The 143847-nt window shown below is 44.9% G+C and overlaps 2 protein-coding genes across 3 annotated transcripts in view; one reads left to right on the top strand and one right to left on the bottom strand.

Annotated features, from left to right (window-relative positions):
• The first annotated feature begins 35550 nt into the window (after positions 1–35550).
• Positions 35551–127055, top strand: CCDC93 (coiled-coil domain containing 93). 2 transcript variants are annotated; one of them, XM_049615731.1, is made up of 24 exons: positions 35551–35746; positions 39943–40056; positions 41783–41877; positions 50293–50404; positions 54794–54892; positions 55685–55741; positions 65663–65763; positions 72671–72707; positions 75799–75891; positions 76215–76262; positions 77137–77223; positions 92537–92653; positions 98322–98384; positions 101883–101956; positions 103434–103515; positions 103971–104042; positions 105609–105662; positions 107026–107088; positions 109803–109911; positions 113580–113662; positions 116338–116375; positions 117758–117842; positions 122014–122127; positions 126906–127055. In XM_049615731.1, exons 1-24 carry the CDS (start codon positions 35705–35707, stop codon positions 126957–126959), a joined length of 1893 nt encoding a protein of 630 aa, XP_049471688.1. In that variant the 5' UTR covers positions 35551–35704; the 3' UTR covers positions 126960–127055. The 2 variants fall into 2 exon arrangements, with proteins under 2 accessions (XP_049471688.1, XP_049471687.1); XM_049615730.1 differs by having other exon boundaries at positions 76212–76262.
• Positions 127056–136315: 9260 nt separating this feature from the next.
• LOC125911677 (5-hydroxytryptamine receptor 5B) overlaps positions 136316–143847 on the bottom strand; it is a 14789-nt gene continuing 7257 nt past the window's right edge. The window contains exon 2 of the mRNA XM_049615729.1: positions 136316–137644. Within this exon, the coding sequence (XP_049471686.1) occupies positions 137312–137644 (333 nt within the window). The 3' untranslated portion in view covers positions 136316–137311. The remainder of the gene's footprint in view (positions 137645–143847) is intronic.

The following is a 143847-nucleotide window of genomic DNA, read 5'->3' as shown; positions in this document are numbered from 1 at the left end:
TGTGCTGACAGCTTGGAGCCTGGAGCCTGCTTCAGATTCTGTGTTTCCCTCTCTCTCTGCCCCTCTCCCACTCACTTTCCCTCTGTCTCAGAAAATAAACAAAAAAAAAATTTTTTTAATTAAAAAAAAAAAAGTCCTAGCACGCTGAGGCCACCATGTTATCACAGTCTCAACTGAAGACCATCTTCCACCTTCTCTGCCAAGTGGCAGATATGCAACTGAAGTCATTTTGGAGCCTCTAGACCAGCCTACCCACCAGCTGAATACCACTAGGCAACCTAGATCAAAGCCACTTGGGGCAAGACTGCCCAGCTGAGCAAGTCCTGCCTAACTTCCTGCACCACAAAATCATGAGACGCTACAAAATAGGCAGTTTTTCAGATAGCTTTTTACCCAGCAGTATGTACCTGGACCACGCTGTGGTGCCCATCCCGGTTGCCTTCTCCCATCCATGAGATTTAAGGAAGAAGGATGTTAGTCTAAATGCCATCCTGTCCCCACTGCTCTTGGAGTAACTGCTAAGCATGAGTTTTGTGCTATTAGCATGTGATGGGCAAGCACTTAGACTCTGATAGTCAAGGCATACAGACCGAAGTTTAGTTCTTAGCTTCTCTACTTCCTAGCTGGGCAACATAGGAGTTATCAAAGGTCCTATTTATAGAAGTGTCAAGATTGAGTGAGATGCATTTCTACAAAGCACTCACACAGTGCCTGACACAATAGTGCTTGCTAAATGTTAGCTCTTATGTAAGTAATGAATTTTCCATGAAGGGTTAGTAAATCATCATATGCTTTATAAAATGACCCTGATTTTGACTTTACAAAAGTTTTCACCAGAAGTCTGATGCTATTGGTCTTCTTGGGGCTTTCGAACTCTGGCTCTCACTGTTTGACCTACAAACCTACACATACACACACACACACACACACACACACACACCAAGAGAATGCCTCGAAACCGCAAGTTCTCCTGTGGGAAATATAAGTATTAAAGGATTGACTTCTGAATGTCTTCTTAGCAACCACGAAAATTTCAGTTCCAATTTGTGTGACATGTGAATCATTCCTGTTGGAAATAACTAGAAAGAAAGAGAAAACTAGGTGTTGGGAATAGAAAAGAAAGAATAAAGGAAAAGGCACTGGAGGAATAGAGATTTTTGTAATGAAACATTGGGAACTCTGAAAGGAAATTGAAAATAAAAAGAAGAAAAAATACCTATTTCTGCCAGGAAGCAAAGGTTGAGCTATGTAGGAACAGGGTCAAGGACAGAGCTGAGGCTATAATCCTTACTACTGGACAGATATTTCAAATATACCAAATTAGCCATCAAGATAGCCCAAGGCTTTTTCCATATTAGCCACCCAAACTATTCTGCATTTCTGAACCCAGGGGACCCAGGATCTTGGAGGTGAGAGTTAATAATTGTGAGTCATAAAATTAACAAACATTGAACATTTAGGTAGAGGACAAGCCTCATAGTGTGCATATTATCTGAAAAACCAATTTACAAACATCTCATTGATCTTCTTCAGGAAGGAAATCCTGCAAAGTTGCTAAGAAGCAATGGCTGTTAAGACAACATTAACTATATCGCATCCATTATGATTAATTTGAATAGGTGAATTGTCCACCAGAAATGTATTTAGTGTGTTCTTTACTGTTTTACCTTCCCAAACACAAAAACGTAAGGTAAGTGACATCTCTCTGAGCCTTCACCCCAATTTTCACGTTGTCAAAAGTTCCTTATCCTCCATGGGCTTTTCAAGAAGAGGTCTGAGGATAGAAATTGGGGGGGGGGGGGGGGGGGGGGGGGGGGGGGGGGGGCACACTAAGAAGGGATGGACTTAGCAGAGTGTTGGCCCATAGCTGAGTACTCCATAGGACTCTTCCACTGGGGAACGGGCCAACTTTGTAGAAACAAAAAGAACTGATGCCTTTTGAGTCAAAGTACTTATGGTGTGTCCGCCTTGCTGAGAACAATCCCGCAGAGCACAGAGCGCAGGGCCATGAACCAACTGCTTCACATTTGTAGAGGTTCTTCTAAGCATTAAACTGACTCCGCTGAACCCCATCTAGACCTCCCTCCCTCCAACCAGGGCTCTATTTGGCAGGGTTTGCGTGTGAGTGAGGAATAGGAAGAGGAACAGCCAGACCTCACCTCATCAAAGGCCTGAAATTTAGACTTTTGACATTTTCTCTGAATAAATTTATGTGAACACCCTAATTTTGGAGTTTTAAAATATTAATTTTTCAAATGTAAACATTTAAAATGTATTCCATATGTACACCCTGTCTTGGCACCTCTTCATTTTTGGTATATCTGGTCCTCAAAAATGGAGTGGTCTGGGTTCTTTTCCTCTGTGGGGGCCCCTAACCAACCCAGCAATCACCCATGGCTCTTCCCCCAAAATATCGAAACTTCTCAAATGAAAGGAGCTAGATAGATGTTAAGCTGAAAATGGGAGTGATAAATGAATATGCAGTGGGAACATGCAGGTCAAGAGGAAAAGACTAAATTCTATTCCATTAAGCCCAACTAGAAGGTATATCCCTCAAGAGCCTGGGCTCAATCTTTCATCCCTATATCCCTAATTCATAGTACAGTGCCTAGAACACAGTAGGAGCTCAATGCATGTGTGTCAAACGGGTGAATGAATGAATGAATGAACAACACTAGCCTGGACAGACTATTCTTTATGCAATATATGATACTGTCAAATTCAACTGCCTGCAAGGGAATCATTTGTCTATGGAGTAGGCAAATTTTCAATCTGAGGCTGACTTCAAGCCATTGCTCAGACCACATGCCCGGCTAAAGGAACATAAATGATTCTTAATATCTTACCAAGGAAAGCATAAGTGGGAGAAGAAGAGCTTCAGCTGGAAAAATCAGAGCATATTCCAAAACCAAAGAGAAATTCCTTTTGGATTGTCAATTATTTGGGATTACCTGGGCCTGGGTCACAGATCATTGGTGTGGATAATCAAGAATTGACTGCACATGTGGATGTTAAGCCTGCTTGGATGCAGGCATCCCCCAGTGGCCTGATCACAGCCTCCACTACTCCCCACCACACAGAGCTCAGGGTAGGAATGGAGGTGCAAATGCACAGCAAAGCTGGGGGGCAGAGACCTTCTTCTAAGACCCCCAAAGAGCAGAGTTTCCCCCAGAGCTATAGGAACGAAGTGGAGTTTGTTATGCACTCTACAGCCAGATAAAGGTTGACAGGACTGAGGGCATCCTAGAAGATAAAATCAGAAACTGTCTATGCCAGTTGCATTTTCCCAGTTACTACAATCTCAGAATTGTCTGTCCTAATACGTCACATGTATTCAAAGCAGGGACAAGTATGAGCAGGACTGAAGAGTGGGGAATTCTGCTTTGGGCACTGCCGCCATTTTCCTCACTGCTTTGTGCCTGCTACTTGGCCTCTGCTTACGTCCATGAGCTGCTCAAGCAAGGTCTTTCCCTGACGCGGGCTTCCCCTGGGGATGCTCTACATCCCCAGCTTCTCCAACTGCCCCAAAGTCAATTTCCTGCTCCACATTCCGTTCTGCCAGAGATCCTCCCTCAGTGCTCAAAGGTTAAAGCTAGGAAAATTTGATAAAATAATCCGGGCTTTCAGAATAATGTGTTAGTGGGCACTCTTCCTAATACGAATTTTCAGAAGCCCTTTCCCCATTTGTGGTGGCGATCTAATGGAGCGGACCAGAAGGAGGGCAGCATTGGGAGTGGTTGGGTGTTGTCAGAGAGAAGGAGAATCTTTTGGGGAATCTGTGAACTGAAGGTTTCAAGACACTTCTGGCTTCCTATAGATGGATCTGTCTATAGAGGCAGGTAACGACCAGGATTTCCTGACTGAGGGACAAGTATAGAATGTCACTTGCTGTTTTTCTACCACAGGGGCCTCCTGAAAGCATTTTAGATGCTTTTCATTTTATTCTTCTAGTTCCCTGAGAGTATTCAAGCGAACACAAAGAAGGACAATTTGAAAGATTATATGTAGCATCATAATCAGTACAGGGGAAGGGACCCGGCATGAACTGAAAATTCTGTGGCCCATTCTACTGAAGGAGGGCACAGAGAGCTCATAAACAGAGAGTCTGCCCCCACAGTTGAGCTGTCTAAAGGAGTCCTTAGCCTCACCAGAAAGAGTGGGATAATTTATACGTTAACATTTTCTTTTAATGTGGATAGCGTTTTCCTCATTTATAGTTAATTAGGTTAAGCATGCATGGGGAGCGAGGGAGAAAGGCTTTTAGTGATGCTCTAAATGATTAGTAATTTGAATAAAGTAGAGAACCTCTCTAAAAGATGGAGTGCTGGCACATGTTAAACAGGCTTCCTTCTAAGTGCTAGAATCGGCCCACTCTGGTTTGGAAGATATTGTGGTAATTAAAGCACTAAGATTAGAAGATACAGAATGTGCTAAATATTTTAAGCAGGTTTTCAGCCATATGTACGTGTGATATAAATGAGACCAGAACAAATGGCTGAAGGCTGAACATATTGGGTATTTGGTATCCTGGGGGCCAGATCCCCTTGAGTCACGCCAACGTGCCAGGGCCCAGGGACAAAGTGGCAGCGACGAGCAAGAAAAATTCCATTTTGAGCTTCAGGTTTCTCATTTGCAAAATGAGAATAAGCACAGTGCCCTCCCTCACCTTGGTGTCGTCATCATGACTAGAGATCGTGTATGCATTTCCCTTCAGTGAAATACTCACTTTAGTGAATAGCACCAGTAAGTTAATAACTGATATTGTTATAGGATCAATACCATCACTCCCTTGTTTGACTGAATCAAACGTTTCAGGCACACTTTTTTTGTCTTCTCCCGTGTAACAAATCCAGGTTTGTGGCAGCCAGTCTCATGCAAATAAGGTGAAACTCCTTATGTATACGGTTTTCCCCTAACATTAATCCAGCTGGAAGAGTTCCGTGTGCTGTGTCCTTACCAATAATTTCCAACGAATAAAAATACATGCAACAGAAAGTTTTTAGTGCAGTTTGCAGGACAACGTTTGTTCCTCTCCCAGGGCATCAGCTTCAGGCAGTTTTAGCATGTCGACCAACCTTCATATTCTATGTGCCGACAGGCCAGTGAGCACGGTGTCATGAAAAGAGCCTAGGGAACTTGGTCTGGTCCTGGCTTCTTCACCCCCTAGATGTGTGACCTGTGGCTGATTTCCAAATTCCATGGACCTCACTTTCACTCTCCGTAACATGGGACTGTCTTCATGAAGTAAATCAAATTATTTAAGTGAAGAATTAGAAGCCTCAATCCTCAGATCACAGAATTATTTTTCTAGACACAGAGTTTTTGTTTTGTTTTTGTTTGTTTGTTTTAAGGAGAGAGAGTGAGCAAGGGGCAGAGGGAGAGGGAGGGAGAGAATCTTAAGCAGGCTACAGGCCCAGCACAGAGCCCGACACGGGGCTCAAATCTCACCACCACGGGATTGTGACCTGAGCCGGAATCAAGAGGATGCTCAACTGACTAAGCCACCCAGGAGCCCCTAGACACAAAGTGGTAATGGCTTCAAAGGACCGTGTGCTCCCCACATTTCTCTGGTTGGCTTCTCTCTCAACTCTCTCTCCTTTATCAGCCTTCTGGTGAAGGCAATGATGAGGTTCTTTTGGGTGGAAAGAGTGTGGGCTATGGAGCCAGGGAGACTGAAATTCAGATCTCAGTGCTTCCATGACTGGCCTTGTGAGTTTCAGCACAGGGCTTCACAGTCTGGGGACCTCAGGGTGTTCCCTTGGCTGAAATGACACAGAGCTCCTTCCCAATGTCAGCATGAGGATAAAATAAGGATAAAGAGGGGCTACTGCATAGTTGGTATGGGACAAATTTTAGGTCCTTCCCTTTCCACAAGCAAACAGGAAAACTGGTGGCTTTTTAACCTCCTTCTCCGCTAGACTCTCGCAGAGGCCCCTGAACTAGTCAGTAAAAAGATTATTTTTAACTGTCACACACACACATATACACACACAGACACACACACAACCCGCCACCCCCTAGCCTGTACCTACCCTCTTCTATCTTCCCTGCTTTCCCCAGAAATGGAACCTTCGTTGGACCATTTGAAAGCACTGTTCAGACCCTGGTGGGGAGGGGTCATTGCCTTCCAGATTCCTAGCCACCCAACCCCCTGTAAGCAGCTGCCTGCAAGAGGAGAAGGCGATTCTTTTTTCCATTGTTTTAATTTAATGCTAATTGAATGTATGGCTGGAGATACATGGAGTCCTTAAATGGACTCTTTTTTTTTTCTGGTTAAATTTCCTCGGGGAGTGTACCCCAAGACCTCTCTCTTTGTGATAACTTATTCTGGCCAGGGTCTATTTATTACATCTCCCAACCCCCCCCCCCACCCCAAAGCCCTGGCGGAGGCGGGGGGGGGGCGCTCTGCAGTTGCTGATGACTAGAGAATTACTCAAGTGTGAACTGTTTCACTGTCTGTCACTTTGCTCATTAGGCAAGTGAGAAAATGTATCTATGGCTCTGTCTCACGGTCCTCATTAGCTTAGCGGCACATTTTTACTTCCCTTATTTGTTTTAAAGATGAATGCATAAGAAACAGTACTCAGCCGGTGTTCCTCAGTATAATTTTAAGAAGCAAAAGCCTGGATAATCTTATTATCTTCCCAATAATTGTGTTGTTCAGATGATAGGGATAGGGTAATTGCCTCTATTGCATTTCCAGCCAGGGTATAGGGGTGTAGCTGTTTTCAGTTGTAGTAAAGATGGAAGTCTCAACACTGGGGTAAGATCATGGTGTTCCCAGAAAGACAGTAAACAGATACTCCAATAAGACAGCTAAATAAAACAATGAGCCTGTACTCTAAGAGTGCTGCTTTTTTTCTTTCCAATACTCCTGTTCCTGTAGGTAGAAAACATACTGTCACTATCTTTGTGTTAAATGTAGTTCTATTCCCACCTGGGGATTTAGCGAAAGGTTTCCTGGGGGAGGGGACAATGATATGGGAGGGATATGGGGGGGGGGGTGTCCATTTAAGATTTGATTTTTATGGAGCATTCTTCACAGGTAGTTATGGTTGTTTATCATCTCTAGATTTATTTACTGAGATGATAAAACAGAGCTGAGATCGCCCAGTATCATTCAAGAGTTTGACATTCTGGTTGCCTTCCTGATAGAAATGTGTCAGCCTATTTCTTGTTTGCTGCGCTTGACTCAGGGTGTTTAGGATCCATTTTTGTTCAGCCACATAAATGTTGTTTCAAATTCATCAGCATCTGTGTGGAGTCCCAGCCACAGAAACCCTGTGGCTGAAGATTTAAGCAAGGAATGTCTGTCCCACAGGGCTAAAGGGCAGACTTGCTATGCTCTTTTCTCCACCTAAACTTAAAACTTCTAATGCACATGTAGCATGTTAGAGCTGGCATCAGAGGCTAGCATCAGTTCAAATATAGGTCCGCATAATGGAACAAATAGATGAACTAGACGGGCAAATATGCAGGGTATGTTTCTGTTTATTTGCATTTTCAGATCTAGAGTCAAAATTCAAGAAGTGTGGAGAAAGGAGCATTCTCCTATTTTGGGGGGAGAAAAAAAAACCCTTGATTCTTTTAGTAACAATGCCAGCTGAAATGCCTGATTTTCTTCTCCCTCAACCATTTTCTTCATTCAGAGAAATGAGAATACACATAACCCATTCAAGGGAAATATAATGCATTATTATAATAGGACTTGGCCTAAGTAGCTAATCACTTTTTATTAACACTTTTTGGCCCAGGGAGTTGGGATTTCTCCAAGCTGACTGTCAGGGCAGGGATTCTGGGAGTCTATATTAGTAATTAGCATTACAAGATCTCGACTCCTGGGGTGATTCAAATTAATACAAAATAAAAGTGCAAATTTCCAAATAGCTTTGAAAGCCTTATCTATTATTAAATTTATGTTATTAAAGCTCTTCCCAGCCAGTATGACAGGAGTCCAAAGCAGAAGTTTTCCTGAAATACCTGCACAACTCATCTCAGACTCTTTAAAATTAAATAAAAGAGCACACAAAGAGAGATCAAAAGAATTTTCTGTACAATTGAGTTACGCCTTGGCAGTAAAGTTTTCCACCAAACCAAATCCCTACAAAGCAATATGAGTTTCATGGTCACAGTTGCTTTTGGAGCTTCCTTGATACATTTGGCAGCTATCTTGAGAGCATCCAAAGATCCGCTGGCAACATCAATCACTCATTTCGTAAGCAGGCACTAAGAGGCGACGGGAGGGCGCTTGGCACGTTACCATCTCTCCACCGTGGAACCCCTCCCAGGCAGGAAAACAGAGAAACAGTGCAGCATAGAGACATTATGGAATTCTCGTCTTCGAATAAGGTCCCACTAATGTGTAAATAACCTGCTTTCTCTAACCATGTCTTTAGCAGACTAAGTGGTTAATTGTTATTGATCAGCTCTGCCCACTGTTCCAATATCAGTCATTATTGAAAATAATCTCAGTATCCTTCATTAAGCATGCATCTGTTTCCATGGGAATGCATTTTCAACTCGGAGAGCTATTTGAGTGTTATTGGTTTCACTGGTTGTGCCGGCACTGAGGGCTGTGGTTGCCCAATCTGTCATAGTTAATCAACTCTCATCTCTTAACACTGGCTGCAGTTATCAATGAGGTAAGGATTAATATTCTGGGCGAAGCAGATGATAAATCATTTGTATATAATTAGTGTACAGCAAGGTTACAGCTGACATGAATTTTTATCTTAATTATGAGAGAAATTTGTTCCATTAATTTAATTTAGTTTGCATGAGTGGCTAGACACCTAACAAAGTTAATCTTACACCTGTCATTACAACATTAAGGAGAGAGCCTCGTGTCGAGGCGCTAGTCTCGGGTCCTCCCGCGATGAGGATAATGTTGTTCATCCTGATGTGAAAATAGATGATCGTAGACAGAAGATGTAAAGTCGACTCTCTTTAAAGATGTCCCTGGGGATTTATGGGAGACTATTGAAGCAACTCAACTGATGTTGCCACACTTTGGGTACCACAGTCCCCTTTCAAAATTGCCTCTCCCCTGCCTTGGAAATCAGACGGAAGACACCAGGCACAAGAAGAGATTTGTTTTGTTTTTAATGTGTACGTGTGAACTTCAGAGCTTTTGGTCGCAGAGAGCTTTGCTTCATGACAAGCTATTGCATTTGTATCGAATGCAATGAATTAAGAAATGTGTGGCATTCAGGCTGTCTATTCTAAGCGCTTCGTGTTTATGTTATAATTGAACAGAATAAATCACACAACTCGGTCTACTGTACAAGTGGTAATTATGCAGGCATCCCGAAGGCTTCAGAGTACTGTGCAAACCTAAACCCTGTCCTAATTATCCAAGTAATTACTAACTCTGATCAATCACACTTGATTGATAGATTAGGTGGGGCTGTTTTAGGCAGCAGAATGTGTTTTTTTTTTTTTTATTTTCCACATTTAAGATTTTTTTTTAAAAAAACCTTGCTAACCAGGAATATTTAAAATGGTTTCCTTATAGACTTAGCTCTGTGCTAATTATTTTGCCTTGGATGTGTGACCTGGTGCAGGGGAAATCTTTAAAGGAAAAGGGCCGGAAAGTCACAGAGTCACCATACAAAATCTTTGTATACACTGGAATGCATTCCAGTGATGTTGAAACAGAACTAAACATGGGACCGTGGAAGAGGCCATTTCTGAAATTACAGATTTGTGATACAAGTTCCGAGGTTCAAAGGAAAAGGCCTTTGCATTTAGGAAACCCCCAATCAGCCAGCAACCGAAATGCTAATCACACAGTAACTCAGATTAATGTATTGTGATATTAGTCCACAATTATCACTTGGAGATAGGGTCAAGAAGTGTATAGTTGGTTATTCACAAGAAATGACTGATTTAAAAACAAAGAGCTCTAATGGAATTCAATAGTGCTTTTCAGTCATTCTGCTTGGCATCTCTATTACCTGAGATGATTCACAGTCCATTATGGGAGCTTCCCATGCTAATAGAATGTCTATCTTCTGTAATACAGACACATCAGAGCACTAACTGGGAATCTGTCACAATGAATTTCATCTAGATTTCACTTCATCTCTTCATGGACTGTAAAATTTGCTCTTGTACAATGCCTAAATTTACTGTGGGTAATTGAGAGAGATCTATAGATACAGCAGCACTCGGTAAGAAGCAGTTTTCCAAAGATCTATTGTAAATTGTGCAGCTTTGCCTCAGCTGGGGAAAGATTACGGTGAGCTGAATCTCGCCTTTACTAATGAGATGTTTTGGTGAGTTCAAAAGGGGGGTGGGGGGAGACGCTTTAGGGGATTCTGCCACGTGGAAAAAGGAAAACAAGAGAGGCACCTATCTTTCATTCTCAGGAAAGCTTTGCAAAGGGGACAAAAATAAGTTTGGACACAGGCTTCATTACCTTCCCCAGGAAGGAGAAATCAGAGTTGCAATAGACAGACTGTTTTCCAAATCTGCCTGCATTTACTTGGCAGGAAAAGAATGTCTCCTGCACGACCCAGCCTTCCAGGAGCTTCCATTTCCCTCTGCTTGCAGCCGAAGGTACACTCCGTCTCTCATTTGCTAAACCTTCTGTTTCACAGATTGTTAATCCTTACTAAAATATTTGGTATTAAGCTATCTGCATGAATTGTTGATAAAGAATTAAGATAACATTTGAGCTATTAAATATAATGTGTGCTCATATTTTTTCAATGGATACTTGGGTTACTGCTCATAAAGTATACACACTAACCTTTTTTTTTTTTCTTCAAACCATTTCCCTTTCTTTATTTTACTTAGCCCCATCAAAAGCTAAACAGAATCGCTGGGTGCCCTTAACAATCGTAGGGTTTAATATTTGTTAGCCAATTAGAATTGTGATATATTCTATAGCTTTTTTCCTAAGCCAGGAACTGAATAACAGCATCATGCTTCACTGGCAGTGAAGTGAGCTGAGCCTTTACATTAGGAGAAAATCAGAATGGTATGACTACAGTTCATTACTGAAATAGGTAACTGATGAACTGAAAAGACAAAGGGCATTGTTAAATGAAATGTCATTATTAGAGGTGCTCATGTTTAACAAATGTACTGTAAGTTAATTCAGTAGTGTTTTCTATAAAGTTCCTCACTGAATGTTCGCTGCTCATTTTTACTGTCTCTGCATACCTAACATCTCCTTAAAATGTTTTAAAGAAACAACGTCAGTTCCCAGTCGTGGGGAGTAATTAAACCTAGGTCGGAACCCTCTTCTGAGCTCAGGTACCTACGCCGCTTTCACTGAAGACCCTGACCAGATGCCATTGTGGTTTTGTTCCTAGACATACATGCGATATGTATTTAAAAAAAAAAAAAAAAAAAAAAAAAAAAAACACAATCATTTTCCAGAAGACTTGAGAAAAATGTTTTCAGCTTAAAGAGAAAAAAAAAAGCAATGAAACCCCTTTGGCATCTGTGCGAAACTGTTTGCTTGGCTCTGGAGGTGATAAAAATAATTTATGAAGCTCTACGTTTTTAGCAAGAGGAAATGACCTCAGCTTTTGGCAATCTGATGCAGTTAGTGAAGCCTCTCTCTACTACTTTTATGGATTTCCTTGAGCTGCATATTCTGTGACCTGTATTTCAGATTTATTGGCAGATACATAAGGCACATTAAGTAATATAAAATGCAGTGAATGCATCAAACAACTCAGCAGGGACCGACTGACAGCGGGTAGGAGGCTGCCTCTTCGAAGAAGTTACTCTGGAATCCAATACCTGTTTATGCATTTGTCTAACCAGGCTCTGAAGTTTTGTTTTAAATAAAGACATTGTTTCAAAACAAGAGTCTCTAGCTGAACACATAGTATAGTGGGTGGCAGGAAGAGGGTGTATGGCCAACTCTAAAAGCTAATCAAACCCTCAGGATTTTGAGTGCAAACATTCTTGCCTCCAGTTTGGGGGAAAGCATGACTTCTCAGTAGGAGAAAGGGGACCCTCAGCATATTGTGTTTGGTTCCAAGCAAGACAATAAAGTGGCATTTTGATAAGGGAGATGCACATTGACCAATAATGTCTTTGGATAACTACCTACTGCCCTGATTAAGAGAAGAAAAGTATCTGAGAGGACATGTGTATTAAATAAGGGCACGCACTCAGCACTTGAAACAGAGATGGCGGAATTTTTGTAAAACCTACATTCCCATCCCTGTTGCCATAAACGGCCGGGACCCCAAGTGGCAAGGTGGAAAAAGGACCAGTATGGCAGTGAGGAGGCCTGAGTTCTAGCTGGACCAGCTGTATCATCTGGGGCAACTCATACCCTCTCTCTGGAGTTCACGATGGAACTCTTGGCATCCCTTCCAGCACCCAAATCCCTTGATTTTTAAACAATGAAGTCCTAATGATTGATATAAGAGAAATGGGCTCACAGGATGCAGGGGATGCCTCGACCAGCAGTGAGTCACTTGGGAAAATTCAGGCCCTGACATAAACTCAAACAGAAAAATGATGGATATGTGGTTTCATGAGGGGAACTTCTAACTCACCTTCTTGTGCCTATTATATTTTACTGTTAACTATTTGACCTTTAAAAAAATTGCCCTGCCAGGCTCAGATAAAGGCACTCCCTGGGTGCATTCCATCCTATGATGGCTTTTCCGTTCTCTAAAAGTAGACTGTTCTTGGGGCACCTGGGTGGCTCAGTTGGTTAAGTATCTGACTCTTGATCTCAGTTCAGGTCTTGATCTCAGGGTTGTGAGTTTAAGTCCCTCACTGGGCTCCACACAGGATGTGGAACCTACTTAAAAACAAACAAACAAACAAAAAAGGTAGACTTAATATTGCCCGTAGGAACAAGTAAGTAGAGAGGGTAAAGGCCCAGGTTCTAGAGTCAGATGGCTGGAGTTTAAGTCTCGGTTCTTCCACTCTTAGCTGTGTGACCTTGACCTTGGGCAAGTCTCCTAACCTCTCTTAGCCCCTTTTCCTCTCCTGCAAAGCAGGAGTGACAATAATAGTGTTCATTTAATGGATTATTGTGATGATGAAATGAGATCCAATTTGTAAAGCATTTAGCACAAAGCATGATACAGAGTAAAATTCTCAATCTATATTAGGTGTGATTGTTGACATTATTATTACTACTACTCTGTTCATGCTTTTTCTTAACAAGAGAGCAATTCATTAAAGGCAGAGCCACAGCAGCACAAGGTTGGCCTTACATTCTGTTTTTAGAACAGAAGTACTGATGGATAAAGTCCTGATAAGGTGAAGAAACAGGAAGGAAGCATAATAGTAATAGATAAAAATATCTGTGCTCCTGTTGCAGGAAGAGCAATTCTAATAATGGCTACCATTATTAAACATTCACCTTATGCCAGACAATTTACATAAGTCATTTCCAATCACTACTCTGCAAGATCTGTATTATGACCCTTGTTTCACAGAAACAAAAATTGACTGTCAGGGGAGGTAACATATATTCACGAAGGACACAACACTGAAGTGAAGGAATGAGATTCAATCTCAGGTCCACCCGTGGCCAGTGTCCATTTCTATCATCTAGTCCCTCCACCCACAAAATTCTGTTGAGATCAGACAGAATCTCAACCTCTGAACATGCATTACAGCTATCTCCTACTGGGGAGTGGTAGGAAGAAATTAGAGATGAGGTGGCCATAGGAGCCCTCAAGACTGAGTCAGAACAAAACGGATGGCCACAGTAGAGAGTCAGTCTTCAGAAACACACGATATGAAAAGAAACACAGATCAGAGTCATCTGGGGCTCACACCATAGCACTTACCATCATCAGGGTTCTCTTTGAATTCTAACAATTGTCTTAACAGTGAGTTAAAGACAAAAGGTGCTAAATAATTAAGACATTGAATATGGATATTAAATAACAATAATACGATGCCATGTTACTCAGAAATACAATCATGCCTTACACTTACAAAACTCTTCTTCCCTAGCACTCACTCCCTAGAATGCTCATCAGCATTAAGCTAGGAGTAATGAGTTGTGGGGGATTCATACTGGCAAAGTTGGGACACGGCCTGAGAAGACAGGATAGGGAGAGGCAGCCAAGACCAGCCGTAAAATCCCAATTGGAAGTGCCAGTACAGGTTGTGGCTTGGACCGGGGCCAGGGGAGAAACATGTGGTCCGTGCATGACATGTTGGGGGCCATATTGTCAGGGAGGACACGGCATTATGAATGTCTTTGTCTGATGGAAAATATCTGGTCTAGTTAAGCAACCGTTTCCAGACGTGAATGTTGTCTACCTCCCAAAAATGTCTCATCCTAGACCTGAGTTATTCCCATTGTTTACCCAAATGCTGGGTAGAAATGCTTAAGGATAATACAGCAGACAACACAGGAGTACATCTGCCTTGGGTACATGTTCTTAAGGTGCTTCACAGCAAAGCAGTCCAAAGCTCTGCTAGCTAATTTAAAAAGAGGGTTAAGGCAAGAACCACCTCTGATGATTCAAAACTAAAATTAGACATTCACCTGAAAAATTCAGGTAACCAAAACAAAAACGAGGGGGACTCTGTTTATTTAAATTATGAGGGCAATCGCCCCAATTCTCCAATTCCCCTCACTTGGGTAGACTTGGCTTGAGTATATCAGTATCCATGGTGACTCATCTAATAAGTAAACTGCATTAGCTCTGCTACTAGCAGAGAGGAAAGGAAAAGGTCTTGAAATCTATCTTTCGTGGCTTCCTTCCAGAGCAAGGGATTTCATTATATCCTGAAGACATGAGGCAGTTCAAAGCGATCTGAAATATGGAATGAGAAGGAGGAGGAGGAGGAGAAGTTTGGGCTTATACACTTGCTTTTTAGTTTTGTTTTTATATATGAGAATCAGACACTAGAAACAGAGACTCTAGGGGGAGGCTTTATTTTTCTGGTCCAGGATTTTGTTTTGGTTTGTTCTATGGTTGATATCTTTCCAAAGAGTTCCCCCACACAAGGAAGCTTTCACATTTCTCCTCATGTACATAATTTTAAATAAGTACGATAGGGGATCCTTTTAAAACATACACATACGTGATTTTATATTCCATGGCTGAAATGAAACTTGATGGAAGAAATGCATAATGGTACCTGTTTAATAAATCCAGACAGCGTGGAATGATAATAAAAATAATCCCAAAAGAGGCACCACAGCAGGACAATACTTGCTTTGCATCCATCTACTTTTGAAAACCATTTTATGATTACAAGCATGTAAGCTATTCTAATTATTACTGTAAATAATTAATCATTTCCTTTACAATCACTTATTAATTAGCTGTCATAACACTGTGGTGAGTTGGGTGGAAGACAAGGATTCAATATTCGGTTATTAACACCTAATTAAAATATTCATTGTTTTCCATATGTTGTTTATAGCTTTGCTTCCTCACACTTGATCACAGAAATTTCTCTAACAAGGAACAGTATCCTCCATTTGCTTAGCGACGTCGCCATCTGTTGTTGGGAAGCGGGAACCGTCTTCTTGGTTTTTGGTTTTTGGTTTTTGGTTTGTTTTGTTTTGTTTTTCACAGAAACAATAGCTTAATCCTCACCTCGGCTTCTATTTGGAATTGAAAAAGTTTGGTATACAGTGTTTCCTCCTGAAATATTTTTCTTGACTTTACGGTATTCTGCCGACTGATTTCAACAGCATCGTCTAAGTGGCAAATTAGGCGTGCTCAAGTCACAGTGAAAGATTCGAACTACGCCGACATTCGTGAAGTCGAAGAGAAGAAATGAGCTAACTAGTGTGGTTCGCATAAAGTCATAAAAGGGGGAAATTTAAAACTGATCACCAAATGACCTACGGGTTCACTCTCCGCTAACTTGTCTTTACAATGAAAGTTCACATTTGTTGAGGGATTGCTGAATGCCCAGCACTGTTCATCCTGCAACAATCCAGTTATGGAGACATTAGTGCACCCATTTTACAGATAAGAAAACAGAGGCACTGAGAGTAAAATCACTTGCCGATGCAGCGTTGGCTATGTAATTTGTGGGGCCCAGTGCAAAATGGAAATGTGGGGTCTCTCATTTCAGTAGCAAGTGGAAAATGTCATTAAAGGCACTAAAATACAAAGCTTTTTCCTTTCTCCCCTGGTCTTTCCCCACCTTGCTGTGATTTTTTTATTTGCTCCTTAACGTCATTCTAAGCAAAGAAAAAAAATTATTTTTAAGTTATAAGTATGAATTTTATCACCTGTTTTCATATTGTGCAGTATCAGTTTTAAATGCAAATATAAGAACACTTAACTCATATGCAAAATCACTGAGATTACACAATTTGTTATTTTGTAGCTTATATATGTATTTGACTCTTACAAGAACAGTGGAAAGGGGGCAATTAACACAATAAATAAACACAATTAACTCGGCTGTGTTTATTTCACCTGATCAGGGCACATTCTACCAACGCTGTCTACCTTTGGCTTGTGGATGAGGAAGGAAGGACTGAAAGGCAAAGGAACGATAATTCTTTTTCTTCCATGTCATCCTTAGCAGCAAAAATGGCTGGTTAATACAGAGAAATAATACGTGGCACGATCCCGCAGGGTTCCCTGTCACTCGTGTATCTTGGAATGCCACTGTCTTCTTTCTGCATTGACAGAAAGTCCAGGTTCAAACAGAAAGTCAGTCATAGACATAACAGGCTTACTTTGCACGCATTTTGGGTCTCACCGCGCGCCCACATTAGTGTGGGCCCACCAGAACTCTGTGCTCCTGAGGCATCACGAACCCTGTGAGGGAAGGAGCTGGAAAGGCACAGGGGGCACTCATACTGCACACATCTTCTCTGCCCACATTCGTGCTCCAACAACGCCTCGTCGGACTTCACTTACAAAACCTAAGTTTAAACATAAAACTGTCAAGAATGTCAAGACAGCGACAGCCAAGCTTTAAACCACGTGCAAGGCTCTCCGCACATGGGGTCCTGCGAGACTGCACAGGGCACACGCCCACAAAGCAGACCCCGTGATGATGGCCATGTGCAGAACCCAGGCAATCTAAATCCAGAGCTCTTGCTCCTACCCACCACGCTCTACTGCCCCCAGACTGTGACCAGAGGCACCTTTAAGAGGTTCTATTTTATATATCCATTCTTCCTCGAATTAAAGTAAAAATTATAGGAGCTCCAGGGGCCTTGGGAGTCCAGCCTCCTCATTTTACAGACACAAGACAAGAGGCCCAAAGAGCCAGGATTGTAGATCCGGTGTCTTGTATCCAGACCTTCTCAATCAAATTATCAAAATGAGTGCAATATGCCTTTCTTTCCCTCTCCAGTCCTTCCTTAGCCCACCCTTCTTTGGTTGACCGACCTCTTCTTTCCTATGTGGGGAAAAGAGACACCCTCCTCCTCTGGGATCTTAAGACGCGCGGACCACAAGATTACAGAGCAGCCAGCGGCCAACTTGTCACCATGTAGAGAGAGACGATGTGACAACAAGGACAACGTGGAGGACAGCAGAGCTGAGAGATGCAGAGATAAACAAGTCTCTGAGCAAGTACAGCTTCTGAGCATCTTGGTTCAGCCCGCGGTCACATAAATGAGCTAATAGAGTCCCCTTTTATCCTGAAATAAATTTGAATCAAGTTTCTGTTTCCTGCAATAAGGAGTCTTGACCTAACACAAATGAAGATCGAGATTTGAGAATCACCCGTACAAACACAGTAACGAAAACCATGGTGAGGGTGGGTGCAGTGCAAGAGGAGAAAAGATAAAGCACTAAAGAATGTTACTGAAGGACACAGAAAAGAAAGAGAAGCCAGGAAAGAACACTGAGGGAGCAATCAGGGAGATTACAGGAGGCACAGAACAGAACAGAATGTCCACCAGGCAGGAGTAGGCAATGGGTGTGGGCAAGGCTGGGTAATGCAGAAAATTGAAGCAAGATGAGGACTGAAAAAAGTCTACCAACCTAGGAATTAGGAGATCAGTGGAGACTCGTGCCAAGAATTTCCTGGGTGGTGGGAAACAAGGCTAGGACCTGGGTATGAAAAGAGTGAATGGTGGCGCCTGGGTGGCTCAGTTGGTTAAGCATCCGACTCTTGATTGTGGCTCAGGTCATGATCTCACGGTTCGTGAATTTGAGCCCCGCATCGGGCTCTGTGTTGATAGTGCAGAGCCTGCTTAAGATTCTCTCTCCCCACCCCCTCTGCCCCTACCCAGTTTGTGCTCTTTTTCTCTCAAAATAAATAAATAAAACTTAAGAAAGAAAGAAAGAAAGAAAGAAAGAAAGAAAGAAAGAAAGAAAATGGAAAAATCTTGTGTTTATAATGGTAGCTTGAGTACACAGATTGATCACTACCTCTTCCCGAGACACAACTAAAATGGTAAGAAAATCATATTAGAAAAGTTTAACCTACAGGGACAACAGAACAAGAGAGACCATGGTGGACGAAAATTGGCACCTGCAAATGGAAAATGCCCACAAAATCTTGGAAGTGGGAAAAGACATGGAGTACTAGTATCTGGCTTTATAAAAGGGAGGAAGAGAGACACTTGAATTAATGGTGGGAGTGATTTAGCACCAAGAACCCCCAAAACCCCAGGGCTGAGGCACCAGGTGGCTTGGAGAGCAGGAGAAAAGTTCCAGGCTGATAACAGGAAGACTGTCTGAAGCCTTTCTTAGAGCAACTGGACACAGTCCTAATTTCCCTGTTACATCTGTTACAATTGGGTCACTAAACCTCTGAATTCCCACCAGAAACCAGAGAATTATGCTCTGGAAACAGTGTAAGGGCCAGAGTCTTGACTCTGGAACCCCTAGGAGAGTGGGGTCATGGATAAGGTTCTGTGCCCCAAACTGAGAGATTAGGGAATGGCTTGTGGATCGTGACTGTGGGCTACAGCCCCTCCTGTCTCCTGCCTTTTACCAGAACACCAGCAGTCAGGTGTATATCCCCAAGCAAGACACTGAAGTAACTTCTCTGCAGAAACAACACTGGGTACAAACAACAGTGGTCTGTATCGTGGCACTTTAGCTAAGTGGGAAATACATTTAGCAGAATCCCCTTCCGTGTGTGGTTCTGGATCAGGGTGACGAGAAATCTGGTGAAGTCTGGAGAGAGGAAAAGGGAAGCGGCCTCCTCTATTACGCTCTGAACATCAGCGTGGGGTGCCAGGTGCCACTGCAGCCCCAGCATGTTGTCACCAGTCCCCTGGCCCAGCCTGCTCCTCGTTCTTTGGCAGATCATCTGATTCATCGAGGTTGAGGTGGTGACAGCCCCCCTTGCGGCCCTATCCTCACCCACTTTCCCAGCGCACAGACAACATTAAGGAGAAGGAAGAAGTCCTCACATTCAAATTACCCAGAAGACTCTGAAGCATCCCTCCTGCGCTCAGTCATCGGGCAGCACAGCTCTGATACACATGCAATGAGGGTCACAGCATGGCACCTGAAGCCAGTGGCCAATCGCACTCATGGTGGTGGGACATCTGAGAGGCACATTCTCAAGGGTGCCACAAAGGGGTCATCGGCCACTAGGGTAGTAGGGAGGCTTGTGTTTTTCCTTCTTCCTACTCTATGTATTCGTTTCTGGGGCTGCCAGAATGAAGTACAATGAACCAAGCGGCTTAAAACAACAGAAATTCATTGTCTCACGGTTCTGGAGGCAGGAAGTCCAAGATCAACGTATCAACAAGGACTTGATCCCTTTGAAATCTGGAGGGGAATCCTCCCTTGCCTCTTCCTAGCTTCTAGTTTGCTGGGAATCTGTGGCATTTCCTGGCACGCATCTGCATAATTGTATATGGTTGGATTTGTGGATTTGCTTTAACATTAGCTTCATTTCTTTATGTTTGAGGTCCTGATTCTTTATCCATAAAATGAGAGCATTGTGTTAGCTTATAAAAATGATGAACACCAACACCAATGAACATGAAAAAAAATCCATTTTTTCCCACAAAAATTCTGGGTGCCTTCTCTTTGCCAGGCACTGCGCAAGGCCCGATGACCTTCCAGTCAACAACACAGGCACATCCTCTGTGGTTTCATGAGGTTTACAGAGAAGAGGAGAGCTACATATATTGAGAATAAATAAGCTGTGGTATATTCATACAATGGAATATTATAGCAATAAAAGTAAAATGCCCCTAGGGGTTCCTGGGTGGCTCAGTCAGTTAAGCTCCTGACTTTGGTTCAGGTCATGATCTTGTGGCTTGTGAGTTTGAGCCCCACATCAGGCTTGCTGCTGTCAGCACAGAGTCTGCCTCAGATCCTCTGCCCTCCTCTCTCTGCTCCTCCCCCACTTATGCACTTGCTCGCTCACCCTCTCTCTCTCTCTCAAAAATAAACATTTTCTTAAAAAAGGTAAATTACCACTAAACACGACAGTCTGGGTCTATCTCACAGCCACAATGTTGAGCATGTGTAAGACGTTCAAAAACAGAAAAACTGGGGCGCCTGGGTGGCTCAGTCGGTTAAGGGGCCGACTTCGGCTCGGGTCATGATCTCGCGGTCCGTGAGTTCGAGCCCCGCGTCGGGCTCTGTGCTGACAGCTCAGAGCCCGGAGCCTGTTTCGGATTCTGTGTCTCCCTCTCTCTGACCCTCCCCCGTTCATGCTCTGTCTCTCTCTGTCTCAAAAATAAATAAACGTTAAAAAAAAAATTTAAAAAAAAAAAACAACAGAAAAATTAACCTATGGTGATAAAAGTTAGAGAAGAGCATCATTTATGGGAAGGCACAGCCTTCTGGGATGTTGGCAATGTTTTATAGCTCAATCCATGCGGTGGTTCCTCGGATTTATGCACGTGTAAACATTCTTCAAGATTAGGTGCTTTGCTGGGTGTATGTCATACCCCAATACAACGTTAACAAATATCCCCACATATAATTAATCATTTGTAATAAGTGCCAGCAAGAAAAATCACAGTGTTCCACAGGGGACCCTATCTGATCTGGGGGGTCTAGGACGGCCTCTGCGGGAAAGTCAGAAGAAGCTTCAAAGAGGAGTTCACAGAAAAGAGCCTGTGGTAGGTGCTGGGTTGAGAACAGCTGGACCTCTGGGAGATCTGAAAGGGTGACAGAAGGCCTGGCACAGGGAGCTACAAGAGGGAGGGGTGCGGGACAAGCATGCAGAGGTGAGCCTGGGCTTGAATCGGCAGCCACTTGGAACCTGTGTTGAGGACATGACACTGAGCTCTGAGACCAATGGAGAGGCTTTCAAGGAGGAAACCTATTACAGATTACTTAGAAAAGAGTAGATGTTCAGGGCGCCTGGGGGGCTCAGTCGGTTAAGCCTCTGACTCTTGATTTCTGCTCAGGTCATGATCTCAAGGTTCATGAGCTCAAGCCCCATGTCGGGCTCTGCGCTGACAGTGCTGAGCCCGCTTGGGATCCCACCCCCACCCCGCTCTGTCTCTCTCTCTCTGTGCCCCTCCCCTGCTTGTGCTCTCTCTCCCTCTCTCTTTCTCTCAAGATAAATAAATAAACTTAAAAAAAAAAAAAGAGTGGGGGCGCCTGGGTGGCTCGGTCGGTTAAGCGTCCGACTTCGGCTCAGGTCATGATCTCATGGTCCATGAGTTCGAGCCCCACGTCGGGCTCTGTGCTGACCGCTCAGAACCTGCAGCCTGTTTCAGATTCTGTGTCTCCCTCTCTCTCTGCCCCTCCCCGTTCATGCTCTGTCTCTCTCTGTCTCAAAAATAAATAAATGTTAAAAAAAAATTAAAAAAAAAAAGAGTGGATATTCAATTCAGGTAGTTTTTCTACTGTCTGGGTTGATGACTGAGGGTCTCTCTGTAGCAATACTTGACTCTCCAATTTGCACTTAGGGAAACCACTCATTTAATAAAGATCCTAACTCTTCTCCTTACTGCCCATCCTGGCCAAGACAGCAGTGCCACTAAGTCAGTCTCTGCTATACACACAGGATTAAGCATGGACACTCAGACATAACCTCTGGAGATGGACTACGTCTAAATACACAGACCAAGACCCTTTTGCATCACCAGCCAGCATGGTTTGCTAATGTACTATTGCTCAAACAGGCTTCCATGGGAACACCAGGGCTCCGTGGAGCACAAATTGCTATCTGTAGTTAACCACGCTTAAGAACCGAGTGTTGGTGTAGAAGAAAAGGAACGCTCATGCACTGTTGGTGGGAATGCAAACTGGGACAGCCGCTGTGGAAAACAGTATGGAGGTTCTTCAAAAAAATTAAAATAGCCAGTAATTCCATATGAGCCAGTAATTCTACTACTGGGTATTTACCAAAGAATACAAAAACGCTAAATCAAAAAGATACGTGCACTCCTATGTTTATAGCAGCATTATTTACAAAAGCCAATTATAGAAGGAGCCCAAGTGTCTATCAATAGATGAATGTATAAAGAAGTGGTATATATACATAATGGAATATTACTCAGCCATAAAAGAGAATGAAATCTCGCCGTTTGCAACAACATGGGTGGAACTAGATGATATACTGCTAAGTGAAATAAGTCTGTCAGGGCAAGACAGATGCCACATGATTTCATTCACATGTGGAATTTAAGAAACAAACGAACAAAGAATAAAAAGAGACAAACCAAAAAACACACTCTTCACTATAAAGAACACACTGATGGTTCCCAGGGATGAAGTGGGCAAGGGGGTGGGTGAAATAGGTGACAAGGGTTAGTGAGGACACTTATCATGATGAGCACTGAACCATGTATAGAATTGTGAAGTCACTATATTGTACACCTGAGACTAATGTAACACTGAATGCTTATAATACAGGATTTTTTTTTTAATCGAGAGATGTAATAAAGATGTTAGTTTGTACATATAAAAAACAAATTCAACTGGTCACACTTTTAAAAATGCTTGTGAAATAGTTGGTCAAAGTTGGGACAGTTTTTCTATCGCAGGATGCCTCTCAGGGGGTTTCCTACGTTAATGTGCATTACGATCCTCTAAGAGCGGAGAGCAATGTGCAACATTTCCAAACTTGCTTGAGCCACACAGCCCTTTCATGGGCTAAACTATATTAGCAATTCAAGGAATTACTCAGTGAAACACACGGTGGGAAGTAGTGATCTGAAGTCTGACAGCACGGTCGTCAGGCACTTTTTACTAGTTAGGGACTTATGGCATTATGACAAGCAATAACCTCCTTTATCTCAATTAATTCCTAGCATACATGACGGAAAGCTGAGGTTGTTGTTTTATTCTTGTCTTTCACCAAGTTTTATTTCTTCCTTCACCAATACCTGCTCGTCTTCTGTATTTGTTCTTTGGAAGCTCATTCATCTTCATTGGCTGGAGATTATTCTCTTTTCTGGTAATTTTAGGTACCAAAACAAAAACAAAAACAAACCCCCAAACTTACACTAACTCCTTATAAATCACTTGAAAGAAGCTTTATTGCTTTTTAACCCCTTTCAAAAATTATCATAAAGCTACCTGGGCTCAGATCCCCATCCTAAGCATCACTGTTGGCACGTGAAATAATGCTTTTCATATCTCAAGTCCAAAATCATGTTATCTGTTGTAGACAATTTTAGTGGAACCGACGGCAAAGATCCCTAGAAATGTTAATTCTGCTGCATCTGACATACTGAGAATTTTTGGTATTCAACCCAAGCTTTGCATTTTCTTTGCCATTTTCAAAATGCACAGCCTCACACTCTCTTTCAAAGGCTCTGGTATTATCCAGAAGCAATTACGAAGAAAAACGAAATTACCTTTCGTCATTCTATCTATTCAGGGCCTTGGAAATGCAGACTGACAATGAGCTGACAATTATTTGCAATCCACTTTCAGTTAATTTCACCATAAATTGAGCCTGAGGACTGCTGACAAATAAAATATATTATTCATCTGAAAACATTCTCTTTGGGGCTCCAGATCTCCAATCTATTTCATTAGTGATCACGATCAAACTAAGTTGAGGATTGATTTATGCAATAGTTATCCCACTGCAATAATTAATTAGGAAAATAATAGTTTGGTGGAGCTTTGAAAAGGAGCAGTTTCTAAGGCTCTTTGATAAAATAGAAAACTTTTAAAATAATTATGAGGCAGTGTCCCCAAGGGAGCAGATATGCCTTGCCCTTGCCTATTTCCACAAGTCACTAGACTTGAATCACTGTCAGGGATGAGCTCCTTGAATCTCAATTCAGTTCATCTAACAATTTTTTAGTGTGCACTACGGGCCAGGCCCTGTGTGCTGAGTCTGTGAGTGTTACAGAAACCGAGCATCCTCAATGACTGCACGTGGGCGGGTAACCATGTAGGGTATGAAGGGTCCTAATCGATACTTATAATAGACATAATAGCAAAGAGCTTTTGCAAGCCTCCAGGGATTAACTCTGCTCCCATCACTGGGGAATGCTGCATGGGAGAAAGTGGCACTGAGACTTGTCCTAGGATAATAGGTACACTTTCAGTTGCATGAGATGAGGGGCTGTGGCTGGAGGGAATACAAGAGCAATACCAGGCAGAGAGAAGAGTATAAACAATTGCAAGGCACTAGGACAGTTGCAGGTGGGGTTGAGAAAAAGTAAGAAATCTAGGGTGGTTGTGAGAGGTGAGGAGAGGAAGACACGCTGAGATCAGATCATGACAGGGAAACAAAGGACACAGGCTACTTGTACTAAGTTGGTTTTTAAAATCAGGGGCTGTGGGGTTCAAATGAGACATCTGAGGGCAGTGTCATAGGATGAAGGAGCGCTGGAAGGTACTGTAATCGTGCTGATGAGACACAATAAAGACTTGCGGAAGAAGAAAATAGGAATGCAAGGAGCTTTGGAATCATTTATTCACCCCCTTGGAATCAGGCACGTTGCAGTCAGAGGCTGGAAGGGTCTCATGGGTGCTGAGGTCATGGAAGTTGTGAGCAAGAGAGGGTGAGGAAAATAAACTATGAATTAAGTGCTAAAGTCTTAACGAGGGTGGGAGTATCTTGGAAGGTGATAGAGGAGGAGGATGTTCCTTCTGTCATTGGTTCATTTGTTCATTCAAAACCCTGTCATTGAAAACCTACTCTACTGGGCACTGGGAACACAGACACCAGTAAGACAATGAAGTCAGCAGCTTTGATCAAAGGGGGACTTAATCGTCTTTGGGCAGGAGAAGAATTCAAGGTTAGTTAACACAACTGGAAAGTGGGAAGCCATGGAATGGAGAAAAATGTGGATGTACAGGCCAAGAAGATTGTGTAAAGACATGGGAGGAAATGCTACTCTAACTCCAGCTTTGTGTCATTTTTCCAGGCAGGAAGACAAGAAAGGAAAAGGGTTAACAGTGTGTATGCTCTGCCTTAACCTCTCGGTAGTATTTTTCCTAGGATAGATCCACTGACATTTGATTTCTCAGAAGTAGATCACCTGTCTACCAATCTGCACGAAAGGCTGGGAAATGTAGAAATCAACTGAGCACATTTTTACACCCAATAGATTCTAGAAAGGGTGCAAGAGAGAGTGAACATGGCATAGATGACTCACAAGTACATTTTGCACGTTTAAATGTGTTTTTCTTCTATCCTCCTGGATGATTAAGTCTTATCAGAGGACAGAATTCCAGGGTAGCAATGATTTTTTCTTTAGAATTTTGGCTGCATCACTCCATTTGTGTTCTGGCTTCCCATGTTACTTTGGAGGAATCACGCCAGTCTGATCTTCATTTCTTTGTTGTGTGGCCTGGTCTTTCTCTGGGTAAGTTCTTGGCATCTTCTCTTCATCTCTAGTGTTCTGAAATGTCACTAAACTGTGCATGAGTATAGATCATTTTTCCATTATTATACACGGCACTTGGAGGGTCTTTTCAATCTGGACACTTCTTGAATATTTCTTTGAAAATCTCTCTCCTGCTGCCTTCTGTTGAGATGTCTGACCTCCTGGGTATTTCCTGGGCTTTGTCTTCCAGTTCTTCTACTGGATTTTTAATTTCAGCTATCACTTTTCTTAAATTTCCAAGAGGTCTAATGATCCTAGTGATTACTAGTTATCTAGTTATAATCTGGAATTGTCTATAACGAGAATTATGTAATCATTGTACACAAGGCTGTTAAATGAGATTTTTAAAAATAAATTTGGAGTTTTGGCAGAGGTTTAAAGTCTAGTATGAAACGCACTCCAAAGGAAGATACCAGACCATTCATACAGGATTTGCTATATTACAATAAAACAAGTCCATTAGCCCACCTCCTGTCTGTATCCCAGATGTGAAAATAATAAATAAATAAATAAATAAATAAATAAATAAATAAACAAATAAATGAGCAAACATACAAATAAGGCTAGAGACTCTTTGGAGTGGGGATTTTCTTTTTTTTGAAGAGTTACATGTGGAGGTGTGAACATTTAAGGTAGGTGTTTCTTTTCACCCTTTAGGCCAAGCAAGGGTCATGAACATATTCAAGATCCCGGAATGACCTGTCATGGATAGAGACCGACATCTCACCGCCCCCCCCAACCCCCAGCCAGCTTCTGCTGAGCTGCAGAAGCCTGTGGACCTACTTTATGTTGCAACCTGAACAAAGGGTGGGGAAAACAGTGTCCTTGAGAGAATTAGACCCATACCCTTGGGGAGCCAGGTGAGTGGGGGCAGGGAGATTAGTGCCTTCTACTCACCTGAGGCTGCCTGGAGATGTCTGTATAGAACAAAGAAGGGACCAGAGTGGGAATGACCTAAACTTCCATAATTACATTAGACAGAGATTCATGAGTTTTCCCCAGAACTAAGTAAGAAATCAGCAAAGAAAGACTGACCTTGAAAAGATCCCACCCAAGAGTTCTACACCAACAGAATGAGCTTGTACTGGGGGGATGTGGAAGGAGAATTAAGGGAACATCATGAGATGCCAGGTACATGGTGGTTCACCCAGTGATGTGTGGGAAGAACAGAGCAAGGCCAAAGGCCCCCCAAGGCAGTGGGCAAAAAATCTCGTAAGAGCATCCCCTGATAAAGGGTCAGTCTTGGGGAACCTGCCACACAGAGGCATCAATGCCAAATACAAACAGCCCAGTCAAATACAATTTTCCTTGTCTCTCTTAATGGGAGGGACAGAGGCATCAGTTAGTAACTGGGGGAAGAACAGGGGTGAAAGATAAAAGTATAGACCATGAATCTCTACTTACATTTTGCAGAATTCAAGGTCAGATCCAAGCTAGGAAAGGGGAGAAGACGTCAACTGGATGAAAGATTGAAGATTAGATTTGGCGGGACTCTTTAATAAAATCTCCTAAAATAGGAGACTATTTTAATCTACAAAAGTATCCATAAGAGGCTTAGAATCTGCACAAGATATCATCCAGGTGTGGGTGAAAGGAAATCTAGCAGAACGACTTTAAAGAAGATGAATGGGAAGAAAACCAGGTTGTTCCCTGCTTGCACCTTATCAAGTATAACCCATTTAATAAACTGATTACAATAGCGTTTTCGTCTCCCTTTCTATTTTCTTGGTCCTTGTAGAATCATAATTTTGCCATCATTTTATTTGGGTTTCAAAAGAAAGAAAAGATGAGCACGTGTGTTCAGTCTCTTTTTTAACCACAAGTCAATACAACATATGTTTTTTGCACCAAGAGCTCCTTTTCCAGGAAAGACTAAGGACCTACTGATATCCAAAGTGAGAAGTCAACAAATAGCAGGACAATCTCAAATTTTCACTTAAATATTGAGTGTATTCCACTTTATGTAAGTTAATTTAAAAAAATTATAACTTGTGGCTGCCATTTGAACTCCTTTCTCTGAAAGGATAATCATTGCCTGTCACATCTGCCACCTGGTGGCCACTCTGATAAACACATTATGCTAATATCACCACACTACACCTTTTCATTCATTCACCCATCCATCCATCATCCGTCCATCCATGCATCCATCCATCCATCCACTCATCCGTTTATGGTGCATTTGTTCGAAGCAAGCTCTAAGCATACAGATAAATAGAACACACACAGCTCTTCCTTGAGGAGATGACAATCTATGGGGGAAATTTTTTTTTTGATGGAGAATTTTAAGAGCTAAGGTTCTAAGGCTCAAGTCTATGTTTTCTACTTCTTTTTCCCCCCTTGACTGGATTCTTCCTTGTAATGTAATGAATGATACTTAAGTCTTTGCCATCTTGAAAGAAAGCTAAAGAAACAAATCCTCCATCAATCATGCTACCGCTAACCATCTTCCTATCATCATCAAGCTTCTCCAAAGAGGAGTCTACGTCCTCCGTCCCCTCTCTCTTGCCTCTAATTCACTTTAATGGCTGTTTTTATTTAGGTCATTTTTAGTATGTTTTGATTATAATGAATTTAAATACACAGAAAATAAGAATAATGTAATAACTACCCATCTATTTATCATATGCTTTATCAAATATTGGCATTACACCACATGTGCCTCATATCTCCTTTCCTCAAGAAATAAAACATTACAGATAGAATTGATGCTCTTTGGTCCTCCTTTCTGCTCCTGCTCCCTTTCCATCCTCCCTAGTGAAAACCACAATCATGAGTATAATTCTCATGCATACCTTCATACTTTTCTCACACATTTCTGTATATATAAGCATTGAATAATATTATTTTGAGTGTTTGTAAACTTAGCAAATCATTATGAATGCTGTTTTCTTAAAAACTTAACTTTACATTTTTCATAGTTATGTTATATTCAAACATGTAACTCTAGATGATTTTCACTACTATATACTAATCCACTGCATGGAGATATCACAAATCATATATCACTTCTTTTGATGAATATTTAGGTCATATTAAGTACTTTTCTATCTTAAACCATGCTTGCTACGGGCAGTTTCGTGCACATCTCCTTGATTTCATGTGCAATTCTTGCGAAGATGACCCTCTATCCTTCCCCCTGTTCTGGAAAGTAAGGAAGAATCTCTCAGGAGTCCTCTCAACTGAGGGTCTTTGCTGGCCCATCACATCCTCTGCTAGCAACAAGAAACATTACTATTCCAAGCACTGGATTTGATCCTCTGTCCACACAACCCCAAACCAGAAGTGAGTCACCTTCCAAGTTGATCCCACTTACAATGAACGGCCACAAGATTTTTTTTCTCTATCAATGTAATTCAGATTTCTTTTTCTCTTTCCTAGCTATAAAGTGATGATATAATGGTTCAAATAAACACTTGTTAGAATTATAATTTTTAGGGTGATGTTTTACAATTTCAGATTATTTCACTGCAATCTTATACATTAATGACTTCTGTGTTAGTCTATTTGTAGGTAGAGTGATTAGAGTATTTTTGGTGTTGTTAACAAGTCCAGTAAAATAATCCAGAAACATGACAGTAATTTTTGTCTTTATCAAGACACATGAAGGGTCTTAGAAATTGTAGATTTTAGAAATCTACAATATATGTGTGAATCTTATGAGTAAATTATTTTCATCTTATTCGATTTCGAGATAATGAAAGCATAATGTGTGTTCATTGCTACTTAAGAAGTCTCTCCTATTGATCCAGAAAAAGAGCGTTCTCAGTTCTCTCTTCTAAAGTAATTTTGGATTTTTTCTCATTTAGTTTCCCAAGGAAGCTTGACTAAACTGTAATTCCTAGGGTAATGTTATATAAATGTAGTTTATTTAGCAGTTAATTTCCTGAGTGAATCGTTTCCTTTTCTTCCATTTACAGACAGTGTAAGTGTTGGATTTTTGGTTGTGGCTGTTTACTAAGTCCTCATAACACGAAGGGTAGTAGGAATTTTACATGAGCAATCTTGCCACTGGGGACATTTGAAACTCAAAGTCCCTTTCTATAGGCCAAGGGCTGAATTGATTCCAGAGTTAGGGCTAACATGTTTACCAAACAATTTTTCTTTAAGCCATCTGATTGCTCTCATGGTGCTTCAGTGAGATCCAAACCCCTTCTGATGGTCCAGCAGGTCCTGCCTGGTCTGGGCCGCACAGCATCATCAATTGCCTTAAGCCATCTGTGCTCCAGCCCCTCAGGTATGCGGAGCTCCTCTGCTGGGCCGTTCAGGTTCCCTCAGCCTGAAATGCCTTTCCCTACTCCGTATCTAACTCTTACTCAACTCCAGGTCTCTACCATCTGTCCTTGGAGAAACTTTCACTGACTTCTCACTCAAAATCGTACTCCTACTCCCCTTTTTCATCCCACCTTTCAACTTGCCCTTAAGAGCACTCACTTCAACATGCAAGCATACAATTATTGATCTGATTATTTGTTGACGGTGCATGTTCACTCCACAACTCCTCTTGGTTCATTTTCTGTATTCAGTGTTTGCCAGGCAGAGGGTTGCAGGGGAGCAGAGGGAGGGCGCACGGCATTTGGAGGGACGATTCTTCCTCTTACGGTATACTAGTCAGGTTATGCCATAATGACCATAGTTAGCAAACAGCCTCCAAATCTCAGTGCTCAGAACAAACATTAATATCCCGCTCATGGACTTAGTTGGGCTGGGGTTTCAGGTCCCCTCCTTTCTCTCTTGTCTATTTCTCAGTTGGGGGCCCGGGCAGAGGAAGCAATGGCTGCCTGGATACGTTCTCATGATGGGTGGAAGGAGATAAGAGAGTGATGGAAATATGGAAAGGTTCTTAGCACCTCAGCCCAGAACTGACACAATCTCAAAGCTTCCCATATTCCTGTGGCCAAAGCAATTCTTATGACTCAAAGTCAGTGCAGGACACGTGACATCCCTAACAGCTGGGTGCTAAATGTTGGTGATACTTTCCACTCACTGTGAAAATTCCAAATGCCCCCTGGGTGCCCAGTCACTCCTGCCACCCCCATTGATATTGCTTCCCAGTGCCTGGCACACAGTATGCGCTCAATGGAGATTTGGGGAAAAATTAACTTTGCCAGATCACCCTCTAGCACCTTTGTAAAAACGTACTTAACAACTAAGGAGTGCTATGGCATTGATGTCCTTTAAACAGTAATTATTACTTCCACGCAAAGGTACCTCATTTTAACTTTTTAATGTGAGGCTGAGAATTTTTTTTCATACGTTTAGGGATAATTTCTTTTAGAAATTCTCTCCTTGGGGGCGCCTGGGTGGCTCAGTCGGATAAGCATCCGACTCCTGATTTTGGCTCAGGTCATGATCTCACGGTTCGTGAGATCAAGCCCTGCATCAGGCTCTGCACGGACATTGCAGAGGCTCCTTGGGATTCTCTCTCTCCCTCTCTCTCTCTGCCCCTCTCCTGCTCTCTGTCTCTCAAAATAAATAATTTTTATTTAAAATAAATTTTTAAAAAATGCTCTCTTCAAGTCTTTTGCTCATTTAAAAAATTTATTTTATTTTATGTTACGTTATACTATTTTTTGAAGTCAGACGCTTAACCGATTAAGCCGCCCAGGTGCCCCTCTTTTGCTCATTTTTGTATTAAATTTTCCTTCCTCATTTGTAAGAACTCTTGTCACAGGTAATGAGTATTTTTCCAGTTTGCCTTTTACATGTTTTATGGATTTTTTGACAGGCCAGGCCAGACATTGTTCATATTTACATAGCTTCGTCTCTCACCCCCTTCTTGCACAGCCTGCTACAGTGAACATTCCCCCCACCCCCCACCCCGCCCGGCAACATGATGTTACACAAAATGGGCACGTTGAAATGTATCTAACCATTCCTTTTCATGGGCTACTGACATGGTTTCCAGGGTTTCCTCTCATCAGTAACACTGTCATGAAGGTCTTTGTACATAAGCCCTAAAAGTGGAAGCATCCCATCCAAGGATATTTTTTAAGTTCTTGGTACATTTTGCCAAATGACTCCTGAGACTCTACCCTCCAGGACCCACACCGCGGACCCTCACACCATAGGTGCCCACATACGAGGCTCTGCTGAAGAAGCCCTTACCAGCCAGCTTGTCTGGCAGCAAGCAAGGTGAGAGGGGTGACAGTGGGTCTTGGACTGGGGGACCCCAGATGCTCCTTCCGCCTGGAATGTTTTTCCCTGAGATCTTTCCATGGCGCCTTCTTGAGATTCAGATCTCCCTTCACAGGGTGCCTGAGAGTCCTATCCTGACCCCTCTGTCTAGGAGAGCCTCCGACTCCAGCTACTCCCAATCACATTCATTATGCTGGGTTTTTTGTTTGTCTGTTTTGGGTGTCTTTTTGTTTTTTGCACTTTTTTTTTCTCTGAAGAGCATGTATGTAGCCAATATTAACATATTAAGTGACACGTTTCATTTCTGGTTGTAACTGCCTTGTCCGGCTCGCTGACGGCAGTGTCTCCAGCACCAGGAACTGTTCTCTGGCACGGAGAAGACTGGTTCTCAAATTGGCGGCTCACTGGGATCCCCTGTGAAATTTTAAACATTTAAACATTTTAAAAAGTCTGCCCCTCCTCAATAAAAAATGTTTGTTAAATCACTTTTCCAAGGAAATGTGAGAGATCATTTTCTACAGGAGATACAGACTATGGCAGGTGTTCTCCGGCAGGCTTATTCGTTGTTGGGTAGCTGGATCCTTGTCAAAGCCTTCTAATGTCGCTAAAGGAGTATGGTTGTGAAAATTATGGGGATTGTTGGGATCCATTAATAAAACTATCATTTGTTGGGGGAAATGCGCTAAAACTCATTCCTGTGTGTGTGTGTGTGTGTGTGTGTGTGTGTGTGCGTGCGCTGGGTTGTGTCCAGACACAGAGGGGGTTAGTTTTGTCTGCACCAGTCTTGCCTCGATATGCTAAATATAGGATGGCATGTTGTAAAAATTTTACTGCTTGAGAACAGATCAGCATACGATTAAGAATTTTCAGAGAGAACTCATTTAACTTAACGACTCTTAGTTCATCTTAAATTTTGTGATCTACAAAGAAACAACAATAATGAAGTCACTGTTCACTACAACGCTGCATGTAAAACAATATACCCCAAGGGAAAAAATGCCAATATTCCTGTGTCTCCCCAGACCAGTTAAATCAGAATCTCTGGGGGTGGAACCCAGGAACTTTTAAAACTCTCCACATGAAATCTATTCCCGAAGCCAAGAACACACTGTCTACACTGTATGTTAGCTAACTTGACAAATTATATTACATAAATAAATAATTTTTTTAATTTTTTTTAACGTTTATTTATTTTTGAGACAGAGAGAGACAGAGCATGAACAGGGGAGGGGCAGAGAGAGAGGGAGATACAGAATCTGAAACAGGCTCCAGGCTCTGAGCTGTCAGCACAGAGCCCAACGCGGGGCTTGAACTCACGGACCGTGAGATCATGACCTGAACCAAAGTCAGACGTTTAACCGACCAAGCCACCCAGGCGCCCCATTTTTTTAAATTTTTTTTTAACCATAAATAAATAATTTAAAAAAACTAAATTCCCCACATAATTCCAATGTGCAGCCAAATTTGAGAGCCATTGACATAGAAGGAACTCAGTACTGTTTGTTGGATGGATGAATGCTTGATAGATGAATAAAAATACATTGTGAATCAGGAATTTGGGGCACTGGTCTCAGCACTGCCACTAACGTCTGTGTGACCTCAACACCCATAGTGTCACCAGATGCATTTAAGATCCCTTCCTGTTTCAAGACTTCATGATTCTCCTTCTTGGTCACAGCAAGTGCCCAGAGTTGGAAGGGCTGGGAGAAATGAGAACAGGATGATTCGGGCTTTACAGAAAACTTCATTTAGGATAAAGGTGAGCCTAACAGAAAACTCTTTTGCTATGGCACTCTTTTACCCAAAAAAGGCAGGCATTTTGAGGTTCCTGAGAAGCCTGCACTTACAAAACGTCACACAGCTCTGTACTGGATGTGCAGAAGAGAGAGAGAATGATTCCTAATCCCCAAAGATCCCACTAGAGAGACAAAATATGTGTATGGGTATCCTGAGCCAGGGGAGGGAGAGAGATACATTTATTGGAGCAAGTACTCACAAAACTCCTTCTCTGACATTGTCTGTTCAAGGTCCTCTCCAAAGCTGAGCTGGGGTTCCTCTCTCAAACATGGGAAGCCCAAGCTTTCTTGACTGCTGCCATGGCTGTTTTCCTGGGATCTTAAAAAAAAAAAAAGAAAAAAAAAAGGCATAATGCCAGCCCAACTCTGCTACTGTCACCCTACACAGACAGTAAAACTGGGAAAGTTAGCTGTTCATGTTTATTTAAACATTGCAAAAGCATTTCCAACAGGGAACTTGTGTGTGGCCTACCTGAGTTCTATTATTCTCCAGACCCTATTCCCTGAACTACTTTATATACAGCTATTTAGGCTTGCCTGCTATATGAGATCCTGCTACTTGTCCCTAGGCATCAGTACTTTCTAGTCATTTAACAGTGGCCACAAATTACCCATCATTCCCCCTCATCCTATACCATCTGGAGGAAGGATGATTTTTAAATTATAAAACTAAATAAATTTGGTAAGTTGAGAATGGGAGGCCTAAAGACTGAGTTTCATTGGCTTCCCAATGGATAAGTGCAAGATGTCAGACAACTCTAAGAGAGTTCCCATCTCAACGCCTTAATTTGCACATTCAAATTTCTCATACGTGGGGGGGCGGGGCGTGGCACACAGTTTTGTTACAAGTATTCGCCAACTGCATTTAAGAAGGAAATGGCCCTTCTTAGGGCCTTTCAGACGTATGTTTATTCTGTCAGGACAAACATCAAGGAAAAAGTACAAAAAGCCCACAGAATTTCTTCAAGGAAAAACATTTACTGAGTAGTTTCTACTTTTTAAGATGTTAGGTATGCGGAGAGGAAACACACACACACACACACACACACACACACACACACAACTCTTAATCTCAAGGAGCTAGTTTCACATCTCGCACTCTTCCCTCCTCCCCCAGAAGGAATGATCTCTTCTACAGCAAGTTTTCACATGTCATCTTCTTCATCCCCGATAAATAAATAAATAAGTAAATAAGTAAATAAATGCTGGAGAAGCCATCATGAAGCAAGTGCGTAAAGTGCGGAGGGGCGGGGCGGCTTGTGGCCCAGGAGACAACCCTTTTATATAACTGCCATCCTCTGGGACACAAAAGGGTGCATCATGTAAGTGATGTGGCAGCTAAAATGACATCAAAACCGGAGCTACACTTTGAGATGACTTTTCCCCAAGGGAGACCCAGAACTGGGTATGTTGGGAGTGTAGGGATATTATCCCAAACCAGGTTTCCTGGAAAACAAGACGCACTAGCTGGAACCCTGGGAGTCAGCGGGCATGCAGAAGCCTTCCTTGGGGGCTCCGTTCCCTCGTCCGTATATATACAGCGAGAAGTTTGCCCGAGTGCGCTTAAATCAGGGGACACCCCGATTCAGCTAGAACTGGTCGGGTGTCTGGAATTCCCAAACGCATTCATGCTGGAATTCCCCACGAGAGTGAGGGGGCTTCCGAAGTCCCGCTCGTGGAGAGAGCGGACAGAACCCCGATTTGGGGCATCCAACGCATGTGAAAAGCAGAGAGGGAGCCCAGTGCAAAAATTCCCCGAGATGAAGGAATAGACCCTGTAATGCACCTCGGAGAAAACTGCGGAGCCCGGCGCGAAGCACCTGCGGAACACCGGTCCAGAAGCCCGGCGGGACAGCAGCTCCAGCGCCCCCCCGCGGTTCGGCCTTGCCAGGGGTGGCCCTCACGCAGGCGCAGTCGCGATGTGCTCGCGTCCCAGTGCGCATGCTCCGCGGGGCCGCCGCGCTCTCGGCCGGCGGCGGCGGCAGCGGCGGTGGCGGCGGCAGAGGAAGTTCCCGCTTTGCCTCCACCCCGGTAGCAGCTTGGCGGTCGGGGACAGCTTCCTCCGGACGCTCTGCGGGCTCTGCTGCCGCCCCACGTCTGTCACAGGACCATGGGGTTGCCGAAGGGGCCGGAGGGCCAGGGTCTCCCGGAGGTAAGGACCCCCCTCTCCCTGACAGTCCGGGTTCGTGGGAGAGGGCCGAGCCCACCGAGCGGCCGGCTGAGTGGGCCCGGGCAGCGTTTGGGGAGCCCCGCCCCCTTCCTCAGGTGTGTCCCCGGCGGGGAGCGCTGGCCCTGTGCGCCGGGGGGCCGAGCAGGTCCCCCAGCCTGGGCAGGGGCGGGGACAAACTTCAGCCGCTCCTGGGTCCCCCGGGACGGAGGCGGTCTTTCCCAGCCCAGTACCTAGCTCCACGCAGCCCCAGACGCCGCGGGGCTCGGGGTCCCGCCTCTCCCGCTCTCCCGGGCAGTGTGCCCCGACCCCTGGCGCCGCAGGGCTCGCCTCGAGGCCCGGGGCTGCTGCGCCCTGGAGTCACGAGACGCGCGCTGGGACCGTCCGGGCTCGGGTTGTGCAAAGGGCGGTGACCTTGTGGCGCCTGCCGCCGTCTCACGGGGCCCGCGGGGTCCCCACGGCCGGCCTCACCCGCCTTGGTGTGTGCAGGGAATGCCGCCCTACCCACCCCGCGCCAGACCCGGGCAGCAGAAGTTTGGAAGCAGTGCGCGCACTGGGCGGTGTGCGGGAGGCGACGCGCTGTCCAGTGGGGCCGTGGGGCCGGGCCGAGCGCCTGGCGGAAGCGTGGCTGCTTCTCCAGAGTATAGCGGGCACCTTTCCTTACAGAGGTGTTTGTTATTAAATACTCAGTCGCTCCTGAGGGACAGGGCAGTCAGTGGCTTCCGGATTTCCACGTTGTCTGCGAATAAAAGGAACGTGCATTTCCTTTAGGCTGCAAGTGTCATTTAGCGAGGCGGTTTGCCAGTGTCTTTTCTCTTCCAGCTGATTTCCTCCAAAGCTAGTCTAGTTTACAAGACTCAAGAAATGAAATCCACACTGAACCTCTGTCCCCCTCCTAAGGTTCTGAAGCAGGCACTTGACAGGAGGACATCACAGCTGCCTGTAGCCAATCTTGCTTCTCTGCGTGTCCCCCCACCCACCCTACTCCCTGCCAATCCTCAGTTCTTTCATCTCATAGGTACGGTACCCACTAATTGAGGGATCGCTGTTCCATGCATAAAAGCTGGGGATATAATGTAGTGCTGGAAGGACAGACTTACCTGGCAGTGTGTGCTCCCAGTGGATAAGTCCATTTTGTTGTAATCTTAGGAAAACCTAAGAAATGTCATGTTGTCAGAACTGTATTAGGTAAAACCTTACGTGCAAATTACATTGATGGAAGGGGGAGGGGATTGCCAAGATGAGAACTGTCTTGTGATATTTGATGTTTCTTTTTTGTTACTTCTTTACTCTAGGCTCTCATCAAGTTTTTGCCTGGTCTTTTGCTGTAGACTCCTTTCTGGTTTCTCAGGTTCTACCTTGAATCCCTCCGTTTCAGTGTCCTACAGTACTACAAATGGGGGTCTTTCTAAAATAAAAAGCAACCTGGTCCTCTGTGTCCTTTGTTTAACCCTTCTCTGACTGCCAAGAGGCTGGGTCTGACTTGTCAGTTTTCCAGGAGCCTAAGACAGCTCTTGGCAATTAGGAGGCATACAGGGTAAATATAATCAAATTATTATCATTTAGTTCAAAGACCAGTACATATGAATATGGATAGTCTGTGTCATTAAACTGTCACTAATCCAGTTAATTCCTTAAATCCAATTTTCTAAACCTTTTTCTGTAGGTTTGTGAAGGATGGGAAGATAGCTAGACTTGGGCTTGCCTTCCAGCTTACATGAACTATAGTACAGGGCAATTGAAAATTTAGTGTGCCTGGTTTAAGAGCTCACAGTCATTCATCTTTATCAGAATTTTAGTTTTTTAATGGTGAGTGTATCAACCAATCTAATGGCTTTTTACACCCTCAAAAGAGGGTATTCTTTGAGTCGCTGTGTGTTAGTCAGTGGCCCTTTTCCATATTGTTTCAGTGTTGATCTGTGAATTGAATGCGGAGTCTTAATTAACATTCTCCATTCAGTGTCTTGTGCCAGAAAGTTATTGCATAGGTTATTTCACAAAAATGTATATACTTTTCCATTCTGGGGGTGAGTAGATAAAAGGCATGGGCCATGCATCTGCCATGGGGTTGGCCAGCAGGTTCTCGTTAGGTACAAGTTGAGGAAGGAATGATCCTCCTGGGATGAATTGTCCTCTTCTTGGAAGTGTTTTCATGATAACTGAAGATTGAACAAATGAAGGGTTCCTGTTTTACATCCTAGAAGCTATAAGAAAATACTTCTGTCATCCCATTTTTCTTTTCTACTCCATCTTTGTAAACCATATTGCTTTTCTCTTTTCTTGGGGTCTCCCTATTTATAGATGTTGCTTAACTATCCCAGATCTTTTGCAAAGGAAGAGACTGTGTGAATAATTAATATTACTTTATTTTTGCATGTCCACTAAGAATTAGGGTAACGCTTGAATAGGCTGGGCCAGGGTGGTTTGAGATTAAGAAGTAAAACGAGCAGTGGCACGAGGCTGTCACTGTCACACCCCATATTGCAAGAGATTGTCAATCACTTTAATAATTCTTTGTTCAACTATATGTTAATATGTGAGCTCTCTCTCCTGGCAATTTGTACTTCAAAATAAACTTGAATTTCCATTATCACTGTCATGACTATGAAAACATTTCGTTAATCCGTGGCTGGCATAGGTCATGCACTTTATGTAATGATCGAGCACGTCATTCCATATTTAATTGTCCTTTGAGCCTAATGCTACTTCAGAAGAGGTGTGAACATGACTGAATAATATATGGGTCCTCTCCTAACCCAGCTAATAGCCCATTTCGAAAGACAGGCTTGTACATTAACACCAGACGTTTTACTCAGAAGAGGTTGATACTTAATTGTATGAGTGGCATGAACTATAAATGAAATAGAAATGCAGAGGAGTGACCATTTCAGGCTGCATTTGTCAGGGTTGGCGTCGAATAAGAGCTGGAATTTGAAGATGGTTTCTGGGTGGTTAGAGAGTATCAGGAGAAGGGAAGGGGTGGGAACAGTGAAGAAATGGGAATGAACCATGCTTGAGCTTGGCCAGAGCCATGACTGGATTGTTTTGGAGGGAGGTAAAGGATGAAGCTAAAACGATAGGTTGCAGCCAAAGATCTGAATAGCCAACCAGGAACTTTGGAGTTTATCTTACAGACAGTGTGTGATGCATTAATGATAAGGGCTGGGGGATGAGCTAAGAAGGGATGATGTGAAAGCTGTGATTTAGGAAGGAGTGAGGAAAACAGATTAAGAGCAGAAAGATTGAGACAGTTGAGGCAGCTGCAGTAGTCCTGGCATGAAGTGTAAATAAAAGGGAGGGGAGGATGGCTGCGACACGCAGGGTAAAGGAAGGTTGCACAGACATTGTTGGGTGAGGGAGGAGTCAGAGGTGGGTGCCAGAATTTGAACCAGCTATATGTTGCTCATGTTTTATGTAGAGAAGTGGTTTTTTATGTTCCGCAGTCATGGAAGAGAGGGAAGGTACAGTTCATAGAAGTAGATGGAGGCAGTACTACTAGAATATTTAGATGCTTTTTAGTTATGGATCAACACCTAGGAGTGAAAGTAGGTTATAATTTAAAAAATTTAAATCAGTTCCCTATTTAAATATATTAGGTGAATTTATTATTTTTAAGGCAATCCCGTTATGCGGTAGTCAGCATCCTTTCATGTATCCAAGTTGAAAGCCTTTCTTAATTTACCTTAGAGATCAAAAAGATGATTGAAGAGAGACGTGTTTAAACTCCCTTCTTGGTTCTAGCCCCATTTGTCAGTTGCTTCTGGGACCAAGATGCACAAAAAGTTAAAACAAACAAACAAACAAAACAAAACCTTGTTTTGTCTGTAAGGAGTTTATAATTTAGTTGGGAGCCTGTGAAGTAAACCTTGTGTTACTGAACCGGGAGGTACCGTGCTATCATCTTCCTTTCCCTGGATTCCTTCCCCATCCGATGAATAATCTGTACTGCCTGTGTGTGTCTTCTTCCCCCACCTGTGATGGTCAACACAGCTCATTGAGGCCCAAGGACTCTGTTCTTTGTGACTCTGGCAGCCCTGTGTCCCCATGCTTCTGCATGAACACAGTGATACAGGCAATGTCACTTGCACCTTGGCAACTAAATTGTGGCATCGGGGGATATGCCTGGTGTTCCTTTATCCTAAGGTAGCTTTTACGAGCCTATCTTTTACCTTTTGTTTTAGGTAGAAACAAGAGAAGATGAAGAACAAAATGTCAAGCTAACTGAAATTCTGGAGCTCTTGGTTGCAGCTGGGTATTTCAGGGCAAGAATTAAAGGCTTGTCACCTTTTGACAAGGTAAGAGGAAAGCTTCCTGACCCTCAGGCTGATTTTTGTTGGGATGGCATGGTTTCCCAGCACAGGGAAAAGAGGAAGAGATTGTGTTTTTACTTTCTCCAGTGCTTCTCTCTCATTCAGGTTCGTTACTGGAAGTGTTCCAATTTCCTATTAAAAGAAAACACAAATGTATCAGTAGGTATGCCTTGAATTCCTTTTCTGTGTACAGACCTTTGGGAAGTGCAAAGAGGCATCAGAAATAGTTCCTCCTTTTAAAGAACTTACAGTTTGAGTGAAGAGATAAAGCTTATGTAAGATAAAATAATCTGAGCTAGTAAGGAGCTGTCCTAGGTCAGTGTGCTCACAGACAATTGCCAGCTTTTCTAAAGATGGTCAATTCTGAGTTTGGAGGAGGGAGAAGTCACTGTGGGATGAAGTGTGTTAATTCAGCAGAACCTAGAAGAATTATTATGCACAAGGCATAGTAGTGAGTGTTGAGGGCACAGAGATAAGACCAAGGCCCTGTACTCAGAGAGCCCAGCTTCTATAGAATAGGAAAGGGAGACAAGTAAAGCAACATACATAGAATAAGTGGCATGTTGCAGCAAAGGCAGCAGCCAACTGTGCACAGAAATGAAGCTTGCAGATCAGCCAGAGCAGGCCAGGACAGTTTCCTGATGGGAGAAAGTGTTGAGTGCTCCAGTGGGCCACAGTCCCAGCTGTACATAACAATCACTGTGGACTGTTTCATAATACAGACGTTGAGGCCTCACCCTTTGATATTTTGCTTAGATCTGGTCTGGGGCCTGGAATCTGTATTTTTTTTTTTTAATGTTTTTATTTATTTTTGAAGGAGAGAGAGAGAGACAGAGCATGAGCAGGGGAGGAGCAGAGAGAGACAGGGAGACACAGAATCCGAAGCAGGCTCCAGGCCCTGAGCTGATAGCACAGAGCCCAATGCGGGGCTCGAACTCACAAACCGTGAGATCATTACCTGAGCTGAAGTCGGACGCTTAACCAACTGAGCCACCCAGGCGCCCCTGGAATCTGTATTTAATAGGCATCTCACATGTGTCTAAAATACAGCCAGAGATGAGAGTCACTGTTGTTTTTTCTAACATCAAGGCGTGTCTGAAAAGGATTTTGTTTTGTTTCAAAGTGTTTTTTTAGCCTTAGTCTCATTTGCATCTCTGAGAGATCCTATGAGAAAAGTGGACCAGAGATTCTCCTCTCCTTTAGATATGTGAAAAATATATATATGGAAATTAAGTAATGAACCACAAATGTCAGCCTTGCTACTCACCTGTCTGGTCTGTAAAACACATAATTCCTCTGGAATCTGGCACTTACCTGAAACTCGAGTAAGACTTCTCTTGGCTGAGAATTAATGTCCGTCTCCCTCAGTATAAAGAGGACCTATGAATGATACGTCCATTTCGTAATATAAGTCAGCTTCTCAGTCACACTAGCCACGTTTCAAGTGCTCAGTAGCCACATGTGGCTGGTAGCCACTGCATTGGACAGTACAGACACATTTTCCATCGCCACGGAAAGTTTTATCGAGTGGTGCTATTTTAGATGAATTGTAGTGGACGAAGTCAGAAGGGCACATATACTCTCTGTCTAAAGAGAAATAATTTTGTAGGGTCACTGATTCTATAAAAACTACTTACATTTTTTCCTACCTTCCACTTCCCCTCTCCCCAAACCAGGAAGAGAAAACAGGTATTTTCTTTGTGTCTTGCAGGTAGTAGGAGGAATGACTTGGTGCATCACCACTTGCAACTTTGACATAGACGTTGATTTGCTCTTTCAGGAAAACTCTACCATAGGTCAAAAAATGTAAGTTACCAGGGTTTGCCATGGAAGAGGCTAAAGGGGGGGAAGGGAGCTAACTTTTGAGTGTCTGCTATGTGCCAAAAGTTGTGCTAAGACACTTTACGTGTTTTATTTTAGTTTTCATTACAACAGATATTATCATAGTTTTATAGGTAATAAAACTGAGGTTGTTAGAAGCCACGGTCACACAGCTAGCATATAAGTCATTTAATGCTCAGGCTGTTTCTAACATTATCTCTCTCTTTTTTGTTCCTAGTTTCATTGAGATATAATTTTCATGTAACACTGTATTATTTCAAGGTGTACAACAAAATGATTTGATGTATGTATGTGTATATATATATAGCAAACTGTTCATCACAGTAAGTTTAGTTAACATCCATCACCACACAGTTACAATTTTTTTTCTTGTGATACGAACTTTTATCATCTACTCTCTTAGCAACTGTCAAATATATGCTACAGCATTGCTAACTGTAGTCACTGTGTTCTTCATTATATCCCCAGGACCTATCTATCTTATAACTGCAAGTACCTTTTGTGCTTTTTTGTTCCTCTTCACCCATTTCCCTCACCCCCACCTTCACTTCCGGCAACCACCAATCTGTTCTCTGAATTCAGTTGTTTTGGACTCCGCTTACAAGTGAAATAACACAGCATTTGTTTTTCTCTGATTTATTTCACTTAGCATAAATCTTATCCTCAAGGTCCATCCATGGTGCTGCAAATTATAGGATTTCCTCTTTTCTTTTATGCCTGAATAATATTCCTGGGTGTGTGTGTGTGTGTGTGTTTACAGGTACGCCACATCTTATTTAACCAAGGATGGACACTTAGATTATTTTCATATCTTGGTTATTGTGAGTAATGCTGCAGTGAAGATGGGAGTTCAGAGACCCTCTTTGAGATACTGATTTCATTTCCTTCTGATTAATACCCAGAAATGAAATTGCTGGATCATATGGTAGTTCTGATTTAAAATTTTTTAATTTTTAATTTTTTGAGGAACCTCCATACTGTTTTCCATAGTGGCTGTACCAATTTACAATCTCACCAGCAGTGCATGAGATTCCCTTTTCTCCATAGCTTTGCCAATATTAGTTATCTCTTATCTTTTTGATGATAGCCCTTCTTTCGATTTGCATTTCTCTGATGATTACCGATGTTCAGCAACTCTCATCCTTTTTCTAATACTCTCTAATAGTTTCCAGTTGCTTCTTAGTTTATCTCTTTCCAGGGGCAGCTGGGACGAATGTATTAAATTGAAGTTCAATATTGAATAGAGTGAGGAAGAGAATCTCCCCCCCCCCCCCCCCCCCCGCCCTTCCCCATTGCCTCTGTGGTCATGCCTGCCATCGAGAGGAGGCAGCATGGACTCCTTGCTAGAGATTTCACCTGAGTGTCCCACCCAGTCTTCCATAGCTCACTAGGGGCTTGGTGATTTCATTAGACCACTTGGGATCCCCAGTTCTGCCCAGCCCTGCCAATGGGCAGCTGTGTGACCTTGGGCAAGTCACAGTTCCCTTATTTGTCAGGAGAGGGATTTGTGATTTCAGATCTGTGTGTATTTGTGACTTATTTCATCATTTTTCTGAAGCCTTATCCTCCTCCAGGAAAAAAACTATTCCAAATGGATTAAAGCTAGTTTACAAATACGCATATGAAGCAGTGATAGAGAAAAGGGGAAGCGAAGCAAAAGGAAAAAGAAATGGGAGTTGGGGATAAGGCTACAACATTTGTCATAGGCCACAAAATGCCTTGTTTTTCTAAGGGTGGGCCACAGATTTGGCTCTAAGCTTTCTGGCAGCCAACAAAAAAGAGAAAAACATGATGAATTACCCAATTCTGTTTCCACACAGAAGAAAAATCGGTCCCACAGAATCACCGAAATTCTTAATAATAAGACCAAAGGACATCTTTTGGCTCCTCATTAAAGAGGACGTATTGTTCTCTGTGACACTGTGCTCATCAGTGCTCAGCCATGAATAGCGGAGCTCTACATCTCCAGCATCTGTCATTCTGGGACTGTGACATCGCATCCAGTGACCTAGCGGGAAAAGTCCTTCACTGGGGACAGTGTGATAGAGTCTAGGCATGTGGCTCTGCTCTCTGCTGGTCAGGCTAACTCCAGGGGTAGATTTTTATTCCTGCGTCTTTGTTTGTTTGTTTTTCTTGTATAGGTGCTACATCCATGAAGTAAAAAATTAAAATTAAAAAAAAATTCAGATACTGCCAAAGAGCACAAAATATACAGCTGATGTCTCTCCCTGTTCCCATTGTATACCCTGGTTTTATTCCCTGGAAAGGATCATCTTTGCCTATTTAGGTTTTAGATTTTTCAGAGAGGTCACTTGTGCATCTCCAACTATGTATGTTTCATTCAAGTCTAATAAGAGGAGGAATTTAGCTCACTATACTACTCACCACATCCCCTTTGTTTCCCATTATCCAGTCTTATAATTATTATCTGTTGTCCTGTGATCACTTGTATAGCTGTAATCTACATAAGCTTCTGTTTCTTGACTCATTAATATAAGATAGTTTCTCCAAGGGGCGCCTGGGTGGCTCAGTCGGTTAAGCGGCCGACTTCGGCTCAGGTCATGATCTCGCGGTCTGTGAGTTCGAGCCCCGCGTCGGGCTCTGTGCTGACAGCTTGGAGCCTGGAGCCTGTTTCAGATTCTGTGCCTCCCTCTCTCTCTGACCCTCCCCCATTCATGCTCTGTCTCTCTCTGTCTCAAAAATAAATAAACGTTAAAAAAAAATTTTTTTAAAGATAGTTTCTCCTGGTTCCTAGCTACTTAGGGTAAATGTTTTGGTATCTGTTTTTCCTTCTTCCTTTCAGCCTCCATCTACCATCATACCATCACTTTTACAATGTTCAGGGCATAATATTTAAAATCTGTTCAATAATAATAGCAATTAAATTGTCCATGCTTAATCTACAGGTAAATTGTAAAAGTAAATTTATAAAGAGTGTTTACAATAAGAACTAAGAGTTGTGATGGTGTCAAAGAAAAGGAAATGTGATCTCCTTGACCATAATGGTGCCGTTTGATGGGAAATATTCAAAATATTACAGTCAAGAGGAATATCTTCATTTATTCATTGACTCACCAAATATTTATTGAGTCCATATTATGGGTCAGGCATTGTTCTGGGTACTTTGGATATATTCATGAAAAATATCATTCCCTCACAGAGCTTAGAGTCTTTTGGGGGAAGATAGACAATAAAGAACTAATTTAATAAAAAATTGAGTTATTTATGGAAGTAATATGCACTCTGAAAAAAATGAAAGCTGAAAAGGTATATGAAGAGGGACATGGTTTGGAGGCAGTTGTAACTTTAAGTCAGTGTGGCCTCATTGAGAAGGGAATATGGGAGCTAAGACTTGAGAGAAGAGGGTTCCAAGCAAAGGGGACCGCGAGCGTGAAGGCTCCAAACAGAAGCCTGCCGGGAGTGCAGTGAGGTGGGGGAGAGGGGCAATAGCAGAGGTGCAGACAAGTTAGGGGGGCAGATCGGGTAGAGCTTTGTAGGTCAGAATAAAGACTTTGAGTTTACTCTGACTGAGATGGAAATTCTTGAAGGGTTTTGAGCAGATGAGGAACATAATCTGTTCTGTTCATAATCGGTTTTAGAAGGAACTCTCTGATTACTGATCAAAGGGGTGAAGTTGGCAGCAGGGAGATTCTTTAGCACCCTGTAGCCATGCTCACAGAAGGATGGTGGCCATGACGGGTGGCTAGCAGTTGGTGGGATTCTTCATCTATTTTGGAGGTAGAACCAACCGGATGTCATGACAGATTGGATTTGGGTGTGAGGAAGAGGGGACTCAAGAATGATTCTGAGATGTTTGGCCTGAGCCAGTGGAGTGGTCTCTATGAAAAGTCACTGAACATCAGGCACGTTGTAATTTGCCTTGTCTGTATACAGCTTACTTTTCTTGAGTTTCTGATCGCCTTTTTTTCCCTTTTTGACCAAGAAGCACATAGCTTTACCTGTAGCTAAGATCACCCAGGTTCTTTAGCTGTTTACTAATATAAATTTACTATCTTCTCGAGGACACTCTTGATTGAGGCCTCTTTCTGTTCCATTTTGAGTGATTGCTTTTTACGCCTGTGGCACCCCTGCTATGCTGGGATGTCTTTTGCATTCTTTTGATTTCAAATGCATTCTTTCTGCACCACTTTTACCATCTCCTAGATTCTGTGTATCCCTTCTTTGCAAATTCCCTTAGAGTTTTACAGTGGTCCTTAGCCCCTTTTCACCTTGGCGTCCTTGGGAATTATGATACTTTCCTGTCACTGGCAGTACTCTTAGGAGATATTGGAGCATGGTGGGTTTTATATGGATTCTTAATCCCTTGTCCATGTTTCTCGAATCTTAAAAAAACCACTGAAAACAGGTCTGTTCTTTCTAAGTGTGGATACAAAACTCATTTGGAAACAAAACATGACCTGAACCTACTTAAGACTATTTTTAGTCTTTATTGATCCCACTTACAGGAATTTTCATAAGTTTTGCTGCAGAAATAATAATTTCTTCAAGTGTACAGTTTGCTCTAGATTTCACTTGGGCTCTACATAATATGTAGTATATGCCTCTTATGTCCACTAAAGTGCAAACATTTAAAAAGTTCTGAATTCTGAAACACCTATGGCCCCAAAGGGTTTGGATAAGGGGCTGAGGATGTACAGTGTTATGTTCTCTGGTAAACACTTGATGTGTAGCTTTTTAAGTCCAGAGCCATGAACTGTAATTGTAGATGAAACCGGGGCTGAGGGGTTGCATGACTGAAGACTCAGCAGACTCCTAGCAATGCATCAGACAGTGGGGTCTCTCTTACCTGTAAGGGAAATGCCATAGCCACAGGGCACCGAATTATTCAAACATCTTTTCTGTTTGGTTTTGGAATGTGTTCTGTGTTTGAGGTTCCTCTCCACAGAGTTTCTTGGTTAGGTGCAATTTAGACTAAAAGTGGCTTATGTTTGCAGTGTTTCAGTATGTCCCAGCTGAAACTGTGTGGTGGGTGGCCAGGTAGCACTGTCTGAGGAGGGCATGATTATCTTTCAGGCTGTTTTCTGTACATGCCCAATTGGGGCCTTTTTCTTCTTGTTGATCCCTTTTTCTTGAGGGTTTCATGAGCTTCTACCCTCTGTCTACATCCTCCTTCTACCCTCCTAGCCTGTCGTAAAGCCCCATGACTGCAGATTCCTATGTTCAGAGGTCCATAAATGAGATTTCAGGCTTATAACTGAGTTCATTTCAACAACACACGAGTAGGAGGCGCCTGTGTGCAGAGCACTTGTACTTGCCTATGACTACCTAAACATCGCAACAAGTTTGAGTAAGTAGGACAGGCATTATTCCTCGTGTATGATGGGAGTAATGGACAAGAGGGACCAAATGACTTGCCAGAAGTCTCAGAGCAGGTGATGGAGCTGGAGTTTAAACCCTGGTTAATTCACTCTCTTTCAAACTGTTGGCAGTGGAGGAGGAAACTGTGTACTGAACACTCTTAAAAACTGCAGGAATCAAACCAATCACCTGTAGTGGCAAGTGGGCATTGTTAAAATCTTAGACTAAGAAACCTCACGAGGGACCTCTGCGTGGTCACTTACCCAGATTTTCAGAAAGTCAGAGGGTCTACCCTGACCTCCAGGGAAAAAGAGAGAGGGGCTGGTGGGTTTCAAGAAGTCCTCCTGATTTTTGTGCCCTACCCCAGCCTGCCTGTATGTCCCACACATCCCTCCCTTGGCCCAGCAGTGGTTCTGCCTCCAGCTGCTTCCATATGCTGTTGAGTGAGACCTCAGTCTTGGCAGTGATTTCTGGGAGGAGGGTTAAGAGGCTTGTAAACCCTGAGATGACCCACAGCATCCTTCCCTCAGGGCCTTTATGAACTGGGAAAGGAGGCAGTCTCTGAGCAGTGGTCAGACACAACTTGGTCTGAAGGTAGAAGTTTGAGCTAGATGGTACTGGGGGTCTCAGCCTCTTGTTTTCAAGCTACTGACTGGTTGTTACGGACCAGTAACCCTATGCAGACTCAGATCTGTAGCCACTAGGGGGAGCTTTCCTCCCGCTGAACCAGAATGTGACTGAGAGGAAAGGCCCCATGGATATCAACAGTTAAGACTTGCCCTAAACGAGGATGCCAAGTGAGGATCATCTGTATTTGCTAAGCTTGGAGTTTAGGGAGCTGTGTCAATTAAGCACCAGTCTCTTCCCCTCACAAGTTTCAAGCAAATGAAGAAAGGCATGAGAGTCTGTCGGAGATTAAAATAAAAGATAAAGTGTATTATAGAGAGAGCCTTAGATATGCTGCCAAATGGGTTCATTAATACTTGCCTACCAAACTATCCCATTTGAGCCCCAGAAACAACTGGACAGCCATAGGCTTCCCCACTGGGACAGCCACGTACCTCATGACAGAAAAGACACTTGTATCCTGAAGTCAGGCTGCTCAGAAAGGAGGGACTGCAGTAGTGGCTGAGAGGCATGTGACATTTTCCTTCCATGTCTCAGACCTTTTGGATGAGTCACACACGTGCCCACTGTGTTAGGGGTGAAAATGTTCTCCCAGAGGCTTCCCTCCTGGGAGGTAGATGTTCCCTCCTTTTGTAAATGTGTGCAGTAGAGTATCAGTCTTCTCCTCTCCATATTTTTGTCTCTTAAACCTATCAGACTTGACATTGATATTATGATTGACCTATCAGACTTGACGTTGATATTATGATCCATAATATCATTGATATTATGATCCATATTTCCTCTTAGTAGTTCTAACATTGGTGCCACCTTCTAAAGCTTCTTCCTGGGAATGAACAAAGTTTTGTAGTGTGTTCTCCAGGGACCATTCCCTGGGGAGCCATTTAGCTTTTCTCCCTGGATTTCACTTAGTTCCTACCAAGACCAAGAGGATAAAACCTACTAAGGACAGCATAGGTAAGACAATAATTGCTCTGACCCAGGCCTTTGTTAGATGTCAGTCTTAAAGGTGTCTGTCTCTTGGGAAGGATTATGGGACTGCAGAGAGATAAAAGCATACAAGATTTCTTTGAACAAGGAACACTGTGTGAGTAGACCCACTTGCTGAATTTGAAGCATCTAGTAAGAACTAGGGACCTTGTTCACTAGGGCTTTCATCTATCAGAAAATAGTTCTCACTTGCAGACAAGGCCACAGTAGCTGCTGTAAGGGGCTAAGATTTTTTTAAAGGGTTTTAGAATAAGACTATTAACCTAACCTATCCACATAAGCTGAGCCAGAAGCCCCCATTTCTCCATATGGCCCCACAAGGTCATGCCTGGTGACTGTTTTCTCAAGGCAGACCCACTTGGTAACCTCTGCTCTCCCCTCTTGAACCAAATCCAATTGAAGTGTAAGAAACAGGAAGCAGACAGTTGGAGGTCAAATACCAGCCAAGTAGAGAAGGAGGCTTACATCTGTGGACTTGTACACAGACCCTGCTGTCGTGCCTGCCTTAAAACTGTCCCACCCAGGCCTGGGCAGGAGCTGTGGAAACTCTCAGCAGGCGGAGGATGCTTGCCTCCTGACTGGGCTACAAGAATGCTCTCAGGCCTCGGGAAGCCCCATTCTTCCCCTTATTCCTGGACATTTCACAGGACTGAAGCAAGGTGTTGGAGAGCATTCAGAATGCTCTTGATGAGAAGCAGAAGCGTTCTCCTCTCTGGAAAAAAAGAACAAGGACATGGTTCCCCCAAATCTAGGATTAATTTGAAAGTAGTTAAAAAAAAAAAAAATTTAAAGGCTATTTTTTATTTTAAAAATACTTTTATACCAGAGTAGAGAACTCTAAATTTTTTGTTTTAGCGTCAGGCCCCATGTTTTGTCTTACTATTGTAGGCACCCAGCACAGGGTCTGGTAATTATTTGTTTCCTGAATGATATTTAGAACAATTTTTTTTTTTTTTTTTGCAAGAGAGAGAGAGAGAGAACACGCATGCGCACGGGGGAGAAGGAGAGAGAGAACAATTTTTTTAATGTGTAACCTAGTGGTTCCCAGATTTTTGGAAAAAGTAGGTCAGTAAAATGAAATGTAAAAGAACTTGGGGCACTGATGACTTTGTATTTTACAACGTAAGTATGTTAAAAAATAATAATTATTACCTCAAACATCACCATAATGTCGTAAGTAAACGATATGTTTTAATATAAAGAAGGTGGGAAGAACAAAACCGTAGAATAAAGAAAGAAAGCCGTTTTGTGGCCTTAGCCGCGTGCACACAGACACATCTGAATTGTGCCTATTTTTCTCATTTTGCAGTCAGTCGGGAGAAGCTTGGTCATGATCTGGTGTTGAGAAGCCCCAGATTCTTCTGGAATACTGCCCAGACTTGAGAGATGTCTTAAGAGCCACTTAGTGTGTTCTCACTCTTTGCTGTTGTTTTTTCCAAACAGAGCACTGTCAGAAAAAATCGTCTCAGTCCTGCCAAGGATGAAGTGTCCACACCAGCTGGAGCCCCACCAGATCCAGGGCATGGATTTTATTCACATATTTCCTGTTGTTCAGGTGAGAGCCTCTGTGTGGTTTCTTGTCCTCTGAACACCAGAATTCCTATAACAGGTCTGGCTCTTGGGCCATCCGGCCTAGATCCTGGATTTAACGGGTGTGGCATGGAGTTGGTGGAGCAAGACGTGATGGGACTTCCTGACGTCATCCTCAGAAGTTCGCCAGTGTTCTTCCCTAGGTTCACACTGTCACCTGTTGTGACCTTTGAATGTTCCCATTAATTGCTTTTCATTGCCCTTTTGGTAAAGGTAGCACTCCAGAGCCCTCCATGTTCTGGTCCTGTCCCACTTATCCAGCCTGACTTTATTCCTTGCTTTTCTTTATTCTTTCTGTTCTAGCTCCTCTGACTTTCAGATTTCCTCATCCATCTTATGCTTCCTCCTGTCACAAGGCCTTTCCCTCAAGCTGGAAAGCTCTTACCTTTCTCTCCCTACCTGCTTAATTCATATTCATCTTTCTGATCTCAGTTCCACCCAGCCTCCTCAAGAAAGCTTCCCATGAGCCCCTAATCTAGAACAGGTTCCTTTGCTGTATCCATTCATACCGGCCATATTCCTTTCCTTTGTAGGAATCCTTCCTTACTATTGTTTGTAACCATGTATATCTGTCTGGTTATTTCTGTCCCTCCTGTCAGACTAAGCTTCTTGGGGGCAGGTGCCATGGCTGTCCTGCTCACTGTTGTGTTTTCAGCACCTGGTGGAATGTCTGGGACTGTGTAGGCAATTAGTCTTTATTTGGTGACTGGATGTCTAATGGGAGGCTAATTTCCACCGTGGCTATTTCCCAAGCTCCTGTGAGTAAGTGGCATATGCTGTACAGCCCCCTATATTCTTGCAGTCTTGTGTCTCACCCTCCCCTTCAGGCACTTCGAGAAGAGGAGGAGCAAAGGAAAGGGCCTGCTGTGTGAACAGCGCTTTGCAAATGATCCTGATAGAGTTGTTGGAAGCATCTATTATAATCCCAGTCTTATGTCTGAGGAGAGTGAGACTCAGAGCGAGTAACTGATTTACCTAAGGGCAGAGAACTGGTGAGCTGTCAAGCAGGATTCCAGTCTAAACTCCTTGTCACTAAACCTTGTGCTTTCCCACTCTGCCATTCATGCGGTCCTTGATTCAGAAGTCTTCTAAGCCTGTGTTAAGATTATAACAGTATGGGGGCGCCTGGGTGGCTCAGTCAGCTAAGCATCTGATATCAGCTCAGGTCAGTGATCTCACAGTTGGTGGGTTCGAGCCCTGCATCGGGCTCTGTGCTGACAGCTCAGAACCTGGAGCCTGCAGCCTGCTTTGGATTCCGTCTCCCTCTCTCTCTGCCCCTTCCCTGCTTGTGTTCTGTCTCTCTCATAAGTAAATGAACATTAAAAAACTAAAAAAAAGATTATAATAGTACAGGGGTTGAGAGCATGGTCTCCAGCGACTTCCTGGGTTCAAATCTTGCCTCTGCCACTTAGCTGTGTGACCTTGGGCAAATGACTTAACTTCTCATCTGTTAAATAGAAGCAATAATAGTACTTACCTGATAGGATGAGAATTAAGTACTTTAGTATGTATAAAGCACTTAGCTGAAGGACCAGCACATCTTAGTAAGTGCTTTGTAAGTATCATATAGTTGTTTCTATTTCTGTTACTGTTATTGGGGACTTCCCCCAAACTAGACTTTCAATCAAATACCATGAAATTTGTGAATTGGAAGTTAAAACTTTAACTCAGGATTCGATCTGTAGGTTCATTAGACTTTCTGACGCAGGAGGATGATACCTGATTCCTTTTGTGAAAACAGGAGCTAGCGACCCTGTGTTGGGTATTACTGAAACTTCCACTACCACCATAATGTGAAGTTGTTGCCTTTCCCCCCAAAGCCTAAATCTCTAGTGATTAGGCCTTACTCAGCCCTATGCTAGAACTCTGAGAGCAACAAATCTGATCCAGAGAGGAAAAGGCAATGAAAGAGAAGTGATCTTCTTTCGCTAGCTTAGGCATTTTGAGCATCTGAATGTTCCCTGTTGTACGTGGAATGCTGGAAGGCTTCCTCTCTGGATGTGAGAACCTAGGTTAGTGGTTACCAGATTTCTTAATTAAAGCACACATGGAGGTTGGCCTATGGTTGCCACCTGTAATTTGTCGAGCAAGAACATCTTTCAAAGTAACAACTGTCAAAGCAAACAGACTCTTAAATACAGAGAACAAACCGGTGGTTGCCAAAGGGGAAGTGGGTGGGGGATGGGCAGAATAAGTGAAGGGGATAAAGAGGTAAAGACTTCCAGTTATAAAATAGTCACGGACGTGAAAAGTACAGCAGTGGGAATACAGTCGATACCATTGTAATAACGTTGCGTGGTGACAGATGGTGACTGTACTTACTGTGGTGAGCACTGAGCAGTGTACAGAATTGCTGAATCACTATATTGTACACCTGAAACTAATAGAATGTTGTATATCATTTATACTTTAATGAAAAAGCCATTTTTTTAAGTGACAACTATCTTGCTTTATCGTTTCCTAAAAGAAACGCGTTTTAACCCCCCAGTCTTGGAATAAAGGACAGTCCTTTGAATGGACAGTCCCTTAAACACATGAAAGTATTATGAAAAAGTAACCACAGCTTGTAGTTTGTACCTGTTTTGCCGGAGACCGGTGAAAGAGCAGTCGTCAAGTTAGTTGTCTTGTGTGATTCTTGAGGCTCACCTCCAGGTTTGCGCTGTTTAGCACAGCTGTAGTAACGCGCTGAACGCCAGCCTAGAGAAGAAGGGATCTGACTTCAGACCCCAGTACTTCTAGGTCACATCTTTTTCTCCCAGGCCAGACATGTGAATCCTGTGAGGGTAGGTATTTTTCTCAAATGCTAGGGACTTGGGGCAGAGCTTGGCTGTCCAAGAGGTTCCCTCCACAGCCCTTCACTCTAGGAAGTCCACTACAGCGATCGATTCTCTGAATCCTAAGACTCTTACCTTCCTTATCGGATCACACTTGCCAGGATCCAGCCAAATTAACAGCTCAGTGTAGATCTAATTTATGGAGGAGCATCTGAGAAAGAGACAACTTTGAAAGTCCAGAAACTGGATCTTCCCATCCAAAGGGAAGTAGAAACTGAGTTGAGCAAGGAGTCAGCCTCCATAGTTGTCCTGGGCCATGGTGCTGGATGGGGGTGCGGGAGAGGGTCTGGAGAAGCTCTGAAGGCTGTGTGAGCTTCTGCCCCTGCTTCTGGGTTTTAGTCAGTGCCTGAGGCTGTTGTTTGGAGGTGGGGTGGAATGGAGTGATGGAAATAAATGGAAGATACTAACAACAAAAGAATATCCCCCAGAGTTATTTGCAGCCACTCCTATCTTGGGCAAGTACTTCCTAAATACGTCCTTTCCTCGAGCTGGCTGCCCTCTGTGAGCAAGCATTCTGCCTATCCCTGCAGGAGCACCAGCCCATATGCCATGCGTCTGCTGTCCTAAGTAGCTAAACCTTGCCAAGTGTGCTGTGCTCCAGAAGAAATACTACTACTGTCCACAAGCTGCTTTGGGGATGTAGTAGCTCTTTCTGGAAAGAGAACGGTGACTGACAGATGGCATCCTCCCTCCATAATGTTCTTCAGTCATATAGGGACTGAATGAAGAGCCAGGGAAGAGAAGCAAAGGCTGTTTTTGTATTTTACATTCTGTCCGGTCTTCCCGTGTGGAAGAGCCTGTGAGTTGTGACAGCTTTGTGCTTGCTACCTATGGAACAAGAACAGACAAATTCTGTAGTGGCTCTGAACTTCAGGTTCAGTACAACATGGCCAGTGCCAGTTGCCATATAATGTGTGGATTAAGAGAGCAAATGCCGTGACTGCCTCACTCACCTGAAGTCTAGGGCCGGGTATTCGGCAAACCTGTACTCAAATGCGAGTATTTGAGGGATTTTTCCATCGATGAAAGAGGAGGTTGTACTAGATGTTCTCTGAGGGTCTCTTCCCTTTCCCTGGTCTGTAGTACAGGCAGCACAGGGAAAGTTATGTTAAGATCTGCCACTGGAACCGGGGGGTTGTGGGGAACAACTATATTTTTGCTGTGCTTTAGTCGCAAAGTATTCTGGTCCTTGTGATTTCCTTTGCTCCCCCGGTAGCTCTGTGAGGTGAAAGAAACTGATACTCTCACCTCGACTTTGCACAGAGCAAAACTGAGGATCTGAAGTGAGGCTTTAGAGCTCCTGCACGGCCACTCTGCTCCAGATGCCCTTGGCTCTTAGCCTCTCAGACGCCCGGCCGGCTGCTTTTCACATGGGACAGCATGTGTACGTGGGTAGTTTCTTGTCACCTAGTCAGTTCAGATGTGGTGATTCGGGTTGATGGGTCGTACCGTCTCTGAGTTGGCCTCGACCGCGATGGTGTTTCACCCCTGTCCTCACATGTCCTACCTCTCTTTCCCAGTGGCTGGTGAAGCGAGCTATAGAAACAAAGGAAGAAATGGGTGACTACATCCGCTCCTACTCCATTTCCCAGTTCCAAAAAACCTACAGTCTCCCCGAGGTCAGTATTCTCCTTCTCTTGTCCAACTGAGAACAGTGCACCTGCTCAGAGGCTCCCTGGGAAGGAGCAGGGGAAGCTCAGGCTCCCCATCCCTCCATGTGGCATCTCTGCCCCTACCCAGTCAGCTTTGAAAGGGGGCCTCCTGCTTCACAAGAACTGCCTCTTTAAGCAGGCACTGGGTGTAAAGCCCTGCGGTTTTGTCTCTTTCTCTCAACTTTGATACTTGATTCAGAATGTTAAATTATAAGAATGAGTATTTTTTTTTATAGCCATATAAAGCTTTTTGAGAGATCACCTAGGTGATTGCCAAGGGCGTTCCTATCATAATAGTTTAATAGCAGCCACCAGCACCACCACAGTAGTAATAACTGGTAACTGTTGAATGTCTACTGCATGAATTCCCAGCCCCTTGCATGCCTACCCCTCTTTTGTCTTCACAGCCGCTCCCTGGTGTAGGCGGTGGTGGCCCCGTTTACACATGGTGAAGCTGAGGCTTAGAGGCAGCTTGCCCAGGGTTTCAGAGCTCATAAGGATTTGAGTGAGAGTGGTTCTCTTCACCAGCACACTCTGTGGGCCCCCTCACTGTCACCGGCTGTGGGGCTCTGTTTCACAGCCACCTGCAGAGGCCCTAGCTTCTTCCCACGCAGAATATATTCCAGTCTGTTAGACGATAGAGGTGTCTGCAGGCAAAGCTGTGACGAGAAGTCAGTTTGTAAGACAGGGTTCTGAAAAGTCCAGTTGAGTTCCAGTCTTCACACAGGATTTGTTTAATCGCTGTGTTTTGTCTTACAGGATGACGACTTTGTAAAAAGAAAAGAAAAGGCCATCAAGACAGTTGTTGACCTTTCAGTAAGTTCCCCTGCCCCTATTCTTCTGTGAGGGAAGGACAGGTTCATGGCCTCCCAATAGCCCTGTGATTCAAATCCCAAAACCCTTGCCAAGGTCTTCCTGGGATTGCCTAGGATTGGACCTCAGGTGTGCGTGTGAAGGAAGCCCTGCCTGCCCCCGTGCCCATATCTGGATGCCAGCATTCATGGGCAGAAAATGCCACAACCACGTCCTGTGTCCTCCTTACTTCCAGTTTTACGGGAGAAACTTGCCAGATCCAAAGCCCTTCCTTACTTGTGCCAGTGGCAGGTGTAAACTTTGAATAGCTCCAAAGAGTAGATGATGAGCTGGAGGTGGCAAATTGAGATTAGCACCCCGTGATGGCTTTGGAGAGAGCTACTCCTGAGCTTTGTGTGGGACACACGGGGATGGCCTTGGTCAACACACACATTGTATCTTAACCGTGGGATCTGCACTCGCATGCCCACTCTGCGCTTCCATGCCTGGAGAACCGTGGGATCTCTGCTTGCAAGGGCTGAGAAGAGCTTTTCAGAATATTCTGGGCCAGAGCCCAGTAGAAGCTCATCAGTGCCACCACCCCACCCCAGCCCCAGCCTTCCTACCTGAGCTGCTGGGAATGAAGCCACAATGCCTGGGGGTTTGTTTGCTTTCTTCTAAAAATAACGTGTAGCGTTTTTTTACTTATTTTTTCTACTTTAAGAGTAAATGTGTGGTCTTCCAAGGTGATCACTCTAAAAAGAGTAACAATCATTTGATGACATGAAATGCTCCTTTAAAACAAGAAAGCCTTGGGACACCTGGGTGGTCCAGTTGGTTAAGTGTCCGGCTCTTGGTTTCAGCTCAGGTCATGATCTCACAGCTTCGTGAGTTCAAGCCCCAGATCAGGCTCTGCACTGATGGCATGGAGCCTGCTTGGATATTCTCTCTCTCTCTCTCTCTCTCTCTCTCTCTCTGCCTCTCCCCCACTTGCGCTGTCTCTGTCTCTCCCAAAAATAAACTTTAAAAAAAAAAAAAAAAGTCTTTGTCACTTTATAGTTGTAATTTGTATCTTTTTCACAATTCTATTTTGGAAATGGAAGGAGTAGAATACCATCAAGATAGTTATACACTAAAGCCAGGTACTATTTCCGGTTTCAGTGGCAGTATTTAATAATAATAATAAGAGGATATGATACGATATCAGAGTGAATTTTTTCCTGGTTATGAAATAGTCATTCAGTTTATTTTTTTATTTTTTATTTTTTTTATTTTTTTAAAGGTTGTTAGAGGGGCGCCTGGGTGGCTCAGTCAGTTGGGCGTCTGACTTTGGCTTGGGTCATGACCTCATGGTCTGTGGGTTCGAGCCCCACATTGGGCTCTGTGCTGACAGCTCAGAGCCTGGAGCCTGCTTCGGATTCTGTGTCTCCCTCTCTCTCTGCCCCTCCCCTGCTCAAGCTCTGTCTCTGTCTGTCTCAAAAATAAATAAACATTAAAAAAAAATTAAATAAATTAAATAAAGGTTGCTAGATACAGAGGAAGAGAACCTTAATCTCACAACACAGAAGCAGCTTCTTTTGGAGCTTAGACATATTTCTTGCATGTTTTTAATGTGCATTTTTATACTGAATTGGAGTCCTATTTTAAATACAATTTTGTGGGCTTTTTTTTTTTTTTTAGCTTACCAATATAGAGTTTTATAGGCAATTAAAGATTCCCCTAACTGCATTTGTCATGAAAACTAATAATCAATTTGTTGGATATGCTGTTGTTTTTTCTTGTTTTATATTATGCTTCATTTCTGGAGAGGTACAAGAACCAAGTGATGGTATTACCTCCCATACAGGGAATGGGGAGCCAGGAGCAGGAGAGGAGGGGAAATGCTCTTCTCCTTGGAAAGCCTATACTATCTGGATTTAATACCAAGTCTGTGCGTTACTTATTCAAAAACGGTAAATAAAAGTAAAATTTCCAAAATGCTTAATTGAATATCTTCTTATGTAAATCTCACTCTGAGCCCTGGGTAGAGAGTGAGAAACAGTACAGTTTTCATTCGGCATTATCACCATGAAGGAAAGGCCAGCATAGCTGTCTGTCGTCCTATCCACGAAGTTGGGCCTGTCATCATCATGCCCGCTAAACATTTCAGGCCTCTGGGGACACATTCTTCCCCTCCTCTCATTTGTAGTGGAATTTTTAAAGATAATTGTCTTCTGCTTGGTAATAGGACTGCATAGAATTGAAGGAGGTAATGATAATGACAAATACATGGTACCCAGACATTGTTATAAGCATTTATATATAACCTACTCAGTCCTGACAACAGTCCTCTGAGGTAGTAGTATTTTTTCTTGTTTTTAACAGGCGAGGAAGCTCAGGCACAGATAGGTTACAAGTTGCACAAGGTCACATTGGTGATGATGGAGCCAGGATGCAAACCTAGTCTTGTAACTGTGGGCCTCTCGATACAGTGCTGTTGGCAGCTAATTACAAAATAATATCGAGATAAAGGAAAATGGGAAAAATTTGCAAGTCTCTTTGATAATACTCAGTTTATTTCCTTTTTTATGTGTGAATTTGCTCCTCAGTTGACTGTCCATACATTTGTAGCAGGAATGATAAAGAATTTTGATGGATGGCCAGAGCTGAACTTTGGGTTTTGTTGGTTTGCTTCTTCGCCTATCTATTGAAAATACCTCTCACTTCTGGCAGCTGTCTTCGTAGGTTTCTTAGCTGAGCTCCATTGCCATTAACTTCCATCCCTTCCACCCACCACTTCTGCAAGTGCTTCTTCACTTCCTTGCCTTGAAATGAGAGTTCCAGTAGCTTACAAGAGACTCCAGGGCTGCAGTGTCTGTCCCTGGCTTATCCTTGTGAGTCACATAAGAAATGAAGCCGCTTGCTGTTTTTCATTCACTGTCACTCTCTCTAAGGGAAATGTCTCCCTTTGCGAAGGGAATGAAGTCTTTCCTAGACTACCAGGGGTGTGGCTCTTTGCAGGTCTTGGGTTCTGACGCGTGTTTCCTTCCCTGCCCACCTTTTTGCCGGCACTGCCCTTCACATGCCTCCTCAGTTTTTCTTACCTACTCCTTATTGACGAATCTGGAATCCCAAATTTGAATTGTGAATAGTAAATTAAGGATTCAAATAAGGTCAAACAATGGGTGCCTAATTTCTGGACCCCGCCTTTTATAAAATATGTCCCTAGCCACCCTGTACTGATTGAGGGCCTTCTGTGTATTTGGCACCTAACTAGGTATCTTACAAGCATTGTGTCATTAACTCCTTACCAACAGTCAGGGAGTTACATATTATTATTTCTATATTCTTAAAATTATTTTTAATGTTGGGGCGCCTGGGTGGCTCAGTCAGTTAAGCATCCGACTTCAGCTCAGGTCATGATCTCACGGTTCGTGGGTTCGAGCCCTGCGTTGGGCTCTGTGCTGACAGCTCAGAGCCTGGAGCCTGTTTCAGATTCTGTGTCGCCCTCTCTCTGCCCCTCCCCCACTCGCGCTCTGTCTCTCTCTGTCTCAAAAATAAATAAACATTAAAAAAAATTATTTTTAATGTTTAATTTTGAGAGAGAGAGAGAGAGAGCATGAGCAGGGGAGGAGCAGGGAAAGAGGGAGAGAATCTGAAGCAGGCTCTGCGCTGTCAGTGCTAAGCCCGATGTGGGGCTCGAACCCACGAACCATGAGATCATGACCTGAGCCGAAGTCAGTTGCTCAACCAAGCCCCCAGACACCCCTATCATTGATTTGATTTTTAAAATCAGAAATTCAAAGCCAAAAGAGTTAACAAATTCCCTACATATTTGCAAAATAGGAAGAGGCAGCCACATTTTGATTTTACATCTGACTCCTCAAACACGACAGGCATGGTGCTTCTCCCGCTTCCTCTCTTCACCTGGACTCTGACTTCCCACATATTTCTGGCACCAATTTTACAGCAATGTTCCTGACTTACTTCAGGGCTCTGGGATATTATTCATCTAGGTCCCAAAGACTCAAATGTATCCAGATTGGCTGGGTGCTTTCCCATCACCTCTTCAGTCCCCTATGGGGGCATTTACTATGACTTTTCCACTAGAAGAGCCTTTGTCCATCTAGAGAATGTCTGCCAAGTGGAGACTATCATGTTGTTTTCTTTCGTCATCTACTAACATAATACCATATTCCCTCAACCAGCAGGCTTTGACATATTCGTACTTAGCTATAACCTCTTTTTAATAAATAACTATTAAAGGGCCTGGGTGGCTCAGTCGGTTGATCTTCTGACTTCTGCTCAGGTCATGATTTCGCAGTTCCTGGGTTCAAGCCCCACATCAGGTTCTGTGCTGACAGCTCAGAGCCTGGGGCCTGTTTCAGATTCTGTGTCTCCCTCTCTCTCGGCCCCTCCCTACTCGCACTCTGTCTCTCTCTGTCTCAAAAATAAATAAACATTAAAAAAATAAAAAAATAACTATTAAAATATATTTTAATATTTTTCAAAATGTTTAGCTTATTTTTATCCTTAGCCATCCTTATAGGATGCATTTGTCCTTGGTTATGTAGCCCAAATCTTTTGCATTTGTCCTTGGTTATGTAGCCCAGCCATTTTTTTGTGCATGATTTTTTTGTTTTAAAATAGCTTATTTATATTTTGTGCTGGTACCTTCATAATAATAATAGAAAATTAAGAAATGGGAAAAAATACAAAGACTAAGTCACCATGATATCACCATCCAGGGATAATTACTGACCTATATTCCAAGTAGGAAATATAAAATATGTATATCAATGGAGAGAATTAGAGTTCTCTAAAAATGGTGTTATATTTTACGTTCTGTTTTGGTTTTTGCTCAAGAATGTATAATTTTGCTTAAGACTATGTTTGCATGCCAGTAAATATACCTCCACATCATTTTTACTGGCTGTAGATTATTCATTGTGTGGTACTGATTTAACTAGCTTAGTTTGTATCTTTTTTTTTCTTTTGGCCATTATATAGGACATTCTCATAGCTAATTTTTTTCTTTTATCTTTATTAACCTAGGATACATTTCACGAAGTGGAATTGGGTCAAAGTTTATGCCTAAGGCTATTGTACCTCTTGGCAGATTGTCAGGCAGAAAGACTGCTGTGAACTTGAATTTCTGAGCTCATCACTTTGTGGTTCTCTCTCTTTGTCGTGGCCTCGTTGTTCTTCTTCCTGGGGATTGTTCCCAGTTCTTTGGCTTTCCTCTTTGAGATGTGTTCCTTTTTGGCTTCTCCATTCCTCCTTTAACTAGCTGCTTTCTAGAAGGCCTGCCGATGGTAATATTTTCAAAGCACATAAGAAAACAAAACTATTGCCACCCAGGACAGGTTACCCCTTACCACCTTCTCTTTGTCGTGTCATAACATAATCGCTCATTTGTCTCACTTCTTGTGCTCATGTGCGGCTTGCTTCCTCCTTTTCTGTGCTGTCAGCCTTCGTATTCCTGAAGTACCTGCTCTGTGCAGTGAGGTCTGTCCCTCTCTCTTAACCCTGAGTAAAGAGTACCGTGAATTTTTACCTGAAGTTCCAAGAAATGTTTACTATTCACTGAACATTTTTTGGTAATGTTTAGAATTTTGTTTGAGAATAGAGGGAACAGGGGTGGGTGGGGGGAGAAGACTCCAAGAGTTTCCAGTCTAGTTGAAAGAAAATGCTTTGCAGAACTTATCGGATCACCTAAGAGACCATGTCATTTGAAGTAACTACTCTCACGTGTTGTGTTCTACCACAGGAGATGCTGTGAGGAAGGCCTTTCCATTCAGCACGTACAATATAAATGTGGCAACATACGTAAAACAGTATTAGTACATTTTATTAATATATATTCATACGTAGGTTACAAATGTATATTTTAGCCCTTACTGTGTGTCAGATACTATTAAATAATTAAACCTCCCAATAACTCTACTTATACCTTTTTAACAGATGAAAAATTACATAGGTTAAAGTAACTTGCCCCAAGTCAGACAGGTGGTAAGTTATGGGGTTAGGGCTAAAACCTTGCTTGTGCATGTATTCACTCACTGTGTGTCAGACCACACCGTAGGAGAAGAGGTAAAAGCAGTGATGTTCCACCAGGAAAGGGTTTAAGGGAATTTGGGGTCTCATCGAGGCAAAAGATATGACCGTAAGGGGGCAGCAGCACAAATAAGCTTTATTTGAGTGATGCTTTGCTTGTAGGAGAGGGCAGTCCCTCACAGCGAGCCACTGTCCAGAGTTTTAGGCTCCAAGGCTGCATCTAGAAGGGGAAGGGAGCAAGGGAACTCCCCGGGGGATCCTGGAGATTGTCCGTGTGCCTTGGCGATGTCACTCAGCACTGGCACAGGGAATATCTGCATCAGAGATCTCTGAAGGGCAGCAGTGATTTGGGGTCTTTACAGTTCCAGGGCCTATCCAATCTGTGGTTAGCAAATGCAGTTTTATGGAGTATGCAACATAGGCTGTCAGTGGCTAAAAATCTGCTCATCTGGGCCGTGTTTAAAAGAACGGGATGCGTGAAAATTTCAGTTTGGCACTGGCACACTCCTGATCCAGTCGGTCTCGGCCTGCTGTGAGGAACACGAACCTAAGAACCAACATGCAGAAGCCGTGTTTGGCTCCTTTATTTAGTGCAGTGACCTTAGTCTTACCCAGCAAATTATATTGTTTGATTCAAGGAGCCCTGAGGTGGGATGTGTGCTGGTCCTCAAGGAGCAGAGCAGAGCTCAAGTGAAAGAGAAGAGAAAAGAAACAGAGTCTGGAGAAGACTCCACCTCCCCAGCTAACTTTCCTCCCTACAGACATGTTTCTCTCCAGAAATGGTCTCCATCCATTTGTCTCCCATTTCCTTCACCCAGTACTCAGGGGTTTTGTTCTGTCTGTTATTTTATTAACATGAGAATGAAAAAAAAATATTTGCCCCAGTTACAATAACTTTTTCTTACAGGATCTTTCAGGACATTGCCCTTGATGGTGGAGACCTCTGTGGATCCCCGTTAGGCGGAACCAGAGTTAGTCTGTGGGGCTCCTGGGCTGAGGTGTATCTGTGAGAGTTGGTCTGGGCTGGTGAGCCCTGAGATGATGTGTTCAGGTCAATAGACCCAAGACAGGAGGATGTCACTTCCTACTGGCCTGGGTGTGGCCCCCCTGGAACTGTTGACCATAGACGTTGGTGGGGGTGTCTTGCTGCCTGCTCGGTATTCCATAAAGGAGGTACCTGCCGTAACTGAGGGGGCAGTGATCAGGCCTTTGCTCCAAACACTGCCCCGGCGTTGTGCTCTTCCACTTCCCTTCCCGGCCTTTTGGAGATGACTCGGGAGTTACTTCACCCAGTGACTTACAGCCAAACCTGTAAGGTAGAAATACGTGACTCTCACAGGACAAGAGTTCTCTGCTTTACAAAAGAGTCACTTTAATATTTTAACCCGGCTCATGTGTCCTTTAGCACAGAGAACAAGGAACTGTCCAAGAGCTATTAGTTCAGTCCTCATTTTGCAGATATGGAAACAGGCCCATTGAAGGAAATCCCCAAGGTCACAGAGCCAGTGAGTGGCAAGAGACCACGCTAGACATCAGTGTTCCTGACTCCCTGTTGCTTTAAAGGGTGACTTAGCAATAGCTCTCTATAGTTGCCCTGAAATTTAGGTCATTGTCACTTAAGCAAACCACATAATGACCCGTGTGGCAGCCTCAGGTGTATGATGGTGTCATGAGAGGACTCATTTGAGATGGCTGGAGGGTGGCAGGAATGCCCACCAGAAGCAAGTCAGTGCACTGGAAAATTCCTGGGACCAGCAGCCAGGGGACCTAGTACTGTCTCAGAGATCCTGGACAAATTATCTAACCTCTGCTTCTTCAGTAGGAAAGTGAGGGTAATGGCATCTGCCTTGCCTCCACCTCTTAGTGTAGTTATGAAATGCAAAAGGTGAGCAGTATATGACATGGTGCTTTTAAGTAGAAGGAATAATTATGCAAAGGCCAACATTGTCACTGTTTGGCAGAATAAAAGGTCCTCGTAGCTGTTGGTTTCGGCATGCTATTGTTTTGGAGTCAGCCCTTTTTTTGGAAGAATCCAATTTCCTGTCTTGGGTCATTGACTCTATCAGTGGTAACTAAGGAAGACAGCAGTTAAGCTCAATTATGTAGTACTGCTATAATAGTAGAGCTCAGTGAGAATTAAATCATGGGCAGTAACTGACGTCATGTGGGTTCATTATATTTTGCATTTCCCCATAAATCTGTTTTACATTATTCATAGCTTCCTATTCATGTCGACAGCAGGAGCAAACTAGGGATTATTTCTGGCAGCAAGTTATAAGAAAACCACTCCAGCATCATCCCAGACCCTATTCTGTTCCTTTTTTACAAAACTGTTAAGATTATATAGTATGTCTTACAAAATAATGTTTCTCTGTGTGTTTGAAACTTCTCATAATAAAAAGTACAATACTAAAGTTAACCAGAAATATCAAGGGAGGAACGACTCTAATTGGAATAAAAATGCCACTCTATGGAGCAGCCTGCTAGTAATGCTTGTCCTAGTGATGTCCAGGTCGAGGATAGTGATGATGAGGTCTGGTGGTGGAGGAGAAAAAATCCAGGGACAAACGACTGGAATACCTTCCTTGGCATAAATATTCACCTGCTTGTGTTCAGAGGCCTGAGCATATTTTAAGATATGATTTGGCTGCCAGCTTGGCAGTCAAGGAGGACATTCATCTGGGCAAAACGCTAAATCAGGTGGGGGTAAAGACCTGCATTAATTGAGCATCTACTACATACCACGTACTTTGTTTAGGAGGCATATATGTACATATGTGTAGTTTCAGGATGTGTCCTACACAAAATAGATCTATGTTTGCTTCCACATTTGTACAAGTCAGTGAAAGTTGATAGAGCATTTTATTTTTTTTAGACACTTTTTGAGGATAAACCTCAACACGTTTATAAAGAAGATATGTATTGCTGAAGGGTTTATATCTACTCCTCTGCTATTTTAGAGTCTAAGAATTGAAATCTCCTTGACCACTTGAGGAATTTGTTTAAAGGATTCTGGGTTAACATACACACCTGTGATTGTTGAACTGGTTTGTGGCTCGGGTGGTGAAAAGGTCTGGATACGCAGTGACTAGAAAATTTGCGGTTTTGTTTTGTTTTGTTTCTGGAAAATTTTGTTAAGGAATAAAATAGATCTGAATAGAGAGATAAACCTTGCTTCTCAAGGCAAGATTCAATATTATAAATATGTCAGTTCTTTCCAAAATAATCTGTAGATTTGTTGTGATTCTGATCAAAACTCAACTGCTTTTTATTACAAACTTGACAAGTTGTTACTAGAATTCATTTGGAAGAGAAAAAGTATAAGAATAGCCGGGAAATTTGCAAAAGAACAGTGGAGACAGGATAAAGGTTCCTAAAGCAGGAGGAATAGAAGAGGGTAACACCAGTACATGGTATATATATGCATGCCATTCAGATCAGGGGAAGGCTAGACTATTAAACTGAAGATGTTGGCATTCTTAATTTTCCATTCAGGAAAAAGACTTCTGAGTAGTTTAAAAGGCTAAATATAACCCATACAAGTAACATACAAGAACTTTTTTTTTTTTTTTTTTTACAATCCCTGGTATAAGAAGTAAGATATAAAATGATTACGTTTGACCACATAAAGTATTAAAATGCCATAGGACAAAAGAAACCCACCAAGTGAAAACAAAGTTGAGGGGCAATATATTGAGTGGAAATACTTGCTACCTATGTGCACATCAAAGGAGCAGACTCCTTGAGGGTGGCCTCCCTGAGCACCCCCGGCTCTCCTGCAGGAGAGGGGTACAGTCGCCATCATGGGGAAAGACTAGCCTCCCTGACCGGCCGGGATGCACCCAGCAGCCAGTTCAGGAGGAGGGCCCTCTCACACTCAGTAAGTCCTCTGTCTCACCCACTCCTTAGGATGTTTACAAGCCCCGTCGGAAATACAGACGCCAACACGGAGCAGGAGAGCTGCTGGATGAAGAATCTCGAGTCCATGCTACGCTTTTGGAATATGGCAGGTAATAAAGGGGACCCAATCTGAAGTGTCCATTTTATAAAACCATTGAAAAGAAAAGCTGAGTTGGATTGCTTCATTGAGATTAATTTGGTTGGCTTTTACCTGATTGAGTTTACCGGTTTGGGTCCGAGATTTCCATCACCGGGGACTTCTTTCCCACGCTTCTGTGGGTAGCTTCCTGACGATGGTGGAGGCCTTTTCTTTGCAGTGCCCCTCCGGAAACTTGCGTGTAACTGTGTGCCCTGTCTCTGCCCTCCTCAGAGTTGGGGGGCTGGCGGTATTTGCAGAGGCTGGGGGTGGGCCACCCGTCATACCCCTGCCATTTGTTACAATCTTTAGGTAAGCTAAAGAATCAAACGGTTACAGTAGTTTTACTCGAAGGGTTAGAATAATAGTTTTGGTTTCCTGTGAGGAATTGTCCTGAGCAGGAAGATGAAGAATTTAGAAGTATTTTGTCACTTCTTAATTATCTAATGTTTTACAAAACCAGTTGTCTTGTGTCCTCATTTTTTTACTTCAAAACTCACAAAGAAGCACTCTCCTCGGTGAGTTTCTTGGTTGACCTTGGGTATTAACCTTCATTTATGTCCTGCGTTTTCTACTTAGGGTAGCTGACTCCTTGACATGAGTATGTCGCCTTGTGCTTCCTTTCTTTGCCCTGGGAGTGGTTGCCGTGCGCTGCTCTGCCTGCTAGCCCAGCCGGCTCTGCCTCGAGCACCTCTCTGAGCGAACATCGGTCTCATGGCCGCCCCCTCTGGAGGGGCAGTGCTCCAGTACTAGTGCTGGAGAGAATGGGAAGGAAAGTAGGCTTCATTGGTTTATAGACACTCCACCTTCCAAGTGGAGAAACACTTCAGAAAAACTTGCCACGCTTCTTTCCCTCTTTGTTGTTGAGGGGGTGGTGTGGTGTCCGGTCCCACTTCCTGAGGACGGAAGCCGGTCCCTTCCATTCCAAGGAAGGTGTTGTTCTGGCCCTAAGCCGGGTGTGCCGGCCGCTCCACGGCTCACCAGTTGCTGCTGTGAATGGAATTCCTCTTCTGAGTCAGGCACCACCAGACCATCCACATAGTTTGTAGGGCCCAGTATAAAATGAAAATGCAAGGCCCCTTGTTAAATAATCATTATTGATAAGGCTTAATTATTAAGAATTTCAAGACAGCAGCAACAACCAGGTGTGGGGCCCTCTCTGAGTTTTGGGCCCTGAGCAACTGGCAGGTCGCAGGCCCTGGGCACTGTGATGGGGTTTTGCAGCCACGCCCCAGTGTAGGTGGGCATGTGAGTCTGGGGGAGCCAGAGCTGGAGAGACCACCTCCCTGGGTATCACACGTTCCAGAGCCAAAGAATACTCGGGAGAATGCTGTGGTTTTCGTGGTTTCTGTTGTTGATACCTCCATGTTTTCCATTGTCATGGATGCTCCAAACGTTCCTGGGCGTGTAAAGGAGTCAGGGATTCAGTAAACTGTCCACCTCACCGCGACCAGGCTGATGACATTTCACCATTTTGTTTTGAAAATCCCGGTTTTAAACTGGCTCTTTCGAATGTGTTGTAGAGGGTAGTCATTCTTATCATCTGATGGCTGGGCAACTTCAGGACATCCCTGCCCAGAGTCTGGTGGGGCTTTCTTTAGGGAAGGGAGCAATCCACAGGTTTTCTTTGTGACTCTCCTCAAACTTGGAGTAATAAAGTGCAGAGTGTGTCCCTATCAATCTTAATTCCTGTCGGTGGGGTCAGACTGACTTCTGCGTTCTAAGCTTAGGGTAGGTATTTGATGAAGGATTTTTTTTTTTTTTTTTTTTAGGAGAAGGATGGTTTTGCTTTCTTTTTAGCTTTCCTGATGAGGAGAGGGTGAGTTCGTGAGAGGTGGGGAAGTGGGTACGTAGGACATTCTGATGGTTTAGTTAGCTCAGTTTTCTCTTTTGAGAATGGTAAAGACAGCATTCAGAAAATTTAAACAATAACTTGCCCAAAGTCCACTGTTAACTACTATTAAGAACTATTAAGAGCCTCACACTGGGACTTGAACTCAGGTTTTGTTGGGACTCCAAAAGCGTGCCATTGTCATTACCTACAAATACTGTTTGAACCTCCAGGGGAAGTTTGGCTCCTGGTTTTAGAAAGACAAGCCCAGTCTTTGTTGTTTGGTCTGACACTGAACAAAGAGAGTGCTTATTAAAACTAATGGGGCAAACTGGAAAAAACTTAAAGCCCCAGCAAGTGTGCATTTCATGCCCCCTCTTTGGAAAGGCCCTCCCCTCCTTTCTGGCTATCAGACTTTTTCCTCGGGGGTTCTGTCAGTACCATCCCCTGCATGGAGGTCTGGCCCATTAAATGAGGATTACGTTAACAATATAAATGTGAAGAGCTTTGGATAGTTTGTCCTGTGTGGGAAACAGTAAATGTCGGTTGTTAGGCTCTGCCCTCATCATCCTCATCACCATAATCATCGTTAACAGCAGCAGTTTTCAGTTCTCAGATGCCCTTAAATATGACCCGTAGATCCAAACGTGGCTCTCCTTTCAGCTTTCCTTGTTCCTGTGTGCTCTGTACCCCACCACGAGCCCTCCCCCAAGCCTGAGAAGTCTTGCACACTCTCCCTTCCCTTCCCCAGTCAGGCAAGGCCGGGCCTTCACTGGTCCCGGGACTCAGTCACCTCTATCCTGTCTCTCCCTTGAGTATCAACGTCGTGGCACTCCTTAATTGCTCATCCACCTGGGAATCCGAACCCCCATCTCTTGTCAGTGCCTCTAGTTTCCTCATTATCTCACCTTTTGAAAAGAGGGAAAGTATTTTGACTCCTGGAGTTAGAAGTTCTGAAACTCTTTGGGGTTGAAGATTACTCATTAGCTTGGGCCCACAGTGGCTTGGAGGTCAACATTCCAGCTGCTTCCACCTTTTTTTAACTCTCAGTCACTAAAATGAAGTTGAACTTTGAGCCTGGCCACCCATGCTGAAGGCCTTAAGGATGGTGTGTGCCTGCTAAAAACGTGTTTGGATAGGTTTGTTTAAATGTTATGGTTTTGGAAAAACAAGACTCGTGGTTTTGATTTTACACTTAAAATTGTAAGTCTATAATATTTCAATTTTATTATAGGCCCAATCAGCTTTTAGGAGCTAAATTAAAACACCTAACCATGCTTTAAAACTGCCACTGTGGGGAAATGCATTTTATGTGCGGTATATTTGACTTTGTTTAAAAAAAAACAAAATTCAGCCGAGTACATTTGAAGATCTAATTGGCTTTATTAAGTGACTCATGAATCCGGCAGCCTCCCATCTAGCAAGTAGAGATGAGCTTCCAAGAGCTGTACAAAATGGAAGGTTTTTATAGGAAGGAAGGTAAGGCAAGAAGTTATTAGCAATCCTTAGAAAGAAGGGATTGTTTCAGGCAAGGTCACCTTCCTTTAGGGGGAAAGGAGGGAATCTTATTAAGTGGATTACCTCATCTTCTTCTGGAAGATGGGGAGAGTCCATATGACAGATTAACTCTTTGGTGCTGACCAGAAGATTCCAGACTGATTGGGTTAAAATTCCACTCCTAGAGAGGTTGAAGCTGCAGTTAAGTCTTGGTTTGTTCACAGGGGTGAGGGATTCCACCTTGGGCCCATGGCTCTCTTTTTAACAACTTGCAAGTGGAATTTGGAAGCACTACCACTAGAATACTGGTGTTGGCTTATTCCACACTATTTGAGGCCTAATTTTAGTTGCTTTGAATTATTCTGTACTTAGTAAAGGAAATATGGCATGTCTCTCCCAACCTGTTTGGATCCTCTGTGATGGTAAGGCCTGTGACCGCTCGTGGTTAAGCAAATACCTGTGAAATGAACAAAGAACAGGGCCCACAGCCCTTAGTATTTAGAGCTTTTTTATGCCCTTGTTTTATTTCACATAGTTTGGTACCTGTCTTAATTTGCCCTGGGGCAGTTGTTTTTGAAGGTTAGCTTGTTTTCTAGAACTGTGATGTCCAGTATGGTAGCTATTAGCCATATGTGGCTATTGTGCACTTGAAATATGACTAATGTGATTCAAGAACAGAATTTTAATTTTAATTAAGTAGCACTGAAAGACTCATGCTTGATTTAGTTATTGGAAAAAGTTCAAGTTTGTTTGGAATAACCTGAATGTGTGAACCTACTTATTTAAAGTTATATATTTAGCTCTCATCATATTTTTTTCGGACTATGCTGTTCTAGAAGGTGTACATCGAAAAAGTGGAAACAACCCAATTGTCCATCAGCCGAGGAATAGATAAGCAAAGTGTGGTTTATCCATATAAAGGGATATTACCTAGTCATAAAAAGCAGTGAAGTACTGATTCATACTGTAGTATGGATGGACTTCCAAAACATACTAAGTGAAGAAGCCAGTCACAAAAGGCCGCATAAGATTCCTGTAAGATTTTATAGGATATGTCCAGAATAGGCAAATCCGTAGAGATGGAAAATCGGTAAGTGGTAGCCAGGGGCTGGAGAGGGAAATTGGGGACTAACTGCTAATAGATACAGAGTTTCTTTTTGAAGTGATGGGACTGTTCTGGAATTTGATAGTGGTGATGGTTGTACAAAGAGTGAATCTACTGAAAATCACTGAAGTATATAGTATCAAATGATAAATTTTATGTTATACAAGTCATATCTCAATTTAAAAAATTATTTTAAAAAAATGAGTGAAGCACTCTGTTGAAGGAGTTCAACAGAGTTATAGGATTAGACATAATTATCGCACACTGTGAGATGAGCACGTTGATGGTGTAAACACAGAAGTGCATACCTGTGGGGCCTAACCTAGGCCTTTGGGTGGTCAGAAAGGCCTTCCCACAGCCTCTGTCTTTATGAAGGAGTAGAAGGAGCCTAGAAATCCAGTCTCCCACATTTAGTTGTTTACTGCTTCATTTGGAAAATCCATAGTTTTCAGGGGCCTTAGATGAAGGCTGTCTGCCTAAGCATGTCTTCTGCCCCAAGGGTCTGCATGAACTAAAGGCCTGGAAAACAAAGGAACACCCATGGTGCAGGATTACTTCTAGGAGAGGGAAACTTTGGTGAGACCCTCTGTTGGCCGGGGTTCACTGGGTGAGAACCTAAACCCTCTGGCCAGTTTCAACAGAAGAGGTTGACTACACGGATCCTTGGGAAGGTTTGAAAGGTGGGACCTAGGCCAAGCCAGGGTCACTCCCCAAGTAGCACATCAGAACTGCGCCTCCAAGGATGCTGCTTCTTGCCTCCACCACCAGGAAGCTAGCTAGTGGCCTGTGGAGTTAGGAAGCCGATACGACAGCTGCTGACAGAGAGACCACAACACTTCTGCCAAAATCAGAACACCACTGTGACAGCTGCTGGCCCCCAACCAGGGTATTGGTGTGACCCACAGTCATAAAACACACCCTTCATACCCTCCCTCTCTCCTCACGTAGCTGCTGCACATTCAGATCTCCAGTAAGGGCACCTGACAGGTGGAGCCTACATAGCACTCCAGGCCCTAGGTGCACAGGAGTGTAGAAAATAGAGTCTTGTTTTCCAGCCTCTGCAGTACAGGAATGTGCGATAGATATCGTGAAACCAATTCACAGGATTTGCCATAAGGTCAAAGTGTGTGGATACTCAGAGAGTGTGTGTGGATACTCAGAATTTAGCCTCAGTCTGCTGCACTTTGGGCCTACAGAGTTATGCCTAATGAGTGGGCACACTGTGCCCGGCCTGGACTCTTTCTTTGGTCTCTCTAGTTACATGACAACCTACTGCAAGACCAGGTGATGCTTTGGCTTCTTGATTTCTGCATTTTCTTCCACTTATCTTTAGTTTATTTGTTCTACATTAGACATACTAAATGTAAAAGTGGCTTCCATGCCCTCTGGGAAATGGGTGCACACATGCATACAGGCGGTTGGACGTGATTGTCTCTGGGAGGTGGAGGGACGTGTACAGGTGTGGGATGGATTGGCCCAGGCAGAGTGTCCACACGTGGGGGATGCTTTGGGGAGGAGGTAGCTCGAGAGCTGAGGTGCGGGGTGTGAATAGGAAAGGAGGAGAACAGCCCAGGATGTGCAGAGCTCTGTGTCAGGCAGTGGATGCTCAGGAGGGAAGAGACCTGCCATTGACTCATGCGGATGAGGCCACTGGAAGCCAGATAGGAGGTGGGAGGAAGAGCGGGAACACAGTGAGGCTGGAGGCCAGCGTACCGACCCAGTGACCAACACGTGGCGTCAGCATGGTGTCAGTAAGGGTAGAGCAGGAGTCTTTGATTGGTTTCTCTTAAATGGCTGCGTGTAACTTTATTTCCTTTTAAACTATTCGGAAGGTAAGTGAGGTAGGGTGTTTTCCATAATGCTTTTTGTCTTAGGTTGAATGGATTTTGCAGTGTTGCTTAACAGAAAAAAAAAAAGAGCCTAAAAATAAACTAATTTAAACTAAATTGCATTTTTGAGTTTCTTTGAATTTAAGGTTGCCTGAAGTGAACGCATAACACTGTTGACATCCTGCTTGGACTATGTTTGAGAATGAAAAATGGGCTGGACCCCAGATTCTGAATATAGCCATTAGAGAGCATGCTTAGCCCAAGCAAACACACTCACGTTTGTTTGTACAGAAAGTTTTAAGGCTTTTAGTTTAAACCGTGGATCTGAAATGCAGCCCCTGGTTCAAAGAGTAATGGTTGCACTTTAAGAGAATACTATACTCTGCACCCTCTGAGAGTTGCCATTGGTAGTATTCACATGACAAACAGAATGGCTGGCCCTTTGTTCAAGAACAGTGGAACTTGTTTCTGGTTCAGGCACTTAAAACATTTTCTCCAGTTATTATATGGCCTAAATTTTCTTTGGTACTTTGCGTATAAAACTCCAACCAAAATGCATTTGACCAAATTTGTGTGACTTTTGAATAGTAATTGAACTCCCCTTTTTTGTGGCCTGCAGGAGATATGGATTTAGCCGCCAGAGCAAAACAGAGAAGGTAAGACAAGCATAGATAATGGGAGAGAACATTGGAGAGATGGAAGTGCCCCCCCCCCCCCACCCGCCTTTGTCTGTCTGACACTGACAGGCTGCCCGCCTAGCAAGAGTGGGATGTCCGTGCTCTGGTCGCTGGGCAGCCTGGTGCACGAGGGATGTACCAGCTGCCTTTGGCCACCGCACCTCCCTTGTATCTGCAGCCAGCCACCTTGGCAAGTCGGGGAACTTGAGGGAGCAGCCTCATCGCAGGGCTCAAAGTGAGAGGTGATTGGAAGTCATGGCCCCAAGGGCAATTCCGTGCCCTCTGATAACTCCAAAAGTGTGACAATGAAGTCCATTCCCAGGGCCCTGAGCACTCCCCATCTGATGAGAGAGACCCTAGACAGATGTGAACAGGATGCTCGCAGTGAGCTAGAACACAGCCACATATTACAGGCCTGCCCTAAGACAACCTAGTACCTAGCGTGGAGAAATCAGGTAAGTCAAGAGGGGATTTCTAACTTCACAAAGCAGTCTCAAAACTTTCTCTTAATTCATGTATTTCCTGATGATCTTCAGTTGTTGGCTGCAGGGCTGTCCTGTCAATCTTACAGTGCCAAACCTTTACTGTGTTTCAGGCCCTTTGTTCAGGGCTCTGTGTGTATTTGTTTCACTTACTTCCCTGAACATCTCTATGAGGAAGATGCTTGCTACCTTTTTTCAGAAAAGCTGAGGTCAGAAAGCTGAGGCCCAGAGAGGCTCCCTGATTTGTCCAAGATCACGCAAGCTCCTAATTTGCCACGATAAGAATCTGAACCCAGGTCTGTGTGACATCAAAGTCTCTGCCCTTAATCACTCTTTTAAATAAAGCACTAACTAATGTTGTCAGTGGCCTCTTAAAAAGCAGAGTCCTGTAGTTCAAGATCTATTGATACCATTTTTTTTCCTCATTCCCCATCAGACACTCAGATATTCTTGCATGGGACACTTACTCCCTCAGCTCTGTTCTCCTGCCACCCCTGCCTCTGTCCAGAACCCCATCCCTCAGTCCTTCCAGGAAGCCTTCCCTGGCTCCCAGCCTCCCTCTGCTTTATGTAGGAATTGTCTCAGTCAGCAGGGGGCCTGAATAGTGACCAGGAGCATGTGTTCTGAAGCCAAACTGGCTGGTTTCAAATCCCTTCACTGTGTGACTTTGGACAATGTACTTAATTGTCGTGCCTTAGTTCACAGCGTCTACAAAATAAGGGCAGTAATCGTATTGCCTCACAGCATTGTTGTGAAGGCTGAAATGTAAAGGATATAAAATCACCCATCACAGAGATATCTAATAAGCAATGGCTATTTTATCTGTAGCAGTAGTTCATTAGTAATCAGTCATGGACTGATTATGATGCCTTTTTTGTTTTCTCATTATTTATTTTTTTCCACATTTGTGTTTTTATTCAACTCAACAGTCATTTCCGCCGATGCTAGGTGTTTTCTGGAGTTGAGTAATGTCAGGTAGTGTCTGATATAGAGTAAGAATTTGATGTGTACATTCGATATGATATGTAATTTAGTCTGAAAAAAATTGTCTATGCGTATGGGTATTGGATATATTAATTATGATTGGAAAAATCATGCAATGCCCATTAAATAGTATTCACTTTGGGCTTGTCTTGTCCCCTATAGATACAGGTTTCTTCCAGTATCATAAAGCAGAGCATACATATGAAGCCTTTTATAAGCTAAAATGGAGTAAAGCTAAGAAGCAGTTGCCATTCATTTATATGAAAAAAAATTTGAGTGAGTGTTCCTACACCTAAAAAAAAATAACCTCTCGTAGGCTTCTCTGATACTGTGGAACATACCTCGCTAACAGGTACACAAAATAAATTGAGATGAAGCACAGATGCTCAGATACAGTTCTGAGCTCTGGCAGCTTGATGCTGAGATGCCGAGAGTCAGTCCCAGGGCGGGAGCTTGGTGGGCCGCACTCACTGCCCAGGGCACGCACTGCCTCCATAATGAATGGCTCACTGCTAAACCAGCCCTGAAAACTGGTTTCACTTCCACCTTTTTTTGTAAAAGTGAAAATCCTTTTCAGATTTCTTTTGGTTAGCAACAACAGGTACTCACGTAGGTCTTCTGTGAAAGCAAAGTGGCCTAATGTGAGCTTTGAAAAGCAGGGGATACATGTGTAGATATACCTGTATAGGAGCTCACGGTGCTCCCTGGGATCAATTATGGGCATGTCGTAGAAAAGCATCCTAGCACTGGGATGGTCTGAGAAGGGTCTCTGAGACCAGTTCTCTTTTTCCACCCTAGAAGACCCCGATATCCAGAGAAGGTAAGCCTGAGGTCACCCAGCTGATGGGTGGCAGAGGTGGTATTAAAACAGGGCACTCTAGACTTCCAGCCCATGTTTGAGGAACAGCATCTAATCCAGGTGTCTTGAGTGTGGTACATTTAGAGCCTGAGGCTGGGTCCAGAGCATGAAGCTTAATCACCAAGCAAAGCAGTTTAGATCTTTATCCTTCGCACAAGAGGTTTTTAAACTTCGTTGACTGCTTCTTGGCAGTAAGAATCCTGTTTTTCATCGTGATTTCAGTACCCACGCGCAGACACCTCAAAAACAAAAGCTTCCCTTTTGTTAACAAAAGTTAACCCTTTACTACATGTAAAACACTCTGATATGTCCTGTTCTATTATTTTTGTTCAACTTATATGGATGCTGGTCATACCTGCTAAATTACTTTCATATCCCACTGATGGGTCTCAACTGGCAGTTTGAAGAAAGCACTCTGTTCAGCAGTGATTTACTCTCGAAGGCATTAAAGTAGGGGAGAGACCCTGTCAAAGTATAAGGCTGGCAACTGTGTACGACCTGATAGGAATTTAATCAGCAAGCAGTTCAGAAATGGATATAGGCATTGGCCAAGGCCTGGAGCTCAGCCTGCTCGGTCTGTATTTGAAATGGAAGCTCAGGTCTGTGGATTTTCCACTTGTCAGGGACTGCTACACCTTTCCAGATGCGTGTGCTTTCTTTCCCAGACTCGTGCCTTGCATTGTTGTCCTTTCTCTGCTGAGTCTTCATCTCGAGTGCTCAGCTACTTTTGCATCTTCCCTTCCAGACCGAGGACAAGAAAACGACACTCCCTGCGGGGCTCTCGACTGCAGAAAGAGCCGATGCTCAGGAAGAAGATGAGCTTCAAGCTGCTGAAGAGGTGTGCGGCCCACATGAGTCCCCTGAGGCTTCTGTTTAAATCATCTGGGGAGAAATTTCCCTTTCATCCCCAGCTTTGCAAAATGGCCAGCTGCCTCCCTCAGTCACCTGCTGTTAGCTGGCCTGTCACACCCTTTCCAGTTTCCTTTTCTCACCCCCCTCCTCTCCTGCCCCTGCCCCTGCCCCTGCCCCGTGAGGCTCACTATAACAGATCACGTAAAACAAGCCTTGGATTGTGGCGCAGAGATCTGTTTAGACATGTTGTGGAAGTCTTATGCAGTCGGGTCCACTCACTGCTACTTCTCCCCACTCCTCTTTCAGCAGCGAATTCAGTCACTGATGACCAAGATGACCGCCATGGCGAATGAAGAGGTGAGGGGAGACTGTGTGGGGAGGGCACAGTGTGGAGGTGGGGACTTGGAACTGCCCTGCACTGTTCTGTGGGGCCTCCTTATAGAGGGACCACCTTTAAGAGAACCCTGTGTTTTCAGCACTCAGTGCTTCCTGTTTCCTTGAGATCTTTCTTTTAGGAAACTTTTTACCAATGCGTAGTGTTGCTGTCCATGGGAACCTCTGTGGGGCTTGAAGGACCCTTGTGAGAGTGGAATGTCCCTGCTGAGACAGCATCCCAAGGGCTTCTGTAGAAGAGCCATGGTTCAGCCCTGCCTCTCCATAACCAACCATTCCAGAAGAGCCCTTACTTTCTGTTTCCTTCCCACACCATCTAGGTAGAAAATAGAATACTGCATTTATAGTTGGTCTGCCCAGACCTCAAGGCCTGTCCAAAAGGTTTAACCAAGGGCTTTGAAAGGATCCTTCCTTTTTAGGCCAGGGAAGGCCTATGGCAGTAAAGAGATATTTGGGGAGTTCCGAGATTCCTCTATCTCTTCCATTTGTACTTCTTTTTTCCCTGAGTCCTAAGCCCTCCAAGTTCCCTGTAGGCTCTGTCAGTGACCCATAGGAAGAGACCTTGAGATGGGGTGTGTGAGGTAAGGAATGATTTTCCAGAGGTACCCGGGGACCAGGGAGAATCTGGCACAGTTGAATGACTCAGGAGGTAGAGAGAGGGCTTAACATTTGTCCCGAGGATTGTTTTCTCCCTTCCTTGTTGATGAATGCCTAGACAAAAGCCAGAGTACTTTTCCCCCAGGGAATATTATCTGTTTTGGTATACTACTCAGAGCATTTCCCAGTTCTGTGAAAGACAAGGCATGGCCTTACGCACCCCCCATCCCTGTGATTGCAGAGCCGTCTCACCGCGAGCTCCGTGGGCCAGATTGTGGGACTCTGCTCCGCAGAGATCAAGCAGATTGTGTCTGAGTACGCGGAGAAGGTATGTGGGGGCCTGGCTGGCATCTTTGCCTCAGGTGATGCCTCAAGGATTTGTTCTCTGCCCCTACACCCTTTCGCAGCATTGATGGAGTCAAGTTGTAATTCATCAGCAACATTTGTCAAAAACATGCATGCCACGCAAAGCCAACAGCATCTGCCCGTTAGCTCAGTAAATTTTCCTCTGCAGTGCCTATTTTTCTATACGTATAAAGAGAAAACCTGTCTCTCAGAGTGATTATCGCATCTGATAAATCGATGCCGGAGGTATAGCACAGGCATTTCTCCTCTACCAGGCTTCTTATAACTTGGGCCCAGTTTGGTGATTGGGTCGAGGAATAAGCTTTGCCGCTTAGGAGACAAACCCCATAACTCAACCAAGCCCAAGGCAAAATTTTTTGTTCCACTTTATTAAAAGTGTATAGAATGAACTAAAGCCTGAAAGTCATATTTCAGTGTTAGATTTTTTTCCCTCTCCTAAGAATGGGCAGCAGGACCTTGACTATTTCAGGGAGACAGTGATTAATCATTTTGCACATAACTGATTCTGGTCTGGCGGAGATGTAGTATCGGTAAAATCAGATTTACAGGGCATTGTTTCACATCCTTCCTTCCCCAGCCGTACTCCGTCTATCCCCCTAAACCGTTGATGTCTGTTGAAGCATCCAGCTTTGCTTTCCCTGTCTCAGGAGCCTTGACGACAAATTAGTTCTGCTCTGACCCGCCGTGCAATATTCTCAAGTGATTGTGCACAGATGATGTAGTTGGGGAAGGGATGTCTCCTGAAACTGGGAGTTATGACCTACTGTAAACACAGCAGGTGGCCACCTCCCACCAAGTGAGGGGTCTTCTGAGCAGGACAGCCAATACAATGGCTTAGAATGTCTGGGGGTGGGATTCTCCTGTTTCCCCCACCCCCCCAAGTCAGTGCTTCTTTGCATGGGTTTTTAATGCAACTTTCATAGAAAGACTTTGTTGTAGATGTTGTTTGCTTTATTTGTTTGCTCTTGTTTTGTCAATATCCCCCCACCAGAGACCACCAGGAACACAACTGTCACTGAACAGTTAGGTTTATTGCTGGTGGTAGTGAGGGAGACTGCTCACCAGTGGGGAACCAAATGGCATCTCAGTAAGGAGGCATTAGGAAAAACTTACTATGGAATTCGGGCTCACTTTAGCTGATTTGAGGAAGGACCAAGAAAGTAGGACTTTGCTCTGTGTTGGATGTTTTAAGGAAGGGCAGTTCTATAAAGGAGTGTCTAAATAAATTGTATCAGTAAGATGGGAGGGATGAAAAAAATTCTAGAAAGGTGGGAACGAATCAAGGTTAAAGCTGTATGCTCCTATTAGCTGGTATAGGGGGATGTTTGGTCATGTTTGTGGTTTGAACAGTGATCAGGTTTTGTCCATGCTCAGATGTGATTACAGAGTGGTCGTGTTTTTACCTGTATCTGTAAGACCTTGTGTGATGTTGACACTCTTTGGAATTGTGTATGTTTAACACGAAGACCTAGTATGCACAGGCCGGCTCCCACAAATCAGGCTTTGCTGAGAGTGCCAGCTGGGCTCACAGATGCCAGAGGCTGCTTTTCTCTTCCTCTGTGTGTATATTCAGTTATCTATCCCAGCATAGCAGTATTACTACAAAGGTTGTAGCTTAAAACAACACACATTCATTATCTCACAGTCACTGTGGGCTAGCAGTTGGGCACAGCTTAGCAGGGTTCTTTGTTTCAGACTCTCACAAGATTGCAGTGAAGTTGCTTCCCAGGGCTGCTGTCTCATCCAAAGCTCAACTGGGGCAGGATCTGCTTCTCAGCTCATGTGGTTGTTGGCAACATTCAGTTTCTTGCCACCTGTTGGCTGAGGTCCACAGCTCGTGCTGGCTGTCAGCTGGAGACTTCCCTCCATTCCTTGCCACGTGGTCTTCCCCAACATTGCCCCTTGTTTCATCAAAGCCAGCGAGGGGCAGCAGCTCCTCATGGGATAAACAGTACAGCTTTATGTAGCATAGCTATCTATATGCACTCACATACATCCCATCACCTTTGCTGTGTTCTCTTGGTTAGAAGCAAGTCACAGGTCCCACCCCCACTCAAGGGAGGAGATGACACAAAGGCCTGAACACCAGGAGGCAGACACCATGGGGCTGCTGTCAGGTTGTCCACCGCAGTATGTTTGTTCTTCACTGTAATCTTACTGCCATAAATTGGGCTGACACCAGGCACTGGCAATTTATCTAAAATCCATAGCCTTCCCTTCCCTTCAGGGTTTCAGTAATGAACCCCTCGGAAGTAGAGACAGGGTTGAGGGATGCCCAAAAGGGAAGCCATCAAGAGGTACTTGAAAGAAACCCAAATTAGGCTGTGAACAGGATGGATTTTTGCTTAGTGAGGAAAGGGGACAAGATAGTTTGGGGAGGAAGGAAGAGTGAAAATGATTTTGTGACCAGGGGATGAGTCGAACAGCCTGCCTGGGACAAGTTGGAAAGTTGACAGGCATTGGGATATAAAAATGTAGTAAAACACATGTGCAGGCTTCTCTTTGTAAGGTTCACAAATTCTTATAACAGTGTAACGTGATAAATAACCCATGTGTTTCAAAGCAATTCCCTGAGGTATGTAACTCGATTTAATATGGTTCCTGTAGAGCAGCAGGGAAGAGGAATGTAAAAAAGCTCCCAGATATATAATTCATGAGTTCACATAGGCTCTTGGCCAAGGAGCACCATCCCCCTCTTTATCCAAAGGGTAACACTCTTCTCAGAAGGTGCTAGATGAGACACCAGTGTTCTTTTTGGTGCGGATGTCTAATCTGTTCCCTGCATCTTAGCATTCACTTTTATAAGGAAGGAGAGTCTGTGACTGTGATTTGCAGGCAACTAAGAAGCCTGACTATCCAAAAACCACTCCCATTCCACTGTCCCCCACTAACCTGAGCCAGAAGAAAGGGAAGGAAGCTGAGCCAGGCAAGGCTGGGCCAGGGGAGGTGCCTGGTCCCTGAAAGGGTGGGAAGGGACTCTCCCTAATGCCACATACCTACCAACCTATATACCGTTTCAACCACTTTAATACTTGACAGCCAGCTAAATCATTCCTTGGTCAGCATCTCCCTGAGCCAGAATCTTAGCACATTTTATAAATCTAGATGCACAGATCTGTCTTGGGGAATCAGAAGAATCTTTCCTGAGTGTGCCAGGTACCTTGCATACCATTATCTCATTTAATTCGCAGCAGTATGCAGCCTTCTTGCCTGTAATCGTCTGCCTTCCTTCATCATTACACTCACTCACATGCAGCCGAAACTACCTGTTTATGTGTATGTGGACCACCTTTTACTCTCTCTGTAACTTTGGGGCCTTGCCAAGAGCCTGGCAGTGTTGGTGCTCAATACATAAACATGTGATATATCCATTTTGCAGATGAAGATACTAAAGATCAGAGGTCTTAAGTAACTTGTCCAGTATCTTGCAGCTGGTAAGTTCCAGATTTGCATACAGGACCATCTGACTTTGAAACCTGTCTCCTTGGCAAGGTGACGTGTTCATACGGGAAAGCGGGGAAGGCCTCCTTTGCCATCATCCTTAGTGTCTGCCTTCCAGGCTTTGCAATGACAGCCTCTTTAGCATCTTTCCTCATCCAACTGCCTACCTTGAGCTAAGTAGAGAGAAGAGGCCAGATCATGTTGGGAACTAGCCACAGAAATAGGTAAAATGAAAATGGTGTGTATGTGTGCATTGTTTTTCATGTCATTGGAAAATAACATCCTAGCCAGAAGACTGTCAACTTCTCGATGAATTTTGGACCACCGAAGGACTTATTTGTGGAAGGATTTGTTTTTCCTTAATAGGTTTTGGAAATTTTCCTTTCCAACAATTAAGAAGTTCTGACACCAGGACACCTGGGTGGCTCAGTCGGTTAAGCGTCCGACTATTGGTTTTGACTCAGGTCATGATCTCACGGTTTGTGAGTTTGAGCCCCACATCACTGTCAGCACAGAGCCTGCTTGGGATATTCTCTCTCTCTCTCTCTCTCTCTCTCTCTCTCTCTCTGTCTCTCTCTGCCCCTCCCCTGCTCGTTTTCTCTGTCTCCCTCTCAAAAATAAATAAATAAACTTTAAAAAAAAAAAGAAGTTCTGGCACCATTGCTTCTGACCTGTTGATTATGAGGACCATTCTCTATCTTGCACTTAATCCAAAGCCTAGACTGTCTTGAAATGATATCTTTCAGGAGCACTTGTGGGGAGCTCAGGTAATTAGAGCTGGGTGTGGCCAAAAAGAGGTAATGGCCAGAGTATGGTCAGGGATGCACGTATAAAAACAGAAAGGAAAGAAAGTCTCTAGAGAATGCAGACAATCACATTTGATTAGATTTTGTCCCTTTCTACCGTGATAATTTTTATAAACAGTTTTTTTTTATTTTAATTTTTTTTTGGAGGCTTGTGCTCATTGGTTTATTTATTTTTTTTTATTATTTTTTTACTGGTACATTGAGCTATGTATTTTTTATAAATAGAATTTATTGTCAAATTGGCCGACATACAATACCCAGTACTCATCCCAAAAAGTGCCCTCCTCAATGCCCATCACCCATTTTCCCCTCTCCCCCACCCCTTCATCTGCCCTTAGTTTGTTCTCTGTATTTAGGAGTCTCTTGTGGTTTGCCTCCCTCCCTCTCTGTTTGTTTGTAACTATTTTTTCCCCTTCCCTTCCCCCATGGTCTTCTGTTCAGTTTCTCAAGATCCACATATGATTTGAAGACATACGATATCTGTCCTTCTCTGACTGACTTATCTCACTCAGCATAATACCTTCCAGTTCTATCCACGTTGCTGCAAATGGCAGGATTTCATTCTTTCTCATTGCCAAGTAGTATTCCATTGAATATATAAACCACATCTTCTTTATCCATTCATCAGCTGATGGACATTTAGGCTCTTTCCATAATTTGGCTATTGTTGAAAGTGCTGCTATAAACATTGGGGTACGTATGCCCCTATGAATCAGCACTCCTATATCCCTTGGATAAATTCCTAGTAGTGCTGTTACTGGGTCATAGGGTGGCTCTATTTTAATTTTTTGAGGAACCTCCACACTGTTTTCCAGAGTGGCTGCACCGGTTTGCATTCCCACCAACAGTGCAAGAGGGTTCCCATTTCTCCACATCCTCACCAGCATCTGTTGTTTCCTGATTTGTTCATTTTAGCCACTCTGACCAGTGTGAGGTGGTATCTCAGGGTGGCTTTGATTTGTATTGCCCTGATGAGTGACGTTGAGCCTCTTTTCATGTGTCTGTTGGCCATTTGGGGATGTCTTCTTTGGAAAAGTGTCTATTTGTGTCTTCTGCCCATTTCTTCACTGGATTATTTTTTTTCGGGCGTTGAGTTTGGTAAGTTTTTTGGATACTAGCCCTTTATCTGATATGTCATTTGCAAATATTTTTTCCCATTCCATCAGTTGCCTTTTAGTTTTGTTGATTGTTTCTTTTGCAGTGCAGAAGCTTTTTATCTTGATGACGTCCCAATAGTTCATTTTTGCTTTTAATTCCCTTGCCTTTGGAGACGTGTTGAGTAAGAAATTGCTGTGGCTGAGGTCAGAGAGGTTTTTTTCCTGCTTTCTCTTCTAGGTTTTTGATGGTTTCCTGTCTCACATTTAGGTCTGTCATCCATTTTGAGTTTATTTTTGTGTATGGTGTAAGAAAGTGGTCTAGTTTCATTCTTCTGCATGTTGTAGTCCAGTTATCCCAGCACCATTTGCTAAAGAGACTTTTTTCCATTGGATGTTCTTTCCTGCTCTGTCAAAGATTAGTTGGCCATATGTTGTGGGTCCAGTCTTAGGTTCTCTGTTCTATTCCATTGGTCTATGCGTCTGTTTTTGTGCCAATACCATACTGTCTTGATGATTACAGCTTTGTAGAGGCTAAAGTCTGGGATTGTCATGCTTCCCGCTTTGGTTTTCTTCTTCAATTTTACTTTGGCTCTTCAGGGTCTTTTGTGGTTCCATACAAATTTGAGGATTGTTTGTTCTAGCTTTGAGAAGAATGCCAGTGCAATTTTGATTGGGATTGCAGTGAATGTGTAGATTGCTTTGGGTAGTATTGACATTTTAACAATGTTTATTCTTCCAATCCATGAGCTTGGAATGTTTTTCCTTTTCTTTGTGTCTTCTTCAATTTCCTTCATAAGCTTTCTATAGTTTTCAGCATATAGATCTTTTACATCTTTCGTTAGGTTTATTCCTAGGTATTTTATGGTTCTTGGTGTAATTGTAAATGGGATCAGTTTCTTTATTTCTCTTTCTGTTCTTTCATTATTGGTGTATAAAAATGCAACCTATTTCTGCACATTGATTTTGTACCCTGAGACTTTGCTGAATTCATGTATCAGTTCTAGCAGTCTTTTGGTGGAGTCTTTTGGGTTTTCCATGTAAAGGATCATGTCATCTGCAAGAAGTGAAAGTTTGACTTCTTCTTTGCCAATTTTGATGCCTTTTATTTCATTTTGTTGTCTGCTGATGCTAGGACTTCCAACACTATGTTAAACCACAGCAGTGAGAGTGGACATCCCTGTCGTGTTCCTGACCTTAGGGGGGAAACTCTCAGTTTTTCCCCATTGAGGATGATATTAGCTGTGGGCTTTTCATATATGGCTTTTATGATGTTTATGTATGTTCCTTCTATCCTGACTTTCTTAAGGTTTTTTTTTATTAAGAAAGGATGTTGTATTTTGTCAGATGCTTTTTCTGCATCCATTGACAGGATCATATGGTTCTTATGTACCACGTTGATTGATTTGCAAATATTGAACCAGCCCTGCAGCCAAGGAATGAATCCCACTTGATCATGGTGAATAATTCTTTTTATATGCTGTTGAATTTGATTTGCTAGTATCTTGTTGAGAATTTTTGCATCCATGTTCATCAGGGATATTGGCCTATAGTTCTCCTTTTTTGTGGGGTCTCTGTCTGGTTTAGGAATCAAGGTGACGCTGGCTTCATAGAATGAGTCCAGTAGTTTTCCTTCCATTTCTATTTTTTGGAACAGCTTGAGAAGAATAGATATTAACTCTGCTTTAAATGTCTGGTAGAATTCTCCTGGGAAGCCATCTGGCCCAGGACTCTTATTTGTTGGGAGATTTTTGATAACTGATTCAATTTCTTCACTAGTTGTGGGTCTGTTCAGATTTTCTATTTCTTCCCATTTGAGTTTTGCCTACCATGATAATTTTTATGCCACTTGTGATGCAACAAGCAAAGAAAACTTGTCTCTTAAGTTCTGCCACTCACTAACCTGGACAGTATGCTGTGTGGGAGCCTTTTGTTTGCAAGTGATAGGAACTGTGTCCAGAATGGTATAAACAAAAGGGAGCATTTATCAGCTGTCATAACTGGGAGGTCCATGAATGCAGGGCTCCTAGAGACTCAAACAGCCTTGTCTCATCTTTCTGCCTTTGTTTCACTCTGTCTCTTTCTGCATTGTCACCTGGTGGCTTCACCACAGACTGTCAGTCTTCTCACACCCACCGCACTTCTGTGTGTAAAGTCCTAAGGATGACCTCTGTTCGACATGGTTCTGGCCTTGATTGGCAGCCGTCTGGAATGAAGAAGAATGGTGATTGTGAATCCCCACAGGAACTGTTATGAACCAGAGGATGCTGGGCACACGCAGTGGCCGGCACCTCCTAAGCCTTCGCTCCCGGTAGGACCACAGAGAATTTGTCTAACTAAATTGGATAGGATTGACCCAGAAGAACCCATTGTTAATATGTCATCTGCCTTGTTGAGGTAGCTGCCTTCATGTTGTTATTTCTCTACGCTGGTTTTAAATCTTCAGTTAGTGCTATTCCACTTAGTTTTTTAAAACATTTACAAAGAAAAGTGGTATCATTTGGGGGATATTTTAAGTCTTCAGCTTGATTTCTTTTCTGCCGAGAACTGAGAGAATTGAGCCCCTACATGGGATGATCTCTTCTTGCAGCAAACACCTGTTGTGCACGTACTGTGTCCCAGGCAGTGTCAGGTATGGGGGCAAGGACAGAGTTATGAGAAGATGTGGACGCTGCCTTGAGAAGCTCCTAGTTAGCAGTCAACCCATAAAGAGAGAAATTGCAGAAGAATATAGCCTGGTGATCTCAAGTGGATGCCAGTTGTTGCTTGGTTTGTGTTGCCATTTGAAACATCAGTACACGCTCGAAGCAAATTGGTTGTTGGTATAGTTGATACTGAACTTTTTTTTCCTGGTAATAAATAGACAGAATGAGTGACTTTTTACCCAGTTGAGACAAAATGGAAAAGAATAGACTAAGGGGGCTGGGGACTGAGGAAAGATAGCATGCCCCAGGGGCCTTGTCAAGATTAGCAGGTCATGGGGACCTTAGCAACCAGGCGACCCTGACTACTTGTTGAAGAGTCAGGCCTGAGCTAGAACTACCGTGGTTTCTGGTAAGTGTAGATTCAAATGTTTCTAATCCCGTCATCTGGCCCCGCCACAGAACAGCATTTTTTACCATCTTCTAGCAGCACTGGCATGTAGAGTTAGGGAACAAGTATGGTATAAGGAAAGAGTTGCCTGCCCTCTTGGGAAGCTCCTGCTGTGACCACAGACAGAAAAAAGAGTTTTTTTCTAGGGGTGGATTTTTATACCCCTTCCTTCTGGACTCCATTTCTTCACACAAGGTCACGAGTGTTCGACAAATCACATCCTACATCTGTAAACTTCTGGAGGGGCAAGATTTCATCTTTGATCCCTGTATCTCAGTTGCCTAACACATAATAAATGCTCAATTGAGGCTGACAAGTGACTCTGACAAGATTCTGCTGAGACTCGCCCAGGGGCCATTCAGGGTGACTTTCCCTCCTAAGACAGACTCTTCTGAGATGTTGCGTGGATCAGTTCCTTGTAGTTTCCTTCCTAGCGCTGCTGACAGTGCCCTGTGTTGCTTGTCTCTACCTGCCTCCCAGGACTAGGATGTCTGTTGTAAGTGATGGCTGGGCTCATTGAATATCCCCAGTGCCTAACATAATAGGGTTTTCATGAATGTTTGTGGAAGAAAAAATGGAAGGGAGGGAGAAGAGGGAACAAGAAGAGCTTTCAAAACTCTCTCTTCCTCTGTGGCACAATTTAGACTTGAGGAGTATGTGGAGGATAACCCCTTTATTTGTGGATAAGGCTTTACCTGACTGTGGACTGTGAAGGTCCAGGGGTAAGGTCTATGTCTTTTTCCATGTCCCCAGTGCCTACCACTGTGCCTCATACATAACAGGGTCTGAGTGAAGGTTACGTCAGCTAAGCAAAGGAAGTTGGGATGGAGAGATTTAGAACGGTAATCAGAATCTGGAGATTAAGGAATCCTGTGAATCCGGAAAGAATAATGTTAAATATATGGGATTTCTAAAGTGTTCCACAGTTTCCTGAAATCTGCATGACTTAAAGCAATAGATAGTAACTAACAGCAACTAAAGAAGAAAAAAATTGTATCAGCTAATGAATTGTTGACCTGGTAGGATGGTCTCAAGCTGCACAGTGCAGCCCACAGTCTCAGGATCTGTATCAATTTGGATAAAGCATAGAATTTGTTTTGTCAGATTTGAACATTATTTAAAGCTAGAAAAGAAGAGATGGCTAGCACTCTGGAGAATAGAATCAACATTCAAAACTACCTTAGGTTGAAATGATGAGCCCAAACAAATTCATTTTTTAAAGAGGATAAATGTGAACTTTGATTGAATTTCAGCAAAATCAGTCATACCAATTCAGGATCAGGCGACCTGACAGTAGTTCATGGGGATAAAAGTGGGAGGTATAGGATTCTGCTCATGCATACTAAATACTAAGTGCATTCCAGGCAGATACTGCCCGCCCTGCAACCCAGAACTGTGCTTTAGACTCAGCAGTGTTACATGAATATGGGTCTTTGAAATTCACGCAATTTCATTAGTGGGAGTCAGAAATACTGAAAAGAATCTACATATCTAGTCTCATTAATAGAAGCAGAGGGGGATGAGCGAATAGTCCCATCCCATCTGCAGCGCTCAGACTCCAGTGAAAAGGTCACTTGTAAGCTGGAGAATGTCTAGAGGACAGAAGCCAAGATGGGGAAGGGTATTGACACACCATTACAGGAAGGGGAGAGGAAAGAGCGATGGAGACTTCCTTGTCAGTAAATCTAACTACTATGTGAAAGAGTGATTACACTTAATCTCTGTTGCTTCAGGGAAGAATGGACATGTATGTGTTTGTGTCTCTGCAGATCTGATTCTGTTTTCTGCTGGATTTTTGCTTGTGTTTTGTACGTGCTTTCAAATTTTGATTGTGAGTTCATATTCCTTGCAAATTTACCTACAGAAATTCTTTGAAGCCTAGAGTTGAATCTCTGTTCTTTCAGAGGAGATTTGCCTTTTCGTACTGGCAAGTACCCGGAGACACCCCAGCCCAAGTCCATTGTATACATAGTCTTGGGGCGCCTGGGTGGCTGAGTCAGTTAAGCGTCCGACTTCGGCTCAGGTCATGATCTCACAGTTTGTGAGTTCAAGCCCCGCATCGGGCTCTGTGCTGACAGCTCAGAGCCTGGAGCCTGCTTTGGATTCTGTGTCTCCCTCTCTCTCTCTGCCCCTCCCCTGCTCATGCTCTGTCGCTTTCTGCCTCAAAAATAAATAAAACATTAAAAAAATTAAAACAAACAAACAAACAAACATAGTCTTGACTTGAGGGTTTTTTGGACCATACAGGTAGTGTGTGGATTTAGACACACACTGCATAAGGGCCAATCTATCACAAAAATCTGGCTGCAGACTTTTCTTTCTTCTTTCACCTATTTCAAGGTTTATGCAAAGCAATTATTGAAGTGTAAAAATCAAAGTTTGAGTTCACCTAGTGTTGACAAATACTTTCAAGAAAAAAGCCAACTGCAGTGGGTATACATACCTTCCTAGAGTTCCACTTTCACTAACTTTTGGCTTGACAGGTTTCTTACATTCTTGCTAGCTCATAGCTTTTTTAAAAGATTAAAAAATTAAGTATTTTATATTATCTGTTTACTTGTCCTCAGTAGAAGGGTTCATCAACGTGCCAGAAACTGAAGCCCATCTCTTCAGTATAGAGAACTATATCATGAGATAGGGATCTTTATTGCTGACAGCTTTGTGGCCATATTTTAGTAGGGGAAGGAGGTAACATAGGAGAGATTTCTATTTTAGGAAGAAGGTTTGTATGTAGATAACCTTTGGGGTCTCTTTCATTATAAAAGTATATAGTTTTAGCTAAAGTAATCACTTTTTGTTTCTCTTAGGAATTTACTATTTTGAACCAGACTAATATTATTGAATGACATTTAAATCTGGTTCCCCTAAGAGTGGAAGTTATGAATATCTATCATTTATTAGAAAACATTGAATCTGTACTAGAAGTCATCTTAATCCACACTGTGGTTTTAAAAGCACGTTCTTAATCTGAAATTGTTGAACAAAATTAGATTGGTTCTTTAGTCCTCACTCCAGTGTAAACACAAATGGAATATTTGTAGATGATTGGCATTCTTTGAGAGATATTGCACTTTTCAAGTAGAAATCAGTTAAGATGCCCCAAGGATTTAATTTTTTCTGTGAAAGATTTACTATAAAGTTTCCTCTCCATCGGTCCAACTTTGTCTCATCCTTCCAGATCCAACATCATCATCTTCAATTTCCTTCTCACTGTGACTCTCAGTGACCAGAATGCCACATGGGCCATAATGCTCTAAAGAACTGCTTCTGCCTTTATCAGTCCTAGATTGCTTAATAAAAAATATGTTTAAAAAATAGGCTTTCCATTGACTAGGTTAAGACTCTTTAATTCAGCTTAAGAATAAATGGTTATATCTGCACAAAAATAACTTCCCATTAAACAAAGCACTTTGCATAGCACCATCACTAGACTCAAAGGCAAACGGAGGAACCCACAATTCATATGTGCTCTGAGCCTGTTCATGTGCATATATTACCCATTTTAATTGGGATGGAGAAATGTCAGATATGGAATTGGCATATAATATCCTGATATTAATGTACATTAATGCTTTGAAGATTCAAATTTAAGGGGCTGCACCTAGTGGAATCAGAAGGAACTTTCCTCTCTCTAGGTTATATAAGTTATAGGTGGGCCCACTCCACTGATTGGAGCTCATTGCTAATAAGGTGGCCCCAATCAGTGATTGGGACCAATACAGGATTCCCAAGTGGGCCAGGCCCCTTAGATTAAAGTAGTGGTTCTCAAAATTTTCAGTTTCAGGACCCTTTAAGAACTCTTAAAAACTACCGACGTCTCAATAGCTCACATATTAATGCATTTACAAATAATAGTAATAAATGCATTACATATTAACATCAAAGCAATGATACTACATGACGTGTAACATCTGAGAAACTTCACAGTATAATCATGAGAATGAGAATGAACAAGATGACATTTTAGTATTATTGTGAAAAAGACATTGACCTTGACGACCCCTGGGAGAGTCAGACCATGTGGCTAAAAATTTAAATCTAGATAGAAAGGGGCACTTGGGTGGCTCAGTCAGTTGAGTGTGCAACTCTTGATTTCAGCTCAGGTCATGATCCCAGGGTCGTGGGGTCAAGCTATGCTGAGCATGGAGCCTGCTTAAGATTCTCTCTCTCTCTCTCTCTCTCTCTCTCTCTCTCTCTCTCTCTCCCCCTCTCTCCCTCTCTCCCTCTCTCCCTCTCTCTCTCCTTCCCCCTCTCCCTCTCCCTCTCCCTCTCCCTCTCCCCTTCCCCCTCTCCCTCTCCCCTTCCCCCTCTCCCTCTGCCTCTATCTCTCTCTCTCTCTCTCTCTCTCAAATGAAATAAAATAGTAAAATAAATCTAGGTAGAAAGATTGTAAAATAGAGAAAGAGATAATAAACCGGCCTAGATATCTTTCCAGATATCGAGGTAGCCACTGGTTTTCCTGCAAGAAGCCTTCTCTGAAGTGAAGTCAAAGGTCTTGATTTTAAAACAAAGCTGTACGTATGCAGGTACACGGGTAAGAGGGTAAAGAAGCCAGGTTGGAGATACACTTTTCATTACCTGAGGACCTTAGCCATAAAAGCAGTTCATCAGCAGGAAAACTTGCTAAAAGTTGGAAACACCATCCAAGCCATGCCAAGGTCCAGAACAGCCCTGAATGAGTATGTGCTCGCCCCTGCAGACTGGAAGAAGTCTGGGGGATAAGTGAGACACTGATCCCCTGGAGCCTGCCTGCATAGGCCACTGGAGGAGATCAGGATACTCCAGATAATCCTGATATCAAACATGGGGACATACCTCTGGGGTAGTTCCAGGGAACAGGGAATCCATTCTGTTTCAATTGTCAATAAATCATTAGCTAGAAGGCTTATGTAATTCTAGTAGAGTTAAAAGCTCTCAGGATATGCCAGAGACATGCTGGAAATCAGTGTCAAGGAATCTAAGTTGGATGGTAAAACCCAAATCTGAAAATTAACTATGAAAAAAAAAAAGCTATTAAATATATATAGCAAACAAAAGTGGGCAAATAAATAACATTGTTCATCAGTGTAGAGGAGATATAATTGGTTCATAATAAATCTGTTTCTGACAAATGATTTAAAAATTGAGAGGGAGTCGTCCTTCCTCCTCCCCCAGTTTTTATACTCAGATAATTTTCAGAAACAGTTCCCCATCTCTAGACTATAGGTTGCGAATCTCTTGATGTGACCAAATTAGTTGTATTTGCAAAAGTTAACTCTAGGGGCGCCTGGGTGGTTTAAGCATCCTTAAGCCTCCAAGTTTGGCCCAGGTCATGCTCTTGTGGTCCATGGGTTCGAGCCCCACATCGGGCTCTGTGCTAACAGCCCAGAGTGTGGAGCCTGCTTCAGATTCTGTGTCTCCCTCTCTCTCTCCCCCTCCCCCACTCTCCTTCTCTTTCTCTCTCTCTCAAAAGTAAATTAAAAAAAAATTTTTTTTTATTTTAAAGTTAACTCTAATTCCCAGAGATCCAGATAAGCTAGAGTATGTTAGTTGACATTTTTTTAAAATCCCTGGTTTCAAGGCTAGATATGTTGCATTACTGAGTGCTTAGTTTTTCTGTTTCTTTTATGGCCCACCAGCCCACGAGATGGAAAGTGATGGATATTCCTTACTGTTTTACGCAGCCATATCCTGCTCGTTGTTCCCCACCTCCAGAACCGTTAAGCGGCAAAAACTCATCATCTGTTAGTAGTGCTGCTGAATTATTCAGGGAAGTCCTTAACCAAAATAAATGGTGACTGTTCCGTCCAATTTCTCCTCCTCCTCACTTCCCCATCTCTTTTCCCTGTGGGCAAATCTTCCAGACTTTCAAACTTATGATCACTGCAAAAACATGCAGAGAAAATCAAATACCCAAGTAGTTGTGTTGCACTCGGGCTTAAAGTCACTGCCTAGTTTGGAACTGGGATACTTCCAGTAAAGAAGGAAATGTGGTTGAAATGGGCATTTGTTTAATAAAGCTTATCTAAGCTTTTTATGATTATCTACGAAGTATGGGAAGGACTCCTGTTGCAACAGGATCAACCTTTTAATTCGTTTGTCCTAAGGCTTCTCACTAGGGTGAGGCTACTGGTTGTATTCAGTGTCTCTACCCAGCTGCCTCCTCCTCTGTGTGGTTTCTCAGTGCTGTTGCTGCATTCACCCAGAAATCTCTCCCTTACCCACTTCGAGTCCTGACAGGTCTCTACTTCCTACACAACCTTTTTCTCCCTTCCCTCCTCACATACAATTTTAGGAATCTCCTGCTGGCCCCTCACCAACTTTCATCCCTTTCAAATTTATCCTCTGTGAATACCAAAAGAATAGAAAGGGAGTGGATCCATAGGATGGAGAGAAATAAGTTGATAGGCTGTGGCTTTTCATTATAAATACTTGCAAACAGTTAAACTTTTTGACCATATAATACTTCAGTGAAAGTGAAAGTGAATCAGTTTGCCATTCTTGATAACTCCATTGTAGTCTCATGAAGATATTGATATGACTGTGTTATTCCTCTATTTAAAACCTTTTGATGGTGCCCTGTTGCCTATATGACCTACATGATACCAACATAAGCACAGTTATGTATTCCTGTGCTTCTGCACACGCTGCCTCTCTGCCAGGAATGCAGACTCTGTTGGTGAGGAACCTGATCATTGTGTCAGTCTTCTCTGGACCGGGGTTTTGCATGGGACCCTGCCCTGGCTTGGTTTTGACAGGCTGCTCGTAGTGCTCTTCCCAGGGTGAGCAGGGATGGATCCGTCTCATGTAAACTGAGATGGGCTAACTAAATCTTTGGGCTTGCCCTCCGTGTTTCCCACAGCAGTCTGAGTTGTCAGCAGAAGAAAGTCCAGAAAAATTAGGAACCTCCCAGCTACATCGTCGGAAAGTCATTTCCTTGAACAAGCAGATTCTGCAGAAGACCAAACATCTGGAAGAGGTTGGTGGCTTTTTTTTTTTTTTTTATAATTACATTCAAGTAAAATGAAGCTATTCTTCAAGAAGGGAGAAAGCGGGGAAGGAGTGAAGATCTTCATGTTAGAATAGAAGTTCTAGAAAAGGAATTAGCCTACTACAGCCCTTAGGCCAGTTCAGCTGCCACCTGTGTTTGTAAGTCAGGTTTTATTGGAATATATGCACATCTATTTGTTTACATACTTTCTGTGCCCACTTTCAAGCTCCAGGGGCAGAACTGAGTAGTTGCTGCAGACATCACGTGTCCCAGAAAGCCCAAGATAGTTTACTTTCTGGCCTTTTCCAGATGTGGTTCATAAGGCTTAAAATATTTATCCTCTGACCCGAACTGAAAAGTTTGCCAACGTCTGTTCTAGAAGAAGGTCACATGACAAGAAGAGCATTTATTGGCTCACAAATGTTAACTGAACACTACTCTGCTAGGCCGTGGGGATGAATGAAGAACAAGTTATCCCTGCTTTTAAGGATCTTAAGATAGCAATGAGGGAACATATTCTAAACAAATACATCATACACACAACACCATTTAATTACAGCTGTGATAAGTGCTTGAAGTAGACTTCTAGAGTGATAAGATAGGGAGACTTGACCTAGCCTCAGTCACAGAGGACTCCTACTGAAAAGATGAATAGGTGTTTGCTGGGCTGGAAGGCTGCATGGGAAGTAGGTGGGGGCTTGGCTGGGAATTATTGGAACAACATGAGCTAGGACCTGGAAGAGGAAGGGTCCTGGCCAGTTTCTGTTTTGTGGCTGGAGAGTCTTAAGTGGGGCAGTTAGTTAGCAGAAGCTGATCAGACAGGACTTCCCAGGGCATGATAAGGTGAGTGGAAGCCATTGGAAGGTTTAAGGAAGGGAGTGGCATTATCAGCTTTGCATGTTTCAGAGACCATTCTATTTGTTGTGGGAGCATGAGTTCATTGGACTGACTGTTAGGTTGCTGATCCAGTAGTCCAGGCATGAGCTGTTGATGGCTTTGATGAGGTAGGGGAAATGGAGGAAACAAGTTTATTTTCAAGGGAGCTTTAGGACATGGTATTCTGTATACTTGGTGATGGATGGGACTATTTTGGAAAGACCTTCACATATTCATTCTAGAAAGTAGAGTTTGACTCAGGAACAATCAATAGAGGATAAAAAGTTGTTACATGCTTCAGTTGCATTGGCAGTACGCTTTAATTAATTAGAAAAGCACGTGTAGCAGAAGATTATGGGAATGAATACAGCTTCGTAAAGAACCATTCACCAGTAGTTCCTATAATAATTGATTTCCAAAAATGGGTGCCATTTGGCATTTTGAACTTGTACATTTTTTTATCCTTTCAAGTCTCACGTATTCAAAAGATATTAATACATCAAATGGGCTTGCTCGATCATTTTTTGTTTGAATTTGTTCTGTTAGAATTTGTTCTACCATAGCTGAACAAACAGTAGGTTGGTTTTGCCAAAATGCCTTGGATAATAAGCAAACAAGGATACAAAGATTGTGATTTGATTTCTGTTTTATTATTTAGACATTTTAACTCATAGCTCAGAGAGTATCCTCTCTACTCCTGACCCTTGCCATTATAAGAACCTGAGAGTGATCGGTTCAAAAAGAACTCATCACAGAATCAAGATAAGCCTGAATTAGGGATGATGCTTCTTTATCATAATGTCTTTACTCTCAGGAGGGAGATCGTTTTGAAGATACTGCAGACCCCATGAGGCAGAGTATCTCAGCATGAATGTTTGCTTTTTCTCTCCCATCTAAACTTGGGGATAAGGGGTGCTAAGTGTCATTGCAGTGGCAGTCCCGGAGCATACTCAGCTGAAGGGGCAGTCCTCTCTGACTCGGGTCTGTTTTGCAGTTGGTCCAGAACCTATGGGTACCATGCACCTGTTATTTTTCAGGCACACTGCCCGTATGTGGCAGGCTCTGTAAAGGACAGCGATAATTATTACTGCAAGTAGTGCTCTTAATGATGACCAGCATGTACAGTAGTTCCTAGCCACGTAGCTAGTCAGCTGGACGAGGAAAATGATGAAGGGAGGGAAATATTTGCCAAGGTCACTTATCACGTATGAGTTAGGGGTCTCAGATGATAAAAAGAGAGAGAGTTCCAAGGATGAAATGAAAATATAAACAGGAATGCACTTATATGAACCAAAGCCTTATGCAGACATAAGGAATAAAAGATTAGAAAGCTTCTCAGATAAGTATAGAAATGAATGTAAAGATTGAAAGCCAACATCAACACTTTCATAAACATTTTTTCTCAAAATGTGTTGAGCTATAATAATATGCCTTTTTCATTTCTAGATAATTTGCTCCACCCATTTTAATTTGGAATGCCCTATCAAAATAAACAAACAAACAAACATTGTTGCCAAAGTTTAAATTTGACTTTGCTCTTTGACAAAAGGTTGCTCTTCCTAAATTTGCCCTTCTGCAAAAAGTTGTCCACCTCTGGACTTGCTGGTCTGCAGAGTTCCTTCACCTCCTAGTAGTCTCTGATTCTGTCCACCAGAAGTCACAGCATCGGCAACAAGCCTCTTGTGTGAGAATCCAGGTCTCTGGAGCGGCAGCCCCAGCTCCTTCCTCTGTCACCCTCCTGGACTGCCTCCCTGGCCACCTCACCCGGCCTTCACTCACTTCTTGGTGAGCACCAAACAGCGAGTCATAATGAGAGACCATATACTCCACACGCCTGTGTGTGAAGGTCTGCTACACACATTTTTTGCCCCTATCCGTTTTTAATAGCTTTAACCACTTTTAACAATTACAGGTTATAGTACAAGCTCACTGTAAATAAACCAAATAGTATGGAACTATATCATGAAATGAAGGTCCGCCCTCCCCCAAAATATGACAGTCCCCTCTACTCTTTGAAAAGGCCACTGTTTTTGAGAACTTTGCAAACACTTGTATATGCCCATTTACCTGGGGAGAACGGGTTGTCTGACTACAATATTCAGTTCATTTTTCACTTATTCTAAGACAGATGTCTCTCCGTCAGTAGTGATAATGGCTAATAAGGACTTTTTTACTGAGTACTTACAAAGTGCTTTTCAAACTCATTCATTCTTCTCACACAACATCCTTGTGGAAGAGGTACTATTATTTTCCTCATTTTACAAATAAGCAAACAAACACAGAGAAGTGAGGTAGTTTGGCCTGTGATCACACATCTTTCTAATGGTGAAACCAAAACTTTGACTATATAAATATACCTCATTCTTTCTAATTGACTGCATAGTGTGACGTAGCGCATGTGTAATATAATTTATTGTACCTGCCCCCATTCATGGATATGTAGATTGTTTCAGGTTCCCCCTCTCCACTGCAAATTTATGTATCTCTTTGTACAGTCATCTTTGTGCAAATATGTAAGTATTCCTGTAAGATAGATTTTAGGAAGTAGAATTGCTGGGTCAAAAAATATATGCATTTTTTATTTTGCTAGAAGCCATCAAATTATTCACCAGTTATTTTGCCAGTTTATATTTCCACCAGTAGTATATGAGAGAACCCAAACTCCTTAAATCCAAGAACTCCTCATCCAAGATCATGCAGGTGGAAGGCAACCCGGATATACTCTCGTGGCCTTGATGATAACCCTGGGGAGGGTTCTAGCCCAGTAGACCAATGGGAGGAGGGGCAAAAGCAAGAGAAGGAATAAAGAGCCTCTCTGGGTACAAGGGAGTGTGCTGCAGAGGCGTAGCGCTGGGACACAGCTAGTACGTAACTGAGAAGAAACCTGAGACTGAGGAAGGAAAGAGGAACCCAGAAATGGAGGTAGCCAGCTACTGAATTTAGGGGTGAGTCTAAGGTTTAATGATGAAGAAGAAAATAGGGGTAGGAGAATCATGAAGAATTCCAGTAAGATGAAGAGCTCAGCTAAGCTACTGGGACATCCTGTTTGAGAAAAGATGGTCAGATGAGCAGATGAAAAGACCTCTTATGAAATCAGTTAAAGAGGAGAGATGAGTCTTCTCTAATTAGAAAGCTGCATCTCTGCCAAGACCCAGCCTGCTTGAGTCTTTGTTGTGATGCCTTCCTTAGACTCCCCGTGAGCCAGGCTCTTTCCTTGGGCCTCCCCCAGGTCTGGCCCTGCCCCAGCTATTCTCATACTCTAATCCCCAGTTTCCTGGTCCAGCTCCTTGAGTGCAGGGACTGTTCCATGTTCATCATCTCCTCCCACACACCTCATGTGAGCGGAGCATGAGGTAAATGTCAAATGGCAGCTGGTCAGGCACATGGTTGAGAGGTGGGCAGCAAGGTGGGTGAGGCAGGTGGGAAATGCCAGGAGCCCTTCCTGGAGCCACAAAAGAGCTTCAAGAGTTCAACCACTAGTGTTTCAAGAGAAAAACTTTCTCCAGAAATATTCTTCTCTACCAGTTATCAACCAGGCCAATGGAAGTTCTCATTGTACAAATGGCTCCTTTGAAAAGGGAGAAGCCAGAGCCCACCTGCTTCCCTCCTTTATCACTTTTGCTCTCTGCTTGAGTTGGCTTCTTGATAGGCCTCGTGGAAGTGTAACCATCCATCAGTCATGGAGACTAGAAGCATGATTTAGGAGTCATGATTCTGAAGGCGACATAACTGTTAATAGGTTGCTTACAGGTTCAAGGATGGGGCACGTTATTTTGAAGCAATCATTGAGACTCAGAATAAAATTTCTCATTGTTAATATGTACTCAGGTAACAGCCAAAGAGCCTGATATCATTTTCTGCCACTTCCCCTTTTCAGAGTGGAAATGTACAAACGCTCTGGGCTTTCGGTGAACGTTTTCAGATTTCTGAAAGTTCACAGACAGCACAAGGATATACCTTTTAGTAAGGAAAAGCGACATGACATTTTGCAGATGTACGTTTACAATTATGTAACTTTGAACAGTAAAGGTAATTCATTTTCTTTCTCTTAGCGTTGGAAGTCCTGAATTCTTTCTTCTATCTGAGATTGTTTGCCGGCCTGTCATAGTCTGTGCTAGAATCCTGAGTGCTGAAATGCAGTTTGTATTCTGTGAATGGGCACGCTGGTTGGTTAACCAAACTGAGTGTAGACAAACAGAAACATCAGACCTGAATTTGAATCCTGGCTTTATCAGTTAATAGCTGTGAAACTTGCCATCAAGTAACTTAACCCCTCTGAGCCTTTATTTCCTCATCTGTAAAATAAGAATAATGTCAGAGCGCCTGGGTGGCTCTGTTGGTTAAGCCTCCAACTCTTGATTTAGGCTCGGGTCATTATTTCACAGTTCCTTAAATCAAGCCCCTTGCCAGGCTCTGCACCAACAGCACAGAGCTTGCTTGGGATTCTCTTTCCCTCTGTCTGTGTCTCTCTCTCTGCCCTCTCAAAATAAATAAATAAACATTAAAAAAAATAAAGTAAGAATAATGTCTTCTTCCGTTGAATTTAAGGATTCAATGATAGAACTTACGCAGAATATCTAGCGTATCACCTGACATGTAGTTGGTGCTAATTATATGAATTTTTTTCTTCACTTGTTGACAGCCATTCTAAAATTCCCACATTCGCTCAGTTTAAGTGTCTTCTGAGTTTCCATTTTCCCATGTGTGAGACGGGGATCCGCCCATAGCTGTGCTGCTGTAAGGATCGAATGAGATCAGGTATCTCCTCTTTGTTTTATAGCTGCAGGCAAGTCACACCAGCCTACAAGCCAGATATGATGAAACCAAGAAAACTCTGACAGAGGTGAGTAGATTTGCAGAGCCGCTTTTGGCCTGCACCCCTATCATCATCAGAATGCCTTGTATCATCAGTCTGTGGGGAGGCATCACTGTCCACTTCTCAGGGCTCAGGGCCGTCTGGGGACATGGGACCAGCTCACAGTATGACCCCTGCAGCCAGTTTATACACACTGTCGTGGGCCGTGAAGCATCGGGAAAGGCTTCCCGAGGAAGGCCAGCCCACTCAGCAGGGCACGGGCCACGTAGAATTTGGGGGGCCCGTGCCCAGTAAGTGGGCCCGGCTCCTCTACAAGCCCACAGATTGTAGAATAGCTTCAAAGTACTGAATTCCTTAAGAACGAGAAGGCTTCTTTTCATAAGATGAGAGAACTACAGAAGGCTGTAATTTGTTGTTCATCATTGCTGGTTATCTTCCAGGCCGATTTGGGGGGCAGGGGGGCGGTGGGTATATTTCGAAGCACATGATGCGTTTTCTACCCCAGGTTTGGAGTCTGCCATCTCACATGGGCGTTTACAGTGTGGCTCACCTACTACTTGTGATGGCCTGGGAGACCAGGCCAGGAAAACAGACGCTTCTGATGCCAGCCCTGTCATGAGAGGAGTTTACATATTTCTGTCCCTCGTGTTTCCATAGAGAGCTATCCTCCTCTGGATCGGAAAAGCTCTCCTCATGGTGATTTTGGTGCTCGAGCGATAGCCACACTCTACAGGGGCCTCCTACAGGGGCCCCACCTGGTACTTTCCGAACCACATGGAAGCAGGACTGGTCTTCAACAACCTCTCTGACACTAAGGCAGTACCCCCCTCCCTTTTTTGTAATTTCACACGAAACGTGCCCGTTTAAAATTCTTATTTCTATAGCCATATGTAGCACTCAGCTCACTGCCTTGCTGTCAACCTGACGAAACTTTTTAATTCTGACCTGGGCCAGTCTCTTCAGTTATTGTCAGAACGTTTGCAAAGGGCAGGCAAAAGAACGGCAGAATGCGATTTTTTGTCATGCTTCCCAGAGAAGCCTGTGTCGCATTTGGACAGATGAGCTTTCTTCACACTGCTCTGTGACTACCTTCCTATGGGCTGGGTGGCAGACTCCTAGGGCAGAGCCCCTGCTGCTGTCTAAATGTTACTGCCACAGAGTCTCTGGCATGAAGTTTGCCAAGCCATGGATCAGTTTTTGTATAACCATCTGGGAGAGATTAAAGGCAAAGCATCTTGATATCAATTTCCTAAGACACTTGTATGGCTTAGGGTATAAATCCCAAGTGGCTCTAAAGGCATTTCTTTGTATTAAACACTAAATCAGGTATTTGCTGAGCTCCATGTGCTGGGAGGTAGAGGAAGTGATTTAAGTCAGTGATAGGAGATTGCCTCTTATCCTCAGGTAATAATAGCAGCCACCATCAGGATGTGCTGGCTGTGCTCTGGGCCCCTCACCTGTATCAGTCCGTGGACTGTCTGTAACAACACTAGCAGCACTGTTTTCATCCCCGTCATGCAGCTGGGGACTTTGCAGCTACACCGAGGATGCCGGGATTCCAGTGCTGGCTGTCGGGCACCAAAGACCTTGCTGAGAGCTCGCTCTCTCATGGGGCGGTCAAACTAAGTCCCGTCTAGGAAAATGGGAAGCCGTATAAAACCTAGCATTCAGCAACTTCCGAAGAAGCCTGGCTGGTCAGAGTCCTGAAGACCAGACCCCTGAGCAAGCAATGAACTTCACCTTTGGGCCTCTGCCTCCTTATCTGTTCAAGTCAAGGATTGGGCAAAACGAGCATTCTGACCCCTCTCACCTTTTCAGCAAAACCTGCCCTTCCAGGATAACCTGGTGGCACTGAAAACCAGGGGAGACCTGTCTTTCCAGTAAATTTAGTAAAGTAGAGAGGGCAGGGAAGGTCAAGGACAGACGACAGCCCATGACACCTGTGGGGAGGCTACGTGCTCCTGCATCACCAAGCCGCCGGGTTCTGGCCTGTCCATGTTTTAATTTCAGCAGTCACAGCTTTAATTTCCTACGTGTGAGGTTTCTTTGTAGTATGTGCAGTATTCTCTCCCACCTCTCTAAGGGCATCCATCATGTCGAAAGTTTTTCTTGATCTATAAACAATTTCTTCAGATCAAAATTGATTTGTTCAGTTTTATTTTTCTCATTTGTGGTTCTGTCTTACATGTTGGGTAATTCTTGGTGGTATGCTTATCTGTGGTTCTGAAACTTCCTATTACCGGCTGTGTGGATTCTGTATCCATTTTATGCAGCCTGCTTTGCTTTCCGTGATTGTTGTAGAAGGGTGGGTCCTACTGCTGGGTGAGATCAGCCGGTAGTATGTGATTTGGGGGGGGGGCACTCCACCTTTCTCCTGGGCATTACGGATTCTGGGAGCCCGCCTGCCTCTGAGGCTTGAGCTCCAGCTCATCGTTAGGGGAGCCAGGCTTCACTGCTTAGCGCAGCTGGCTCTCCTACTGCGATGCCAGCCCTGCAGACCATCCTTCCTGTGTCTGCTGATCCCATCCAGCAGGCCTCCTCAGCCCCGCCTTTCCAGCAGCCATCTTCTTGTCCCTGTGGTACCTGCTCCCAGTTTAAACATAATTGTCTGTTTTTTCTTAGGACTTTGGCAAGAAGGGCTTGTTGCAACTTGTGCTTGGTCTTCCGTTTTCAACTAATACCCTTAGAACTTTTTATCTTGTTTTTTTGAGTAGGTAACACATTCACACAGTTCAAAATTCAAAAAGTATAATAGTTGTATCACTGTAACCCAGCCATATAGTTACCCTCTCCAGAGGATCACCAGTTTCTTGTGAATCTTTTTACAAATACTTCATGCGTATATCCTTTTATACATGTAAACATTCGATATATACATTCCTTTATACACATTGGAAACACATGGGAATCAACGTTTTGTACATCATTTTCTTCCAACTAACAGTAGATGCTAGAGGTCGTCATAAAAGAGATGCTTTTTTCTTACTCTTTTTAGCACCTTTGTATTCTGTTGTATACGTGTAGACCTCATAAATGGAAATCTGAGTTTCTTTAAAATTTCTTTTTTTAAATCCTCTGACTCAGAAAAAGAAAGTGAAATTACTCAAGAAGATAGATTTAACCCTACCCCTGCTGATAGCCATGACATTGGTGTTGTGGAATTTAAACCAGGTCTGTCTCTCATAGCCTATTTTACTTCCCTTTTCATACCGACCTACCAAAAGGCACCTGCCGTCGGCCTTACTCTGGCTTTCCATCCGTGTGCTGCTGTGATTTAAAGTCATTGCCAAGATTTCCTTCACCAGCAGAATGTGTCTCAATGGGTCTGGTTTTGACCATGTTATCCTCTCCACCCCCGTCCTGTTTCTCTTGTGCACCTGTTTTCTCCGTGTACAGCTGGGTCCACTGGGCTTGGCCAGCTGTCAAAAGTGGGGCACAGATGTGAGCCGGGGGAGGGAGGATGCACACGCTCACTCTCCTGTCCCCCCAAGTGTCTAGCAGCCATGCCTCTTTTCTGTCTCACAGTTGAAGAGCTACAGTGAGAGACTGGACAAGGAGCAAGCAGCCCTGGAGAAGATAGAATCCAAAGCTGATCCAAAGTAAGACGTTTCCGCGTGTGTTTACTTTCCCTTTGAAGAAAGTGACTCTGCCTGGTGTTTACTTTCCCTTTTCCCTGGTGTTCCCTTTGAAGAAACTGACTCTGCCACAGTGTCTGGTGACTTATTTTGTTTGAACACAGGACTGAGGAGCTGAGGGTCTGGCCCCATGCGGGTCGGTTCGGTTCACACGCCCCATCCAGAATGTGGCGACTCCCCATTGCTCCGGCACTTGCTGAGAGGCTTGGGCTGCACTGAGTTGGCCACCTCGTTCTCCTAATTCCTGTTGGGAGCAGAAGCAACACACTTTTCATTTTGCTTTTGCTTTTTTGTTTTTCTGGTTTTTTAATTTTCATGTAGTTTTTTATTTCAGAGAGAGAGCATGTGCAAGTGGGAGAGATGGGCGGGGGGGGGGGGGCGGGGGGGGGTGGGGGGGGAGAGAGAATCTTAAGCCGGCTTCACACTCAGCACAGAACCCTACCTGGGGCTCGATCCCAGGACCCTGGGATCATGACCTGAGCTGAAATCAAGAGCTGGATGCTCAACCGACTGAGCCAACCAAGCGCCACCTTTGTTCTTCTGGTTTTAAAAACCAAATAATCCGTTCACAGAACAAAAAGGCATGTGGTGAAAGTCTCCCTCCCACCCGTGTCCCCAGCCACCCAGTTCTTCTCCTTGGAGTCAACCCTTGTTACCAGTTTTTTACTGGCAGCATTCCAGCCCTGCATCCTTGGGATTCAAGGTGCAGTCTTTTTTTTTTTTATTTTTTTTTTTTTTTTAATCAAAGAATAGATGCTGGTTTTTTTCCTTCATTTTTATTAGTTTTTTTAATTGTCTTTAAACAATTTAAATAAAGTGTAAGACACACTGACATTTGACTTTTTTGGCACCAAAGTGTTTAGGTGCCAGGTAAAATCTCCCTGAATGATATTGTAAATCATAAAAAGCTTCAGGCACAGATTGAGCAGTCCCAGATTTGAAGGACATTTTTAGCAAAGAAGGCACAGATTACTTGGCTTTATAATTAGCAACGCTTCTTTCATGATATGGAGCAAAGTATTGTCAGATACTTGACATTTTTATTTTCAAATTAATTCTTCTAATGACCTTAAGTAATTTGTCTCCTTTTCATGGAAATTAAAAACTGTGTGATGCCATCTATGCTCTGAATACTGTTGAGTAATTGGTACAAGTAGATGCAGTATTCTTGAAACTCATTGATGTTTCTGCAGTTGACATTTTAATTCTGCATTCTGTGATGTTTGTTTGGATGTGGCCCGATGGACTTGAGTATATAAATGAATGATAATGTCAGTTAAATGGGAGTCATTATCATTTGTGGAGAACCCATTAGACACTCTGGAGAGAGACAAAGGAAATTTAAAAGGGAGTCCCTCTTTAGCTGGGGACTTGGTTTTAGGTGTGATTCATAAAATCATAATGGCTTTCCATATGTCATTGTTTGGTCTTTTCTCTTCAGCATCCTGCAGAACCTGAGAGCACTTGTAGCCATGAATGAAAACCTGAAAAGTCAGGAACAGGAGTTTAAAGCACATTGTCGAGTAAGTGTTGCTTGATGTGAGCAGATCTTGAACCAGGACTCTTGTGAAATGTCACCACCCCTTGTGCTGTTGTGGCATCCGACTCCAGTGCAGCCGAAAACGTAGATTCATGGAGCAGTTCTGTGTCAGTTGTGTAAGATGAACGGGGCCCTATGGTGGGTACCCGCCACCCTGAGGAGACTGGAAGTGAGTCACATCGGTCACTGTGTGTGTCAAACCCCCAAACTGAGAGCACAGTCTAACAAACACTGTGTTCTAATTTGTATGTATATTTAGAAGTCTTATAAAGTGTGAAAGAATAACATCATGTGAACCCAGGCCTGTCCTGTAAACCTGGGATGTTTGGGGGTCCTGTGATAAGCCCTCACTCCTGGTGGTCACTAGAGGGGTGGTGCGGGCACAAGTCCATTCGCCAGCTTGTCTGCATTTTGTAAATGCTCGTATCGCCTTTAAAGGAGGAGATGACGCGGCTGCAGCAGGAAATCGAAAACCTGAAAGCCGAGAGAGTGCCAGCTGGAGATGAAAAGGTAAATACAGGCTTGGAGGGAGTCCTCAAGACTGTTAGGTGCTGTTGTGACTTATCAGCGGGAGGATTTCTGGAGGACTGACTGGCAAAGAGTCTGATGCTAATAAGGACTGACCAGTTTCCCTCAACCTGGTCCTCTGAACACATGCTTCTCCACTGTTTTCATCACAGAATTTTCTTAGATTTCCATCCCTCTCCTTAGATTTCCATCCCTCTCATTTACCCTCTGGAGGCTTCCCCCTCCACTTAGGGAAGGGGTGTTTCTAGGAACCTTCTTCAAAGAGCAACCTGTTCTCTAAATTTTGTACCAATTTACTCACTTCATCCTCTGCTGCTGCCTGGGGACATGCCCTGCCCCTAAAAGGCAGCAGTAAGCAAGGAACAAGGCATAGTGTTAGAGCTCCAGCATGACTGGAGCATTGCTGGATGTCACCAGCTGGCTCTCAGGACACAGGACTTGCTCTTCTTGAAACTCATTGATGTTTCCGCAGTTGACGTTTTAATTCTGGATTCTGTGATGTTTGTTTGGATGTGGCTGGCTCTCAGGACACAGGACTTGCTCTTCTGGGGAGCCAGTGGGAATTTCCGCTGAAAGTTAAGTTAGGGGCAGCTGGGTGGCTCAGCTGGTTAAGCGTCTGGCTCTTAATGTTGGCTCAGGTCAAGATCTCACAGTTTGTGAGTTCGAGCCCCACATCGGGCTCTGCGTTGTCAGCGTGGAGTCTGCTTGGGATTCTGTCTTCCTCTCTCTCTGCCCCTCCCCTGCTCGCTCTCAGTCTCTCTCAAAAATAAAGAAAATAAATAAATAAACTTAAAAAATAATTTTTTTTTATTTTTTTATTATTTTTTTTAATAATAATTTTTTTTTTAAGTGAAAACACAGGCCAGAAAAAAAGTTTGTGTCTCTCACCAAGTAAGACTAGGGATTACTGGTTTTGTTTTTCCTTGTCACACTTCATTCTAAGCTCTTCCCCTGAGGCCCCAAGTGCTTACGATGCAAGACACAGGAGCTGGTTGTCTCAGAGCCCATTGACTGCACCCTCTCCCTTTAGATCCAGTTCAGGCAGCTCAAAGCTCAAGGAGGGGAAGAGGCTGGTTCAAGCCACCCAGCACCAGTCCACGTACCCTAGCTCAGGGACCGTGCTCCTGGCTGTGCAGGATTTGTGTCTTGGAGGTGTCTCCATGCTGGCAGGATGGGACTGGCACAGGAGAGTAGCAGAATCTGGCCGTGCAGTGCAGCAGTGTTCTGGAACCTTCATCAGACAGCCAGCCTCTCTGGTTTTTCTAAAACTTTGAGGCTCAAATCGTCAGCTCAGCCACTGAGTTTGCATAAATCAGACTTTCAAGATCATATTTCTCTTCTTAGCAATCACATCTTGTTGGAGGAATTATTACATTCAAAGACAGTTGCAGTTTGTTTGTTGTGACACACATGTAAGAACAAATTAAAATCTGGGGCCCGTAGACATGGCCCATGAACTGTCCCCCACCCCTTCCTACATCCAGACCCTCAGCTTCTGTCCCATACCCCTTACTCAGGAAGGATGTTCATTACTTTTCATCATTTCAGACCCTGTCTTCTGGAGATCCACATGGTGCCCTAACCCCTGTGATGACTCATAATGTAAGTACGTACCCAATCTCAGGACTGCCATTGCCCTCCCCGGGAGTGGCCACCAGCGTTGTACCTTCCCCTGACAGTTTTCACACCTGCTTTAATTTTCACTATGACCACGTCTTGGTGTGTGGGCTCTCAGGGGCATTGCCCCATTTTACACACCTGGCCCCTCAGATGGAAGCAGGGTCTAACCAGTGATCGCCCTGAAGGCCGCCATTCTGGAGGGTTTTCTCCCAGACTTTGTTCAGGCGTTCTGTGTTTGCTCTGGTATCCCAGCTGAGAAGGCGAGAGGCCTGCCCTGGCCACACCTGCTGGTCCCAACCCACAGGCTTGGAGGGGTGGGGGTGATGCAGAGCGAGGAAACTGTCCCTATGGTACTACATTCCAAGGTCAGCACACCGTAAGGGACCAAACAGGAAATAGCCTCAGCTTTGCCAACTCCGCTACCCGAAGGCAGGGTCCGTATGTAAATGAAAGGACATGGCTTTGTTCCTATAAAACTTTATTTACAAAAATAGGAAGAGAGGTGAATTTGGCCCACAGGTTGTTAAACCAGTTTCTTGTAATTCAGTGCTGCCCAAAAGAACGTTGTACAGTGATGACAGTGTTCTGTGTCCACACTGTTCACTCTGATAGCCACTAGCTCCTTGTGTGGCCCCTGAGCACTGGAAGCGTGGCTATCGTAATTGAGAAACTGAATTTTTTTCAAATTTCAGTTAAAGTAAATTTAAACAGCCCCATGTAGCTAGTGGCTCTCATGTTGGATAGTGTAGCTCTAAGTAGAAACGTAGAAAACAAATCCAGCGTCACTGTAAACGCAGATACCTAGAACAAGAGATTCTTTAATAATGACTTCCTTATCATTGTAGATTTTGGTGGCAGGCATAAATTGGGGGATACTCCACTTAAGAACACTAGATTTCACCTAGACCCCAGAAGAAGGAAGAATTGTAATAAAGTGATGTGAAAGAGCCTCAAGGGTCTTACATAACACAGAGACCCAGACCCTAAACTCAGCCATTGGAGAAAAGAAATTTGGGGCCTCAGAATGGAAAGATGTGACAAAAATATTCAATTTCTGGGGTATCTGGGTGGTTTAGTTGGACGTCTGACTCTTAATTTTGGCTCAGGTCATGATCCTGACCTGACTCATGGGATCGAGCCCAGCATCAAGCTCTGCACTGAGTGTGGATCTGCTGAAGATTCTCTGTCTCTGTCTCTCTCTCTCTCTCTCTCTCCCCCACCCCTGCCCCTTCCCCTACTCACGCTGTCTCTAAAAAAAAAAAAAAAAAATTTCACTTTCAAAAGACTTCATTGAAGAATGAAAGTTTCCTGCTCTTAGATGGTTGTGTCCTTTTCCAATTTTTAGGAAGACCTAGACAAACGGTATAATATGGAGAAAGAGAAACTTTACAAGATCCGTTTACTACAGGTAAGTGAAAGCACGAACAAAAAGATAGATAAATATACCTAACTAGGTATGAATGTCCTGTAGCAGAACTAGGAATTGTCAGTATCTAAAAACGAGGTTGGTGCTGAGGCTGCCTTCTGGAGGGTAACTACGTGGTTTAAGATAACAATAACACCTCACTTCGGTATGTTACTTTCCTTCATGTTGATTGATCCTGACCCGGGGTGGAGAGTAGGTTTTAGCCCCATTTTCTGTATGAAGAAGCTGACTCAGATCCGTTCCATGCTTGTCCAGAGTCAAGCAGCTGGTGAGTGCCAGAGCCGGCATTCAAGTTCTAGTGCTCTCGTACAGTGCCCATTTTGGCTGTCTTGTTTGATAACCTTGGAGGTTTGTAAGAAAGCCATTAAATATGGGGGAAGTAGGTTTTAGAGTTGGTCCCAAAGATAAATGGACATAATGTCAAAATTGCGTGGTAAAATCCCTTACATTGCCAGGATCTGACTCACAGAAGCTCAGAAGCCAAGACCTAACTTGTGTTGTACTTTGGCTTGGGCCTACTTCCTGTTCCTGGGAAGAGAAAGCCAGGCTCTGATGGGAATGGCCAAAGGGCTGCCGGGGCTGGTGAGCCCTCATTTCTCCTGTCTCTGGCTGTTGCTTCTTTTGCTGAGCTATTTGGTGAAATTCGGATATGTCAAATTCATCCTTAATACAAGGACACTGCTAATCTTTAAAGAAACAGAATTAAATAAAATCAGGAAAACACAGCTGCATACTTGAAAATTTGTGACTGTGTGCTTACAGTATATTCAGGGTTGCCTTAGGTCCCAGGAATAGTAAATGGGATGGCCAGTCTTCTGGGAGCTGGCTGGCTATTTGAGAACCAAGATATGTGCATATACATCAAAGTACGAGGGTGTTTATATGCAAACTGCCTATTGTGGGCAGCTGCAAACTGCCTATTGTGGGCAGCTTCAAACTGGCTAAAGGGAAGCTACCATAAAACCATAGTCCTGCTGAGGGGCTGAGCCAGAGCAGGGGCCATGGGGATGGGCAGAAATGACCTGGCACAGGAGAGACTGAGGAGCTGTATCTGATAGGACCTAGCATCAATTGGGTCAGAGAAACAGAGGAGTCATGGATGGTACTTGAATTTCTGACTCAGGCTGTAGGGTAGATACTTGTGTTATTCACTGAGTGAAAGCATTAACAAAAGGAATAGGCTTCAGGGCGTGTGTGTATAGGAGTGTTAACGAGCTTTAAAAGTTGGGGCACTCGACTAAGTAGAAATGTCCAAGAAATGATTGGATGTCAGGTCTGATGCTCAGAATAGTCTGGGCTGGAGATTTGGATGTCGGCACTGTGTAGGTGATAACCAAAGCTGTGGAAATGGGGCAAACCCTGTGTGGGGACAGGCAGAGGGAAAGAAGGAACCCAGGAGGGAAGGAAGCCAGATGGGTAAGTGCAGGGGCTTGCAGAAGCTGAGCAGGGGGCTCGGCAGAGAGAATAGTGAATTTTGCTAGAAATCAAGAAAGCTGGAAGCTGATGGTTGTCCATGAGCTGTCTCCCAGAGGAGGCCTGTGGTGACCTTGGTGAGAGCAGTACAGTGGGAGTCTGGAGAAGCCAGCTGCCATGAGGATGACCACAGGGCATGGGGGCAGCAAGAGGCACTGAGAGGCTAGGGAAGGTGGGCTATTGTTGCAGAAGGAGGCTGAGGGCTGAAAGGTGATCAGAGCTTAGGGAAGGGCTTTTGAGGGATGAGGGACTGTAGCCTGTCTAAATGCTGGTGAGAAGGAGCCAGTAGAAAGGGAAAGGTTAAAGATGTATTAAAACAGTGAATAATTGTATCTTAAGATTCCTGGGGGGGAGAAGAGGGGAAGGGGGCGGGGACATAAGAGTCAGAGCCTGAGCACCCAGAGGGCAGGGTAGTCTTGGCCAATAGAAGCACATTTTTGCCTCTGACCAGAGCCTCAGAGACCCGACGTTGGGTGTGGTCTCCAGAGGGGCTGGTGAGCTTCTCTCCCAGAGGTTTGTATTCCCCCAGTTCTTCGAGACACACACGTGCTGTCGTGAGCAGGGCGGGCCAGAGAGAGATGGGGTGGCACAGGAGAAGGGCAGTGCCAAGAGCCTGTTAGTCCTGGACCATGAGTGGGAGTGGGGAGCAGTGTGGGAACCCAGCCACTTCCCACTGGTACTGCCTGCCAGGCCTCGGGAGCCTAAACCCTCCCTGAGCCGCACAGCACCGCTGTGCCTCCCCAGGTACAGTCAGTGGCCAGTTTGGCTAACGTACCCCAAATCCATGGTAGGGAGAAAATTCTAGAAAGGTATTGGAGGAGCTTATCAACAAGCTGAGGAATTTGGAATCCATATGGAGGCAGTTCCTCATCACCTGGGAGGCCTTCCTTTCCGTACCTGTTCCGCACCTGGTGGTGGTGGAATCCACTACTCTAGAGACTTTTGGGACCTGGAGGGATGGCTGAGGGCTCTCCACAAAAGCCTTAACTACTCAGGATTTTCCTTGCCGACCCATTAACATCGTGCCTTCTCTGGTTCTAGTTCATAGCTACACACACCTCCGTGTGTTGCAAAGTAGAGGAGAGTCCGTCAGAATCTGAGATGGGGGCCTCAGGCCACAGCAGATTTTCGGGTGTGTGGCTGTGCTCAGAAGGAGATGGGGGCAGAGAGCATGTAAGACCTTTTACCAAATAGTACTGTCTCCTCCTCCCTTTTGCCTTTAGGCTCGAAGAAATCGAGAAATAGCGATTTTGCATCGCAAGATTGATGAAGTTCCCAGCCGAGCCGAGCTAATACAGTATCAGAAGAGATTTATTGAACTCTACCGCCAGAGTAGGTGCAAACGATCCTGGTGGTGGGAGGGTCAGGAGGCGAGGGTCCTGTCCTGCGGGAGCATGGTGCAGTGTGCATCACAGTGCAGTCCGTGAAAGCCACCACCAGAAGGGGCTCCGTGTCGTCACCAGGCCCACTGGGCGCTCATTCCACAAAGCTCACTGCTGAGTGACCCTTAACCCCGGGAGCAGCACTGGGGGGCTCTGCTGCCCTCTCTGTGGACAGATTGAGCTAATTGAGCTCTTAGCATGATGTTTCAAACCCGCCCTCCTCCTGGTCAGCCATCTGGCTCCACTGAGCCCCCCATCCGCTTTCCAGCTTCACACGGGACAGTCAGCACCCCGCAATATAGCATCTCTGGATGAATCCTCACTCATTGTTCTTCTCTACAAACTTTCTTGCCTATGTGGTCCTTGATTTTGACAGCATTGTGTTCATCCAGTAATCTAAGACTGGGTGTCCCTCAGCCTGAACCACTGAGCACAGCTCGTCAGGTGGCCCTCAAATTGTCATTGCCTCTCTCCCACTGCGATAGCCATTCTGACTTGTGTCGTAGCTCAGCTGAACGACCACTAGCTGGTCTGTATACCCTTCCTTGAGTTCCTCACCCACCCGTCTGTCATGTCACTTCTTTCTCTGCTGACCAGTCTTCAGGAACTCCCCGGGCCAGCCTACTGAGGACAGCATCTCTCCATATTATCTCCAGATCCTTCTCAGTCTAAGTTGCTGCCTGGAGGCCCCCTTTTCCTTCTCTAGGTTCACATTCTGGCTTCCCCTGCCCACACACTACCCCTCAACACACCATGCACTTTGAGATACATCTTGGGCCTTGACTCCTCTTGTTACCTGTGCCTGGGACTCCTTCTCAGCTCTGTCAGACCCAACTCAGATCTAGTCTGTAAATGGGTCCTGGGCCATCACCCCTTCTTCTAGGTCCCCAGTCATGCATATGCCCTGGATACTTGCAGCTCAACAGATACAGAACCGAATTCAGCCTCCCTACCCCATTTCCCCTCCTGCTCACTGGGATCACTGTCTAGCCAGCCTATACCCCCAGCCCCTTAGTCTCTGACTCCGCTGCCCTTCTGGTTCTACTTCCAAGAAACGGTCAAGTCTGTTTCTTCTGAGCCACTGCCATAGCCACCTTCTCAGCACTGCCCAGAGTCTGCACTCTTGTGTGACAGGTCTTAACTCAAACGGAAGTTGGACCATTTTACACTCTCACTTTAAAGGCTCTAATATCCAACAGCTCCCCGTAACTTGTCAGATGATCTTCAGAATCCTAAATGCACTGGTCAGAGTCTTGCATCAGGTGGGCCAGCTGCCAGCCAGCTTCCCCTGCAGCCCCTCAGTGTCTCACCCCTCTCGCAAGGGTGTCTGTGTTTTGGCCTCTGAGCTGGTCCCCAAGTCCACAACGCCACTGTCCTGCAGCTCCCACTTGGCTGGCACCATTTCTTCTTCCAAAACCTACCTCAGACGTCACCTTGGGGTGCTGGCCTTTCAAACATCCGTGCTGGTCTCAGCCAAAGCAGTGTCTTTGCTTGAGTGAGGGTTACGCTTTTTTTCACGCCTGCCCCCATCCTGATGTTTTCTGTGGTCCTCAACCATGCTTCAGCTGGCCAGAGGCAGACAGCAACACTCATAGTTAAATCTTTCCCCTTTAATTTTCTATCTCTGCCTACTTTCCAGCTTTGAACAATAATAATATTCAATAATACCTTGCATCAGTGTATTTCAGAGTAAATTTGACACTTGTTAAAGCCCTTTTGATAGGACATTTTTACACCAAAAACATTTCCAAGCAGTTGCATCAAAATATCTGTATCATTTCCATCATTAGTATTTATCATTGTCAAATATCCGCAGCCTCCACCCAGTCTCTGATCTGAATAGAGGAAAGGTGACAGGCACATCCCTGAGCAGCAAAGCTAAAAGTTGATTGTTTGATTGATTGATTGATGGCAGCGATTTTCAACTTTGACTATCCATTCTAATCACCCGGCCCCGCCTCCAGAAAAATCTCACTTAATTGGCCAGGAGATTTTATTTATTTATTTATTTTTTTTTAACGTTTATTTATTTTTGAGACAGGGAGAGATAGAACATGAATGGGGGAGGGTCAGAGAGAGAGGGAGACACAGAATCGGAAACAGGCTCCAGGCTCTGAGCTGTCAGCACAGAGCCCGACACGGGGCTCGAACTCACAGACCGTGAGATCATGACCTGAGCCGAAGTCGGACGCTTAACCGACTGAGCCACCCAGGCGCCCCTGGTCAGGAGATTTTAAAAGCTCCCCAGGCTATTCTGTGTTTCAGCCAGGCTTAAAATCCCCTGTTCTAAAGCTCTTAGCAGGAATACTAGTTTATACTGAGTAGTTCATGTAATGATTTTTGTACAAATTAGACATTTCTGTGTTGGAAACATTTTTAACTACTGCCTCAAAATACTTGTATCAGATTATTAACTTCTGTTTCCAGTTATGTATGGCAATATCGCCAGCCCCCACCCATCTTTGGGCTGCACAGCTTGGGGGAGAGACAGCTATCACTGGGTAGTAAAGTTAAAAGTTGGCTGCGTGGCTTAAAGAATCTGGTTTCAGTGTTAGTGGCAGTTGCCCAAGGAAACCACAAGTGCCCACCAGCCTGCTCTGCCTCTCTCTCCCCTCCCCCAGTCATGCTGCTCCAGAGGGAACCTGTGTTTGGGGAGCAACTGGGAAACCAGACCCCGCTGTCATCTGGCCAGTTACCTGATCAGAATCTTAGACATCAGCATCTTTGGCTACGGCTAAATTGCAGGGCTCAGTTTAGGCCCAAAGGCTGATTGTGAATCCAGGTCTTGGGATTTTGTCTCCTGCTAGAGACAAAACTCAGAGCAATGAGGAAGGCATTTAGGCTCAGAGTCACATGGGGGGACCGCCCAAGCACCCAGCCACCGAACAGGAGGAGGAACTGGGGCAGGAACCGTCCCCACCCCCTCCACCCCACTAGCCTCCCCAGTGACCTCGTCCTCTAGTGAATACGGCCCACTCCTAGTCCTGGAATTTGGTGCTTGCCTCCTAAGTCATTCTATCAGGAAGAGTAAAGATGGAGAGGTGGGCAGAGATGCAGAGGAATTTTGTAGGAAAGGATGTTGGGAGCCTGGTAAATAAGACCTCCCCACCCCTTAGTCATGGGCCCACAAATGGGCAGAAAAGGCACTCTTACTGGCACGTACTGTGCCCTAGGTCAGGCACGTCGTTCACCCAGTAGGTATTCTGGAGGACCTGCTGTGGGCCCGCACCGAGCATGGGGCTACAGAAGTGAGTAGGCTGTGGCTCCTGCTCCTGAGGGTGTGGGAAGGGAGGAAGCCACACAAACAGGAAGAGCTGGCGTGCCCTCCCACACCATGCACACCAAGCGTCCTTGCCACCGTCCCCCCAGGACCCCTCGCCTGAGAAACTACCTACCCCACATGCTGACAGGTTCCTCTGGCCCCTCGTCCTGGCTGGGCCAGTCACAACGGCCAGCTACCATCCGCCTGCAGCGGCTCTGCACGGGCCCGACTCTGGGGCTTCCGCACAGATGCCCCGACAGGCCGCAGTCCTGGGGGTGCCCTTCTGGGAGGAGAGGGTGCTCATGGCTGTTCTGATCCGTTTTCTTACATGTGTGCTGATGTCTTTGCATCTACAGTTTCGGCTGTGCACAAAGAAACCAAGCAGTTCTTCACTTTATATAACACCCTGGATGATAAAAAGGTTTATTTGGAAAAAGAGGTAAGAATCTGTATAAAAAGAAAGTAACTTAATCAGATGAGCAAAGACCAGGGCTGTCGACCCCAGGAAGTTTGAAGGATGCAGTCAGTGTGAGCAGAAGGGGCACACACCGCATGCCCAGTGCTGGGTTACAAAGTTAGTAACAGACACCTTGCTGCTCCTGTGGCCTGTGCCAACCTGGGACGGCTCGAGCTGTTTTGTCGTGCCCTGTGAGAAACGGGGTTCACATGGAGGGGGCCTGGGTCAGTGAGACTTTCATTTGAGTTTTAAACGAAGGAAAGGGGGCGCCTGGGTGGCTCAGTCGGTTAAGCGTCGGACTTTGGCTCAGGTCATGATGTCACAGTTTGTGGGTTCGAGCCCTGCATCAGGCTCTGTGCTGACAACCCAGAGCCTGGAGGCTGCTTGGGATTCTGTGTCTCCCTTTCTCCCTTTGCCCCTCCTCCACGTATGCTCTGTGTCTCTCTCTCTTTCAAAAACAAACATTAAAAACAAATTTTTTTTTTTCAAAAAAAAAGAAGGCTAGATAAAAGAATCAGCTAAATAAAATGGGGATGTTGGACTTATTACAGTATACACGAGGAATCTAGCTTTTTAATCATCAGGGGCCAACAGGAGTGAAAAGGCTCACCATGGGCACAGACACCCCCTCCGCATTACTCTGACACTCAGGATTCAGGGCTCCCTCACAGTGGACAAGTGATTAGAGCAGGGTGTTCAGCTATGTTTAAAAAAAAAAAAAAAAAAGGAACAATGTGGTCTTCGCGGTGGCAGCACAGTGGAGCAGAAAGAACACATGCTTTCCAGTCAAACAGATTTGGGTTTTAGTTTGGCCTTATTTTCCTCACCCATAAAGAGGGCCATGCTGCCCACTTCATATGATCGTGTTGGAGACAAAACAGGAAATGACTGTGAAGTTCTTACATCTGGTGGGTCCCAGTGCATGTTAGTTCCCACCTACCGCCTCACCTCGAGGTCAACAGAATTTTTTTCCATTTCATTGTCACCTTGCAAGCTGCCCTGCCTCTTTAATAAGAGCCATACTGCAGCTGCGTCTTTTTCCTGTCCCCAGATGGAGGCATGTGTAATTAGTGCCACCTTCATTGGCTATTGTCAATCAAACCAGATCAATCTCTCTCTTCCTAGAGGACGCTTCTTGAGGGAGGGGCATTGAGTTCACTTTTTCTCTGTCCGGGGGTCATACATAGTGATGGGCACATAACAGGCATTTGAGAAATGCTTGACTGTACGAGTGGAGTGCATTTGATGGGTTTTACATCAGACCCGGGAGATAGTTCTGCCACATACCTTGGCCTTGGGGTCTTTCTACCTAGTGCGGGAAAGACTTGCCAATGAACTTAGGGGCAGGCCAGAGCCTTCTTAGAAAGCCCATCACCTTCCTCCAACAGCAGTGTTTAAAGTTGGTCCATTCTTTTTTTTTTTTTTCTTTTCATGTTTATTTTTGAGAGAGGGAGCATGAGTGGGGGAGGTGCAGAGAGAGAGGGAGACAGAGGATCTGAAGTAGGTTCCATGCTGACAGTAGCAAGCCTGATACGGGGCTTGAACTCACGAACCGTGAGATCATGACCTGAGCTGAAGTCAGACCCTCACCCAACTGAACCACCCAGGTGCCCCTGGTCCGTTCTTTTAAAAACTAGGAGTATGCAGCGGCTGGAAGCTTTTTAATTCCAAGCCATATTCACATAGAACTTTGCATTTGGTTAAATTGTGCCTTTTATTCCAAATCCATTAAGGCCTGTGCTATGTTAGCTTTCAAACATCCCTGGGGAGTCGCAGGGACAGGAATATCATTTCTGTGTTACTAACTGAAGTCCAAGTACAATAAATCACAAGTTGAGTTAATAACACAGCCAGAAAGAAGATCTAGGGTTCTAGACCCCGAGCTCAGAGCCTTGCCCTGGACTGCAGTATTGGGGCAGAGAGAGGGTTCTGTGCGTGTGGGCTAAGGTGTTCTCTACGGGAAGGGGGCCTTGAATGATGGATTCCCACAGAGATTCTCAGAGCTGCCCAGCACCTGGCCACATTGGGGAGCAGCAGGATGGGCGTGTCCTCGCTGTGCACCCTGACTGACCCTCCGCTAAGCTGGTAGCCCTGAAAATAAAGTACAGTGTTTGGCAAGAGAGCAAGGACTGTGGTGGTAGCTGCCCGAAGAGCCCTCATGTTAGCTTAGTGTCTTCTCAGCCGGGGTTTAGGCCCTTCTGTGGCCCGTCTTCCTGCATTCCCGGAGTCCTGGACTGTCGGAAGGTAGATGCTCTGGGAAAAACTGGGGGGCTTGAGACCGTGTTGCTCTTTTTCTCATGTCCTTTTTTTTTTTTTTTTTTTTTTTTTTAATTTTTTGAGAGAGAGACAAAATGTGAGTGGGGGAGGGGCAGAGAGAGAGGGAGACACAGACTCCGAAGCAGGCTCCAGGCTCCGAGCTGTCAGCACAGAACCCGACATGGGGCTCGAACCCACGAACTGGGAGATCATGACCTGAGCTGAAGTCAGACGCTTAACCGACTAAGCCACTCAGGCGCCCCTCTCATGTCCTTTTATTTCCGGAAACAAGGTGTGTTCCTCTCAGCAGCAGTGTCCAGAGACAAAACCGCGTGTGGTGGTGGGGGCGGTGCAGGGTCTTTCAACCTTTTGCTTACAGTCCCCCCCACTTTCTTCCTCAGATTAGCCTGCTGAACTCAATTCATGAGAACTTTTCCCAGTAAGTACCGGCCCCCCTCCTTCCCGTCACGACCTTGGTGCCCCTTGCACTTTGTACTCTGCTCACCTTCGATTTCACAGGGGTGGTGCTAGACATGTGGCTTTTACACTTTCCCCCTCCTGCCAAGTCCAGGCGTGTCTCAGTTCACGCGGTCTCTGTGTTCTTGCAGAACTACGGTGATGTTAGAGTGAGTTTGAAAGACACCAAGAAATATCTTGGTTTGAAAAAAGTTAACTTGCAAGTAACTTGACCACCTCACTACCGTAATCTCTTTGTATGTCACTTTTGTCTTGTTAAGATTAGATCGATACCGTTTGTTCTGGGGCACATAGAGATGCTTTAAGATTTAGATAATGAACTAATCTGATTTTTTAAAGAGATTTTTAAAACCTTATGATAGATTTTGTTTTTAAGTCAATGTGCATCTTCTAAACTACTTTATTCAGATAAGAATTTTTTTTCTCCAAAAACTGTGTGGCAAGGCCTCCCTGTACCCAAGTCCTACCAGCCCTTAAGCATGCCCAATGGTAGCCCCAGTGCTTGCTGTCTGTAAGCACCCTTCCTTTGCTTCCAGCACAAACCTCTCTTATCCCCTGGCAGGTGACCAGTGACTAAGATCTTAATGAATTACCAACTCTAGATTTTAAGCTTCATTTCTAATTAAAAACAAATCAGTTCGGTGGTAAGATTCAGCTTCAATTAGCGAGTTATAACCCTGTGGCATTTCTAAAAATGGCGCCTTCATCATCATTTCCTGATAATTGGGAGAGGCTGCAGTGTTGAAGCGTGTTTGTGATGAGCTCTGCTCTCTGTCAGCCCATCCTTTGGAAAAATTCTCAATCCTTGCGTCCGTGTGCTCTGACCCTTCTAGTGCCATTCCCAGTGCACAACAGGAAGTGAAGGACACCAGGAAAGCCACTGGTTTAGCTGCTGCTTTTAGAAACAGGACCAGGTTTCCCAACCCCAGTTTTAGGAAGATCTCAGAATATGTCTGCCAGTCTGGAGCAGTGCCTGCAAATCCCCAGATTTCTAAATTCAAAATGGAGTCCATGTCCTAGGCAGTGCATGTCATTGTCAAAGTAAAAAATGTTTTTGTTGGAAAAAAAAAAAAAAAAGTTTTTGTTGATTTTAATGATATATTGTTTTACTTTAAGGAAATATATTATCACTTAAGAAAATTGTAGAGAAAGTGACAAAAAAGATTAATATTCAGTTAAGAGATGAAGCTAATTTTTGTGCCTTCCTCGGAGTTTAGAATCTTTAACTGCTGGGGACCTGGGTGCCTCTTGGGGCATCATCTGGGTATGGGGAGGACTCCCTGACACCGCCCCCTTCCTCAGCATCCTGTGTGCGAGTCGTAACTCCGCTGATTTTTCTTTCAGAGCCATGGCCTCCCCTGCTACCCGGGAGCAGTTTTTACGTCAGATGGAACAGATCGTAGAAGGAATTAAGCAAAGTAGAATGAAGGTCAGATGGCTTTTTTCTTATAATACAACCTGGATTTCATACTGGTTTTAGAGAAGGCCCTGGGAAGAGCAGGCCTCTTCTGGTTGACCTGGGGATGTGCTCCCGATCCTGAAGACACATCTTCAGTGTCTACAGAGTGGGTTCCCACCATACCTCTGACCCTGCAGTGGGCAGGGCCAGCTCCAAAGGCAGCTGGTGTTCCAAGGCAGCTCCTAACAGCGGCTCCTGTGGACTGAATACCCACTGTGAGCTAAGCATGGTGCTATTCCTCCTAAAAGCCTTCTTAAGCAAGTAGTGTTACCCCCATTTTATAGATGAGGAAACCCACTTTTACCAGTAGGCTTCCTCTCTTACCCAGAATCTCTTCTTCACTGGATCTTTGGCCTGAAATTCTACCATTAGAGATTCATTTCTTAGGATCTTGAGAGCATTTTAGTTTTCAGAAGTCCTCTATAAAAAATGCCTATAATTGTCAAACTGAATTCTAAAGTGAGAGGATATTATGCCTCAGAAATCAGAAGAGAGAAGAGGAATTGATAGGTGTTGTGGGAGTTCTAGAGATAGTTACAGAGAATCATTCAGCCTGGGGCCAGTATGGGGTTTTCATCGCTTTGTGGCTGTGCACTTGGGCCATTTTGATAGTGGTAAGGAAGATTTGATGACTGTCTGGAAACCAGATGTAGTTCCAGTTTTCTACTGTGATAACCAGATGAATCCTAACTAATAGTTCCAAATCTCTTACTTTTGGTCCACTTAAAAAATGGATCACACCAGAGTGGTCCTCAGGCATGGCAGTAAAACCTTCTGGGGACTTAGGTCATCTCCTCTCATGAGCTAGGGGCAAAGTGGTCCAGTGAGCCATGCCAGAATGTAAACACATGAAGGAAAGGATACCGGTAGGACTTGTCATCATAAGAACTCACAAAAAAGACATTCAAGCTGCCTGTAATCTCATCTCATAAGAGATGAACTAAGGGCAAAATATCTTTATATCCCTTTCCCTAGAGAAAGGATTAATCTCCCCATTAATGACTTCAATAAAATGATGTCAGTGGAGCAAAAAATAAAATTATCACTTAGTGGCAAGACTATTCAGCCACAAAAACGAAAGCAGTCATGAGAATGTACACATACCCAATGCAAGACAGTCCCTTGATGACCTAGGGTGTAACGTAGAAGGAGGACAAAGAATCTAGCTAAGTGCAAGCCTTTCACAACCCAGATCCCAGCGTGGTGGACCTTTCCACCCTTGCCATGCTCCTCCTTGGGGAGCTGCTCTTGTCCGTAGGAAAGAACACTAGGAATTTATTGGGTTTTTTTCCTTTGGCTTCCCCTTCCTGTTTACCAGGAGATAAGTTGTAAAGACAGGACCATGGGCAGAGAGGGCTCTCTTTTTCATGTCTGCATCCCCAGTGGCGAATACAGCACCTGACCGTGGTGGGCTTTTAAGAACTGTTTGCTGAGTGAATGATTTCATTCAGTTGACTCTAAAGGCAGTTCTTAGAGAGGGTTTGGTGCAAGTTTGAATATTGACTGGCACTTCAAATGCAAGAAGTCTGTCTTTGCAGAACAACATTCATTCAGATGCATTTCTTTTGATGTGTTTGAAAAACCATCGCTCTCCCTATCCATGGTGGTACCTGCTCAGAGTGTATGTGGCAGGGGAGTCAGTGTCCTCCCAGAGCACGGACATCCCCAGGCACAGAACGGGCAGGTGCAGAATATACACAGAGTAGACCATAGACCAGCAGTGCCTACAAATGATAGAGAAAGTGTTTATGGTGCATCGAAGGGTTCCTGAGTAAAGAGATAGTCACATACTGGCAGGCATTTTGACCTGATCCTGAGGAGAAGTCTCTGGATTTCTGGAATACTGAGAGCAAGTGCCCAGCGTAAGAAGGGGTTCCTGACCTAGAGTGTGAAGGGGGATAAGCAAGGCATGAGAACCATGTGCTTGGGCTAGGGGTGCTAGGACAGTGTGAAAATAAAACTTAGCCCTAAGCCAGCTCCTGATTCTGAGAGCAAAGAGGACCCTTATACTTCTTACCACCAGCAGTCTAGGGCATCCAGTGTAAAGACAAAACAGAGTCTTTGCTGAATGGCTATTGTAAACCAAGTGACATGCCATTCATACAATATTTAGTCCCACATATACCTATATACACAGGTAACAAAACCTGTGATCTAGGTGATATTACCCTTATTTTGCAACTAGGGGACCTATCTTTCAAAAAGGTTAAATAACCTGCCCAGGGAAACACAACAAGTGACAGGGGTAGGATTGCTCATTCCATTTCAGGGTTGCTACACCACCTCCCATGTGGGGTCCTGGATACACTGAAATTAAATTGATTATAGGGCCATGGTTTTTTTTTAATGTTTTTATTTATTTTTGAGACAAAGAGAGAGCATGAGCAAGGGAGGGGCAGAGAGAGAGGGAGATGCAGAATCTGAAGCAGGCTCCAGGCTCTGAGCTGTCAGTACAGAGCCCGATGCGGGGCTTGAACTCACAGGCTGTGAGATCATGACTTGAGCTGAAATTAAACACTCAACCAACTGAGCCACCCAGGCACCTCTATAGGACCATGTTTATATCACTGGGACGTGGTCAGTCATGGCCAGACTTTCTGCTGGAGGACAGAGCAGGCAGGAAAGGCCTGGGGTCGATCTGCCTGCTGTGCTAGTTAGGAGGTAGGGACCCAGTGGAAAAAGTGTCTGGCAGCTGTGAGAACTGGGGTCCAGCAAGTAAGAGCAGTGGGAATTGTGGTAGGAACCATTTTCATTTGGGTGGTATCAGGAAGCCTGCCAGAAGGGAGCACAGGACACACTGGGGAAGGCGGGTTACCAGACTCCAGACCTGGGCGCAGGTATGCGACAGGTGCCCACGTGCAGACCTATAGAAAGAGGAGAGCAGGGTCTCAGGATTAGGTCACCAGGAGACTTAGGAGCTGTATACATGGTCAGGAGCAGACCGGGCAGATGAATGCCCCTGTGGGGTGGGCCTTCCCCCGAGCAAGGTTGGAAAGGGCTGGGGGGGTGCACCGGGTCACACTTCACCCACGTGATCAGCCCATAGCATGGCACGGGGCTGAGTGCGGAATATGGTGCAGCCAGTTCGACGTTACCCTGTGTCAACTGTGTAATCCCTCCCAACGTGTCACTCAGAAGCGCTGTTCGGGCATCAGAAGACCAGTGAATTCATCCAGCGCGCTCTTGACCACCTGCCACCAGCCAGGCACCAGCTCACCACCATAACTTTCTGCCCAAATGTCACTTCCTCAGAGAGCACTCCATGACCATCCAGTCTGAGGATGCCACGCATGCTCCTCTCTGTCTCCCAACCCTGTCCTTCTCTTCACAGTACTGATCACGGGTGTGAATTTGCACGCAGAGCTCTGTGTAAGGTGCTTGGTTAGTGTCAGTCCCTCTAGCATGCACCCTCCGTGGGAGCAGTGACATTGCCTCGTCACCACAGCATTTAGTGCCCAGGGTGTCCACACAGTATTTGTTGAATGACAAAGCTGTTAGGTACCTTAGGAAAGTCTCTCTAACCCAAATCCAGCCTTTATTTATGAGGTCACCATCCTGGAAACAACCTTAATTGTGTGTGACTAGAAAGATGGGTGAAGTTAGCAAGGTGATCAGGAATATTGTATAGTTTTAATTGTAGGAATTGTACAATAGTGTGAGAAATACTTGTGCTAAATGAAAAGGGAACTCAGTTATTTAAATAGGAGTTTCTCAGGCTCAACACAATCAATATTTTGGACCAGGAATGACTACTCCTTGTTGTGTACGTTGTAGAATGTTTAGCAGCATCGCTGGCTCCTAGCGGCACCCCCTCCTCACAGGTGTCTGTCCCCAGACATCGCCTCATGCCCTTTGGGGGGCAAAATAGCCCATGGTTGAGAACCACCAACCTGTTTGTTGTGAAACTGTAATCACACATACATACACACACAGGAACAGTTAGTGCCCAATGATAGGAAAATTGCTGATTGCAGTAGACAAGCCTCTATGTAATGTCATGCAAATAATAAATCCCAGAAGTAATGTATAGAAGGTAAATGAAGTCCACAGAAATGTTGGTAATACTCACCTTTTGGATGCTGCCAGCAGCCCTTGGTCACAATAGACCTTTTCATCACCGTTTTCTGAAATGTTTCAACAGATGGAAAAGAAGAAGCAAGAGAACAAAATGAGAAGAGACCAGTTGAATGACCAGTACTTGGAACTGTTAGAAAAACAAAGGCTGTACTTCAAGACTGTGAAAGAGTTCAAGGAGGTAAGAGGAGGGTTGGGGAGGGCATGTAAGGCTATGGGGGGGGAGGGGGGAGGGGGAAGGGGGCACTGGGAATGGATTCTCTGGTTTTCCACTGGTCTGTAATAGCAGCTTGGCGGTGTGATCCCAACAGTAACGCACGACATCTAAGTGGTTCAGGACTGTGTAGTTCGGGGGCCCATCTTGAGTCTCGAATTGAATGTTTCAGAGTCAATGATGTCTTTATTTTCATTCCTCTGACATTTAATGAGCATATCAAACTCACAAGGAAAAGCACTATCGGCCTGCATCCAGAGTCACTTGGAAACAGCAGTTGTTCTAAATTCAGGTCTGGAATAAGATGGGGAGAGACCTTGAGAAGCCTGTGGAAAGAATGAATTTTGAGCGTGGCGGGTTTGGATTCAAGCTCTACCTTTACCACTTACCAACTGTGCACTTGGCCAGTGACTTAATCCCTCCAAACCCATTTCCTCGTTGCTGGGTTCTGTTGGGTCAGGCGAGGGATGAAAGCATCTAGCACTCTGTCTGGCTCCTGTCACACCCAACACTCAACTGAATTTTGTTGGTCTCTGTCATTTCTGCCTGCATTTGGGCAGGGTTTCTCTTCATGGGTCCAGACAGAAAAGTGTTTTCCCTTTGCTTAAGAGATTTTCCAGAAAAGAGACTTCATTTTGTCACTTTCTAGGGTATCAGCCACTTCATTTTCAGGAATTCCTCCCCCCTTTCTAGCCCAAATCCATGTGGTTTCAGTGAGTTTGGAAATGGCTGAATATAGAGAAGCCAGAGGTGTAGTTGTATCCTGGTGTTTGGTCTACAGAATAAAAAATATAATCTATTCATACCAATAATTTTGTTCTATATATTTTTAGACTTTTCTCTCTTCCTTCCTTTCTATCCTTTTTCCTTTTCTACTTCTCTTTCCTTTTTTTTTTTAATGTTCATTTATTTATTTTAAGAGAGAGAGAGAGAGTACATGTGAGTAAGCAGGGGAGGAGCAGAGAGAGAGAGAGGGAGAGAGAGAATCCCAATGCAGGACTCCATCCCAGAACCATGAGATCGTGACCTGAGCCTAAATCAAGAGTTGGACGCTTAATTGACTGAGCCACCCAGGCAACCCTCCTTCCTTTTTTTTTTTTTTTTTTTTTTTTAATTTAACTTTTGGGAGCCACAACCCATAGACATTTTGAAATCTTTATACTTTCCATAAATGTTCTTCCAGCTCCTACCAGGCCCCTGGGGGTATATCAAGACCCAGTCCCTATGTCAAGGAGCTTATTTTGTGGTTGGGGGGACAGATAACAAGCTAGGAAACAGAAACCCTAGTAAACAAGTATTAACATATAAGAAGTAATTTCACTTTTTGCCAGGGGGTTGGCGGTACTAATGGAGATGGTGTGGTTAGGGAAGATCTCTCTCAGATGAAGACTTGGCCATGGGCAGAGCAGGAGTGAGACCTAAGGCCAGGCAGCATGGGAGAGTGACCGGGTGGTGAGGTGCTCTTGGTAGGAGCCCCTTGTGGTTAGCAGGGGTTGGAAGGGCTAGTGAGCTAGCGGGCAAGGATCAAATAGGACCTAGAAGAGCTCTTTTTTGCCCTTGAATGCAAATAACTCACAAAGAGAAAAGGCCCAGTGGAGAGGAATTACATTTCAAATACTGTTTGGACATGTCAGCACTGCCCTTTTGACAGCAGAAACAAAAAGCAGGTAAGTTGGGGAGGATGTGTATAAGCTGTCAAAATCAAAGCAAATAAAAGCGAAATGGAAAAGCTCAGGGCTAAAGGCTTAAGGTGACCTCCAAAGGAAACAGTTCCTTCAGATACATTAAGCATCAAGATTTCTGTCCCGGCCTCCTCAGGCACAGACAGTCACATGTCAGAGGGCAAGGGAGGGTCTCTCCAAGCCAGCTGAGACTCCTAGACCATGCCCTTGCCCATGCCTATTTTCTTCGGTCCAAAGCAATTTGGAGAGATAAAGGGGAAGGAGAATATAATATGTCCTTCAGACAGCTACATATATTTCATTTAAAGGACTTACCTTTTGGGGAAAAAAACGCATACTTTCTTGTTTTACGACATTAAAACTGATAGTATGTACTCCTTTTTTTTTTTTTTTTTTAATGTTTTACTTGGCAAAACTTTAAAATTAGTCATCGCATGTCAGTGTCCCCACATCTCGAACCTTTTCCATAAGCTCCTCTGAGGTAACCTGGCCCCTCTTGGGGCCCCCACAGGTTGAGGGGGAAGCGACAGTGGAGGCCAACTTCCCTCCAGTTCCCACCCCATCCCTTCAGCCAGGCTGATTCTGCTATGTTACGTATTGCGGTACCGGTCAGATCTCATTGGCAATAGATGCACAGTTTGGGAAGGCAGACTTTCATCCCAGGGCAGAGTCTGGGATGACAAACCCTCTCTGTTCTGTCCTCTTTCTTTGTCTCTCCCCAACCTGCCTGCTCATCTACTCCTGGGTTCTAGATTCCCACCGTATCCTGGTCTCTGGCACTCATCACTTCGTGCAGAGCACAGTTATCATCGTCCAGAGCATGGCCCTTGGCCACATTACTACTTCTGCTTCATTGGATTTGGTTTCCTCCACATTCATCGAGCTCAGTGGTGCCCCTCGTCCTGACTCCCAGCCTCCTCTGGTATCGAGACCCCTGACCGTGTCCAAACTCCCACGGGCTTGCTCGCCCCAGCAGGGTTTGTTAACAGCAAGGCTGCCAGGAAACAGCACATACTCTGAAATCAGTTTAATGGCCAAATTGCATTAATTAACTACGTCCCTGAAGCACAGCCTCTCCTAAGGTCACCGACCCAAGATTTCAATTCTAGCCCAGCGCTGAGGAATGCAAACCATACATTTTCGCGAAGCTGGCTTTGAGTGCATAATTTCGAGGGGGCTAAAGTGCCATGTCTAGCACATAGTGGGCCCCATACGGTCTTCAGTAGGAAAGAAACAGAATCAAGGGAGGTATTTTCCCTTTTCTTCTAGAAAGAAATGCCTAAGGGACCCTTTCTGTATTTGCTTTGAACAGACAGATGGTGTCATTCTGTGGTTTCCCAAAAGGCCTCCAGTAGCTTGCATGAAACTTAATCAGGGCTCACACATACCAGGTACAGCCAGAGAGTTCAGGCACCGTCTGAGCGTTGTGTGGTCCCCAGAATTATCCCTGCTGGGGACCCTGCCACAGGAGCACTTGGATGCTTCTGAATTGTTTTTGCCTCATTTGAAAGTTGAAGTGGGTGACAACTGAATGTATTTAGTCATTGTTTTGTTGTTTTATCTTTTTGTTATGGAAATTTTCAAAAAATATACAGAAGTAAAGAGAGTAGTTTAATAATAAATAGTATGACTACCTGCCTGTTCTTGTTCCATCCCTCCCCGTACCCCCCCCACACACACACACACACACACTCTGTCTTTGGCTGGAGGTTTCCTCCCCAAGCAAGTCTCAGTAACCCATTTTAAAAAGGAAAACTTCATTCTCTAGTCCAACAAATGTTACTCAACTTCTTTCTCTTCCCACCCCCCGGGAAAAAGTAACTGCCTCCCCCTCCAGAAACATGTGCTCAAAAAGTGTTAGAGTACTCTGCTTCTGACAGAATAATTCAGCCTTACCCCAGGCCCAGAGCCCAGCTATTCCCCAGCTCTGAGGAGAAAAATAAGTACCTACAGGGGAACTGGCACTTAGTAAAAAAATGGGCCACTGCAGACATGAGCCACAACACTGCCAAAAAGAACAAAGGGCCTCTGGAGAGCTGACAGCACATAGCCAGGCCCAGAAAGATGGAAACATTGACTCTTGGGTTCTTGGATGCAGGGGGTTGAAGGGTGAAAGAATTTCTTCCCCACAGGAGAATCCCCAGGAAGCATGGCTACTGGAGGCCTGGCCTCACTCTCAGGCCTCAGGCCTCAGCCCTCCAGCTTGTGTGTCCAGGCCCTTCCCACTACCATGTGCACCTCTCAGTTTAAACAGGGCTCCTGGTGACATGGCCAGAGGAAGGAGGGGACACTGTTTGCCAGCAGATGGAGGTATCAAGGATATCCTGAGCTGTCAAGTCCAGAGGGAACAAGAGGGAAGGAGGATGCCTAGTGAGAAGCTTTGGAACGTGTTTAAGGAAGGGGGGATACAAAGCGATGCAGAGGTGACCTTGCGCCACTGGACATCAGATTCCACACACACAGGATGGCACCGGTGACCTCCCTCGGTCATCTCCCTCAGGACGTGCAGTAATGGATTTCAGACAGCTCAGTGTTAAAAGGGGAGGTGTCCCTCGATGCATTTCTCTCACCCTGTGTTCTGTGAGTTTCTTTCTTAAAGCCAAGGATATTCTTGACCTTCACTGTTGTCAGAGTAAGAACTTTGCTGTGTGTTCTGCTTGCTGTGTGAGCTGGGTCACTCCTTCGGCGGCTGGCTCCAAGGACCTTGCCCCTTTCTTATCGTAGTGGTCCAAGATTAGAACATAAAAGTGTCTGCTTTCTGCTGCTGTCCCCTTGAGCATTTCAGTGACTTCACGAAGTCTTGCGATGACTGTGCCTAATCCTCATCCAGTTCTCAGTCTGACAGCCCAGAAGCCAATTGTCATTATAGTTGTTTTGGCACTGAATCAGGTGCACGTCTCCAGGAAGTTCCGTCGTGCTGGTGGCAGCGTGCAAGGGGGCCGGTTTAGTCAGTCAGTAGCTGTCTCTCCTGGGACTGGGGGAAAGGTAGTAAGACCATCAGGTTCACGTGGGAGCTCATGTGGTCACCACCTCTCTGCATGCCGTCTCTCTGTTCCTTTCCAGGAGGGCCGCAAGAATGAGGTGCTGCTGTCCAAGGTGAAAGCCAAGGCCTCCTGAAAACTCCCAGACGTCATCGTATGTCATTGTTTTTTGTTTTTTGGTTTTTTTTTAATGCCATATATCGACTACAGGCTGGTGAAGTGGTTCCAAACACTACAGTAGAGAGATGCACCTCAACACTCTGGGTACTTCCTTCCTCCCATTTGCTTCCGTTTCATCTCTCTGATGCCGATGGAATCAGACAGTGTGCACCTGACGGCTTGGATAATGCCCGTCGTCCTATGAAGAAATGTGGGCCGTATTTGTTCTGTGTCGGTTCAACTTTTGTTTCTCCAGTAACATTGCACATATGAAGGTACCTGTATCTGTATGGACTCTCTGAATAAAAAGGAATTCGTTTGTTCAGCAAATGTTAATTGAGCAAGCAGTGAGAAGTAAACCCTGAGGGAAACAGACGTGTAAAACACAGGCCCTGCAGCTCGGGCGCCAGCAAGGAGCCTGGGGAGCAAACGTAGCCCGCTGGACCCCAGAGCTTGGTCGGCTGAGATTTTTTTTTTTTTTTAGTAGACAAAGGCTTTTAGCTGAACGACCAGCCCATGTGAGTGGTGGTCTTGTAGGCCCTTCACTTACCTGTGTGCCTTTTGTTCCTGCCCCCCCCCCCCAGATGCCAGCCAGCGGTCGTAATGGTGTAGCAACAAGAACGAGAGCTCAGTGGCCGCCGCTGCGTCTGTTCTTACACAGTACCCAAGTTTACTTCACCAAAAATTGCAAACAGGGGCCTCACACTGAGGACACCTAAATAAGCATGACACCTTCAGACACTGTTTCTCTCTTGAGTCACGGCCAGATGTGGCTGGTCTTGTGCACCCCCCTCATTAAGAGCACATTCCGTGTGCACCACATCTGGGCAGATCATGGGCGGATCACAGAGGTGAGACACAGACACACCATTCACTGAGGTCCAGGGCAGCATGTGATAGATCCCAGAGCGACTGGCCATGAAGAGAAACCAGAGGGCGCTGGACGAGGCAGAGCAGTGAGGTGTGCAGAGATCCGGGAGGCCTCGTGGAGGAGGCAGGACGTGGGCTAGGTCTGAACGGAGAGTTGCATGTTAATAGGCAGAGACAGGTGGGAAGGTCAATTTGGATAAAGTACAACTATAGTTAAAAACACGAGAGGGCGCAGGGGGAGTACAAGTGTGTTTCTTGGGAAAGGAGTGGATAGGCCCGTCTCTGCAGGAAAGGCAGGCTGGGATCAGCTTTTGGGGGCCCTTGAAGGAAGGCAGAGTGGTGGACTTGATCCTCTGAAAACGAGCAGTCCAAACCAGACACGGAGCTCCGGCTGCCCTGGCTGCCCGGGCTCTGGCAGCTCAGTCGTGTTCAGTTAACCCCCGTGTGAGGTTTGCTTCATTCCACATAAACCTTGCACCCGTACTCATCAGCAGGTTTGGACCATGAAACAAAAAAGCTTACACGTGTCAGGCAGGTAGGGCATTCGGGGCAGCCTCAGGAGCACCATGTTTTAGTTCCCTAATGTATGCATTCAGCAGATGTGATGTGGACAGCCTGAACGCTCTCGCGCTGGGTGAACAACACCCGTTGGTGTCTGCGCCAGGGCAGCGAGGCCTGTGTGATGAGGCTGGAGCAACACTGTGTGATCTGACGCTGCCCTGTGCCGAGTGTGCTCTTCCCAGGCCGTGTCTGTCTCCCTCCGGCTGCTCCCTCGGCCGCGGTCATCTGCAGATTGATTTTTGCAAGGGCCCCGTGAAGCTGAAGCAAGCGACACAGCCAGAAAGCAGGTGGCTCTCTGAGGACGGGAGGGAGACGGCAGTTTGACTGCACATTGTTTTAGGTTCAGGGAAACATGCGTGTTTTCTTGTCGAGAAGCACGTAGACCCATCCCTGACAACACATGAGCGGTTATGAGATGATGTGTGCAAAGGTGATGGGAGGAGGAGTGGGTGGTATTCTGGGGTTCGGTCGCCCGCCTCTCTGCTGTCGGGGAACGTATGGCATGACTAATCCAAAGCAACTAATAATGCTTTTTAAAAGCGAGGGCGTGTATTGGACTATGTTTCCAAAAAGTTTCATTTGATTGGGTTTTGGTATGGAGGTATCAGAAGATCTCTTTTCCCCTTTTAATTCTACAAGACCTAATACAGGTTAGTTCCTATTCCTTGGACGCTTCTGGAGTTAGACCACAGGAGCCAGTCTCGAGAACTCCATATTTGCCACAGATGACCCACAAAGTGCAAATTGTCTTTGTGAGTAATTAGGACACTTAAGCATGCCTTACAGCCAGGCCTTACAGGTTCAAGTGATGCCTGAGGCCCCCTTCATTTCAGAAGCGACTCAGGGCAGTTCCTCCCAGGACATCTTATGTGCCCAGAGTATGGCTGCGTATTCAGCTAAGCCCACAGACTGTTCTGGAATTAAAAAAAAAAAAAAAAAGCAGCAGCAGGGACACATCCTTAAGTTACTTTTATGAAATGAGGAATGAGGTTTCCCCAGGAAGCATTGAGTTGTCCCTGTTCGGCCAGAGCAGTGAGCTTGTTTGGCAGCCTTCCCAGGGCTGGCCGCCGGGTGCCCCGACCTTCTCTGCCAGCCTCTGGGTCAGGGGCTGCCCTCCCCCACGTGCATCGCACGGAGTGCACGGGGCTGCCTTGGTTTAAACCCCAAGCAGAGCTGCTGAGCAGTCCAGACTGGAGGACCACAAGGCATCATATCTCTTGTCCTTGGCCCGGATTCGGTCTCAGGGGTCAACTGATTACACTTAGAGGGAGGTGCCGAATGTTAGAGAATGCTGCCCAAACTCCACAGGAGGGTCTGTTTCCGTTTTGAACAGAGAGGGCAAATTCTAAGTTAGGCCTAAGTCCTTGATAGAGCCTCAGGTATACGGTTGTAACTAGGTCCTGGTCCGTTGCCCATGTCCTGCAGGTACCCAGGTCCTGCCACTGTCTCCGGAGTCTGGCAGCAGGCCCGGAAGGCAGAGGGGCTGGTACCGAGAGCAGGCCCCTCTCAGGCCGAGGAAGTGCTCTCTGACCAACGACGTAGCTCTTGAGACCTCCCGAAACCAGGAGCAGAGGATAGGGAAGGCCTCAGGCAGCCCTCTACTACCTCACAAAGCACCGTCCCCACGGCCTCAGGCTGAATATTGATGGCCCCGACCACATCTGCAGGGACCAAAGCAGACCTGCTGGAAAAGGCACTTTGGGCAGCAAGCAGTGGCCCGTAAACCTGTGCCGCCTCAATTCCCATCACCTGGGCATGGCCTTGTCCTGCCCTCTGTGCAGGTGACTGACGATCAGTGCACAAGGGAAGTAGACGTTCTAGCAGTAAGCTTTAACGGTTACTTTGGGCCTGAGAGGCAGAGTTGGTTTGAATATGCTTTGAGGAAGAACATTAAGGAAGCACTTTATGATTTACTTGTGGCCGGTGTTGGCTTCAAGGCACAGCAGTACAGTGAAGAACCCCAGCAGGGTGAGGTGCCCGTCGTCTGTCCGTGTGGCTGGGCACGAGTCGGGGGTGCCCTATGTGAAGCGTCTTCAGAGCCCCCCAGGCCTTGTCTTAGTCCTTTTCCCCAAGTCCAGAGCATTTCTTCTAAAGCACATGGCGGCAGGCCAAAAACACTGTGTACAAAATCATGTTGTCACGGTCCCCAGTCTTCTCATGAGAAATGTGTAAAAGCATTGGGGGAATCTAGTAGCCGATCTGTGGCTCATTTGACAATGTGGGGAATACTCTGGGTTTTCCACATCAGCCTTACGTCAGTTCCTCAAAGGCGCCAAGCTCACGACCTGCCCGTGGCTCTTGTCCTTGCTGTTGCCTCTGCCTGGACCGCCGTCCACCCAGGATCACGGGCAGTGGCTTTCCCTGACGGCCCCATCCTCCGCAGACCCGCTCACTGTCGGCCTGCAGCCCTGACCACATTCTGCCCTCTCCCCTGCCATCTGTCTTGGTGGCACTGTTTGATCTCTCAGTCCTTTGCCAAGTCTGTTGCCTTCCGCCCAGAGTGGAAAAGCAGTGAAAGCCAGGACCTTGGAGTCTCCCCAGAACCTGGCTTGGGCGAATGGCCAGGAAATCCTGGTCGGATAAAAGAGCTTCTCTAAATTGTGACTTTGCATCCGTGTATTAGCAGAGTTTAGACGGAAACTTCATCTGATTTACGCTTAGTTTGAGTACAGGGAGACCATTTGATTCAGCACCTTGAGAGGATCTCTCAGAGTGTGTTTGTCATAGTCTAGCCTCGAAGCTGGGGATGACAGGGGTGTCAGGGTTTCAAACCTTTCAGAGGAATTGCCTTTCACATGTTTTCTCCCCCCATACGGTGGGAGGGAAGTAGAGGGAACATAGTAATTTGAGAGATCAGATCACGAGTAGGCTTGGCTCACGGTATGTCATGAACCTAAAGGTAACTTGACTGGTTGAAATGACTCAGCCGCATGAAGCCAACAAGTGGGGCACAGCGCTGGGATGCCGTGTTGGCAGAAGTAGCAGCCGCACAGCGTCCGTGGAGGGCAGCTGACGGTATCTATGGCAAGTGCCAACGCACACACTCTTTGAGCCAGCGATGCTGCTTCTAGGAGTGTTTCCTACGTACAAGGATTTTCACCGCAGCATTGTTTAGAATAGCAAAGAGTCGGAAACTGCCACCAACATAGGGCAATGGTTAAATAAAGTATGGTGAATCCACGCAGTGGGGTGTTCGGTTTATAAGAACAGAGTCGCTCTGTATGCACTGCCATGGGATGATCCCTAAGGTGCATGGTCAAGTGGGGAAAAGGGGCTCTTGGTGTGCTAGTGTTTGTTTTTGGAAGGAGGAAGAGGATGGAGAAAAATGTGTGTTGATGGGTGTATACGCATGTGTGCGCGTGCACACATATATCATGCATACCTGCTCGCATATGCCTCGAATATCTCTGGGAGGGTGCACGCGAACCTGTCAGCCTTGCTTGCCTCTGGGGAGAGGGGTGGGAATGACTTTTCACTGTATACCTTTTGTACCTTTGGAATTTTATACCATGTACATGTATTATCTATTCAAAAAAATAAAGTTTTTAAATTTTAATTTGATTTCATTTTCTACAAAATAGCAACATGACAGAAGATTCTTGTTGGGTAAATCTGCTCTCCTTAGGAATTTAAAGCCCTAGCACAAAGTAATTAATCTCTCATGTTCTTGGGTCTTGGGGGAAATAGGGAAGCAAGAAGGGAGCTACCTTCTAGGTAGGACAGCTCTAGGGAGATGGTTCTACTCCAGGTGTGTGTGTGCATTGGGTGATGGGGAGGGGACAGGAACAGGGGAATGGGACCATGAAGTGGCTGTACCCTGGGAACAGGCCAGGGTGGCTGGAGGACTGCTTCTCTCTCATGAGGGTCACGGCACAGCCCCGTTCCTCTGGCTCTCGGGGTGCGAAAGATGGAAATAGCACCCATGAGTCATGGCCCAAGGGAGCCGTGCCTGCCCCCCCTGGAGACCTGCTGTGGGTGGGCTTTTCCTCACCCCTCTCTCCGGCAGAACTGATTGTGTCCAGCCCCAGGGGAGGAGTCATGACGGCCATTCTCAAATAGACTGTTTCTGTTGGCCAAGAATTTGTTTGCGATGGGCATCTAAGCCCATTTTGGCCCCATCATGCTTAGGGAGGGGAGCTTCCTGCTTGGTGGTCAGATGCATTCGGAGAGCTCGCATTCTTGCACATTGTCGGGGAAGGACAAGGTGTCTGGAGCAACCTGGGCCATCTTGAGACCGTGAGGACAGAGAAACCCCACAGACTGAGCTTGGCAGATAGAACAAGCCGGACTTCCTGAAGGCACAGCAGGCCTCTGAACCAACCTGGGGACCCCACACCCCCATATTTCGGGTTCCATGAGAAAAATAACTCCCATTCAACCAACAAATAGTTGAACTTCGACTGGGTCAGGCCCTGGGAATGCAGCAGTGGACAGAGCAGACGAAAGAACGTGCCTTCACTACCCTCCCGTGGGGGAGCCGCGCAAGGAGGGCAAACCGGGTAGGCCGTACGGCATTACTGCCTCAGCATGCTGACTGCGGCCCAAGCCTCGGGAGTGCCTGGCTCAGCCATGATGGTTGCAGTGTTACGAGGAGTTAAGGACCACCCTTACATTCTTTACCGGCTTTTCTTTCTGGAAACTTCCCCAGGGCGCCAGTTAATCTGCTGGCTACTGGAGACATCACACCTTGTCAGGGCCGGCCCAGCATCAGCGTCCTGGTGCCATCCAGGCTCACCATAAATGTCACCAGAGCACCTGCTTGCAAAATGCCTCCTGTCCCTCACTGCCTGTTCCATCTGACTCTTAGCCGCCCTAATTTTCTTTTAATTCTATAAACTGCACGTTATTTTGTATGCTTCTGTTTTATTTTTGTCATGCGTAAGCCAGGTGTGGGTTCTATGGCTTAAACGCTATGGGCAGCTACACTGCTCTGCGTGAATATTGGCAGATATTTGGAAGATAAGGTTTACGTGGTCTCGGCTTGATTCGGGGAAGAAACCATGTCTTGCATTTTCTAGATTTGTGGGCTGTTGGGTTTCAGAAGTTTGAATCACTATTGTTTTTATGATCAAAACGTCCCATCCGGAAAAAACTTTCTCGGTTGTTTGTCTCTTCTTTCGGGTATCAGTGTTCTCAGCATTAGATAAACACCAACAAACAAACGCACGACCAGGGAGGAAGGGAGCCGCATGGACACCTGTGTGAGGGAGATGCCAGGCAGAGGGAGTCGTGAGGGGAAAGGCCTCGGGGTAGGAGCGGCTGTGTTAAAGGGGAGAAAAGTAGCATACTTTATCCATTACATATGACTACATTATAAAATAAAACCATTGGTTTAGCCACAGCCTTCCTACAAGCCTAGAACTTTGTGAAACGAGATTCTGACATGAAGACACCGTATGATACCTTAATCAGGAAATGAATCCCAACAGGGAAGAGACTAATTCCTCCTAAACACCCCCTACCCCTGTCTTAGTCGTGTTCCTCAGGCAGATTTGAAGCAGAAGAGAAACATGCTTATTAAAGAAGTTCCTGGAATGTTCATTTTAAATCAGATACTTTGCCAATAGACTTATTTCTAATACTCTCACTAAAAGGAATTACAGGTGCATCCTTACATAAAGTCAATCATCAACTGATCTGTTTCAGAAATCTATGCATTTTGTAATTACAGTGAGTGGTCAGGGAAGCCTCACTAACTGAAGAGAAGATTCAAGTCTGAAAGGTCCAACAGAAGTTGCCACCAAATTAACAAGGAAACAACCTCCGTTTCCAAAGGACTCAACGTACATCATTCCTTCTGCCTGGGATGCTCCCATCATGACCCTGCGTTAAGTCAAAGCCCAGGCCAATGGAACACAATCATAAAGCATCCCACCCAGGCGTAAGAGTAAACAAAACATTCCATAAGTCCCCCGCTCCCGCACCCCCCCTCCCACAACCCTCCCTAGATCCTTCCTCTAAGGCTCCTGCCTAGAATCCAACTAGAACGATGCAGGCAGACCCACTAAAGCGTGTGCAGGTCTCATGCTGCAAAATGGGAGCCAACATGGAAACATGGAGTCCAGGCAGACTTCTGTTGGCTTCCCTTCACTGCCCCGTGCTTGGATGCAGGCAGCCCGGGGTCCACACACCGGTTCTGCCAGGTGTTCCTGTGTGACCAGATGCAGGCTACTTCCCCTCTCGGAACGTGGTTAAATGAGAACAATACCTACCTTGAAGGATACATGTAGGATTAAATGAGCATTTATATATGAAACCTACTACAACAGCAACACATGGCAGATGCCCAATAGACGGTACTCTTAAAATTATTCCCGATTGTGTGTTTTATGAAGAGAGAGACAGGGAAGAAGGTCTTTAATGCCGCCTAGTGTGATTCAGCCAAGAGGGGAAATCCCCAGTAGCCCCAAGCTTGAGCTCCAGCCTTGTAAAACACAACAATGTGCCTAGTCTTCTCTTCCCTGCCTTGGTTCACGGAGGATTTGAGGTGGCTTTTAGGAAATGCACAGAATATGAGAGGAAAATACAAATCGAACAGAAAACACCAGGATAGGGAAGCCCTAAGTAAACACTGGAATTACAGACTGGCTAGAAACATTAGACACAAATCTAGTTTGTGTAGGTTGCCAGTTCCTACACAGATTCCAAAGTTAGGCCAGAAATTTGGATCTGTTCTTCTTCCTGATCAAGGGAAAAATGCAAACAGTCAAGGAAAAGTCCTCATTATCATAAAAAAAAATGGCCTTCACAAAGAATGGAGCAGATGACTACATTTTTATGTGAAATGCATGAACAGGTTTCATAAGACTAGTTCTTGAGGGGCGCCGGGGTGGCTCAGTCAGTTAAGCATCTGACTCTTGATTTCCCCTCAGATCATGATCTCATGGTTTGTGAGTTCAAGCCCCACGTCAGGGTCCGCACTGACAGCACGGAGCCTGCTTGGGATTCTCTCTGTCCCCCTCTCTGCCCCTCCCCCTTCTCGCTCTCTCTCTCTCTCAATATAAGTAAATAAACTTCTAAAAAATTTAAAAAGACTATTTCTTGAAGCATCTTCCAATGAAAATAACATTCCAAAATGACTCCAAAAAGGCTGTCGTAGGGACATGCATAGCACCTGCGTGATGGGCCACTCTCCAGCGGCGAAGAAGTAGTGAGACCACAGTCTCTTCCCAGACTCCCTTTGGAAGCTCTCACCTGAACGGGGCTGACATGCAGCAAAGCTGGGACTGTGGATCGTCTGAGGTCTTACGGGCCCTCTATCGTAAAAACACTGAGTTCGGTGAACAGGTTGTTTCTGACTCATTCGATGACAGGATCTGATCTCAGTGTGAGCTATTTTTAGCCTTTTCTCACAGTGTAAATATTCATATATTTCACTGCACAGTTTGAGTAGAGACTGCTGCCCCCACCCCAGCTGGGGGTGTTATCTAATTTATGCAACACATACCATATTGCCTTTCTAACACTTAAAAAAAAATTCTAAACTCCAAAGCCTGTCTGGACCCAACGATTTTGGAAAAGGCACTGTGGACCTGTATACTCTGATAAACCCCAAAGTACCAAATCCCGAAGAGTATCTACATACCTCAGACATCTAGTGAGCCAATGGCAGAGGGGTCTGTTTTGTGTACATTGAAAAGCATAATCGGTAGGCAGCCAGCACTTCTCCAAAATCAGACGGACTGTGGCCTGCATGACTTGGTCCAGGAATCCCCCTCATCCAGGCCCTCGGACCCCTCCATTCCTGGGCCGCATTTGGTATTTTCAGGAAGGCCAAGATCCACTATGGAAGTTGGGGGGCTGTTGTATCTTAGTTCTACAGTAGGTGTCCCTCTTTCAAAGGCATGTGTGTGTGTGTGTGTGTGTGTGATCAATCATACACATGAATGATTCTGAGCCTAGAAATAAATGCTTCAAAAGTATTTTTATTACACATACAAATCCATATGCTGAAGAAGGTGGGAACATTTGTTACAGCTGCTCTCCCTTGTACAGAAGCAGAGAAAGGGCCCCACCGGGGTCCTCAACCCTGGTGACACGGTGAGGTCACTTGGGGAGATTTAAAAAGCACTCGCGCCTGCAATTCACCATGCTCCCCCCCACCCCTGAAATGCCTGTTAAATTGGCCCGAAGAACAATCTAAGCACCCAGCAGTGAAATGCCTGTTTAATTGGTCCAAAGAACAATCTAAGCACCCAGCAGTGTCCCTCACTGATGAAAAAGAAAATTATCTGGAGAAGTCAATAACATAAATTGCCAGCCCTCTTCTCTGAAAGTCTCCTTCAGTAGATACGGCTGCACGGGACACTTCTTTTAAAAAACCAAAGTTCAGATGATTCCCGTCTCCCAGACTGGGATACACCACCTTGGAGGGTGGGGAAGAGAAGTTGAATCGGGTGGATAGAGGGTGGGAGAAGGGCTGTTTCACAAACGAGACAGTCTCCTGAGTGGACTCCCAAACAGGCCCCTGGGCTCCGTTCTGCGGGACCCGCCCCCCCCCCCCACCGGCCCCGCCGGAGAAATAGGGTTTTATGCGAAGGAAAGGCAAGCCGGCTTGGACTCCCCTGTCAGTTTCAGCCGGTCAGCAGTCACTGCCAGGAGCTCTGTCTGAAAAGGATCCCGGGGCAGAGGTCCGCTCAGTGGACAGACTGCCGCGATCGATTGGCAGTGTCTGTCACACATCCGGAAGAGGCCACACCGCAGGCTTGCCAGACGCTGTCTTTCTGCAGAGCCCTTGGTGTTGCTGCTCCTCCGGTCCAGGCCCAGCGGTGCGGCTCTCACACGTCAACACCCCGCTTGGGGGGAGAGGCTTCCAGATGACTGGGGTGGGGGGGGGAGGCGGGGGTCCTGCCCACCGGCCCACAGCCCCCCACCTGCACATCTCTCCAGGCCCCGCGTTCATCTCTGCCTGCTGAAGAGACTCTTGAAGGCGTTGTTGTAGTTCTTGTTAAATGCCGTGTAGATCAGGGGGTTGAAGAAGGAATTGGAGTAGCCGAGCCACAAGAATATGCTTTTCCAGATGGGGGGCAGGCTGCAGGCACAGAGGGGGCTGATGAGCTCCGCCAGGAAGAAGGGGATCCAGCACAGCACAAACACGCCAATGAGAATGCCCACCATCACGGCCGCCCGCTTCTCCTTCTGCTCCCGCCACGAGTCCCCGCTCATCTGAAAGGCCACCACCGGGCGACGCGCCGTGAACACCATCTCAGCCTCGTGAGGGGCCTCCCTCACCTTGGGACAAAGGAAATGTGCCGTTAACACCGAAAACCCAACACTGGATGGTAAAGCAACGTGGGGTGGCTCCCGTGCGGCCAACCCCTCCCCCGCAGCCTCATTCAAGACCCATTTATCCATAATCCGTCACAAATGTTCGGTGAAAAGGTTCCTGAGACTGTAGGTTAAATTAAGCCCCGAAGGTTCTTCCGGGAGTGAGAGTGGCGGTCTCCACAATGTCAATATGATATAAAAAGAGAGGGAGGCAGTTAAGAGCGGGAGCCTCGTGTCAGACTCTGGCTGGAGTCCCAGCCCCACGGGCCATGTGTGAAGCTGGGTAACGAAAGTCCTCTCCCCGGTAAGGACACCATGGAGGTGAACTGGGAATGTGCTGGGTGTGCCATTCAATGCTCATGGAGTGGGCTGGGTCGGGGACTAGGACCCCAAATAGAACAGCCCTGACCCAGGCCAGGCACCAAGTTCGCAGCTGGAGAGGCAGCCTATAAACCTCAACATTGCAAGAAATTGTACAACTATGTGCTAAATGGATTCAATTCGGATTTGGGGGTACTTCTGTACTGCCTAACTTTGGGGGCACCTAGGTGGCTCAGTCGGGTGAGCGTCCGACTCTTGGTTTCAGCTCAGGTCATGATCTCACAGTTTGTGGGTTCGAGCCCGCATCAGGCTCTGCACTGACAGCAGGGCTCCTGCTTGGGATTTTTCTCTCCCTCTCTCTCTGCCCCTCCCCAGCTTGGTGTCTCTCTCTCTCTCTCTGTCTCTCTCTGTCCCTCTCAAAAAATAAACATAAAAAGTTTTTAATTAAAAAAAAGACAGGGGCGCCTGGGTGGCTCAGTCGGTTGAGCGTCCGACTTCAGCTTAGGTCATGATCTCACAGTTCGTGGGTTCGAGCCCCGCATCAGGCTGTGTGCTGACTGCTCAGAGCCTGGAGCCTGCTTCGGATTCTGTGTCTCCTTCTCTCTCTGCCCCTCCCCCGCTCACGCTTTGTCTCACTCTGTTTCTCAAAAATAAATAAATGTAAAATGAAAATTAAAAAAAAAAAAAAAAGACAGCTGTAAATGCCTTTGTGGTAATAATTCACTACTCTTTAAGGAGTCCCCAGCACAATGTCCACCCTGTCACCCCCATCCTTTGGCTAACTCCTATTTACTTCTTAGGTCTCAGCTTAGAGGCCACCAACCCTCTCAGAGTGGCCTTTGTGACCCTCTAAACTCAATCACATTGTCCTCTTCCGTAGCAATTTGTGTGACTGTGGCTATTGCATCTGCCCCGCCCCCGCCCCAGTCCAAGCTCAACAAGGGCGGGGACTGTGTCTTCTAGGACTGTGTGCCACCTGCCTGGCAGCAGCAGCCGTGCCAGGCAGGTGCTCCAGGAAACAGCTGCTGCGTTAACGAGTGACCATGACAACAGGAGGGTCCGCATCTGCATTTCCCTTCCTGCCCGGATGCTGCCAGCCGTGGCCCACCGACACTGGGGGCACCCAAGGGCGGGAGGCTTGGGAGCAAGGGTTACATCTAGCTTGGACACCGCTGGAAGCAGCTGTGGGGACAGCATCACGGCCGTGGAGCACAATACAGGGCCCGCAGCCCATTTGCCGTCTGCTCTCACTGGGTTAGGATGGCCAAAGCCAAGTGCTGCAGGACCCCCCGGGGGGCCTGACCCATGCAAACCTGGGACTCCACCCTGGGAACCACCTTCGAATTCAGTGCCTTCTGCTACTTTCCCCACCACCCCCAGCTCCTTTCGTGGGAAAATCACTACACCGGCCTGGAGAGAGGATCACGAAGACGTGGACAAAGAGTCCTTGCCTTTGCCAGTGCCCACCTGGCTTCCTGCCCGCTGCCTGGAGAGAGACAATGACAAGGAAAGTGATGGCAGCATGGGAACAAACAGCATTTCCCCCTCCCCGCCCTGCGCCCCCAGAGCGGCCAGCCAGAACCCCTCTAATGAGCCTTTCCAAGGTTTGCCAGCCCCCCATGGGCAGGTATGAGCCCCATGTCCCCACTCGTCTTCAGAAGAGGCGGTACTGATCGGCTGATTGCCTCTTTTTTTTTTTTTAATTTTTTTTTAACGTTTTATTTATTTTTGAGACAGAGAGAGACAGAGCATGAACGGGGGAGGAGCAGAGAGAGAGGGAGACACAGAATTGGAAGCAGGCTCCAGGCTCTGAGCCATCAGCCCAGAGCCCGACACGGGGCTCGAACTCACGGACCGTGAGATCGTGACCTGAGCCGAAGTCGGACGCCCAACCGACTGAGCCACCCAGGCGCCCCTCGGCTGATTGCCTCTTGATGGACCACCAAGTGACCAGACAAGTCTGAGCCACAAAACGTGCCTTCCTGAAACCACCTCATGAATATTTAACAGTCTACTAGGGAGGGGATCATGTTATCAGAGCAGGAGCAGAAGTGAGAGGTGATGCGTTTGTTTCTCTCCCACGGCGCTCCCCCGCTCCATCCATAATGGGCACTTTTCCAGCCACTTCTCTGCTGACCTACGCGGCCTCCCAGGCACTGGAGTCCCTCCTCTGGGTAAGGCAAGTTCCAAGTCCTTGTTATGCTGTTGAGGGAATGAAATGGGGTGAATTCAGTTCAAAGGGCTCCCGGGGGAAGAGAAACAGAAAAGGCAAGTTCACTGATCAAGGAGGTTTAAAATACCAGGCCTCCAGCACCACGGCACGACGTGGCAGAACCCGAGTCTGTCCCGCCTCAGCATCTGTTCGCTAGAAGTAAGCTCACAGCTTTCCACCTGAGCCTGCTGCACTCTGTGCAGAGAGAGAGAGAGAGAGAGGCTGGGAGATCCTGGAATCTTTCCAGAGACGGCTTCAAAGAAACTGAGTCAACCTGGGATGATCCTGGTTGGCGAGGGGACTGGGTAGCTTGGCTCTTCTCATTTGAAATGAGATATCCAAAAGGGGCTAAGGGCAACTCTAGAGAAGTTACTCTAAGACAGACATGATGCTAAACGCTTGTGACGGATAACTTTAATTCATTCTCACATCAGACTTTCGAGGTATTCATTACTATTATTATCTCCATTTTGGAGTTGAGAAAACACTCTGAGAAGTTACATGCCTTGTCCAAGGTCACCCAGTTGCTTCTTATAAGAGCTGGAAGTCAGACTTGAATATCTGGACCCAGAGACCACACTCTTAATCCCTATATGTTGTTCCGAGCGTTTAGTAAACGTGATTGCTCTGAATAGGTTCCGACAGAACCTACCTTAAGGATATTTATGCCTGGAAATGTTTTCAGAACGGACATGAAGGGTTTCCTGGTGATTTCTCTGGCCACCAGCTCTGGGGCCACCCCTGAGCTTCTCCATCTCTCCTCTTTGGTCTTCTCTCTCCTCAACCTCCTCACCCCAACTTCCCTCTACACCCCTGTCTGAAAACTGACCATCTGGGCTTTAGAGGCCTCTGACCTCTGGTTAGAAATCCGCTCATGTGCAGACAAGAATACGGGCTGGTGAAAGCATACAGTCAGTGGGTCCTGCAGAAAAAGGAAAGGTCCTCTCAATACACAGAAGTTTGGGCACGTCAAATGCCATGGCCAAGGCCACGCAAGCAGGGCAAAATGCCAGACCTTCCCGGCTCTTGACGGTTGTCTGGTACGCGGCTAGGCGGTTCCACACACTGTCTTATTCAGTAATGACAGCGACCAGTAAGGAGGGGATGAGGAAACCGAGGCTCAGAGCAAGTTCGTGATTAGACAGGATTACCATCCGAGCCCCCACTTCTACATCTGTAACCGTAAAGAATCTTGTCTGTACTGTAGGCCTAGTGTGAGGACCACAATGAGGCACGGTGCATAGTAGGACCTCATAAATGTCAGCCTCCTGTCCCCTTGTTCCTTCCTTCTCCTCTAATAAAAAAAAAAAAAAATTCTAGTGGGGCACCTGGGTGGCTCAGTCGGTTAAGTGACTGACCAGCTCAGGGCATGATCTCACAGTTCATGGGATTGAGCCCCGAGTCGGGCTTTGTGCTGACAGCTCTGAGCCTGCTTCCAATTCTCTGTCCCCCCTCTCTCTTCCCATCCCCCACTCACATCCTGAGACTTCGCCTCAGGTCATGATCTCATGGTCCGTGGGTTCGAGCCCCGCGTCGGGCTCAGTGCTGACAGCTCAGAGCCTGGAGCCTACTTCGGATTCTGTGTCTCCCTCTCTCTCTCTGTCCCTCCTCTCTTTCTCTCAAAAATAAATTTAAAAAATTTTTTAAAAATTCCAGCTGCTGGGGCTCCTGTGTGGCTCAGTCGGTTAAGCATCCGACTTTGGTTCAGGTCATGATATCACAGTCCATGGGTTCGAGCCCTGCATCAGGCTCAGTGCTGACAGCTCAGATCCTGGAGCCTGCTTCGGATTCTGTGTCTCTCTCTCTCTCTGCCCTTCCCCTGCTCATGCTCTGTGTCTCTCTGTCTCTCAAAAACAAATTTTAAAATTTTTCAAAAATATTCCAGCTGCCACAGAAAGAACCCACAAACATTTTTCATCCTCTAATGTTGTTAACTCAACATCCTAACAAGGAACAGGAGAGGAAAGCAGAAAGAAGCATTGTCCCAATCACTTGTGGAACAAACACCAGTTGGTGCTGTGACCCCACGGGTAGGATAAGAGTCTCCATGAGGCAGGTGTCGGGGCGGCCATGCTAATCCCAGTGGTGAATCAAGGCCTACGGCCTCTGAGCGAGGAGAGAGGGCATAGAGAGTTTCCTGGTTCGGGCTGAAGGCACCCCGGATCGTAAGTGGAACCCCCTGTTTCTAACCAGAGCTCGTCAGGTCAGGACCAAGAATGCCTGGGGCTCCAGTCTCTCTGCCCCGGGGTCCACAGGGCACACCAAGCTCCCCACTGCATTTCCCAAAGGCACACCAAGGACATGACTAGCCAAAATAGCCCCTCAACGTGAACAGAAACTGTCTAGCTTGTCTGACAACCTAGAGCAGAAAATGTTCTTGGCTGCTTCTCTGGTGGAAAAAAAAAAAAGAAGAAGAAAGAAAGAAAAAGAAGAAAAGAAAGAAAGAAAGAAAGAAAGAAAGAGAAGAAAGAAAGAAAGGAAGGAAGGAAGGAAGGAAGGAAGGAGAGAGAAAAAGAAAGAAAGAAAGAAAGAAGAAAGAAAGGAGGAAGGAAGGAAGGAAGGAAGGAGAGAGAGAGAAAGAAAGAAAGAAAGAAAGAAAGAAAGAAAGAAGAAAGAAAGGAGGAAGGAAGGAAGGAAGGAAAGAAAGAGAGAGAAGAAAGAAAGAAAGAAAGAAAGAGAAAGAAAGAAAGAAAGAACCAAGGAAGAAAGAAAGAAAGAAAGAAAGAAGGAAGGAAAGAGAGAGAGAAAAGAAAGAAAGAAAGAAAGAAAGAAGAAAGGAGAAAGGAAGAAAGGAAGGAAGGAGAGAAAGAAAGAAAGAAAGAAAGAAGAAAGAAAGAGAAAGAAAGAAGGAACCAAGAAAGAAAGAAAGAAAGAAAGAAAGAAAGAAAGAAAAAAGAAAGGAAGGAAGGAAGGAAGGAAGAAAGAAAAAGAAATTAATGAAGTTTTCTTGTAAAAAATAAATAAAAGCAGAGCATGCTAGGCTTGAAAAAAATAACCTTTCCTTCAGTGTAATTCTATTTGTAATAGAGTATAGTTTTGCTGAGCTCTTGGGTGTGATCATAACAGAAGGTACAACTGCTATCATTCTTGTTTTTGGAGAACGTGGATTTTTGTGGAGAGGTTGGTCACTGTGGTTTGGCTAAGAATCCACTGGAGTTCATGCTGAGAAGGAGAATATAGCTCTGTTTTCAGCTCTAATATCATCTGATCTGAAGTCATCCCCCCTTTACGAGTGGATGCCAATGGAAGGGCCTCTGTTGACGCAAGAGTTCACCCCTGAAATCCTTGGGACCCCAGGACAGAGAGGCCTGGAATGGTGGGGTGGGGAGGAGGGTAGGGGTAGAGGGAGAAATGGAGAGAAGGGAGGTTTTGCCTTTTGCACATGTATTGTCAACCCTCAGTGTTCCGATGCACCCCCCCTGGAGGCCACACCCTGATGACTACAGCCCTGCCTCAGTCACAATTCCCACTGCCCTGTAGGTTCCATCCCTCAAGAGGGCCAGCTGGGAGCAAGGCTCAGTATCACTCTTCAGAGATGGGCTTCAGGGAGCGCCCTATGCAAAATGGCTAAGTACCTACATACCTTTCTGGGCAGCAAGTCCAAAGCTTTCTTGAATTTTCAAGTCATCTGTGA

The sequence above is a fragment of the Panthera uncia genome (assembly GCF_023721935.1).
Source record: "Panthera uncia isolate 11264 chromosome C1 unlocalized genomic scaffold, Puncia_PCG_1.0 HiC_scaffold_3, whole genome shotgun sequence".
Taxonomy (NCBI): domain Eukaryota; kingdom Metazoa; phylum Chordata; class Mammalia; order Carnivora; family Felidae; genus Panthera; species Panthera uncia.
The sequence above is the reverse complement of the archived record's forward strand: the minus strand, read 5'-3'. Positions and strand labels throughout refer to the sequence as shown.

What these genes read in the sequence shown, in the direction of transcription:
- CCDC93 (XM_049615730.1), top strand. Translation starts at nt 35,705, where the DNA reads ATGGGGTTGCCGAAGGGGCCGGAGGGCCAGGGTCTCCCGGAG. An exon ending in ACATATTTCCTGTTGTTCAG is followed by an intron (nt 50,405 to 54,793) that starts GTGAGAGCCTCT and finishes TCTCTTTCCCAG; the next exon opens with TGGCTGGTGAAGCGAGCTAT. An exon ending in GCCAGAGCAAAACAGAGAAG is followed by an intron (nt 72,708 to 75,798) that starts GTAAGACAAGCA and finishes CTTCCCTTCCAG; the next exon opens with ACCGAGGACAAGAAAACGAC.